The 125,107-nt window shown below is 34.7% G+C and overlaps 4 protein-coding genes across 11 annotated transcripts; 3 read left to right on the forward strand and 1 right to left on the reverse strand.

Moving 5' to 3' along the window:
* Positions 1-2,192: 2,192 nt before the first annotated feature.
* Positions 2,193-20,422, forward strand: LOC115968040 (MADS-box protein SVP-like). 5 transcript variants are annotated; one of them, XM_031087234.1, is made up of 9 exons: positions 2,196-2,524; positions 17,281-17,359; positions 18,213-18,277; positions 18,368-18,467; positions 18,563-18,604; positions 19,384-19,422; positions 19,519-19,646; positions 19,882-19,938; positions 20,081-20,422. In XM_031087234.1, the coding sequence occupies exons 1-8, from the start codon at positions 2,343-2,345 to the stop codon at positions 19,895-19,897; spliced, it is 651 nt and encodes a 216-aa protein (XP_030943094.1). In that variant the 5' UTR covers positions 2,196-2,342; the 3' UTR covers positions 19,898-19,938; positions 20,081-20,422. The 5 variants fall into 5 exon arrangements, with proteins under 5 accessions (XP_030943097.1, XP_030943094.1, XP_030943093.1 ...); XM_031087233.1 differs by lacking the exon at positions 19,882-19,938; XM_031087235.1 differs by lacking the exon at positions 19,882-19,938 and having other exon boundaries at positions 18,368-18,437.
* A 5,249-nt stretch (positions 20,423-25,671) lies between these two features.
* LOC115968039 (MADS-box protein JOINTLESS-like) lies at positions 25,672-42,744 on the forward strand. 3 transcript variants are annotated; one of them, XM_031087230.1, is made up of 8 exons: positions 25,675-26,022; positions 39,587-39,665; positions 40,531-40,595; positions 40,688-40,787; positions 40,883-40,924; positions 41,684-41,722; positions 41,818-41,945; positions 42,380-42,744. In XM_031087230.1, exons 1-8 carry the CDS (start codon positions 25,841-25,843, stop codon positions 42,396-42,398), a joined length of 654 nt encoding a protein of 217 aa, XP_030943090.1. In that variant the 5' UTR covers positions 25,675-25,840; the 3' UTR covers positions 42,399-42,744. The 3 variants fall into 3 exon arrangements, with proteins under 3 accessions (XP_030943092.1, XP_030943091.1, XP_030943090.1); XM_031087232.1 differs by lacking the exon at positions 42,380-42,744 and having other exon boundaries at positions 25,672-26,022; positions 41,684-41,729; positions 41,818-41,922; XM_031087231.1 differs by lacking the exon at positions 41,684-41,722 and having other exon boundaries at positions 25,674-26,022.
* Positions 42,745-48,856: 6,112 nt separating this feature from the next.
* Positions 48,857-119,291, forward strand: LOC115968218 (MADS-box protein JOINTLESS-like). 2 transcript variants are annotated; one of them, XM_031087536.1, is made up of 8 exons: positions 48,857-49,213; positions 113,250-113,328; positions 114,053-114,114; positions 114,196-114,295; positions 114,395-114,436; positions 116,268-116,306; positions 116,389-116,519; positions 116,992-117,364. In XM_031087536.1, exons 1-8 carry the CDS (start codon positions 49,032-49,034, stop codon positions 117,014-117,016), a joined length of 660 nt encoding a protein of 219 aa, XP_030943396.1. In that variant the 5' UTR covers positions 48,857-49,031; the 3' UTR covers positions 117,017-117,364. The 2 variants fall into 2 exon arrangements, with proteins under 2 accessions (XP_030943396.1, XP_030943397.1); XM_031087537.1 differs by lacking the exon at positions 116,992-117,364 and adding an exon at positions 118,879-119,291 and having other exon boundaries at positions 48,859-49,213.
* On the reverse strand, positions 71,023-72,961 carry LOC115968219. The gene has a single exon (XM_031087538.1). The coding sequence runs from the start codon at positions 72,737-72,739 to the stop codon at positions 72,209-72,211; it is 531 nt and encodes a 176-aa protein (XP_030943398.1). The 5' UTR covers positions 72,740-72,961; the 3' UTR covers positions 71,023-72,208.
* Positions 119,292-125,107: the final 5,816 nt, after the last annotated feature.

Raw genomic sequence — 125,107 nt, forward strand, 5'->3', positions numbered from 1 at the left:
TGTCACCAAATCCGAATCCACAATCCCCTTTGCCAATAGATATTGACTCCGGAGTTAGAGGCACGAATGATCTCGATTTAGCATTGTTAGGATTGTCAAACTTTGGTTGATCCTTTGACATAGGCCAACAATGGTCAAGAAGAAAGAGTTTCTTGTGCTTCTCTAAATACAAAGCTTTCGCATTGGTAATCTAAAAAAATTAAAAAAAATATAATGTGATTAATATCTTCAAACTATTGGTGAATGGACACGTTAACACTATTGCAATATAATTTATACCTTATCTTCTTTAGTTATACCACTTTGATGATGTGTGTTAACTTGAGTCATACACTCGGCAAACTTATTTGTCTTTTCACTAATCGCTCCCCAATGACTTAGTAAGGAGATAACAGTATGTGTGGTACCGGATGTATTGTACTGCATGAAGTATTCCCAAACTTTTGACGAAATGTATTTTGTGTTTGTTCATTACTGTTTATGGTATAAACACTAGTATTGAGCCATGCTGACACTAGGCGTTTATCTTCCTCTACACTAAAGTTAGAGCCCTGTTTTCCTTTTGTAGAAGAGGCATTTTCAACTTGAGGTAGAGGTGGAGGTGAAGAATCAGAAACTGACATAGGAGCATTTTGAGATGTTCCCAAAAATTGAGTCAATTTCTATATCTCTATTCATGATACTCGTAAAATATGTTAGGTCTCTGCGTAACTCTGTGTCTCTATGTGACTCCATAAAATTAGAAAGAAAAAAATGTAAACTTCCTTGCACACAAAAAATTCCCAAATTAACATTTATATCAAAACTTAAAATACTTAAAATTATAACAATAGTACATGATTATGCATAAATACTTAATTTGACATGTAACTTAATCTCATTTAAATGACCACAAGAAATCCTTTTTGTGTGCTTCTGTTTATGATTTTGTACAACAGAACATAAAACTAGGACAAGAACTTCTATTACAAGAAAACCACACAACAAATTCCTGCAAACAGAAAATTCCCAATACATTCCAATACAAATACATTTTGTCCATTCATGGAAGCTCTGAATCAAAACGAATGGATGCTCTAAGATCAAATGACAAAACTTTTCATTGAGCAAGAACAGCAAAAAAATTATTGCATCAAAAATAATAAACCGAAAGAACAAGAAAAAGAAATCATTGAACACATTCTTTGATGTTATATCCAAATCAAAAATCCCACATTCTTTGATCATATACCCATTCTTTGATGTTATACCCAAATAAAAATTCCCAAGCATCCACTACAAAATGACAGAAACAACTGACTTGAAGTGGATCGGTAGAAGAGAAGTGGGTCTGAGGCGATCGGCGGCGTGGGTCTGAGATGGATGGCGGCGTGGGTCTAGGGCTGATTGGCGACTTGGGATGACTAGTGGGTCAGTGACGTTGAGCTTCGGTGGGAGTTGAGAGAGTGAATTGAGAGACCGGAGTTTAATCACCGGAGTTGAGAGAGTGAATTAAGAGAGATGAGCTTCAGAGTCAGAGATGAGATGAGAGTGAATGAGAGAGAGAGAGAGAGAGAGAGAGAGAGAGGCACGTATAAAAGAATGAAAAAAAAAAAGGTGAAAGTGGAATTATTTTAATCTCCGGTAGAATAAATTTTTTTTTTTTGTTTTAGCTCTCATGAACAGTGCACATCTATATAGATGTGCACTGTAGCAATGGAGTCAAAAAAATATATTTAGCTCCACTGCTGGAGCATCATTTTGGTGTTTGAGGAGCTAAAATATAGTAATATACCAATATAACACCACTGCTTTGAGTGCTCTTATGTGGATAGTGTAGCATGGGGTACACCCTTGCTCAGATTTTATTTTATTTTTCCATCATTTATCGGTAGAGTATGTGTAGCTATTTTTCATTAAAAAAAAAAGAAAAAAAAAGAAAAAGCAAGTGCAGTTTGATTAAGGTCCTGTTTGGTACGTATGTTTAAATAATAGTTTTTAGTTTTTTTGAAAATACGTATAGGTGAAAAAGTGAGTAAAAATACGTATAATAATTGTTTAAAAACAGGAAAAAATGTGTTTGAACTTGCGAATCAATCGGGCCTAACTACTATGAAAGACAATATTCCTCTTCCGTACAATAATACGTAGCTTTCATTTTATTTCTCTTCACCATTCCGTAATCCGTAACATTTATTTTATTTATTGTGTAATTAATTTTTGTACTATTCTCTACCTATCTCTTTTCTTCTCTCTCTCTGAGCTTTGTATGCAAATAGTTTCTATTTCTGGAATACAAAGTTGGGCTAATAATTTGGTTTGAACTTTGAAGTAAAGGGTCTGATAACCTAATATCTGGGAAAATGACGAGGAGGAAAATTCAGATTAAGAAGATTGACAACACGACGGCAAGGCAGGTGACATTCTCAAAGAGGAGGAGAGGACTTTTTAAGAAAGCTTTTGAGCTCTCTACTCTCTGCGATGCTGAAATTGGTCTCGTGGTCTTTTCTGCGACAGGAAAGCTCTTTGAATTCGCCAGCTCAAGGTTTCAATCTCTTTCTCACACTTCTTTCTACTTATAGAAAAACCCTTTTTATTTTCTCATTTTTTTGACTAGAGAGAAAAACCCTTTTTTCTATCTATAGAAAAATATGTCATTGTCCATTCCTTGATCGCTTTGTTCATGCATTTACTATGATTTTATGATTTCTAAGGTGTGTGTGAGAGAGTGAGAGATCCAACTGCTCAAAATAAAGATCCTTTTAAGAAAAATACTGAACAAACCTAATAAGTGATTTAAAAAATAGTACCATGTAACATCTAATCAAGAAAAGATAAAGTACTGCAAAATCTTATGGTTCAAATAATAACAGCTTTCAATTCTTACCCTGAAGGGTTTAACGTATATATGTAGCTGCTGCTTGTTTTGCAGTTCTATAAGCGGGTTATTTTGTCTTTGAATATTGCTAATTATTGCCTATTAATTTTTTGTTTAGAGTAACATATATCAATTGAAACACTTTTGGTTATGCATAGGTAAAATCTAAAGCTAAAGATTCCAACACAAAAGTGAGCTCTGATCTCCTTAAATAAATTCTCTTCCTATCTTCTATAGTAATATCACATATGTACATGTTAAATCTACTTAGTTGTAGTGTTCTTCCACTAGAAAATAACACCATTAGGCTTACATTGCAAGTGTATGATGAAAGTTCAAAGAGTGTGCAATATACAAATTGAAATTGTCAAGTAGTCTTGATTGAGAAAAATGAAACAAATTACTTTACTCTACATGAAATGTATAAGCATTACAAGAACTACGACAACAACGAAAACAACTAAGCCTTAATCTAAAGTTTAGAATCATTTATGGATCCTAAAAAATAACAAAGCCTTATTCTCAAAATTTAAGGATCGGTTATGGATTCTCAATAAACTAGTTAGAGTTGTTGGAAAAACATTGGTGGGTCTTTCCCCACCTGCACTCTCAAACACTCATGCACCACTCAAAGAAAGTGATTCAGAGAGAGAGAGAGAGAGAGAGAGAGAGAGAGAGAGAGAGAGAGATTGATGGATGATGAGACCTGAGAGAGAGAGAGAGCTCTTAAATAATTGTTTTTCTCTTTTTTCACACTTTTTAAAATTGATGGATGCATGAGGTATATATACCTGTCCAACCATAACTTTTCTTGTGTTTATTATATAACTCAAAAAATATCTCGATACATTCATTACGTAAACTTGCCTCGAGAGCTCTTAAATAATTGTTTTTCTCTTTTTTCACACTTTTTAAAATTGATGGATGCATGAGGTATATATACCTGTCCAACCATAACTTTTCTTGTGTTTATTATATAACTCAAAAAATATCTCGATACATTCATTACGTAAACTTGCCTCTTTATTTTATGTATCTTTAACTAACTCATTTTCATAAATAAAATAGATTTTCATAACATAAATTAAGTTTAACTTTCAACACCTCCACGTAAACTTAATTTTTGATCACCACAAATTAGGCTCGCATCTTGTAGAAGGTGTCATAGTTTAGTGGCTTGGTGAAGATATTTGCACCCTAATCATGTGACTTCACAAACTCAAGTGAAATTTTGTTTCTAGCAAAACATCCTCAAATAAAATGATACTAGGTATCCATGTGCTTGCTTTGGTCATGAAAGACTAGGTTCTTTACAAGAGCTAGTGTTAACTTATCATCCACAAATATCTTCATAACTTCTACTTGCAACATTTGCAACTCCTTCAACAAAATTTCTAAGCCGAATTGCATGACAAACACTAGAGGTAGTAGCAACATACAGTCACAATTGGTTGCTTCTTGGATGCCCATGCAAATGCAATATCACCCATATAGAATACAAATCCATTATCACTCTTTCTATCATCGGTGTCCCTAGCGTAATCACTATTGCTGTACCCAACAAGTTTAAACACTTTAGAGGGTGAATACAATAGTCCAAAATCTAGTTTACCTTTCATATAATGAAGAATTCTCTTGGTTGTCTTCAAATGAGTCATAGTTGGTACTTCTATGTTGCAACAAAGAATTCCAGCGCCAAAGAGAATGTTTGGTCTTGTGCATATTAGCTACCTCAGACTCCCAACCAAACTCTTGAAGAATGTTTGATTTACCCTCTCTCTATTGTCACACTTTGACAACTTCACTCCACATTCCACAAGAGTACTAACTAGTTTGTAATTTGACATCTAAAATTTCTTTAGGATCTCATGTTAGGAATCTCATATTTGTTCTAATATCCTAATACTTCTTATAGTTCCATCCCTTCAATTAGTACTTAGTCCCAAGATAGGATAGAGTTAGTTACACATGTTGGGATTAGAATAGAGTTAGTTAGAGCTCCTAATAAGCCAATAGGATTAAGCCATGTGTGGCCAACAAGATAAGAGCTTGGATTTTATAAATAGTTGCATGTTACCTTAATCTGTAACATTTTAAAAAACAAACCAATTTCTTGCTTAGTGCATTTTCTTTCTCTCTTAATATTTCTTTATGCAGAGAGACTACCTCGAATTAAGTAAACTCACCTGCATTTCGTATCCATTTCCATACACTTCCCACCCATCTCCTTAGGAACCGTTGAGGTCTTAACAAATGGTATTAGAGCTATTGATCTTGAAATGACCAAATTTGTTGCAACTCATCAAGCTTTCATTGAGTTTACATTAAAAGGTGGAGATCCTTTTTGGTGGCTTCTCAACCTCTATGAAGTCTTTGCTCTAGAAAACATGCCACCACAACTCATGTTTTTTATTGCCTCTTATTACATGTAAGGAGAGGTGTGGGAATATTTTCAAGATGTGCAGGCATAGGAATGATGCACAAATTGGGTGGATTTCATATGCGCTACAAGACAGGTTTTGAACACCAATCCTTGATGCATCAAAGGAGATTATCACCCAAGAATCCAAGATGCAAAAGCCCGTGAATTTCATGTCAATGGACTCAGAACCAATTTTTAATGCACCAATAAAGGCTGCCACTCAAGAGTTCACAATTCAAGAATAAAAAATCCAAGTGTCAGTGATTCAATAATCAAAGATGCAAGAGCCAACAATTCCAATGGTTCAAGAATCAAATGAGGGCTCAAGGATCCAAGAACATTCCAAGGTCTAAAGAAATAACAAGACCTTGATGATCGAAGAACCATTGAGGGCTCAAGAATTTAAGTGGATTTTGAAAGTACATGAGACCACTAGTCAAAGAGAAGTGTGAATATGGTGATAAAGATGTCACTAAGATATTGGTCCATTGGAAGATTTCCTTTGATGATGATGCCAACAATAACAACACCTTGTGTGCTATTTTGAAAGGGAGGGGAGTGTTAGGAATCTCATATCTATTGTAATATCATAATACTTCTTGAAGTTCCATCCATTCAATTAAAAGTTAGTCCCAAAATTGGATAGAGTTAGTTAGTTAGTTACACATGTTGGGATTAGGATAGAGTTAGTTAGAGCTATTGACACGTGTAACACTATAATCACACAGTCGGTGAGAACACATGCTTAATTAGTAATCAAAAGGATAAAGCCATGTATGAAAATAGATGTGAATTGTAAGCACTTAACTCTTACTTATTGCATTTCCTTTTGCTCTTAATATTTCTCTATGCCTTTAAGTCAATTCACCTACAATTCACATCCATTATCAAACACTTCTCATCCATTCCCTTTAGGAACCAACAAATTCCTAACATCTCCTTAGCATATCCTTCTTGGGAAATGAATATCACAACTTCCATTTGCTTCATAAGCCAAATATCTATCATTTCGAACTCCTTATTCATTGCATTCTTGAAGTCCTCAAACTTACTTGGATTGTTTCTTATAAAAATCAAATCATTTATATACAAACAAACAATCAAGATACCTCCATTTATCATTCTTCTTTATTACCTTGATCTTTTCATCCATATCTTATCTTGCACAACTTCTTTAATTCTTGTAGGTTCACAATTAGGAAACAGATAAAAGAGCATTAGATCATCTATATTCTCTATTGAATCATAGAGATCTTGTAGACTTCTCATTCTTCTTGATCACTTCCATTTAGTGATGATTATGAGGATGGACTTTCATAAATGGGAGATTTTGGTGATGGAGGTGGAGTGTCAAGCTCTTCTTGAACTTTATTCAAATGCTCTTCCTCTTCAAGCAATGGAAAGAAATCATATTTTTCTTCTTCTTGGGTGTTCCAATCTCACATACCTTCTTCTTCGAATTCCACATCTCGATTGACAATTAATTTTCCAATGTTCGGATTTTTAAGCTTATAGCCTTTAGAGCTTGGATCATAGCGAATGAAGACATAATTTTCTCTCTAGTTATCTAGCTTGGACCTCTCTTGATCTAGTACGTCTGGATATGCTATGCTCCCAAACACAAGAAAGTGGGAAACGATTGGACAAATAGATTGCATAATCAATAGCTTCAATCTAAAGTTTTTTAGGCATTCTCTTGCCTTCAATGTGTTTTTAGTCATCAATTCTTGGAATATGACCAGATAATTTAATAATAATTTGGTTCATGGTGCGGCTATTAACGCAAATCTATCAAGTGCCATACTCCTTTGGCATGAGTAAGGTCGGTACTACACAAGGAGTCATAACTTGCCTATTCAATTCTTCATGCTCCTTTAGATTGATTCAATAGTGCACTTTGTTAGGTAGGCTATACAGTACACTAACGAGCTTCCTTTTTTTCTTTAGCCACCAACATGTACACCACCCCAGTACTTTCATCTTATATTACAATTGGAAAAAATAAGAAAATTACTGCCCTACTCTTTGAAAGATTTAGGAGCTCTTTCATTCTTAGTTGGCAAAATGACACATTCAAACTTTCTAATTTTAAAGGTATATGTATTTCTATGGCCATCATGGATAGCATGCCAAGGCTACACCAAAGGAGGAAATGACTAACACCCTTGACAACAATATCACACCAAACTTCATATTTACAATTATTTTGCATTTCAAAAGAAACAAGATATCTTCTAGTGATGTAGAACAGATAGCCTTCCTGGAGCAGTAAGGGCACCGAAAGTCACAACGTAAGATCAAAGGGGGGTGCCAGTAGAGGCCATTAGGGAAACAGTGTCAAAATTGCATGAAATTTGGCAGGTTGAAGGGAAATGACATTCTGATCCAGACTCAAACGTAAGCATCGCCTAAATTTAGGCAAATTCCTTCGTTAAGGCCTCGAAATAGTGTTTTTGCTATTTATAGTAATATTTGTTTTTCCTTAATAACTTTTAGAGGCATCTCTTAGAGAGTATTTTCAATTTCTGCAATTATCTAAATTTTGCTATTTTTGGCAAAAACCACTATTTTGCCACCTAATTACGTGATTAGCACGGATTAGGGTTTTTGGGCATTTCTTAGCTGCCTTTGGGGTTATTTTACTATTTAAACATATTGTAGCCTTCAGGTAATTCAATTTTCAGATTTATAAAAATACAGACTTTGTCTATTTCTCCTTGGTGGATTCCAGGCCCTTATTACCTTGTGGATTCAAGGGATCCCTCGTCGATTCGAGGTTCTCATTTAACGTGTTTAGTCTTTTTTTTCATTCAAAAAGCAACATTTTTATTTTCTTGTAGCTTTCACGACATCATATAATTACCTTTACCTCTTTACCTTGCTTAAACCATACTATTTTCTAAGGCTTTACATGGGGTTCAATCTTCAACTTAATCTTATCCACCATTTCTTGTGAAACGATGTTCTCAAAAACTTTTCCATCAATGTTAATGGAATATTCCTTAACATGGGACTTGCATGTGCACTTGAAGATGCTGTAACCAAGTCAACCGTCGTTTGAGTCATTTTTAGGAATTCCAAGTATTCGACGGATCAGTTAGCAATCACCTTCTTCAATTAAATCTTTACTTTGCATAACCGCATTATCATTAAATACCAGTTGAACGACATCATCAACAAACTCTTTGCCATTATCTTCATCCAGAAGTCACATACACATCTACCCTTTTCTTTGGACATTAGTTAGCTAGATGACCAATTTGGTCATTGACCATGCTTATTAATAATTACCATAATTGTCAAATTTTATATTTATTAAAAAAAATATTCTGTTAAAGTTTTCTATAATCTATTTTATATATATATATATAACCAAAATTTGACTTTTGGTTGACTTTGTAATATTGTGCCATAAGTTTTTGAGTCCTTACAATTTTATATGTTATTATTTTTATATATATTTTTAATTAAATTTAAATTATTTTTTGTTATCATATTTTCTTTAGAACAAAGTTTGGCTACAAATTTAGTTGCAGCCTTAGGCTAAAACTTCTTCTAAGAAACTAACATGGATGTGTGCAATGCACATGACAAGTATTGGTTGGGTTGGGTTAAGTGTGATTAAGTGAGTCATGTATAAACAATAACACATGTCAGTGTGGAGAGACGGTAGACCACTTACCTCTTCATTGTGAGATGGCTCATTGGTTGTGGAGCTTTGCCTTAATAACTTTTGGTTTGTCTTAGGTTATACCTAGATTGATCTCAGATTTGCTTTTTGGTTGGTGGAATTGGTTGGGGAAGCATTTGTCTCATATTTGGAATTTAGTTCCGTTGTGCATCCTATGGTGTATTTGGAAGGAGCGGAATCAGCAAACTTTTGAGGATTTGAATAGTTCTGGTGATTAGATGCTTGCTTCTTTTAGTGGGACTCTTTTTGATTGGTCTTGGGCATGGGGACTCACGACTAGTGATTCTCTCCCTTCTTTTCTTAGTTCTCTTTCTCTTTTGTAATTAATATGTTGTTTGGTTTTTTTTTTTTTTTTGATAGGTAATCAGAAAACTATTATTAATGAGCAAATAAGGAAAAGTACAAGTTGTTCATGATGATGAACAACAAGAAAAAATAGAACAAATAGCACAACAAAAAGAGTAATTAGGAAACTAAGCTAAGGGAAGACATAAACACAAAGAGAGAAGAACAATTAGTAAAACCCCAACAACGAGACCACTCCAAAAGACTACGTTGGCATAAAACCTTTAACTCATCCAATGTTTTCTCATTATCCTCGAAAGAGTGACGATTTCATTCCAACCACACAATCCACATTAAGCACCCTAGAACCAAATTCCAAATGTTCGCATTATGATTCCCAAGCCACTGATGTCAACAAGATAACAAACCCGCCACTGATCCTAGCATAACCCAATGAATACCAAAAGCCTAAAGCATAAAAGTTCATAGGGAATGAGTAACATGACAATGAAGAAGAAGGTGGTCTACCGACTCCCCATCACAATAACACATATAATACCAAGTAGCCAACAGGCGACCCCTAAGCATTAGATTATCCAAAGTGAGGATCCGACCATGTGCAGCTGTCCACAAAAAGAATGCCACTTGCCTAGGAATCTTTGGTTTCCAAACACCCTTCCAAGGAAACAAAGAATTCGAAGCACCCCGAATTGCATGGTAATAAGATGGGTGTCAAACTTACCATCACCTTTTAGCCACCAACAAAGAGTATCACTCCTATCACCCCGAGGAATACGAGTTTGGATAAGCTAGAATAGAGAATGATATGTAGCTAGCTCCCAATCTTCAAAAACTCTATAAAACCTTAAATCCCATACTCTAACAGTACCCCCTTCTGAAATTCACAAAACCTCAAAGATAGAAGCATCCTTGACCGCTGAACACACATAGAGCTCAAGATAGAGATCTTTTAGAGTATTATCACTAATCCACCTATCATGCCAAAAGCAGATACGAGTGCCTTCACCCACTACAAAAGACAGATGCTTAGAAAAACTCTCCCACTCTCCATCAATGCTTCTCCATAGGCCACACCCATGAGTCCTCCTGCACACTTCAGTACACCACCCCCCTTGACCCTCACCATATTTTGTGGAGATAACTCGCTGCCAAAGATGGGTAACTTCATGACCATATCTCCACAATCATTTCCCTAATAGAGCTTGATTAAATGACACCATGCTTCTTATCCCTAAATCACCCATCTCGACGGGTAAACACACCTTTCCCAAGCCACCAAAGGATATTTGAAACTCACCTTAGAAGACCCCCAAAGAAAGTTCCTCTGAATACTTTCCAATCTAGCAGCCACAGATTTAGGAATAGTAAAAGGAGATAAAAAGTACATTGGGAGGCTTGAGAGAGTACTCTTTAGTAAGATGAGTCTACCACCCTTAGATAAATAAAGACGCTTCCACCTAGATAGCTTCTTCTCCATTTTCTCCAAAATAAGATTCCAAATCGAAGTTGTCTTAAAAGAAGTCACCAATGGCATCCCCAAATATTTCATAGGCAAACTACCCACTCTACATTGAAGAATATTAGCCAGTGCATCTAGATTATTCACCTCCCCAACAGGGACAATCTCACTTTTCCCAACATTGGCCTTCAAACCTGTAAAAGCCTGAAAACAAGACAACACCAACCTTATGGACAATATGTTTTCTCTTTGTTTTGTTCTTCTTGTATTTTCTGGATTTGCTCTCTATTTTTCATGCATAGAGTAGCCGTTCGTTTATATAACATTCTTACTTATCAAAAAATAACACATATTAGTGTCTTGGGGGATGTTGAAGGAAAAGGATGCAACTAAGATTGTAGCCAAACTTGGTCATTCTCTTTAAATAATAGAATATTTAGTTCCTATACAAATATAATCACAATAAATATCTAATGCTAGAATATAATTCTATACCCAAACAAAATCATAATAAATGCTAGTTAATAACTATCATAATTTTCATATTTCATATTTACATTATAAATAGAAAATAAATATCATATATATTTTCATGTGCATTTTAGAGGAGTTTAACTTTTGGTTGACCTCATAAAATTTTATCACATAAGTTTTTGAGTCCTTACAATTTGAACGTCATTATTGTAATTTATATTTTTAATTTATTTTAAATTCTATTCTACATTAAAATCCTTCATTAGAATCTTGCCACATTATATTTTCTTTAAATGATAGAATAAATAGTTCCATATACAAACATGATCATAACAAGTTCCTATTAATAATTATCTAAATTATTAAATTTCGTATTTAGAAAAAAAAAAAAAAAAAAAAAAAAAAAAAAAAAAAAAAAAAAGATAAAAGAAAAATCATATTTTTTTAAAAAAGATGATAAAGGAAGATTTGCATTTATTAGCTAAAAATATATTGAAATCCAAAGTCACTAAAAGTTGGGTTACTGGTATATAGGTAACCCACAAATTTTCCTCTCAAAAAAAGAAAAATAAAAGAAAAAAAATTACCCACAATTTTAGGAGCCTATATTAATAGCATTAGATATGCCTAAACATCATACTTGAAAGGATGTCCTAATGAAAGTATCTCTATTTTTTTTTTTTAATTTCACTTTAATTTTATGTCGGCTTTAATTTTTTTTTTAAGAGTCTTTTAGGGTTTAATGATAAAATAAAATTATTATTTTTTGCTTGAAATCAAATTAAATTTTCTGTGACACATAAGTTTCAAGTCATCTTATATGAAATCATACAGGGGCGCTCCATTATTTTGTAAATTGGCATGATATATCATATAAGGGCGCTCCATCACGTTCTAATGTGTGCATTACCTGTCATGTAACGTACAACAATAGGGAGTAAGAAAATTTAGTTTATTAGGTTCTCAAATAAAAATAAATTGTTAGTATTGTTCACTCAAATCTGGGGAAATAGAATTAACTTTAAACACCATGTTAGAATTTCCATTGCTTAATACCCATAACCAAGGAAAAATAATACATTTAGAAAATAGCAAGAAATGTGAGAAAAGATCAATAGATTTTGATTTTAGGGAGAAAAAAAGGAAGAGAGAATAAAAAAAAAAATTATATGTAAAACAAAATTAGAAGATTTGGTTCACAATCTTAAAGTTTCCCCTTCATTCATTGAATCTTATGAAAAATTTGGATATTTATTTGATTGTTTACTGAAAAATAGTTTTGGGTATTGATTGTTCATATAGAGAAATTTTATCAATGATGCAATTTTTTTGGTAAACAATGAGCAGGAAGGACTTTGTTTATCCTGTGTTGTTAGGTATTATCGGATAAGTTGTCTACAAAAATTTTCTTAGTTTGAAGATTTGCTGCAAAGAGATATAAGAAAAGCCAAAGGCCAATTTCATGCATGATCTAGGACATAAACATGATTTACTTGGAACAACTCTCCATGCATAAGAAATGACTTACATTTCAAGATAAAATATACAAAGTAAAGGTTTAACCAAATATTTTAAAAACAGCTAACAAGATCTATTCACTAGACTTTATATGGTTTGTATATATTTTTGTTAAAACATTGAAGTACCTTGAGAGGACTATCAACTCTAGGCAAAAGTTAGCAAGATATCCGACTAGAAAGCATTCTCCTAAATATGAATCCACACCAAATCACCTTCTTTACAAGTTGCTGGTTTTCTATGTTTGTTGGCTTACTTTTTTGGTACTTTTGAATGTTTGAGAAATCAGTCTTGAACATTTTCATCCAACTTCCTTATATATTTTACTCTGTCCTCAATGTCTCCACTAAAATTATGAGTAGCAATTTTATATACTTAACTCTTTCCTCATTATCTCCACTACAATGATTAGTGGTAAGCAGTAATTTCATGTCAATAGCATTAATAGGATTTTTGTTTTGAAGGGTAATAGGATTTTGACTATACACAACTTTAAATGGACTATAATTTGTAGTTTGGCTAGCAAACCGATTGTAAGCAATTCAACTTGAGTTGGAAGGGTAACTCTCAGAAAATCCCTTAAACTTTTATTAGCAACCTATGCTTGATCAATTTGAGGATGACAAGTTGAACTATGTTGAAGGTTAGTTGCGAACATCAACTAAAGGTTGTGCCCAAAATGGATTTTGAACTTAAGTTTCTTGATTTAATGACATGGTCTTTAAAATACAATGATGTTTTACAGCCTCTCAAAGGTAAAAATCAGTCACATGATAAGCATCTGGACTCTTGCTATAATCCTTTTCGTCTTTGGAAAACCCACAACAATATTCATAGAGACATCTTCCCAGAGTGCCTTAGGAATTGGAAATGGCATGTACAACCTACTATTTTGGTAATTGCTCTTGGGAAAGAGAGAAGTCACCTTCTTTTCAATGAGTTCCAACTCTTTTCAATTTCAAATGTCCATGCCTGAAGCTTTGTTTAATCCCCATTAAAATGATGCCATTTTTCTGTGTCACCTTTTATATTTTTCTTGTTATTGCGAGCTTGTTAGGAATAACCTTTTCCTCCTTGGTTGGATATTGTTGTTAAATGTCTCTCTCCTCCAAGGTTAAACCCTTCATAAGCTAACCATGCCAAACCCTCCCTCAAAGATTGCAATTTGAGACTTCAAAATGAAAGTTCTAGGATATGGATGAAGCATGTATTTATGTACATAACCAAATTTTTAATCTTTATCCAATGTGGGCCTAAGCCCAAAGGTTATGTGTTCAATTATATTATATTAAATCTTTTTAATCTTTATCCAATGTGGGATTTCACTCACACGTGTAACCTAACAATCTCCCTCTCGTGTGTGAGTCGCTGCTTCTTTGTGGGCTTCCCGACCTCTCTGTGGGCCATGAACAAGTCTTACTCACTCCCCCTTGCCTAATGGACTTATCACTTTATCAGCACGTCATCAATGGGCCTCTCGTACACCATCCATGGGAACCATGTGTCTACCTCGTACACACATCCATGGAAACCCCGCATGTCCATGTCCATGGGAACCTCACGTCACACCATTATTTAGCACCATTACTAATTAATCCATAGTGAAAATAAGTAGCATAACTTAGTCAATTAACTAGATTTCTTTCAAATTTGAAAAGTACCATGTTCGTTTCAGTATTGATCTTATAGTCACATTAATCAGGATCATGATAATAAAATGGTCTTTTACCTCATAATTGTGCTCTTACAGTGCATTAGTGGGACTTAGCAACTTGTCTTTGATTGTGGTTGTTAAGAATTGCAATTAACCAGATAAAGCATTTTCAAAAGGAATTTCAATGTAGTTAATGATAGAATTTTCAGCAACATTAATTTAAATAACAAGAAGTGCATACCTAGATGTCTAGGATTTTGTAGGGCTTCATGATGAACTGTCATGGAAAACTAATATGACGAGTTTTGTGAAGTCTTACTTTGAATTTTAGAGTATCTTTTCAATCTTTAAAATTTCCAAAACGAAAACAGTATTTACTCTATGATATTTATCCTGCAAGCAGTAACATTTTAATGCAATAGCTTGAACCAAATCCAAAAGTCTAAGTAATTTTATTTGATGCCTGAAAAAATTAGAAATTTACAAAATAAGTAAGAAATTAATATGATGTAGAACACAATAGGAAAGTAAGAATAAGAGAATAAACAAGACAAATACTAGGCTTTACCACCTCGAATTTGCCTACAAGCCCTAGACATCACCATTCACCACCAAACAAAGAGAGCCATCATTCTCAAATTATCAAATTATTCTTATTCAAATTGTACTACCTTTCACCAACTATAAAAGACTAGTTTAATAGGGTTTAGGTATTATACCAATATGGAAAATGCCTAATCAAATCCCTTAAAACCAAATTCAAAATTTAAAGTAAAAAAAAAAAAAAAATTTATTTTCACATTCAAAAATAAATTCTTAGATGGTTTTAATGCTCCCTCTATCATACTTTTGTGTTTGAGGAAAACTCGACCTTGAGTTTTGAAGAAGAGAAGGATTAGAACTCTAGTACGCAATGCTTGCCACAATATAGGAACTACATCTGGGAGCACGTAGAATAACAAAGTTTTGCATTCCATCACATCATAATTCTCTTCCGAAATGAGAAAATCAATGTTTAAAATCAACACAATCTTTTCTTGAATCACCATAGTATCCACTTTCTCCACTTCATCAAGTTGTTTATTTCCATGCACCATAGAGGACTGATTATAGCATATTTAGTAAATTCCACTACACATCATGCGCACCCTCAAAATTTTTCTTCTCTTGCTAAACTTTCGCCTCATCAAGTATTGACTCACCAACAACCTGAATTTGGTCTACTAGACATGGTTGAGGATGTACTAACTAGATAGTTGTTGGCACGTGCATCTCCTTTGCAAAACAAATTTTTGGTGCCTCAACATTACTATCTCTCATGTGTAAAGCTTTACCCTCAAGCTTGTTGGGTAGTTTTTGAGTGGATGTCATTATTTTGTCTTGTTAGGCATTAATCTTATTGATTACTTGCTCCCCCAATTTTTACAAAATAGGTAAACTTTTGGAATTTCCTTTCTTACACTAGCTAAAAGTGGATTGAGAAGAATCAGGGAAATTTCTTTATATATGTCCAAAGATATAATTGTTAAAATGGTCGAAAATACAACAAGTGAATAGATGGACCTTTGCATTGCACTCAAGGTCCAGCATCACCAAGCATGACCAGACCTTTGCAACAGTGTCAAGAATTGAAACCTCCTTCATATGGTAACAATTGGGCACATGAGACAAATAGACAAATTTTCAAATGTTGCTACAATCAACTGAAATTCTTCCTTCATTTGCTCATCATCATATGGGGCATCCAGTGTTGTTATCCTCGTAATCTCAGTAATGCAAGATATAACTGAAAAGTTACCAATGCCTTCATTGAGGGTAAAAGTGCATCTTGCATTGATTTAGATGGTGCTTGATCCACATTTGCTAACAAATTTTTGTCTATATCAATAAAGTGAGGTGGTTATCAATGGAGGAATAGGAGTTAAGGAGGATTTTCAAATCCTCCTTAAGCTACGCAACAAAGTCTCTATCAAAGGAAGTCATTTTTAGCCACAAAATACAAAGACTGAAACTTTTCTTGTTGCTGCTAAAGAACTTGATCGTTTCTAGGTTTAATAGGCTAATCTCACTTCTTCTTCTTTCAAAAATTAGGCTAATGGGCGGAGTTTTTTTCTTTTTTTCTTTTTCTTTTTGTACTAATTTGAATTCGGTGGAGGGGATCAGATGTTCTGATACCAAGTTGATGTAGAATAAAATAGGAAAACAAGGATAAAAGAAGAATAAAAGGATAAACAGGACAAACTTTAGGCTCCACCTCCTAAAATTTGCTTGCAAGCCCTAGGCATCACCACCTAGGTGTATTTGGCATTACTACCAAACAAAGAGAAAGTCATCATTCTCAAATCATCAAATTATTCTAATTCTAATTGTATTTCCTTTCACAATTACAGGAGTACTAGTTTAATAGGGTCTAGGGATTACACCAATATAGAAAAATGCCTAGTCAAATCACCTAAAACCCTCAACAATAAAGCTCAATTTAAAATTTAAAGTAAAAAAAAAAAAAATACATTCAAAAATAAATCTTAGATAATTTTAATGCTCCTTGCATCATAATGTACCCCTTGAGTCAATCAATATAAGTAATTTAGGAATTCATATAGATGTTCACCTTTTATAGTTTGACCAAATTAGAAGTTTGCACATAGTTTCTGTCAATCAATATTGATATCACTTGTGCTTCACATTTTAATTGGGAAAACACAATTGGCCTGCAGACAATGGCAGATATGCCAACCTGAGATAATAATTAATTCTTCAGTCACTAGCTCAAGTTTTATTTCATTAGATATGAATCAGAAATACATACTGGTAGTTTATAAGTTCATCCGCACTTTCATTTTATTAAAATGAGAGAGAGATAAAATAATTGAATGTGCTATCCTTATATTATATGAAGTATGCAACAGGTAATTGAAAGGCATAATCTACATCCAGAGAATCTTGGCAAAATGGACCAACTATCTCTTGAGCTACAGGTATGATGTTTTAAAGTTTTTTAGTTGGTAAATAAGTGAGGTGGAAAGTCATAAGAAACAGATTACGTCTACTTTAAGATCATAACTCTTGAATCCATAAGAGGTTCCTTTAATTCCTAAGGAGAAATTTGAAGTCCCCCCAAAAGGAATGGAGAAAAAAACATTTTAAAATTTATATTAATGAAATTCTGAATTTCCTTGGAGGCTACCATGCATATAAATAGGAAAAGAAGTCATAGGGATGCTAGTAGACCATTAAACACCCTAATTCGTGTTAAGCAAAAATGAGGCTAGAAATATGAAAAATCTCCAAAAAGATCAAAATTAGAAAATTTACAAAATCAAATCCTACAAACCTTAGGAGACATCCCAAAAAAAAGGGGATCTTATTCTGAATTCTAAATTGAAAGTTATAAAAAAAGGATGAAAAAAAAAACTTACCATAAATAGCAAAAATTACTAAATGAATGCCTAAATGGAGGAATTTGGCCAAAAAGTGGCATAGGTCATGGCCATAACTTAATGCAGGTAATTTTATCATTGTCAGAAGGAAACATGACTTCGGATTATTTCTTTATCCACTTTCTCATGAAATTTTCATGAAAACTTTGAAATTTGCGTTTTATTGAAAATTCTACCACCATAAGAAAAGCTAGGTATTTTCTTTTTTAACAACTTTGAAGACTACTTGTTGCACTCCCAGAATGATGACTCTGACATTTACGGCAGCCCCAAAAATTTCTTATTTAAGACAGGAAATGCTTACATATTTTAGAACCATTGTTATATTAAAAGTGCTCGATAACACTTTACATTTCTAAAATCTTCATGAACGGCATGTTGTTTATATTAGCTTGAGAACGGTACCTCCTATGCCAAGTTGAGCAAGGAAATTGAGGAGAAGACACATGAATTGAGGTATTATAGCTACATCACTATCATCTTGTTACTTTAAAGACATACATACAACAAGAAATTAATGTTGAGAAATGTTCACACCTAACACAGGAAGATTAGGGGAGAAGAGCTCCCTGGAATGGATATAGAAGAATTACAGAAACTACAGAAAGTGCTTGAAGTAGGCCAGAGCCGTGTTATAGAAACAAAGGCTTGTCTCTCTTTTTTATCTCTGTTTGCCGGCATTATAATGGAGTGTTGAAATTTATGTACTTTCTCTTCATATAAAAAACTTTTGTCTTGCAGGGTGAGGGATTTCTGGAAGAGATCACTACCCTTCAGCAAAAGGTCATGTTCCAAACTTTTAAATCTTTGCAAGACATTTCATACAATTATTATAATGTTTGCAAGACATTTCCTGAACAGATCAGTGCCCTTGAGCTAAACTTCATATGGTTTCAATGTATAACAATTTCGTACTTTAGTGATGAGCCGCTCCATAATGATATCATGGTAAAATATTGAAATATTAGGTGGAAAGAAGAAACTAAGAGAAGTTGAAAGAACACAAGAAATTAAGGTGGTTTTGTCTTAGAGGCCTTCGTGAACAGTAGAAAGTTTTAAACAACTACACATTTATTATTGAATTTTGTATATAATAGTGTACTGACTCTGTGTTAACCCTAGGATTGCAGTAATATAGTTAGTACTATGTACAATTAGGATTACTATAATGTAATAAGCTTAAACCCTAAATCCATATCTTTAGCAAATGTCAGCTGTAAAACTTTTGTCAAAATGCTAATGCAAGTTGGTACAAGTTCATAAAAATAGGGGTCTTTGTGTGCATTGGCTAGCTCAATGGGTAGAGAAAGGTGGAGTTCACATGGCTAACAAGTAACAAGTAACAACCACCATTGAACCTTTAGTTGAAACCATTCTCAACATAAATTCAGAACTGAATGTTATATTGTTTATCCTATCGCCTGACCTATACCAATTCATAACGCATCAATTTCTTATATAAGAAGTTAGGTAAATATACCATATTAATTAAATTTTATTTTGTATTTAAGTCTAAGAAGTCTTAGTAATAGCTCTCTATTCATCTTATTCTTTTAATGCAGGGAGCCCAACTGATGGAAGAAAACCAACGATTAAAACATGTAATAGGTCTTTTCCTTTTTTTTTTCTTTTTTTTTATAGAAAAAATTCTTCCTCCTCTCTTTCTATCTCAATTATAAAAAATGTCTCTTCTACAGATGGAGAATCTGCTTAGCACTCAAACACAAGTACTTGAACAAGGTCAGTCATCTAAGTCAATCACCAATATTTACAGCTCCTCTGATCCTCAAGACAATGACAGTTCAGACATATCTCTCAAGTTGGGGTAAGTTTGTAAAATCCTTAAAAATTTTGAGTTTTCTAGATGAAGCATGAAATAATATTCAGGATTCAATCAAAGGATATTTACATCAAACCTCAATATTTAGGGGTCTTATAGCATATAGTTTTAGTTTCAATAGAGGAAATTGACCAAACAAATAAATTTGTCCTTAGGTTTAATTATTTCTCTGGATTTAGTTTTACAATATGCACTATATTCTAATTTACTGTTCTAATAGGTTTATCTGGTATTGAAAGATAAATTTGGTGGTGAAATTAATGGTTGCAACCACAAGGTGCTGTCACTTGCAACTCATCATCGAGCAATTTGTCTGTTTTTGTAGCAACTTAACCATCATCATTGACTGCATGGCATGAAATGCATACTGCTACTATAGAGAAACTCTTTGCCTTAGTGCATCTTTCTATGTCTTGCAGGCTACCTTTTCCTAAATGAATTTGAAGTCGAGTGAAGATTGAGAAGCGTGCATGGATTCTCTTTTCTCAAATACAAAAGAAAAATGGTCATGCTTAAGTAAATACAAATCCTAGCTCAAAGTTGTAATTAATTTTCAGTAAGGCCAATTTGTTTCCACCAGCTGATTCTAAGAGAGTCTGCATGTGTATACGCTAGATTTTGGATGCTTAATCATTTTTATGGATGAATCAGGGTTATTTGTTACAATGGAAAATAAAGTAGAGGGTGTTGGAAAAGGTCAAGTGTAGGGTTGAGACTGATGGCAAGTCATACTATTAATAAATTGATTCAAAATTCTGCAATAGGTTTTGTTTATCTTTGCGTGATTGCTAGTATTACATATTTTCCACAACATTTCTTTATCAAGAATGGTGCTTTTGAGTACACTTTGGTTTAAGCCTTAAGGTCTAAAAATGTTTTCAAGTCAATCTTGCTTGTAATGAGACTTCTGCGAGCTTCCTATGATTTTGCAACCCAGATTCTTACACCAAATTGAGAAAAGTGATATCATAATTCATAATATTAATTTTCTCCCACTGTTTTCTTTTCTGTTTTTTTCTTCTTCTTCTTTTTTATTTTTATTTTTTTTTTGTTTTTAATTTTGAATTTTGAATTTTTCTAGGTTGGATTGTTCTATTTCCTAATCTTCCTTGGCAACTCAAGATTAGCACTTAACAGGTTTCATCCATATTTGACTAGATCTTGTCTTGGCTCTCTCTCTCTCTCTCTCTCTCTCTCTCTCTCTCTAAAAGTAAATAAAATAAAGCAAGATTTTAAATTATATATATATATATATTTTGTGGTCAAAACTACATCATATCTATATAATTTGGTATTCACCAATCACCATGAAGCAAAATCATCAAAAAAATGTTTAACATGTTAGGGCTAGTTAACACGAATAAAAATCAAATGTCATTCTTTTTTCTTTTTTTCTTTTTTTTTTTTTTGGTTTTGTTTTGGGGGTGCTAATGTGAATATCTAGAACTCCCCAAGTAATTAATTATCTCCTAGATGTGTGTATGACTCTTCAAGTAATTGATTAATCAATTGTGAATGACTCTTTTTAGTCCCTTTTTCTCACTTTACTAAAAATAACAACCAAAATGTGAATCATGAATAGTACATGAGGTCACATATAAGAGCCAGATAGCATACTCAATAATTTTGATGTGTTTCTACTTTCTAGAGAAGTGATATTTATTTATAGTGTTTTAATGCTAGTAGGTTTACAACTGGAAATCTCACCAAACATATTTATTTTTGGTATAACAAGAAAACATGAACATAATAAACATTCTGAAATTAATAATTACACTTACCACTTCTATCTTTGTATAATTTGATTTATTAATTATATATAGTACATGCGGTCACATCCTTTGATTTATATGTTTTTTCAATCCCAATTCCCGAATTGTTAAATCGAGATATATATCTAAAGTATGTACCTTATTATATTACAGTTTGAATTAATTAAACTCATGAATAAAAAAACAAATAAAACTACTTCAAACATTTAGTTTGTTAGCTCGAGTGATATGTACAGTGGTACCCCATTTACTATTACCAAAAAAAAAAAACAAAAAAAATCTTAACTTTAAATTAGTTGAGTGTGACCTTTTATACTAAAGGTTAACAATTATTGGAACTTAGTGACTGTTTGGATCCGGTTGAAAAAGCCAGTGCGTCTGCGTCTAGCATTTTCATTTTTTTTTTTTTTATTCACGCATTTATAGGTAGGAGACAAAGTTACTGTTCACGCACACAAAGTTATTCTTACACTATTCATGGGACCCACAATCACTTTATTTAAAAAAATATTAAAAATGAGTCCCACGGCACTATTCACATATTTAAAAATTATTTTACTATAGTGTTTTCAGTTTTCAGTTTTCAATAAAATAAATTGTATCCAAACGGATCCTTAATGTAGACCACACTTGAATAGAATAAATTTTTTCCCAATATCTAATATTGCACTTTAAGCTAAATGGGTTGTGTTAATGGATACCATAAACAGCTTTTTGTGCTGCATAGCATCTTTTTGTCCCTTTTTTTTCCTTATAGCTTTTTGTCCTTTTTGTGCTTCGAAGCATCTTTTTGTCTTTTTTTTTTTTTTTTTTTTGCAGTTTATAAATTGTGGAGCCAGCTTAATAGAGAAAATATATATATATATATATATATATATTAAAATATATTGTGGGGTCAGTTTTATATTTTTTTCTTTTAATTATCTAATTTTTTTATTAAATAGGATCTACATTAATCTAATATTAACAAGCAATGCACAGTACTTATTAACATTTATCTCTATAAAATCATTTACCTTTATAAAATCATCGAGCTGAACAAGGGACAAGAGTGCTTGGCCAGTTTATCCCAGGCAGGAGCAATATATGCGGTGCATATCACTTGAGGACTGGACCATTTTTGTTCCTTCTTCTCATTGAAGTAAACTCATCTTATTTAGGGGAAAAAAAAAAAAAAATATATATATATATATATATATAGTACCAATTTTGTATCTGAAAAGGTACTTGGATCCTTTTGTGGTCCATTTTTATATTTAAGTCATGGGCCCGCTTCTGCAAAACATGAAAAAAGTAATGGCCTCAAAAATCTAGCCTCTGTTTTTTTACTGAAGAAAGTTTGGATGTTGACCTCTCCATTGGCCCCCTACCTATTATTACCGGAATTAAAATCTAATATTTGACTAATTTGATTCCAATATTATATATTATACCTGTTTCAACATTTTTATGAGTATTTTTTTACTTCTTTCCATTTGAAAAATGTATCATTTTCATCATTATTATTATATAAACGGGTTTTCTCCTTTTAACACCTTCCAAAACATAGGGTTATAAAGTAAATTCTACCAAACATGAATAAAGTAGAGTTTTTTCTTTTTCTATTTTTCTCTTTGTAAGTTTTAGATGATATATGAAATTTCCATTTTGATATACAGTATTTAGTAGTATTGTTGGTTTTCTTTTCACATTTTTTGGGCCTAAAACTTAGGTATTTAAAAAAAAAAAAAAAAAAAAAAAAAAAAAAATGTCAAAGCATATATTCAAACATTTAAACAGTGTTGCACACCCTTTAGCTAGGCATGCAAGTTTGATTGCTGAATGCTGAGGATATTTGTTGGTTAGAGGAGTCTCCACCTCCAGCCGTTGAGGCGTTGTATATAGAGTCAGTTTCTTTCAATATTTAATAATATGATTGGTCCAGTTTCCAAAAAAAAACAAAAAATTAAATCTCCATGCCATTAAATTATAAAACCTTTTGCCAAGAGCATTGTAGCTCTCAATTGCCAAATAATCTTCTTCCAACTATCAAACTATAATAATAAAAACAAAAACAAAATGATAAAACCATTTATCTAAACCTATAATGGTTAAAAAATTAGCAAAAATACATTAAAAAAAAGAAGGAACAATGCATTTTAACTTTTCATTAGTAATGATTCAAGGATATTGACAAAAGAACGAGCAAATGTCATTTTAACCCAATCACATTTATGGGGGGGCCTAAAAACACTTAATTTTGCCTAATTGCCCTTTTTAAAGGATAATTACAAGAATAATCGTGGAATCATTAGTATTTGATAATCAGATTAATCAAGTGTGTGCAACCTTACAATTATTTTTAGTTCAATTAAATAGGATTATGACATGTCCTTGATTTTAAATTGAATCCTCATTGTACCAATTAAAATCAATTGTTCATACTCACATATAATCAAACTCAACCTTGTGGATACATCTTAGTAGTTAAAACTTGATTTCGAGATATCTTTTAGTCCAATGGTTTTGATTGAAGCCTGTGACCTGTAGTTTTAATTATTAAGATTTAAAGATTTGTTTTATATGAAGCGAATGAAATTACGGTCAAACATTACGATTTTACCTTTAGGATGTAAAATTACCCTTTTGTCTCCAAATGAGGTTAAATATAGGTTGTAAAATTAGGCATCTACAAAAGTGTAAGAACAAAACCCTTTTTTTTTTTTTTCTTATTATTACTTGAGATAATTGTTAGCATAATAATGTTCATTATAATTTATAAATGTCCAACCCTAATAAAATTGTGATTCTATTAAAATAAATATAAGTAACCTTATACTTTCTTAAATAAATTACATACTTTAAAAATAATTATTTTATTTATAGATATTTAAAAATTTTAACTAAGATTTAGGATGTTAGAAGTCAAGCAACTTTGCCGTTTCATATATAAGATTTTTTTTTTAATAAAATTTTTAAGGATTTAAAAAAAAAAAAAAAAAAAAAAAAAAAAACCAAAGTAATAAATATTCAAGATTTAAAAAAAAATTGGGTTGCCCTCCCCACCCCGGCCCCTTTGATCCTTTGCCACTATAGCCACCTATGATATTGTCCAATTATAATTTATTTTTACAACCTTCCAATTATTTCATTTTGCCCATAAGATGACTAAGATGAAGTCAATAGAATTCCATCCAAACTAGAGTTTTAGATTTTATTTTAAAAATTTTAGGGGTGAAAATGTAGTAATTGAAAAGTTTGTGAGACTAAGTTGTGATACACACAAACCAAAAGGGAATAAATAATCTGTTCACAAAATGAAAATTGGTTTCATTTTAGTCCAAATTATAGGGTGTTAAATATAATAATAAATACTTTATGACCTAAATTATAATAAGGCCAAACCATAGATAAATAAACGGCAGTTTTCCAATTTCTTTTGAACTCTTTAATCTCATGCCTTTGTAAAGCAATTTCATGAAAATGAAAATCATTCTGCATTCAATTTTCAAAAGGAATATGGAACAAGTATAACATTGAACTTTTTTTTTTTTTTTTAGAAACATCATTGAATTATTAAGTTAACACAAGCATTGGTTCAAGGATGAAACTAAAACCTACAAATTATTTAGAAACAATATTAATTTGTTCTTAAATTTATTTAGCCTCCTCTTCATATAAAAAAATAAATAAATTTTCTCTCTATGTATAGCTTTAAATAACCTTGTCTTGAACTTTATTTTAGTCTCTCTAGTTTTCAAATTCAACTGCACACCACGTCACCACCTAACTAGAGTTTTTTATTTTTTATTTTTTTTATAAATACAGGATTTGAATTCAAGCTCTCCTCTATGAAAGAATTGGGTAATATTACTTAATCACAAGGATCCGCACTTTTTAAAAGACTAAATACAAAACTGCATCATCTAAACTTATCTAGTTTTCAATTTTGTTCCTATAGTTTTAATTTTTCCTTTTCAATTTAGTCATTTAAATTATATATCTTTTCAATGTAATTCTCCCGAAAAATGACCTAATTTTGCTGTTGGAGAAAAAGAGGACTTAATGGTAGAATCGAATAGAGATCGACGGAAAAACTAGATTCAAATGTAAATAAAGGAACTTAAATAATATATATAACAAAAATAAGAATAGAAAAAAATCGTAATGCAAGACAAAAAAAAACAATATTCCTCTTCCGTACAATAATACATAGCTTTCATTTTATTTCTCTTTACCAATCCGTAATCCGTAACATTTATTTTATTTATTGTGTAATTTATTTTTGTACTATTCTCTACCTATCTCTTTTCTTCTCTCTCTCTGAGCTTTGTATGCAAATAGTTTCTATTTCTGGAATTCAAAGTTGGGCTAATAATTTGGTTTGAACTTTGAAGTAAAGGGTCTGATAACCTAATATCTGGGAAAATGACGAGGAGGAAAATTCAGATTAAGAAGATTGACAATACGACGGCAAGGCAGGTGACATTCTCAAAGAGGAGGAGAGGACTTTTTAAGAAAGCTTTTGAGCTCTCTACTCTCTGCGATGCTGAAATTGGTCTCATGGTCTTTTCTGCGACAGGAAAGCTCTTTGAATACGCCAGTTCAAGGTTTCAATCTCTTTCTCACACTTCTTTCTACTTATAGAAAAACCCTTTTTTTTTTCTCATTTTTTTGACTAAGAGAAAAACCCTTTTTTCTATCTATAGAAAAATATGTCATTGTCCATTCCTTGATCGCTTTGTTCATGCATTCACTATGATTTTATGATTTCTAAGGTGTGTGTGTGAGAGAGTGAGAGACCCAACTGCTCAAAATAAAGATCCTTTAAACAAAAATACGGAACAAACCGAATAAGTGATTTAAAAAATAGTACTATGTAACATCTAATCAATAAAAGATAAAGTACTGCAAAATCTTATGGTTTCTGTCTAAAGAAAAGGGAAAAAAAAAAAAAAAAAAAAAAAAAAAAAAAAAAAAAGAAAAATAAACAGTTTTTTTTTGGTAAACCAAATAATAACAGCTTTCAATTCTTACCCTGAAGGGTTTAACGTATATATGTAGCTGCTGCTTGTTTTGCAGTTCTATAAGCGGGTTATTTTGTCTTTGAATATTGCTTATTATTGCCTATTAATTAGCTTATAATCTAATGTTTTATTTACCCTGAGTTTTAGAGTTGCACTTGCTTATTGTAAAACTTCAATTAGCCGCTTCAACTCTGACTTTAGTGTTTGTTTTCTCAAAAAAAAAAAAAAAAAAAAAAAAAAAAAAAATCTTCATATAATGCCTGATGGTCTTTGTACTTTTGCACTTCTACCTGATTAAATCCACTTTTGTTATCCTGACTAATCTATTCACAGCATTACTGTAAGAATTTCTTCATAAAATATCATGCAAATCTCAATGAAATTATATGACTCTAGCTTAGGAGCAACGTTAGAGATTATAATTTTTTGTTTAGAGTAACATATATCAATTGAAACACTTTTGGTTATGCATACATAAAATCTAATGCTAAAGATTCCAACACAAAAGTGAGCCCTGATCTCGTTAAATAAATTCTCTTCCTATCTTCTATAGTAATATCACATATGTACATGTTAAATCTACTTAGTTGTAGTGTTCTTCCACTAGCAAATAACACCATTAGGCTTACATTGCTAGTGTATGATGAAAGTTCAAAGAGTGTGCAATATACAAATTGCAATTGTCATGTAGTCTTGATTGAGAAAAATGAAACAAATTACTTTACTCTACATGTAATATATAAGCATTACAAGAACTATGAAAACAACGAAAATAACTGAGCCTTACACTAATGTTTAGAATCGGTTATGGATCCTAAAAAATAACAAAGCCTTATTCTCAAAATTTAAGGATCGGGTATGGATTCTCAATAAACTAGTTAGGGTTGTTGGAAAAACATTGGTGGGTCTTTTCCCACCTGCACTCTCAAACACTCATGCACCATTCAAAGAAAGTGATTCACACAGACAGAGAGAGAGAGAGAGAACACTTAAATAATTGTATTTCTCTTTTTTCACACTTTTTAAAATTGACGGATGGATGAGGTATATATACATGTCCAACCATAACTTTTCTTGTGTTTATTATATAACTCCAAAAAAAAAATCTCGATACATTCATTACGTAAACTTGCCTCGTTATTTTATGTATCTTCAACTAACTCATTTTCATAAATAAAATAGATTTTCATAACATAAATTAAGTTTAACTTTCAACACCTCCTCTTAAACTTAATTTTTGATCACCACAGATTAGGCTCGCATCTTGTAGAAGGTGTCATAGTTTAGTGGCTTGGCGAAGATATTTGCACCCTAATCATGTGACTTCACAAACTCAAGTGGAATTTTGTTTCTAGCAAAACATCCTCAAATAAAATGATACTAGGTATCCATGTGCTTGCTTTGGTCATGAAAGACTAGGTTCTTTACAAGAGCTAGTGTTAACTTATCGTCCACAAATATCTTCATAACTTTTGCTTGCAACATTTGCAACTCCTTCAACAAATTTCTAAGCCCAATTGCATGACAAACACTAGAGGTAGTAGCAACATACAGTCACAATTGGTTGTTTCTTGGATGTCCATGCAAATGCAATATCACCCATATAGAATACAAACCCACTATCACTCTTTCTATCATCGGTGTCCCCAGCCTAATCACTGTTACTGTACCCAACAAGTTTAAACACTTTAGAGGGTGAATACAATAGTCCAAAATCTAGTGTACCTGTCATATAATGAAGAATTCTCTTGGTTGTCTTCAAATGAGTCATAGTTGGTACCTCCATGTTGCGACTAAGAAGTCCAACACCAAAGAGAATGTTTGGTCTGTGCATATTAGCTACCTCAGACTTCCAACCAAACTCTTGAAGAATGTTTGATTTACCCTCTCTCTATATTCATGCTTTGACAACTTCACTCCACAAGAGTACTAACTAGCTTGTAATTTGACATCTAAAATTTCTTTAGGATCTCATGTTAGGAATCTCATATTTGTTCTAATATCCTAATACTTCATATAGTTCCATCCCTTCAATTCGTACTTAGTCCCAAGATAGGATTGAGTTAGTTACACATGTTGGGATTAGAACAGAGTTAGTTAGAGCTCTTAATAAGCCAATAGGTTTAAGCCATGTGTGGCCAACAAGATAAGAGCTTGGATTTTATAAATAGTTGCATGTTACCTTAATCTGTAACATTTTAAAAAACAAACCAATTTCTTGCTTAGTGCATTTTTGCTCTCTTTTAATATTTCTTTATGGAGAGAGACTACCTCGAATTAAGTAAACTCACCTGCATTTTGTATCCATTTCCATACACTTCCCACCCATCTCCCTTAGGAACCATTGAGGTCCTAACAAATGGTATCAGAGCCATTGATCTTGAAATGACCAAATTTGTTGCAACTCATCAAGCTTTCATTGAGTTTACATTCAAAGGTGGAGATTTTTTTTGGCGGCTTCTCAACCTCTATGAATTCTTTGCTCCAAAAAACACTCCACCACATCTCATGTTTTTTATTGCCTCTTATTACATGTAAGGAGAGGTGTGGGAATATTTTCAAGATGTGCAGGCATCGGAATTATGCACAAATTGGGTGGATTTCATATGCGCAAGAAGTCAGGTTTTGAACACCAATCCTTGATGCATCAAAGGAGATTATCACCCAAGAATCCAAGATGCAAAAGCCCGTGAATTTCATGTCTGTGGACTCAGAACCAATTCTTAATTCACCAATAAAGGTTGCCACTCAAGAGTTCACAATTCAAGAATAAAAAATCCAAGTGTCAGTGATGCAATAATCAAAAATGCAAGAGCCAACAATTCCAATGGTTCAAGAATCAAATGAGGCCACAAGGATCCAAGAACATTCCATGGTCTAAAGAAATAAAAAGATCTTGAAGATTGAAGAACCATTGAGAGCTCAAGAATTTAAGTGGATTTTGAAAGTACATGAGACCACTAGTCAAAGAGAAGTGTGAATATAGTGATCAAGATGTCACTAAGATATTGATCCATTGGAAGATTTCCTTTGATGATGATGCCAACAATAACAACACCTTGTCAGCTATTTTGAAAGGGAGGGGAATGTTAGGAATCTCATAGCTGTTGTAATATCCTAATACCTCTTGAAGTTCCATCCATTAAATTAAAAGTTAGTCCCAAAATTGGATAGAGTTAGTTAGTTAGTTACACATGTTGGGATTAGGATAGAGTTAGTTAGAGCTATTGACACATGTAACACTATAATCACATAGTCGGTGAGAACACATGCTTAATTAGTAATCAAAAGGATAAAGCCATGGGTTAAGATAAAGCCATGTATGAAAATGGATGTGAATTGTAAGCACTTAACTCTTCCTTATTGCATTTCCTTTCACTCTTAATATTTCTCTATGCCTTTAAGTCAATTCACCTACAATTCACATCCATTTTCAAACACTTCCCACACATCCCCTTTAGGAACCAACAAATTCCTAACATCTCCTTAGCATATCCTTCTTGGGAAATGAATATCACAACTTCCATTTGCTTCATAAGCCAAATATCTGTCATTTCGAACTCCTTATTCATTGCTTTCTTGAAGTCCTCAAACTTACTTGGATTTTTTCTTATAAAAATCAAATCATTTATATACAAACAAACAATCAAAATACCTCCATTTATCATTCTTCTTTATTACCTTGATCTTTTCATCCATTTCTTATCTTGCACAACTTCTTTAATTCTTGTAGGTTACAATTAGCAAACAGATAAAAGAGCATTAGATCATCTATATTCTCTGTTGAATCATAGAGATCTTGTAGACTTCTCATTCTTCTTGATCACTTGCTTTTAGTGATGATTATGAGGATTGACTTTCATAAATGGGAGATTTTGGTGATGGAGGTGGTGTGTGAAGCTCTTCTTGAACTTTATTCAAATACTCTTCCTCTTCAAGCAATGAAGAAATCATATTTTTCTTCTTCTTGGGTGCTCCAATCTCACATACCTTCTTCTTCGAATTCCACATCTCGATTGATAATTAATTTTCCAGTGTTCGGATTTTTAAGCTTATAGCCTTTAGAGCTTGGATCATTGCGAATGAAGACATAATTTTTGCTCTCGTTATCTAGCTTGGACCTCTCTTGATCTAATATGTGTGGATATGCTATGCTCCCAAACACAAGAAAGTGGGAAACAATTGGACAAATAGATTGCATATAATCAATAGCTTCAGTCTAAAGTTTTTTAGGCATTCTCTTGCTCTTCAATGTGTTTTTAGTCATCAATTCTTGGAATATGACCAAATAATTTAATAATAATTTGGTTCATGGTGCGGCTATTAATGTAGATCTATTAAGTGCCATCCTCCTTTGGCATGAGTAAGGTTGGTACTACACAAGGAGTCATAACTTGCCTATTCAATTTTTCATGCTCCTTTAGATTGATTTGATAGTGCACTTTGTTAGGTAGGCTATACAATACACTAACAAGCTTCCTTTTTTTCTTTAGCCACCAATATGTACACCACCCCAGTACTTTTATCTCATATTACAATTGGAAAAAATAAGAAAATTACTGCCTTGTTCTTTGAAAGATTTCGGAGCTCTTTCATTCTTAGTTGGCAAAATGACACATTCAAACTTTCTAATTTTAAAGGTATACGTATTTCTATGGCCATCATGGATAGCATGCCTATCATATTGCCAAGGCTACACCAAATGAGGAAATGACTAACATCCTTGACAACAATATCACACCAAACTTCATATTTACAATTATTTTGCATTACAAAAGAAACAAGATATCTTCTAGTGATGTAGAACAGACAGTACATGCCTTCTTGGAGCAGCAAGGGCATCGAAAGTCACAACGTAAGATCAAAGGGGGGTGCCAGTAGAGGCCATTGGGGAAACAGTGTCGAAATTGCATGAAATTTGGCAAGTTGAAGGGAAACGGCATTCTAATCCAGACTCAACCATGAGCATCACCTAAATTTAGGCAAATTCCTTCGTTAAGGCCTCGAAAATAGTGTTTTTGCTATTTATAGTAATGTTTGTGTTTCCTTAATAACTTTTAGAGACATCTCTTATAGAGTATTTTCAATTTCCGCAATTATCTAAATTTTGCTATTTTTGGCAAAAACCACTATTTTGCCACCTAATTACATGATTAGCACGGATTAGGGTTTTTGGGAGTTTTCTTAGCCGCCCTAGGGTTTCTTTTACTATTTAAACATATTGTAGCCTTCAGGTAATTCAATTTTCAGATTTATAAAAATACAAACTTTGTCTATTTCTCTTTAGTGGATTCCAGGACCTTATTACCTTTTGGATGCAAGGGACCCCTCGTCAATTCGAGGTTCTCATTTAGAAGCTAACGTGTTTAGGTTTTTTTTTTTTTTTTTTTTTTTTTCATCATTCAGAAAGCAATGTGTTTATCTTCTTGTAGCTTTCGCAACATCATCTAATTTCCTTTACCTCTTTACCTTGCTTAAACCATGCTATTCTCTGAGGCTTTACATGGGGTTCAATCTTCAATTTAATCTTGTCCACCATTTCTTGTGAAACGATGTTCTCAAAAACTTTTCCATCAATGTTAATGGAATATTCCTTAACATGGAACTTGCATGTGCACTTGAAGATGCTATAACCAAGTCAACCGTCGTTAGAGTCATTTTTAGGAATTACGAGTATTCGATGGATCAATTAGCAATCACCTTCTTCAATTAAATCTTTACTTTGCATAACCGCATTATCATTAAATTGCGGTTGGACGACATCATCAACAAACTCTTGGCCATTATCTCCGTCCAAAAGTCACATACACATCTACCCTTTTCTTTGGTATTAGTTAGCTAGATGACCAATTTGGCCATTGACCATGCTTATTAATAATTACCATAATTGTCAAATTTTATATTTATTAAAAATATATATATATTTTGTAAAGTTTTCTATAATCTATTATATATATATAACCAAAATTTGACTTTTTGTTGACTTTGTAATATTGTGCCATAAGTTTTTGAGGCCTTACAATTTTATATGTTATTATTTTTATATATATTTTTAATTAAATTTAAATTATTTTTTGTAATCATATTTTCTTTAGAACAAAGTTTGGCTACAAATTTAGTTGCAGCCTTAGGCAAAAACTTCTTCTAAGAAACTAACATGCATTTGTGCAATGCACATGACAAGTATTGGTTGGGTTAAGTGTGATTAAGTGAGTCATATGTAAACAATAACACATGTCAATGTGGAGAGACGGTAGACCACTTACCTCTTCATTGTGAGATGGCTCATCGGTTGTGGAGCTTTGCCTTAATAACTTTTGGTTTGTCTTAGGTTATACCTAGATCGATCCCAGATCTGCTTTTTGGCTGGTGGAATTGGTTGGGGAAGCATTAGTCTTAGATTTGGAACTTAGTTCCGTTATGCATCCTATGGTGTATTTGGAAGGAATGGAATCGGCGAACTTTTGAGGATTTGAATAGTTCTGGTAATCAGATGCTTGTTTCTTTTAGTGGGACTCTTTTTGATTGGTCTCGGGCATGGGGACTCACGACTAGTGATTCTCTCCCTTCTTTTCTTAGTTCTCTTTCTCTTTTGTAATTAATATGTTGTCTGGTTTTCTTTTTTTTCTTTTTTTCTTTTCTTTTATAGGTAATCAGAAAACTATTATTAATGAGCAAACAAGGAAAAGTACAAGTTGTTCATGATGATGAACAACAAGAAAAAATAGAACAAACAGCACAACAAAAAGAGTAATTAGGAAACTAAGCTAAGGGAAGACATAAACACAGAGAGAGAAGAACAATAAGTAAAACCCCAACAACGAGACCACTCCAAATTGACTACGTTGGCATAAAACCTTTAACTCATCCAACGTCTTCTCATTATCCTCAAAGGAGCGACGATTTCGTTCCAACCACACAATCCACATTAAGCACCATAGAACCAAATTCCAAATGTCCGAATTATGATTCCCAAGCCACTAATGCCAACAAGATAACAAACCCATCACTGATCCTGGCATAACCTAATGAATACCAAAACCTTGAAGCATAAAAGTCCATAGGGAATGAGTAACAGGACAATGAAGAAGATGGTGGTCTACCGACTCCCCATCACAACAACACATACAACACCAAGTAGCCAACGGGCAACCCCTAAGCATTAGATTATCCAAAGTGAGGATCCGACCATGTGCAATTGTCCATAAAAGGAATGCCACTTGCCTAGGAATCTTTGGTTTCCAAACACCCTTCCAAGGAAAAAAAGAATTCAAAGCACCCCGAATCACATGGTAATAAGATCGGGTGTCAAACTTACCATCACCTTTTAGCCGCCAACAAAGAGTATCACTCCTATCACCTCGAGGAATACGAGTTTGGATAAGCTAGAATAGAGAATAAGATGCAGCTAGCTCCCAATCTTCAAAAGCTTTATAAAACCTTAAATCCCATACTCTAACAGTACCTCCTTTTGGAATCCACAAAATCTCAAAGATACAAGCATCCTTGACCGTTGAACACACATAGAGCTCAGGATAGAGATCTTTTAGAATATTATCACCAATCCACCTATCATGCCAAAAGCGGATATGAGTGCCTTCACCCACTACAAAAGACAAATGCTTAGAGAAGCTCTCCCACCCTCCATTAATGCTTCTCCATAGGCCACACCCATGAGTCCTCCTGCACACTTCAGTACACCACCCCCCTTGACCCTCACCATATTTTGTGGAGATAACTCGCCGCCAAAGATGGGTAACTTCATGACCATATCTCCACAACCATTTCCCTAATAAAGCTTGATTAAATTACACCACACTTCTTATCCCCAAACCACCCATCTCGACGGGTAAACACACTTTTTCCCAAGTCACCAAAGGATATTTGATACTCCCCTCAGAAGACCCCCAAAGAAAGTTTCTCTAAATACTTTCCAATTTAGCAGCCACAAATTTAGGAATAGTTAAAAGAGATAAAAAGTACGTTGGGAGGCTAGAGAGAGTACTCTTTAGTAACATGAGCCTACCACCCTTAGATAAATAGAGACGCTTCCACCTAGATAGCTTCTCCATTTTTTCCAAAATAGGATTCCAAATCGAAGTTGTCTTAAAAGAAGTCCCCAACGGCATCCCCAAATATTTCATAGGCAAACTGCTCACTCTACGTTGAAGAATATTAGTCAGTGCATCTAGATTATTCACCTCCTTAACAGGGACAATCTCACTTTTCCCAACATTGACCTTCAAACCCGTAAAAGCCTGAAAACAAGACAACACCAACCTTATGGACAGTATGTTTTCTCTTTGTTTTGTTCTTCTTGCATTTTCTGGGTTTGCTCTATGTTTTTCATGCATAGAGTAGTCATTCGTTTATATAACATTCTTACTTATCCCAAAAAAAAAAAAACACATGTCAGTGTCTTGGAGGAAATTGAAGCAAAAGGATGCAACTAAGATTGTAGCCAAACTTGGCCATTCTCTTTAAATAATAGAATATTTAGTTCCTATACAAATATAATCACAATAAATGCTAGTTAATAACTATCATAATATTCATATTTCATATTTACATTATAAGTAGAAAATAAATATCATATATATATTTTAATGTGCATTTTAGAGGAGTTTAACTTTTGGTTGACCTCATAAAATTTGATCACATAAGTTTTTGAGTCCTTACAATTTGAACGTCATTATTGTAATTTATATTTTTAATTTATTTTAAATTCTATTCTACATTAAAACCCTTCATTAGAATCTTGCCACATTATATTTTCTTTAAATGATGGAATAAATAGCTCCATATACAAACATGATCATAACAAATTCCTATTAATAATTATCTAAATTATTAAATTTCGTATTTGGAAAAGAAAAAAAAAAGATAAAAGAAAAATCATATTTTTTTTAAAAGATGATAAAGGAAGATTTGCATTTATTAGCCAAAAAATATACTAAAATCCAAAGTCACTAAAAGTTGGGTTACTGGTATATAGGCAACCCACAAATTTTCCTCTCAAAAAAAGAAAAATAAAAGAAAAAAAATTACCCATAATTTTAGGAGCCTATATTAATAGCATTAGATATGCCTAAACATCATACTTGAAAGGATGTCCTAATGAAAGTATCTCTATTTTTTTTTAATTTCATTTTAATTTTATTTCGGCTTTAATTATTTTTTTTAAGAGTCTTTTAGGGTTTAATGATAAAATAAAATTATTATTTTTTCCTTGAAATCAAATTAAATTTTCTGTGCCACATAGGTTTCAAGTCATCTTATATGAAATCATACAGGGGTGCTCCATTATTTTGTAAATTGGCATGATATATCATATAAGGGCGCTCCATCACGTTCTAATGTGTGCATTACCTATCATGTAACGTACAACAGTAGGGAGTAAGAAAATTTAGTTTGTTAGGTTCTCAAATAAAAATAAAAAATAAAAAACAAAAAATAATTTTTTAGTATTGTTCACTCAAATTTGGGGAAATAGAATTAACTTTAAACACCATGATAGAATTTCCATTGCTTAATACCCATAACAAAGGAAAAATAATACATTTAGAAAATAGCAAGAAATGTGAGAAAAGATCAATAGATTTTGATTTTAGGGAGAAAAAAAGGAAGAAAGAATATAAAAAAATTATATTTAAAACAAAATTAGAAGATTTGGTTTACAATCTTCAAGTTTCCCCTTCATTCATTGAATCTTATGAAAATTTGGATATTTATTTGATTGTTTACTGAAAAATAGTTTTGGGTATTGATTGTTCATATAGAGAAATTTTATCAATGATGCAAAGAGATGAACACCCCCTTTATATCAATATATCTTATTACTTATCAAAAAAAAAAAATGAATCCACACCAAATCACCTTTCTTACAAGTTGCTGGTATTCTGTGTTTGTTAGCTTACTTTTTTGGTACTTTTGAATTTGTTTGAGAAATCAGTCTTGAACATTTTCATCCAACTTCCTTATATATTTTACTCTGTCCTCAATGTCTCCACTAAAATTATGAGTAGCAATTTTATGTACTTAACTCTTTCCTCATTATCTTCACTACAATGATTAGTAGTAAGCAGTAATTTCATGTCAATAGCATTAATAGGATTTTTGTTTTGAAGGGTAATAGGATTTTGACTATACACAACTTTAAATGGACTAGAATTTGTAGTTTGGCTAGCAAACCGATTGTAAGCAATTCAACTTGAGTTGGAAGGGTAACTCTCAGAAAATCCCTTAAACTTTTATTAGCAACCTATGCTTGATCAATTTGAGGATGACAAGTTGAACCATGTTGAAGGTTAGTTGCGAACATCAACTAAAGGTTGTGCCCAAAATGGATTTTGAACTTAAGTTTCTTGATTTAATGACATGGTCTTTAAAATACAATGATGTTTTACAGCCTCTCAAAGGTAAAAATCAGTCACATGATAAGCATCTGGACTCTTGCTATAATCCTTTTCGTCTTTGGAAAACCCACAACAATATTCATAAAGACATCTTCCCAGAGTGCCTTAGGAATTGGAAATGGCATGTACAACCCAGTATTTTGGTAATTGCTCTTGGGAAAGAGAGAAGTCACCTTCTTTTCAATGAGTTCCAACTCTTTTCAATTTCAAATGTCCATGCCTGAAGCTTTGTTTAATCCCCATTAAAATGATGCCATTTTTCTGTGTCACCTTTTATATTTTTCATGTTATTGCGAGCTTGTTAGGAATAACCTTTTCCTACTTGGTTGGATAGTGTTGTTAAACGTCTCTCTCCTCCAAGGTTAAACCCTTCACAAGCTAACCATGCCAAACCCTCCCTCAAAGATTGCAATTTGAGACTTCAAAAAGAAAGTTCTAGGATATGGATGAAGCATGTATTTATAAGGAGAGTACATAACCAAATTCTTTGAAATGAGGCTGCACTGTTGGGTACGTAAACACATTAGGGAGTTTCCTTAAGTAATTAATATAACATATAGAGATACACTCTAACCCAAAAGGCCTAAGTCTAAAGGGTATGTACTCAATTATGTTATATTAACCACTCATCTTTCTAATCTTTATTCAATGTAGGACTTCACTCACACGTGTAACCTAACAATCTCCCCCTCGTGTCTGAGTTGCTGCCTCTCTGTGGGCTTCCCGTCCACTCTGTGGGCCATGAACAAGTCCTACCCACTCCCCCTTGCCGAATGGGCTTATCACTTAATCAACGCATCATCAATGGGCCTCTCGTACACCATCCATGGGAACCACATGTCTACCTCGCACGCACATCCATGGAAACCCCGCATGTCCTTGTCTATGGGAACCTCATGTCACACCATTATTTAGCACCATTACTAATTAAACCACAGTGAAAATAAGTAGCATAACTTAGGTAATTAACTAGATTTCATTCAAATTTGAAAAGTACTATGTTCGTTTCAGTATTGATCTTATAGTCACATTAATCAGGATCATGATAATAACATGGTCTTTTCCATCATAATTGTGGTCTTTACAGTGCATTAGTGGGACTTATCAACTTGTCTTTGATTGTGGTTGTTAAGAATTGCAATTAACCAAATAAAGCATTTTCAAAAGGAATTTCAATGTAGTTAATGATAAAATTTTCGGCAACATTAATTTAAATAACAAGAAGTGCATACCTAGATCTCTAGGATTTTGTAGGGCTTCATGATGAACTGTCATGGAAAACTAATATGACGAGTTTTGTGAAGTCTTACTTTGAATTTTAGAGTATCTTTTCAATCTTTAAAATTTCCAAAACTAAAACAAGTATTTACTCTATGATATTTATCCTGCAAGCACTCAAGGTCCAACATCACCAAGCATGACCGGACCTTTGCAACAGTGTCAAGAATTGAAACCTCCTTCGTATGGTAACAATTGGGCACATGAGACAAATAGACAAATTTTCAAATGTTGCTACAATCAGCTAAAATTCTTCCTTCATTTGCTCATCATCATATGGGGCATCCGGTGTTGTTATCCTCGTAATCTCAGTAATGCAAGATGCAATTGAAAAGTTCATTAGTGACCAATGCCTTCATTGAGGGTAAAAGTGCATCTTGCATTGATTTAGATGGTGCTTGATCCACATTTTCTAACAAATTTTTGTCTATATCAATAAGAGTGAGGTGGTTATCAATGGAGGAATAGGAGTTAAGGAGGATTTTCACATCCTCCTTAAGCTGCACCTCAAAGTCTCTATCAAAGGAAGTCATTTTTAGCCACAAAATACAAAGACTGAAACTAAACTTGTTGCTGCTAAAGAACTTGATCGTTTCTAGGTTTAATAGGCTAATCTCACTTCTTCTTCTTTCAAAAATTGGGCTAATGGGTGGAGTTTTTTTCTTTTTTCTTTTTTCTTTTTCTTTTTCTTTTTCTTTTTGTACTAATTTGAATTGGGTGGAGGGGATCAGATGTTCTGATACCAAGTTGATGTAGAATAAAATAGGAAAACAAGGATAAAGAAAAGAATAAAAGGATAAACAGGACAAACTTTAGGCTCCACCTCCTAAAATTTGCTTGCAAGCCCTAGGCATCACCACCTAGGTGTATTTGGCATCACTACCAAACAAAGAGAAAGTCATCATTCTCAAATCATCAAATTATTCTTATTCAAATTGTATTGCCTTTCACAATTACAGCAGTACTAGTTTAACAGGGTCTAGGGATTACACCAATATAGAAAAATGCCTAGTCAAATCACCTAAAACCCTCAACAATAAAGCTCAATTTAAAATTTAAAGTAAAATATATATATATATATATATATACATTCAAAAATAAATCTTAGATAATTTTAATGCTTCTTGCATCATAATGTACCCCTTGAGTCAATCAATATAAATAATTTAGGAGTTCATATAGATGTTCACCTTTTATAGTTTTACCAAATTAGAAGTTTGCACATAGTTTGTGTCGATCAATATAAATATCTCTTGTGCCTCACATTTTAATTGGGAAAACACAATTGGCCTGCAGTCAATGGCAGATATGCCAACATGAGATAATAATTAATTCTTTAGTCACTAGCTCAAGTTTTATTTCCTTAGATATGAATCAGAAATACATACTAGTAGTTTATAAGTTCATCCACACTCACATTTTATTAAAATGTGCTATCCTTATGTTGTATGAAGTATGCAGCAGGTAATTGAAAGGCATAATCTACATCCAGAGAATCTTGGCAAAATGGACCAACTATCTCTTGAGCTACAGGTATGATGTTTTAAATTTTTTTTAGTTGGTAAATAAGTGAGGTGGAAAGTCATAAGAAACAAATTACGTCTACTTTGAGATAATAACTCTTGAATCCATAAGAGGTTCCTTTAATTCCCAAGGAGAAATTTGAAGTCCACCAAAAGGAATGGAGAAAAAACATTTTAAAATTTATATTAATGAAATTCTGAATTTCCTTGGAGGCTACTATGCATATACATAGGAAAAGAAGTCATAGGGATGCTAGTAGACCATTAAACACCCTAACTCATGTTAAGCAAAAAATGAGGCTAGAAATATGAAAAATCTCCAAAAAGATCAAATTAGAAAATTTACAAAATCAAATCCTACAAACCTTACGAGACATCCCAAAACAAATGGGATCTTATTCTGAATTCTAAATTGAAAGTTATAAATAAATAAATAAATAAAAGGAAGAAAAAAAAAACTTACCATAAATAGCAAAAATTACTAAATGAATGCCTAAATCGAGGAATTTGTCCAAAAAGTGGCATAGGTCATGGCCATAACTTAATGCAGGTAATTTTATCATTGTCAGAAGGAAACATGACTTTGGATTATTTCTTTATCCACTTTCTCATGAAATTTTCATGAAAACTTTGAAATTTGCGTTTTATTGAAAATCCTACCACCATAAGAAAAGCTAGGTATTTTCTTTTTTAACAACTTTGAAGACTACTTGTTGCACTCCCAGAATGATAACTCTGACATTTACGGCAGCCCCAAAAATTTCTTATTTAAGGCAGGAATGGCTTACATATTTTAGAACCATTGTTATATTAAAAGTGCTCGGTAACACTTCACATTTCAAAAATCTTCATGAACGGCATGTTGTTTATATTAGCTTGAGAAAGGTACCTCCTATGCCATGTTGAGCAAGGAAATTGAGGAGAAGACACATGAACTGAGGTATTATAGCTACATCACTAACATCTTGTTACTGTAAAGACATATACATACGACAATAAATTAATGTTGAGAAATGTTCACACCTAACACAGAAAGATTAGGGGAGAAGAGCTCCCTGGAATGGATATAGAAGAATTACAGAAACTAGAGAAAGAGCTTGAAGTAGGCCTGAGCCGTGTTATAGAAACAAAGGCTTGTCTCTCTTTTTTATCTCTGTTTGCCGGCATTATAATGGAGTGTTGAAATTTATGTACTTTCTCTTAATATAAAAAACTTTTGTCTTGCAGGGTGAGAGATTTCTGGAAGAGATCACTACCCTTCAGCAAAAGGTCATGTTCCAAACTTTTAAATCTTTGCAAGACATTTCATACAATTATTATAATGTTTGCAAGACATTTTCGGAATAGATCAGTGCCCTTGAGCTAAAGTTCATATGGTTTCAATGTATAACAGTGTCGTACTTTAGTGATGATCCGCTCCATAATGATATCATGGTAAAATATTGAAATATTAGGTGGAAAGAAGAAACTAAGAGAAGTTGAAAGAACACAAGGTATTAAGGTGGTTTTGGCCTATGTGAACAGTAGAAAGTTTTAAACAACTACACATTTATTATTGAATTTTGTATATAATAGTGTACTAACTCTGTGTTAACCCTAGGATTGCAGTAATATAGTTAGTACTGTGTACAATTAGGATTACTATAATGTAATAAGCTTAAACCCTAAATCCATATCTTTAGCAAATGTCAGCTGTAAAAATTTTGTCATAATGCTAATGCAAGTTGGTACAAGTTCATAAAAATAGAGGTCTTTGTGTGCACTGGCTAGCTCAATGGGTAGAGAAAGGTGGAGTTCACATGGCTAACAACAAGTAACAACCACCATTGAACCTTTAGTTGAAACCATTCTAACATAAATTCAGAACTGAATGTTATATTGTTTATCCTATCACCTGACCTATAACAATTCATAACGCATCAATTTCTTATATAAGAAGTTAGGTAAATATACCGTACTAATTAAATTATATTTTGTATTTAAGTCTAAGAAGTCTTAGTAATAGCTCATCTTATTCTTTTAATGCAGGGAGCCCAGCTGATGGAAGAAAACCAACGATTAAAACATGTAATAGGTCTTTTTTTTTTTTTTTTTTTTTTTTTTATGGAAAAATTCTTCCTCCTCTCTTTCTATCTCAATTATAAAAAATGTCTCTTCTACAGATGGAGAATCTGCTTAGCACTCAAACACATGTACTTGAACAAGGTCAGTCATCTGAGTCAATCACCAATATTTGTAGCTCCTCTGATCCTCAAGACAATGACAGTTCAGACATATCTCTCAAGTTGGGGTAAGTTTGTAAAATCCTTAAAAATTTTGAGTTTTCTGGATGAAGTATGAAATAATATTCAAGATTAAATCAAAGGATATTTACATCAAACCTCAATATTTAGGGGTCTTATAGCATATAGTTTTAGTTTCAATAGAGGAACTTGACCAAAAAAATAATTTTGTCCTTAGGTTTAATTATTTCTCTGGATTTAGTTTTACAATATGCACTATATTCTAATTTACTGTTGTAATGGGTTCGTCTTGTATTGAAAGACAAATTTGGTGGTGAAATTAATGGTTGCAACCGCAGGGTGCAATCACTTGCAACTCATCATCAAGCAATTTGTCTGTTTCTGTAGCAACTTAACCATCATCATTGATTGCATGGCATGAAATGCATACTACTACTATAGAGAAACTCTTTGCCTTAGTGCATCTTTCTATGTCTTGCAGGCTACCTTTTCCTAAATGAATTTGAAGTCGAGTGAAGATCGAGGAGCATGCATGGATTCTCTTTTCTCAAATACAAAAGAAAAATGGCCATGCTTAAGTAAATACAAATCTTAGCTCAGAGTTGTAATTAATTTTCTGTAAGGCCAATTTGTTTCCACTAGCTGATTCTAAGAGAGTCTGCATGTGTATACGGTAGATTTTAGATGCTTAATCATTTTTATGGATGAATCAAGGGTCAATTTGTTACAATGAAAAATAAAGTAGAGGGTGTTGGAAAAGGTCGAGTGTAGGGTTGAGATTGATGGCAAGTCATACTATTGATAAATTGATTCAAAATTCTGCAATAAGTTTTGTTTATCTTTGCGTGATTGCTAGTATTACATATTTTCCGCAATATTTCTTTATCAAGAATGGTTCTTTGAGTACACTTTGGTTTAAGCCTTTAGGTCTAAAAATGTTTTCAAGTCAATCTTGCTTGTAATGAGACTTCTTCGAGCTTCCTATGATTTTGCAACCCAAATTCTTGCACCAACTTGAGAAAAGTGATATCATAATTCATAATATTAATTTGCTCCCACAGTTTTCTTTTATGTTTTTTTCTTCTTCTTCTTCTTCTTTGTTTTTTGGTTTTTAATTTTGAATTTTGAATTTTTCTAGGTTGGATTGTTCTATTTCCTAGTCTTCCTTGGAAACTCAAGATTAGCACTTAACAGGTTTCATCCATATTTGACTAGATCTTGTCTTGGCTTTCTCTCTCTCTCTCTCTCTCTCTAAAAGTAAATAAAATAAAGCAAGATTTTAAATTATTTTTATTTTTAATTTTTTTTAATTTTTTTTTTGTGTGTGGTCAAAACTGCTTCATATCTATATAATTTGGTATTCACCAGTCAAAACTGCTTCATATCTATATAATTTGGTATTCACCAATAACCATGAAGCAAAATCATCAAAAAAATGTTTAACATGTTAGGGCTAGTTAAGACGAATAAATATCAAATGTCATTCTTTTTTTCTTCTTCTTTTTTTTTTTTTTTTTTTTTTTTTTTTTTTTTTTTTTTTTTTTTGTTCTTTTGTTTTTTGTTTTTTGTTTTTTGTTTTTGGGGGTGCTAATGTGAATATCTAGAAGTAGAACTCCTTGAGTAATTAACTATCTCCTAGATGTGTGTATGACTCTTCAAGTAATTGATTAATCAATTGTGAATGACTCTTTTTAGTCCCTTTTTCTCACTTTACTAAAAATAACAACCAAAATGTGAATCATGAATAGTACATGAGGTCACATATAAGAGCCAGATAGCATAATCAATAATTTTCATGTGTTTCTACTTTCTAGAGAAGTGATATTTATTTATAGTATTTTAATGCTAGTAGGTTTACAACCAGAAATCTCACCAAACATATTTATTTTTTGTATAACAAGAAAACATGAACATAATAAACATTCTGAAATTAATAATTACACTTACCACTTCTATCTTTGTATAGTTTGATTTATTAATTATATATAGTACATGCGGTCACATCCTTTGATTTATATGTTTTTTCAATTCCAATTCCCGAATTGTTAAATCGAGATGTATATCTAAAGCATGTACTTTATTATATTGCAATTTGAATTAATTAAACTCATGAATCAAAATAAATAAATAAATAAATAAAACTACTTCAAATATCTAGTCTCTTAGCTCGAGTGATATGTACAGTGGTACCCCATTTACTATTACCAAAAAAAAAATCTTAACTTCAAATTAGTTGAGTGTGACCTTTTATACTAAAGATTAACAATTATTGGAACTTAATGCAGACCACACTTGAATAGAATAAATTTTTTTCCAACATCTAATATTGCACTTTAAGCTAAATGGGTTGTGTTAATAGATTAAGTAAACAGCTTTTTGTGCTGCACAACATCTTTTTGTCCTTTTTTTTTTATAGCTTTGTGTCCTTTTTGTGCTTCAAAGCATCTTTTTGTCTTTTTTTTTTCTTGTAGCTTTATGTCCCTTTTTTTTTTTTTTTTTTTTTTTGCAACTTTATAGGTTGTGGAGCCAACTTGATAGAGAAATATACATATATATATATATATATATATTAAAATATATTGTGGGGTCAGTTTTATATTTTTTCTTTTAGTTAACTAATTTTTTTATTAAATAGGATCTACATTAATCTAATATTAACAAGCACTACACGGTACTCGTTTACATTTATCTTTATAAAATCATTGAACAAGTGACAAGAGTGCTGGGCCAGTTTATCCTAGGCATATGGAACAATATATGTGGTGCATATCGCTTGAGGACTGGACCATTTTTGTTCCTTCTTCTCATTGAAGTAAAATCATCTTATTCAGGAAAAATAAAATAAAATAGTACCAATTTTGTATCTGAAAAGGTAGCTGGACCCTTTTGTCATAGTGGTCCAGTTTTGTATTTAAGTCATGGGCCCGCTTCTGCAAACAATGAAAAAAGTAATGGCCTCAAAAATCTAGCCCCTTTTTTTGACTGAAGAAAGTTTGGATGTTGACCTCTACTTCGGCCTCCTACCTATTATTACCGGAATTAAAATTTAATATTTGACTAATTTGATTCCAATATCATATATTATACCCGTTTCAACATTTTTATTATTTTTTACTTCTTTAGATTTGAAAAATGTATAATTTTCATCATTATTATTATATATAAACGGTTTTCTCCATTTAACATCTTCCAAAACATAGGGTTACAAAGTAAATACTACCAAACATGAATAAAGTAGAGTTTTCTCTTTTCTATTTCTCTCTTTGTAAGTTTTAGATGATATAAATGAAATTTCCATTTTGATATACAGTATTTAGTAGTATTGTTGGTTTTCTTTTCACATTTTTTGGGCCTAAAACTTAGGTATTTAAAAAAAAAAAAAAATGTCAAAGCATATATTCAAACATTTAACTCTCCTCGTTTTTACAAGATGTGCCATTAAATTATAAAACATTTTGCCAAGAGCATTGTAGCTCTCAATTGCCAAACAATCTTCTTCCAACTATCAAATTATAAAAATAAAAACAAAAACAAAATGATAAAACCATTTATCTAAACCTATAATGGTTAAATAATTAGCAAAGATACATTAAAAAAAAAAAAGGAACAATGAATTTTAACTTTTCATTAGTAATGATTCGAGGATATTGACAAAAGAGTGAGCAAATGTCATTTTAACCCAATCACATTTATGGGGGGCCTTAAAACCCTTAATTTTGCCTAATTGCCCCTTTTAAAGGATAATTACAAGAATAATTGTGGAATCATTAGTATTTGATAATCGGATTAATCAAGTGCGTGCAACCTTACAATTATTTTTAGTTCAATTAAATAGGATTATGACATGTCCTTGATTTTAAATTGAATCCTCATGGTACCAATTAAATTCAATTGTTCATACTCACATATGATCAAACTCAACTTTGTGGAAACATCTTAGTAGTTAAAACTTGATTTCGAGATATCTTTTAGTCCAATGGTTTTGATTGGAGCCTGTGACTTGTAGTTTTAATTATTAAGATTTAAAGATTTGTTTTATATGAAGCGAATGAAATTATGGTCAAACATTACGATTTTAACTTCAAGATGTAAAATTACCCTTTTGTCTCCAAATGAGGTTAAATATAGGTTGTAAAATTAGGCATCTACAAAAGTGTAAGAACAAAACCCTTGGGTTTTTTTTTTTTTTTTTTTTTTTTTTTCTTATTATTACTTGAGATAATTGTTAGCATAATAATGTTCATTATAATTTATAAATGTCCAACCCTAATAAAATTGTGATTCTATTAAAATAAATATAAGTAACCTTATACTTTCTTAAATAAATTATATACTTTAAAAATAATAATTTTATTTATAGATATTTAAAAAATTTAACTAAGATTTAGGATGTTAGAAGTCAAGCAACTTTTCCATTTCATATATAAGATTTTTTTTTTAAATAAAATTTTTAAGGATTAAAAAAAACCAAAGTAATAAATATTCAAGATTTTTTTTAAAAAAAAATTTGGGTTGCCCTCCCCACCCTGGCCCCTTTGATCCTCTGCCACTATATCTACCTATGATATTGTCCAATTATAATTTATTTTTACAACCTTTCAATTATTTCATTTTGCCCATAAGATGACTAAGATGAAGTCAATAGAATTCCATCCAAACTAGAGTTTTAGATTTTATTTTAAAAATTTTAGGGTTTTAAAAATTTTAGGGGTGAAAATGTAGTAATTGAAAAGTTTGTGAGACTAAGTTGTGATACACACAAACCAAAAGGGAATAAATAATTTGTTCATAAGATGAAAATTGGTTTCATTTTAGTCCAAATTATAGAGCATTAAATATAATAATAAATACTTTATGACCTAAATTATAATAAGGCCAAACCATAGATAAATAAACGGCAGTTTTCCAATTTCTTTTGAACTCTTTAGTCTCATGCCTTTGTAAAGCAATTTCATGAAAATGAAAATCACTCTGCATTCAATTTTTAAAAGGAATGTGGAACAAGTATAACATTGAACTAATTTTTATTATTGTTTTTTTAGAAACATCATTGAATTATTAAGTTAACACAAGCATTGGTTCAAGGATGAAACTAAAACCTACAAATTATTTAGAAACAATATTAATTTGTTCTTAAATTTATTTAGCCTCCTCTTCATATAAAATAATAAATAAATAAATTTTCTCTCTATGTATAGCTTTAAATAACCTTGTCTTGAATTTATTTTAGCCTCTCTAGTTTTCAAATTCAACCGCACACCACGTCACCACCTAACTAGAGTTTTTTATTTTTATTTTTATTTTTTTTTATATATACAGGATTTGAATTCAAGCTCTCCTCTATGAAAGAATTGGGTAATATTACTTAATCACAAGGATCCGCATTTTTTAAAAGAATAAATACAAAACTGCATCATCTAACCTTATCTAGTTTTCAATTTTGTTCTTATAGTTTTAATTTTTCCTTTTCAATTTAGTCATTTAAATTATATATTTTTTTCAACGTAATTCTTCCACAAAATGACGTGATTTTGCTGTTGGAGAAAAAAAGGACTTAACGGTAGAATCGAATAGAGATCGACAGAAAAACTAGATTCAAATGTAAATAAAGGAACTTATATAATATATATATATATATATATATATATATATAACAAAAATAAGAATAGATAAAAATTATAATTTAACTTTTATTATGGTCGTGTTCATCTTCAAATTAAGTTGTAACATTAAAAAGAATTAAGAAAATATCTTTAATATATAATTCATAATAATAATAATAATAAATTCAATGTTAAAATTAAACTGGTGTGGTTCCATGCTACACAACAGTTATTTATTTATTTTTATTTTTTCATAATAATAATAAGTTCAATGTTAACTTTTTATTGTTGTTGTTGTTGTTGAGAAACAACAGTTTTGTTTTTTAGAGCACTAGCATCGGAGGGTGTAAATTCCCCCAATTGCTATTTTAGCAACCAACATGGCAAAAGGTGGCTATATCCAGGGTGGGTTTCTTTTTTTCTTTTTTTCTTTTTTTTTTTTTACCAACTGTAGCTTAGGATGTAAAAAAAAAAGAATATATTATTTTGTTCACAAATATCTTATGGTGTGTTAGAGAGAGAAAAAAGATTTATAATATTTTATGGTGTAGTTATATTATTTAATTGTGTTGGTTTATATTATTTTATTGTGCTGTATGTAAAAATAAAAACTGAGATGTTATGTGAGTTGTTAAATAGGTCGATAAAATAAATAAAGTAAATTTTAGGGTGTAAAATAGAAACTAGTATGTATCTCCGGATGTTAATGTTATTAGGTGGGTTGTGTAGGCATGTAGGGTATACCCCTTGCTCAGATTTTATTTTATTTTTCCATCATTTATTGGTAGAGTAAGTGCAGTTATTTTTCATAAAAAAAGGAAAAGCAAAAAAAAAAAAAAAAAAAAAAGTGGAAGTGCAGTTTTATTTGTTATATTTTTTTATCTGATACTTAGGGTCCGTTTGGATACAGCTGAAAACTGAAAACTGAAACTGAAAACTGAAAAACACTGTAGCGAAATAATTTTTAAATGTGTGAATAGTATCGTGGGACCCATTTTTAATGAAAAAGTTGCTGAAAAGTGAAATTTGTGGGTCCGTGAACAGTACACGATGTGCTGTGATTGGTCCAAAAAAAATTTGAAAAGTCAAAGTTTGCGGCTACTGTTCATTGAACAGTGCATGAACAGTAGCTGCAACACCCAAAACGCTCCAAAACGCGTGAAAAAAAAAAAAAAAAAAAAAAAAACGTTTTGGAAAAACGCAAATGCAGGATTGGGCAGAAAACGCCCAATCCAAACGCATCCTTAGATTAAACTTCTGTCAAAGACAATATTCCTCTTCCGTACAAATAGTTTGCAAAAATAATACATAGCTTTCATTTTATTTCTCTTTACCATTCCGAAATCCGTAACATTTATTTTACTCGTTGTGTAATTTATTTTTGTACTATTCTCTACCTATCACTTTTCTTCTCTCTCTCTCTCTCTCAGCTTTGTATGCAAATAGTTTCTATTTCTGGAATATAAAGTTGGGCTAATAATTTGGTTTGAACTTTGAAATGAAGGGTCTGACAACCTAATATCTGGGAAAATGACGAGGAGGAAAATTCAGATTAAGAAGATTGACAACAGGACGGCAAGGCAGGTGACATTCTCAAAGAGGAGGAGAGGACTTTTTAAGAAAGCTTTTGAGCTCTCTACTCTCTGCGATGCTGAAATTGGTCTCATGGTCTTTTCTGCTACGGGAAGGCTCTTTGAATACGCCAGCTCAAGGTTTCAATCTCTTTCTCACACTTCCTTCTACTTACAGAAAAACCCTTTTTATTTTCTCATTTTTTTTACTAGAGAGAAAAACACTTTTTTCTATCTATAGAAAAATATGTCACTGTCCATTCCTTGATCGCTTTGTTCATGCATTCACTATGATTTTATGATTTCTAAGGTGTGTGTGTGAGAGTGAGAGACCCAACTGCTAAAAATGAAGATCCTTTTAAGAGAAATACTGAACAAACCGAATAACTGATTTCAAAAATAGTATACTATGTAGCATCAAATCAAGAAAAGATAAAGTACTGCAAAATTTTATGGTTTCTGTCTAAAGAAAAGGGAAAGGAAAAAGAAAAAAAGAATGAAAAAAAGAAAAAAGAAAAAAGAAAAAAAGACGAAAGAAAAATAAGCAGTTTTTTTTTTTTTTTTTTAGGTAAACCAAATAATAAAAGCTTTCAATTCTTACCCTGAAGGGTTTAACGTATATATGTAGCTGCTACTTGTTTTGAAGTTCTATTGGTGGGTTATTTTGCCTTTGAATATTGCTAATTATTGCCTATTAATTAGCTTATAATCTAATGTTTTATTTTCCCTGAGTTTTAGAGTTGCACTTGCTTATTGTGTAGCTTCAATTAGCTGCTTCAACTCTCGTGCAAATCTCAATGAATTATATGACTATAACTTAGGAGCAACGTTAGGGATTATATTTTTTTTATTTAGAGTGACATATATCAATTGAACACTTCTGGTTATGTATACATAAAATCTAATGCTAAAGATTCCCGCACAAAATTGAGCTCTGATCTCGTTAAATAAGTTCTCTTTCTATCTTCTATAATAATATCACATATGTACATGTTAAATCAACTTAGTTGTAGTGTTCCTCCACTAGCAAATAACAACATTAGGTTTACATTGTAAGTGTATGATGAAAGTTCAAAGAGTGTGCAATATACAAATTGAAATTGTGAAGTAGTCTTAATTGAGAAAAATGAAACAAATTACTTTTCTCTATATGAAATATATAAGCATTACATGAACAATGACAACAACAAAATAACTAAGCCTTACTCCAAAGTTTAGGATTGGTTATGGATCCTCAAAAATAGCAAAGCTTTAGTATCAAAATTTAAGGATCGGTTATGGATTCTCATAAACTAGTTAGGGTTTTTAGGAAAACATTGGTGGGTCTTTCCTCAACTGATTTCAAAAATAGTATACTATGTAGCATCAAATCAAGAAAAGATAAAGTACTGCAAAATTTTATGGTTTCTGTCTAAAGAAAAGGGAAAGGAAAAAGAAAAAAAGAATGAAAAAAAGAAAAAAGAAAAAAAGACGAAAAAATAAACAGTTTTTTTTTTTTTTAGGTAAACCAAATAATAACAGCTTTCAATTCTTACCCTGAAGGGCTTAACGTATATATGTAGCTGCTACTTGTTTTGAAGTTCTATTGGTGGGTTATTTTGCCTTTGAATATTGCTAATTATTGCCTATTAATTAGCTTATAATCTAATGTTTTATTTTCCCTGAGTTTTAGAGTTGCACTTGCTTATTGTATAGCTTCAATTAGCTGCTTCAACTCTCGTGCAAATCTCAATGAATTATATGACTCTAACTTAGGAGCAACGTTAGGGATTATATTTTTTTTATTTAGAGTGACATATATCAATTGAACACTTCTGGTTATGTATACATAGAATCTAATGCTAAAGATTCCCGCACAAAATTGAGCTCTGATCTCGTTAAATAAGTTCTCTTTCTATCTTCTATAATAATATCACATATGTACATGTTAAATCAACTTAGTTGTAGTGTTCCTCCACTAGCAAATAACAACATTAGGTTTACATTGTAAATGTATGATGAAAGTTCAAAGAGTGTGCAATATACAAATTGAAATTGTGAAGTAGTCTTAATTGAGAAAAATGAAACAAATTACTTTTCTCTATATGAAATATATAAGCATTACATGAACAATGACAACAATAAAATGACTAAGCCTTACTCCAAAGTTTAGGATTGGTTATGGATCCTCAAAAATAGCAAAGCTTTAGTATCAAAATTTAAGGATCGGTTATGGATTCACATAAACTAGTTAGGGTTTTTAGGAAAACATTGGTGGGTCATTCCTCAATTGCACTCTCAAACACTCATAGAAAGTAATTCACATTGACAAAACATACACAAAGAGAGAGAGAGAGAGAGAGAGAGAGAGAGCTCTTGAATAATTGTATTTTTCTTTTTCACACTTTCTTTTTATAAAGTTGACGGATGCATGCATGAGGTATATATACTCCATGTGCAACCGTAACTTTCCTTGTGTATATTACATAGCTCCAAAAAACTCTCTATACATTCATTACGTAAAATTGCCTCGTTATTTTATGTATCTTTAACTTTTCAACTAACTAATTTCATAAATAAAATATATTTTCATAACATAAATTAAGTTTAACTTTCAACAGCTCCTTTTAAACTTAATTTTTGATCACTACAAATTAGGGTCACATCTTGTAGAAGGTGTAATACTTTAGTGGGTTGGTGAAGATATCTACACCCTAATAACCCAACTTCACAAACTCAAGTGGAACTTCCTTTCTTTGTAGCTTCAATTGTGAAAGATTAGATTATTTGCAAGAGATAGTGTTGACTTATTGTCCACAAATATCTTTTAGCTTTTGCTACAACATCTGCAACTCCTTCAACGAACTTTTAAGCCAAATTTCATGACAAACACTAGAGGTAGTAGCAACATACAATCACAATTGGTAGCTTCTTGGATGTCCATGTAAATGCAATATCACCCATATAGAATACAAACCCACTATTACTCTTTCTATCATCGGTGTCTCCAACCCAATCATTATCACTGTAGTCAACAAGTTTGAACTCTTTAGAGGGTGAATACAATAGTTTGAAATCTAGTGTACCTTTCACATAACGAAGAATTCTCTTGGTTGTCTTCAAATAAGTCATGGTCAGTACTCAGTATTTCTATGTTGTGACTAAGACATCCAATGCCGAAGAGAATGTTTGGTTTTGTGCATGTTAGGTACCTCAGGCTTCCAACAAAACTCTTCAAGAATGTTTAATTTACCTTCTCTTCATCGTCATGCTTTGACAACTTCACTCCATATTCACTGAGTACTAACTAGTTTGTAATTTGATATTTAAAATTTCTTGAGGATCTCTTGTTAGGAATCTCATATTTGTTCTAATATCCTAATACTTCTTACAATTTCATCCCTTCAATTAGTATTTAGTCTCAAGGTAGGATTGATTTAGTTAGTTAGTTACACATGTTGGATTAGAATAAAGTTAGTTAGAGCCCTTGGCATCTGTAACACTATAATCACATGGGTTAATTGGTGAGAGCACATGCTTAACTAATAAACCAATGGGATTAAGCCATGTGTGGCAAATAAGATGAGAGCTTGGGTTTTATAAATACTTGCACGGAACCTTAGTTTGTAACATTTTGAAGAATAAACCAATTCCTTGCTTAGTGCATTTCTTTTCTCTCTTAATATTTCTTTATGGAGGGAGACTACCTCGAATTAAATCAATTCACCTACATTTCATTTCCATTTCCATACACTTACCACCCATCACCCTTAGGGACCACCGAGTTCTTAATAAATGGTATTAGATCCGTCGATCTTGAAATGACTAAATCTATTGCAACTCATCAAGCTTTCATTGTATTTAAATTCAAAGGTGGAGATCCTTTTTGGTGACTTCTCAAGCTCTCTTAATATTACATGTAAAGATAGGCATGGAAATATTTTCAAGATGTGGAAGCATTGGGCTTATGCACAAATTGGGTGGATTTCATATGTACTATAAGACCAGTTTTGAACACCAATCCTTGATGCATCAATGGAGATTATCACCCAAGAATCCAAGATGCAAAGCCTGTGAACTTCATGTCGGAGGACAAAGAACCAATCCTTAATACACCAATGGAGGCTACCATTCAAGAGTCCACGATTCCAGAACCGAAAATCCAATTGTTAGTGATTCAAGAATCAAAGATGCAGGAGCCAACAATTCCAATGGTTCAGCAATCAAATGAGGTCTCGAGGATCCAAGAACATTTCAAGTTCCAAAGAACCAATAAGACCTTGAAGACCAAAGAACATTGAAGGCTTAAAAATTTAAGTAGCATTTGAAAGTCTACAAAGAAAAAACCTTCATGTATATGGGACCACTTGTCAAAGAGAAGTGCATGAATATGGTAATCAAGATGTCACTAAGATATTGGGCAATTGGAAGATTTCCTTTGATGAAGATGATGACCTCAACAACACCTTGTGGGCAAGGTGTTTTAAAGGGGAGGGGAATGTTAGAAGTTGGTCCTATGATAGGATAGAGTTAGTTATTTAGTTACACATGTTGGGATTAGGTTAGAATTAGTTAGAGCTATTAGAACACGGGTTAATTGGAGAGACCACATGCTTAATTAGTAAGCAAAAGAATGAAGCCATCGGTTAATTAGTGAAAGCACACTATAATCCTTGCTTATTGCATTTCCTTTCTCTCTTCATATTTCTCTATGCCTTTAAGTCAATTCACCTACGATTCATATCCATTTTGATACACTTCCCACCCATCCTCCCGAAAAGGAATCTATTGATTCTCTCCCAATTGGTTGGACCGTAAGTGTGATGATTTACTTCACAAGCGAGGTCTCTGGTTCAAGTCCAGGATGGCAAGTAAAAGAATAGAAGAAGCATCCGACTCCTTCATGCATGCTCCACTTGGCTCGGGGGGGATATAGCTTAGTTGGTAGAGCTTTAGGAACCACTAGGTTCCTAACATCACTTTAGCATATAATTCTTGGGAAATGAATATCCCATCTTCCATTTGCTTCAACCTAATGACTAGATAATAGGCCATAAGCCCAATATCTATTATTCAAACTTCGTAGTAATTGCTTTCTTGAAGTCCTCAAAATTACTTGGATTGTTTCCTATAAAAATCAAATCATCTACATACAAACAATTAATCAAGATATCTCCATTTTTTATGCACCTTACAATTAAGTGCATGTTCATGTACACATTAAGAGAATCCTTTCTCTCGTGTGCACATTAAGAGAATTTTTTCTCTAGAGAATATTTGTCAATTCTACAATTCCAAGCTCTAGGTGCCTGTTTCAAGCTATATAGAGATTTATTAAATTGCAAAACTTTGTTTTCCTGCCCATTGACAACATAGCATATAGGCTGCTCAATATAAACTTATTCTTCAAGATAAAAAAATAAAATAAAATAAAAAGATAAAATAAAATAAAAAGATAAAATAAAATAAAAAGATAAAATAAAATAAAAAGATTTTACATCCATTTGATAAATTCCCCATTTATTTTGAGCGGCTAAAGAAATTAGCAAATGTATAGTTTTCAAATGAGCATCTGGGGCAAATACCTCATCATAATCAATACTTTTTTGGCTATAACCTTTCACCACCAATCTTACTTTGTATATCTCCACCTCTCCTTTTTGCATTATTCTTCATCTTATGCACTCATTTTACACCAATTGCCCTCTTTCCATGTGGATTTTGCTAGCTCCCATGTATCATTCTGCTTTATTACCTTGATCTCTTCATCCATAGCATTTATCCATTTCTTATTTTGCACAACTTCTTTAATTCGTGTAGGTTCACAATCAACAAACAAACAAAATAACTTTAGATCTTCTATATTCTCTGTTGAATCATAAATGTCGGACTGTGTGCCTTACCGATCCATCCAACGACCAATTGGTGAAGGATAAGGGGGCACAAATCTTTTATAGCATTCGATTGCAGACCAAGCCTATTGCTATTGGAGCAAATTGTGGAAATCCCTCACAATAGAGATCTTGGAGATTTCTCATTCTCCTTGGTTACTTCCTTCTAGTGATATTACAGGGATGGACTTTCATAAATGGGAGATGCTGGTAATGAAGGTGGAGCAGTAGGCTCTTCTTGAACTTTCTTGACTTGCTCTTCCTCTTCAAGTAAAGGAAATAAATCATACTTCTCTTCTTCTTGGGTGCTCAAATTTCATTTGCCTTCTTCATCAAATTCCACATCTCGACTAACAATTAATTTTCCATTGCTCAGATTTTTAAGCTTATAGCCTTTAGACCTTGCATCATAGCCAAAGATTAAATAATTTTTGCTCTTGTCATCTAGCTTGGACCTCTCTTGACCTAGTTCATATGGATATGCTATGCTCCCAAACACACAATGGTGGGAGACTATAGGTTTCTTTTTTCTCCAAGCTTCTTGTGGGATTTTCCCTTGTACACTGTTTGTGGGATAATGAAGGGACAAATAGACTGCACAATCATTAGTTTCGGTCCAAAATTCATTAGGCATTCTCTTGCTCTTCAATATGCCTTTAGCCATGTTAAGAATTAAGCAATTATTTCTTTCTGCTACACCACTCTATTATGGTGACCTAGGAATTGTTAGAGGGTGGAAAATCTCATTTGTTCCACAAAATTCTTTAAATTCATTTTGATGTGAATTCGCATTCTCTCTAAGATTCTAGGACCATAATTTCATGGTCGCTCTAATTTTCTACAAATGCCTTAAATTTCTTAAATACACCAAAAACTTTAGATTTTTGTTTCAAAAAATAAGCCCTCATTTTTTTGCTATAATTATCAATAAAGAGAAGAAAATGATTACTTTTATTGTGAAGGACCAAAGGGGGAAGCAATCTTGGAGTCCCACATCATTTAGGGAAGGAAAGAGGGAGGGCCTTATATGTGAGCTCACTATTTGAAATGTCATGAGGCTTTTCTCACTAGATTGTGTTATATGAGAAAGAACAAAACCATGAGGTCTATGTGGCCAAAGATCATGACATGAGGATATAGGTCATTACATAATGATATCAGAGCCCTAACCCACTCAGAAAGTGTGTGCCCTACATGTGAGAACGCGTGTGCCCATAAAATGGGTGGATTGTGAATGACCAAAGGAAGAAGTAATCTTGGGGAAGGAAAAGGGAAGGGCCTTATGCGTGGGCTCACTATTTAAAATGTCTTGAGACTTCTTCCCATGAGATTGTGTCACGTGAAAAATAACAAAATCATGTGACTTGTGTATCTAGAGCGGAAAATATCGTGACATGGGGATATGAGTTGTTCCAAAATGGTATCAAAGCACTACCCCACCTAGAAAGTGTGGGCCCCACATGCGTCCTTGCGTGTGCCTGTATGGGGGTGGATTGTGAAGGAACAAAAGGAGAAGGAATCTTGGAGTCCTACATTACCTAAGGAAGGAAAAGAATGAAAAGGGGAGGGGGTTATATGTGGGCTCACTATATAAAATGTCATAAGGTCTTTTCCCATGAGATTGTGTCTTGTGAGGAAGAACAAAACTATACTACATGTGTGGACAATATCATGACATGAGGATATAGGTCATTACACAATGAAAAGAAATCTTGAAGTCTCACATCTCCTAGAGAAGGAAAAAGGGAGGGTCTTGTTGGGAAATTTAGACCCTAGTTGATAGAATTAACAAATTTTAAACTTAAGTTATTAATTAGATTTATTATGAATAAAACTCGTTAAAACAAACAAACATCAATATCATGTCAAAATCATGCAACGAAAAAAATAAATAAGACAAGATATGATGACCCAGGAAAACCAATAAAACAAACTAGTTTCACAGTAAAAAAACCTGGGAGGAAACCTTCCCGAAAAGAAATCCACTATAGAAAAAAGAAGTTTCAGATCTAATACAAAACCTTTGTCCCTAGACTCTACAATTCTCGTAGATGAACTTATAGCAGAAACTTTCTACCGCTTCAGAACCTCTGAACTCTTCAATATATGAACACCACCCTTTTGATGCATGAATCCCAGTACATGACTAACCAATTGCGTGGATCCCAGTACGCGACTTAATCACCAACTAGAAGAAGATGTTGGCTGCAAAGTTCTTCACTTCATCAACAATGAAGATCAAGAAGCACTTGGTTACAAAACCCTAAGGCGCAAAGACGCAATAGCTTCTTTTAGAGAGAATAAGACATCGGTCACCTTTTGCATTCATTCTCCTTGTATTCTCTCATGTAACGGCCTCTAAAATAAGCCTTATATAGGTCTAGGGTTGTGAGAAAAGAAACCCTACACATACATGTTAGCATGGGCCGAAAATCAGATCTGAAAATTTGAATTCTCGTAACCTCGATCAATCGGGAGGTGTCGAGCTTTAAACTTTGACAGATACAGCTATCGAGGAACTGTCGAGGAGACAAGAGCTTTCTCGATCGATCCACTAGTTGTCAAAGAGCTGTCGAGATTGTGATAAGAAACAGTTTAGGAGCTCGACAAATAACCTAGCTATCGAGAGGTGTCAAGCAGCTATTGAGCTTTAAAAATCAGCACTTTCTCACTTGATTCTTGGACAGACTTGCATAGCTTTAACACTTGAAGTATTAAACACATCCTAGATCTACCCAAATACAAGTAAAGTGCGTTTTGTCAAGGATTAGCCAATTACATAAAATATGTCCTTAACAGGTCTTATATATGGGCTCACTATCAAAAATGTCATGAGACCCTTTCCTACAAGACTGTGTCACGTGAGGAAGAACAAAATTGTGCAGCCTGTATGGCCAAAGTGGACAATATCATTACATGAGGATATGGGTCATTATAGAATGAGAAGCAATCTTGGAGTCTTATATTTCCTTAGAAAGGAAAGGGAGAGGCCTTTATATATGGGTTCACTATCTAAAATGTCATGAAGCCTTTTCCCACTAGGCTATGTGTCATGTAAGGGAGAATAAAACTATGCGGTGTGTGTAGCCAAAGCGAACAATATCATGACATTAGGATATGAGTCACTACAAATTGGTATTAAAGCCCTTATCTAACCAAAAAGTGTGGGCTCTACACGTGAGGACGCGAGTGCTTGTAATGGGGTGGATTGTGAAAGAACAAAGGGAGAAGAAATCTTGGAGTCCCACATCTCCTAAGAAAGAAATAAGGAGGGCCTTATATGTGGGCTCACTATCTAAAATGTCATGAGGTCTTTTTCCATGAGGTTATGTCTTATGAGGAAGAATAAAATTGTGTGGCTTGTGTGGCAAAAGTGGAAAATATTATGACATGAGGATATATGTCATTGCATAATGGCATCAAGGCCCTAACCCAGTTGAAAAGTGTGGGCCTTAAATACGAGGACCTGCATGCCCATGAGAAGGGTGGATTATAAAGGATCAAAGAGAGAAGCAATCTTAGAGTCCTACATTGCCTAGGTAAGGGGATGTCCTAAGCCTTATGAAGGGCCTTGGAATCAAATTGGCTTGAGGCATTTTAAAACATTGAGAGAGAGGCTTTGTGTCACTCCTATAAAGGACAATATCTTCTCAATGAAGAGTTTGAGCATGACATAATGGTATCAAAGCCCTAATCCAGTCGTAAAGTGTGGGCCCTACACGTAAGGATGCATGTACCTCTAAAGGGGTGAATTGTAAAGGACCAAAGAGGGAAGCAATTCTAGAGTCCCACATCGCCTAGGGAAGGAAAGGGGAGCGCCTTATATTTGGGCTTACTATCTAAAATGTCATGAGTTCTTTTCCAACCAGGTTGTTTGTCTTGTGAGGAAGAACAAACCTGTGTGACCTATATGGCCAAATCAAACAATATCATGACATGAGGATACAAGTGAAAAGAGCTATCAAGAACTTAAGTAAAGGTTGGTCATTGCACCAGTTAGGGCTGTCCACGGGTCAGGCCAAGTAGGGTTTGTGCCCAACCCAAACTCAACCCAAATGCATCGAGTGGGGAAAAGTTTAACCTACAACCGACTCGAATAGAGTTTCGGGTCTGCTGGTTCGGGTCGTATTCGGTTTTAGGTCCATATCGGTCGATTTCGGGTTTGCTGGAGTGGAGGGAAATTTGGTCGGATTTTGGTTGAAATATTGCCAGATCTAGTCGGATGTAACAAGATATGGCCGATATTTCCCTATATCTATAAAGATCGGGCCGAGATCTTGATGGATCTGACCGAAATCTGCCTATATCGTCGGACTTAAGAGTTTGGATTTATCGGTTTTTGGCCGAGTTTGTGATTTCTGACGAGGGAAGAACAACTCATCAGGCGGGTCAGGTTCGTTGGTTTCTCAAACAGCCAACCTGCAACTTGAATCGATGGTCTCAGGTCCTTGCGCCAATGACCCGCGTCCAATCGAAACCAAACTTTGATCAGGCAGTTTCAGGTGAAGATGATCGGGTTTCGAGCGGTTTATCAGGTCCAAGCGAGTCGTGGACAGCCCTAGCACCAATGTTAACCATTCCTTGTAGGTCTAGGGGGTTTTGTTATTTATAGTGATTCTTTGAGAAAAGGGACTTGGTTGTGTGTTAATGTAGCATGGTAAAGTTAAAGTTGCCCTATTTTCATGGCAAAAATCTAGCAGAGTTTCACATTAGGTGTGTCACTACACATTGGCAAGGTTTCATGTCAGTGTATACAATGTGTATTGATATGTTCGGTCTAAGGCACACCGAAGCATACCCAAGTACCAAACATTTGGTACACGTCGTATACATGGCGAAACGACTTGTCACTAGCTAGCATGGATATGGGCAATCATACACGTGGTAGGTCCTGCGCCCAATATAGCATGAATATGCATCCACAGCATAAGCCTTAAATGCATACCCACACTCCAAGGTCAAAATGCATCCATGATTAAGGAGGGATTGCCTTCCTAACCATGAACATCCATCATCGAAAGTGCATAACTACCTTTATAACATATAGCATGCATAATATATCAACACATAGAGTGGAAATGTAGACATATCCACACCAAGAAGGTGTGGCCCAAGCAAGGTACAGAAAAGGAAACCCTAGTCTAGGAAAGCTATAAACATGGTTCTAAAGGAAAGGGCTAGGATAGAGTGGACCTTACGGAGGGGCTAAACCCTTATATCTACTAATTAATGCCATTTTTCTTGCATCTTGGAAGTTGTGCATGTGTTCTATCCATCACATGTAACCAAACACAACAAACAAGTAAACAAGCATGGAAACAAACAAACAAATAGAACATGTGAACAAACACATAAACAAATAGAGCATGTGAACAAGCAAACAAATGAAGAGAGTACTCTCTTTGCAAGGGACAAATGTAGGTTTGGATTCCATGTCCGTAGATCCATTGAATTGAATTATGGATGACACACGTGCCAACAAGCAAAGCTTCTAAAAGTGGGTCTCGGGATTTTGTGTATAAAAACCAGTGTGAACCCACACGAAATCAAATCTTGGAGCAATGCTTGGTTATACAGACAAGCAAGCAAATGCACATGTGTAAGCAAGAAAAACAAGCATGCAAGGGTGCAACCAACACATAAAGATCACACAAGAGGGCATAAAGCAAGCAAGGTAATAAACACAAAAGGGGAAAAAGCATGTTATCAACACATACAAGGATAAAAGCTAATCATGTCATAACGCACACTCAAGGCTAACATGAGAAAACCTAACATGCAAAGCTAATCAAGATTGAAAGACAAGGTATAAGCAAGCCAATATCATCAACATATGATCTCACACAAGCAGTTGCACCTATACAAGCAATAAAAGGAAAAGATGCAACAAAATATAGGCAAGAAAAAGCACAAAAGTGCAAACAAACATGCTAAGGAAAACACAAAAGGTGCAACCAAACACATACTAAAAAGAGTGAATAAATAGCATCTGAAGCATGTTAGAGATGCAAGAAACTAGATCTAAGCATGCAAGCAAGGATCTACAAATGAACATGGATCTAAGAATGGAGCATCCAAACATGTCATCACAGTACAAAGGATCTAGGAATTAAACACATAAAAGCAAGTAAAAATCCAAACAATCACAAATATATATTTAAGACTCTAATCCAAATCCTTTATTGAGCATGGTTATTTGGATGCAAACCTTGACTAAAGAATCAAGAACTATACCCTGCTCATGACACAAAACATAAAATCAAATCATAAACAAACTAATGATGGCAAAGCACTCAAGCATGGCATCCAAACATGCAAATATGGCATAAGGAGCACAAATAAGGAATTTAGGCATATCTTAGCCAAGAAGACTAGGCTAACATCATCAAAACAATAAAAACATGCTAGGGAATTTAAATAAAACTATAAACAAGCTAGGAAATCTAAATAAATCAATAAAGAGCAAGAAATTAAATGGGTGTAAATTGTAGCTAAAAAGCTACATCTACACCCCCTCACCTCAAAACCAAAGCCAAAAGACCAAAGAAGGAGAAAAATAGAGTTATAAAACTACCTCTTGATGTATGGAGGAAGAGAGAATCAAAGATTTTGATGTGTGTATGTTTGGGAGTGAATTATAGTGAAAGAGAGAGAATTGCTCTAGAAAAGTGCTCCAAAAGGACCCAAAATTTTTTTTTTTTTTTTTTGGCAATCTGGGAGCGAGGTATTTATATTTTTATTTGTGACCATTCGGCTTTTGGTATGCACAAAGTGTGCGCCCTTGAATTCCGAGCGCACACAAAGTGTGTGCCGGTTCCTCAATTCACATGCCACTTCAATTTCCGACTTCAAATGCTCATTTGAATGCCTTCAAAAACTTCGATTGAACTGATTCTAGTGGCATTGGAAAGAAGTCGATGTCTAGTTTTCAGATTGACTGACTTTGTGAAAATCGATGGTAGACCATAAAGTTATCAACTCAAGAAGCGAGCTAATGCGCTTGGTACTATTTTCATGATATCTCAATCGTCTTGATTCCGATTTTGACCCATGAGCTATCATTTTGAAGGGAATTAAATATTCTCCACAATAGTGTTGGTTTTATACCAATCGTATGGTCATGTCAAAAGTCAACACTAAATTCCCACCAAAAAGTCAACCCTATGTCAAATTTGGTCAAAGTTGACAAAAGGCTCCGATATTCTCGAGTTTGATATAAAAACATGAAAAATATCATTTTGGTGGATTTTTGACCAATTTTGACCTCTGGTCAACTCCTGGTTGACTAGGGGCATTTTGGTCATTTTGTCCTAAAAGGGTACTTTGAACACTCTAATGCCTAAACATGTTAAACCATGATGACCTAGGTGTTCCCACGGTCCCCTTAAGAAAAGAAGATCTTTTTTTTGTGTGGAATTTTTGGAGTCCGACATGCAAATCGAGGGTAGGCAAAATACAGTTTCAACAAATAACAGTATTTCTCAAGGAATTGTCCCTAACTCAAAATATTATTTTTCATGCTTGGAAAATGATATACATTAGAACTAAATTGGTGATCTCCATTCTTTAAGAGCATAAGAATTTTACATTTCTCCTTCACTAGAACTTTGTATGCGTCACCAAAAGTAACATTCTTGGCCACTAATTCATCAAGCTCCATAAACATCATTTATACCTACACATATGATTGCTAATGCTAGTATCTAGATACCATGTACCTTTATATTCTTTGTCTTCTCTTTTTTTTCTTCTTCAATATAGTTAGCTTTCTCCTCTACAATGTCAACGACATTTTTACATTCAGAAGCATATTGCCCAAACCTTTGACAATTATAACATTTAACATTAGAATTGCCATACCTTCTTTTGTATGGCCTTAAGAAACCTCCACATTCACGATCTCTTGTGGATTTTGACTTCTCTCTTCATAATTGGGAGAGTTATAACCATTCTTTCCTTCGAATTCTCTTCTTTAAACACGTTCACATCCTCGACCTCTTTGGCTACTTTTACCCCACCCTTTCTCTTTCAAGGTGAGCTTAGATTGCAAGAATTCCTCCAAATGTTCTTGCTTCTTATTGAGCCTTTCTTCATAGGCTTGTAAAGATCCCATGAGCTGGTCAATTATCATTGACTTCAAGTCTTTTAATCCTTAATAACCACAAAGATATTGTTAAACTGGGAAGTTAATGATTGAATGATCTTTTCTACTACACAGACATCAACCAAGTTCTCACCATATCTTTTTAGTTGATTTATAATAACCAACACCCTTGAAAAATAATCCAAAATAGATTCGGATTCTTTCATGTGCAAGCATTCAAACTCGCCTCTCAATGTTTGAAGGAAAATCTTTTTCACATTATCAACTCCTTTTAGGGAGTTTTTAAGAATCACTCAAGCTTGCTTGGATGAAGTTGCATTTGCAACTTTCTCAAACATTGTTTTAAACCAAACCTTGATTTATCAAGGTAAAGGCTTGTTGATCTTTCTTCCCAGCTTTCTACAAGGCTTCCTTTTGATTTGGAGTCAAAGGGGCTTCATATTGTGACACCTCATAACCTTTCTCCACTATCTCCCATGCATCTTAGGATCCAAGTAGACGAACATAGGGATGGAATTTTTGACAATAGAGTCATTGGAATAGAACTCTTGAACAAGTACAATGGGGCAAGTGGCAGGAGAACCACAAATACGGTCCTAATCAAGAAAACAGAATCTTTAAGGGATGGTGGCATGGGAAAGCTGATCTAACATAACCTGATGCTCAGCATGAGGTTGGCGTTTGGAGAAGTCCTTTGTGAAGTCTTTAAAGCAAGAGAGGTAAGCCTATGCCCACTATACTCGTCCGTAGAAAGAGTGGATCGAGAGAGTGTGAGTGGTCATGGTAGGGAATGAATATCTTAGGTGCCATAGGGAAAGACAAGACCAAATCGAGGAAAACAAACAGAGAATAACATAATAAGAATCAAAACAATATAAAATACATGACCAATGTATTAGCATATGACCCTCGACGTTACCAAACCCAAAAAATCAAAACCTCAATCCAATCACTATAGCATGCAATCTTGTAGTACACGAAAGCCCTAAAAATTATATGCATATTACCCCAATTTTAAATGTACATGAAAACCCATAATAATCCAAGTAAAACCTCTAAAGAAATTGAAAGAGACATGACCCACACACATTTAAAACCCTAGAACTCCATGAAAAATAATACATGAACATGAAGAAATGCATAAAAGAGAGATTAAAGGAGACATACCAAAATATTTGTTCATGAATGGACCGAAATTGAGATAAGGAGGCTTAATTTTGTTTTGGAGGGGAGAGGAATCGAAAGGAGTAGCGGATAGTCCAAAAAGAGAAATAAAAAATGAATCATGAACTACCCTAGGTATAAAAAATACCCATGGCTCAAATGGTAGAGGAGGTATTGATAAGGCATGAAGCAGACAAAAAGGTCTTGATAAATCGAGTGATCATTTGTTTGAACTCCTTTTCCAGTCTCATCTTCTACCAAAGCCTCTATCATCTTGTCATCAACAACAACATCAATTAATTCCATAACCGTTTTTGTCCTTTTGTTGTAGACATAATAAGCTCTACTATTGGATGAGCACCCAAGGAAAATCCCTTCATCACTTTTTGCATTGAATTTTTCCACATTTTCTTTATCCTCAAGATGTAGCACTTACTTCCCAACACCTGGAAATACTACACTTTGGGCTTCTTACCTTTGCATATCTTATAAGATTCATTCTTAGTTCTAGCTCTAAAATAGACTCTGTTAGCAATGTGGTAAACAGTGTTGACAACTTCTCCCCAAAACTTCATTGGAATATCTTTGTTAAGAAGCATAGCTCTTGCCATCTATTGAATTACTTGATTTTTCATCCAGCCACCAAATTTTATCAAGGAGTTTTTGGTGTAGAGAACTCCCTTTGAATCTAGTTTTCATCACTAAACATCTCAATTTTTTCATCCTCAAACTCCTTGCCATCGTCACTCCTTATGTTGGGTTCAAGTATGACTCCAGTTTAATTAACCAATTATCTGAGTTGATTAATTAGATTCAATTTATGCAATAATATAATTCAGTTAATTAAGGCACAACCACATCACCAATCTAGAGTTAAGTGCAATGGAAAATAAATTTCAAGACAAAGGCAATGTGGTAGTGATAGGGAAAATCATAATGAGAAAAACACCAACAGGTGATATATAAAGGTCACCACTGCTTTGAAGAATCCAGTATGAGGATTGAAGTTACAACAATAATGAATATCCCAAATGCCAAAATCATTACCTACTATAGAACTTATTGAACTATCAAGTGCAGTTTCAACCCGATTGGACTACTCTTCACGAGAATCTCTTTTATGCACAAATTTCCAATCTGTAACTCTCTCCATAATCAAAGTTTGATTGATGAAGGTTGAAGGTGAAGCAATCTTCAACTGGAATGCGTTGAACTTTGCAGCTTTGGAAACTCAGCTTGGTGCAAAACCCTAGACAAATAAGTTTATAGCCAGTTCTTCGGTATAAAGTTCATGGATCATAAAATCTCTCACTATGAGGTCACATGTAAGTTCTCTTGGATCCCTAATTATGAAGACTCGGAAAAATACTATTAACGTCATCCTGGAACCCTAGTACATAGATCCCAAGGTTACCAAAAGAAATTTAGAATTCAAGATTCTTAAAGCATGATCAATCAATTGGTTTGGAGCTGGTGTTGAGGTATAAGCAACCTCAATCGATTAGTTGTTGGCAAGATAGCATATTTGGGACTATTTTGAGCAAAACTGTAACGCCCCAAAATCATAGGCAATAAAAGTCTATTTAATCTGAATAATCCATAAAAAAAAAAAAAAAAAAAAAAAAAAACTAGCAACCTTGAATCTGATTACAAAAGTCAGAGCTCTAATTCACCAAATACAAAACATCCACAAAATAATTCTCCAATACAAAGTTTAATACCATAAAATAATAATAAAATCCTCAGTTCCACAAAAACAGTTTATAACTTCTGTCTCCCAAGAATCTCTACTCCAGTAATTCACCTAATGTATCTGTAATGGGAAATAAAGGGGGGTGAGATAACTCAATAAGTGGAATTCACTAACATTGGGATGTGGGAACAAACCTTTCAAATAAATAATTCTTTCAACAGATTCACAACTTATAATTCACCAATATTTTGTCATCAACTATTTCATGTAAAAGAAAATAATATCTTTATATTGTGAGCCATCATAATATATATATTAATACCATCACATAAACAATTCCCTAGACTTTTCTCGTGGTCAACGTTTACGCCCCGTTGACAGGGTTGTGCTGTCCCCTTTTTGGGACTGGAACTTCCTTTCATCCCATTTCTCAAGGATGGCTCTTTTGGAACCTAAAGGTACACTCCCTTGCTAAGGAGCTTCCTTTTGGATCCTCAACAGTATGCTCCCTTACTAAGGAGCTATCAAATGTGCACTGTCCCCTTTTGGGACCGTCCCTTGCTAAGGACTAGCTGCAGCATGATTGTCCCTTGCTAAGGACTAAATACCATACTGAGCTTCTAATCACGACTTGCCATAGGTTTTCAAAACATATACAAGATACTCACATAAATAATCCATACAATATGCTCACAAAAATAATCCAATCATAATTCTCAAAATTATAAGGATATAACGCGCATACAAATTTAAATAAATTTAGGTTGTCCCACAAGTTTTTCATAAAACGAATAATTAATGTGCACATCAAGAAATTATTAAATATCCATTTATACGTATAGAATAACAATATATCTCTTATATATATAATAGTTTAATAACCAACAATGTTTGGGAAAACCCCCAAAATTAGTAAACACCACTTACTTCTTAGTTGCAAAAATAAAGGAAATCAACCTCCCTTGAATCACAACAATTCAATAGAATTAGAACCTAGCAATACCAAAAATAGGTTCATCAATACACAATTTCCCACTTCAAAATTTATTTTCACACTTAAACGGTTTATCCTAAACAATATTAATATATCCAAAATCCTCCATTTATTCACTTAACTATCAAATTTACTATTGGAAGCCACGTATTGTCTTAATTTGTTGCTTAGCATTCCCTCTTGATGCCACTGGATGTCCATTGACTCTAACCATTATATATATAACTATATATATTCAACTTAACATTGAAGGCCACGCGAGATTGCTTTAATCCATCAATCTAGTGTTAGAATGCTCTCTTGATGCCGCTAGGCATCTATTGACCTTAATATTACATATATATATATATATATATATATTAAACCAAAGTAAAAGCTACATAATCAATCAAAGCTTGGACCATGCTTAGTAGGGCATAGCATGGCAATACATGAGGTAGCAAGGCAATATGTGAAAAGCATGGCAAACGGTCAGAATGTATTTAGTATTCTTAGTTTTTCAGCCTCAATGTTGGACTTAGAACTACTAGATCACTGCAGCTATATAAAAAATTGCTATTATAATATTGAAATCATCACTCCAAGGACCCAAAATCTATTACACGTTGAACTAGTGTGAATGCAAAATAACCAGTCAACAATTGTGGCTTAGTGTGAATGCATAATAACCGGTCAATGGCTTAGTGTGAATGCAATAACAACCGGTCAACAATTGTGGCTAAGTGTGAATGCAATATCATAAGCATTCTTTTCACTTTAACATGGTGACCAAGTCCAAACATATTACTCTATTTGGCTCAATCTCACGTCTGTGTTCCTTCCTGACATATTGACCAAATATTTATCTAATATAATACAATTATAGGAACCCTTTTTCTATTAGAATAATGATAGTCTAGGTTCATATCAATTGCAAGCTATTTGACTAACAAACTTCTTAAATCTTGAGCATGAGAAAAATCATACTTGAAGACTCCAACTCAACGCCACAGTGAAGAAGGGCAAAATTCAATAGTCGGCTGAAGTAAAAAGAAATCCCATCAGAAAAACACGTGTGACCTAAGAGAAAAAAGGCTAGGGTTTTCAAGGCCCATATATGTACTTATGTCACCTCACTTGGGCGTTATATTCCATAGAATTTATCTTCTTTTTAATACCTTAGGCCCAAATTAATTTAATCCATTTTAATTATAGGCCTCCATTAAAATTTACGTATAATAATTTAATTGGTATCAAAATTATGGGGTGTTACATCCTTCCCCCCTAAAAAAAAATTTCGTCCTCGAAATCGTACATACCTTCGTTAACGAACAACTCTGGATACTTTGATTTCATCTCATCTTCTCGCTCCCAAGATGCCTCCTCTACTGTGTGATTCTTCCAAAGAACCTTAACCAATGTTATAGTCTTGGTGCGTAGCACATGGTCCTTGCGGTCAAGAATTTGGATTGGAACTTCCTTATAAGTCATCTTTGATCTTAAGTGGCTCATAGTTCAAGACATGTGAAGGATCCGAAATGTACTTTCTCAGCATGGAAACATGAAACACATTATGCACTTCTGCAAGTGTAGGCGGTAAGGGCAACTCATAGGCAACTTTACCAATACGTTTCAGGATCTCAAATGGACCAACAAATCTGGGACTCAACTTCCCCTTCTTCCCAAATCTCATCACACCCTTCATTGGGAAGACTTTCAAAAATACCATATCTCCAACTTCAAATTCTACTTTCTTTCTTGAGTGGTCATAATAACTCTTCTGTCGACTTTGTGCTATTTGCAATCTTTTATGAATCAAATCAATCTTCTCAGATGTCATCTGAATGATTTCTGGTCCTAACAATTTCCTCTCACCAACCTCTTCCCAACACAATGGGGACCTGCATTTTCTACCATACAAAGCCTCATAGGGAGCCATCTCAATACTAGAGTGGTAGCTATTATTATAGGCAAATTCCACTAAAGACAAGTATTTTTCCTAATTCCCTTTGAAATCCAATACACAAGCCCTTAACATATCCTCCAGAGTACGAATAGTCCTTTCTGATAATCCATCAGTTTGTGGGTGGAAGGCAGTACTAAAGCTAAGATTAGTACCCAAAGCTTTATGTAGACTTTCCCAAAACCTTGAGGTGAATCTTGGGTCTCGATCGGACACAATTGATGCTGGAACTCCGTGAAGACTCATAATCTCATCAATATATATCTGTGCTAGCTGATCAAGTGAGTAAGTCATCTTAACAGGAATAAAATGTGCTGTCTTTGTCATTCTATCCACAATTACCCAAATGGCCTCATGTCCCTTAGGAGATCTTGGCAAACCAGTCACAAAATCCATACATATACACTCCCACTTCCACTCAGGAATGGGAAGTGGTTGCAGCAATCCTGAAGGTTTCTGGTGTATTGCCTTAATTTGCTGACAAGTCAAGCATTGTTCTACAAACTGAGCTATCTCCCTCTTCATGTTATTCCACCAATAAGTTTCTCGAATGTCACGATACATTTTAGTGCTACCAGGATGCACTGAGTATGGGATACGATGAGCTTCTTCCATAATCTCCTTCTTTATTGCAAAATCATTTGGCACACAAAGTCTTTTTCCAAACCGCAAGACACCATCATTAGACACATTAAATTCTGGTCTCTTCCCTTCTTGTACTTCTTCTATGATCTTTATAATTTGTGCATCATCAACTTGTGAACTCTTAATCTTCTCAATCAAAGTGGGTTGTATTGTCAAACTAGCCATAAAGACTTGGGAATCACCCATGACAATTTCAATTCCCATCCTCTCCAAGTCCTTAATAATCTCCTTTTGAGTAGTTAACAAGGCAGCTGAGAAACCAGAAGACTTCCGACTAAGTGCATCAGCTGCCACATTAGCCTTGCCTGGATGGTAATTGATTGAGCAATCATAATCTTTAATCAACTCAAGCCACCTTCGTTGCCTCATATTCAATTCTTTCTGAGTAAAGAAGTACTTCAAGCTCTTATGATCTGTATAAATCTCACACCTTTCACCATACAAATAATGTCTCCAAATCTTCAATGCAAACACCACTACAGCCAACTCCAAATCATGAGTAGGATAATTTTGTTCATAACTTTTTAATTGGCGGGATGCATAAGCTATGACTTCACCATGCTGCATCAACACACAACCAAGCCCTTTTCTTGAGGCATCACTATAAATAACAAAGCCTCCCATATTGCTAAGGATGGTTAGTACTGGTGCAGTGACCAACCTTTGCTTAAGTTCTTGAAAACTCTTCTCACATTCTTCTGTCCACACAAACTTGGCATTCTTACGAGTTAGGTGAGTCAAAGGGGCTGTAATACGAGAAAATCCCTCTACAAACCTCCTATAATAGCCAGTAAGGGCCAAAAAGCTTCTAATCTCACTCACATTCGTCGGTCTAGCCCAATCAACCACAGCTTCAACCTTACTAGGGTCTACAGAAATCCCTGCCTTAGATATCACATGCCCTAGGAACACCACTTGGTCAAGCCAAAATTCACACTTCTTAAACTTGGCATATAGCTTCTTCTCCCTCAAAATTTGAAAAACAATTCTTAAGTGCTCTTCATGTTCTTCCATGCTTTTGGAGAAGATTAGAATGTCATCAATAAAGACAATAACAAAGTGGTCTAAGTACTCATGAAACACCCTATTCATCAAGTCCATAAACGCAGCAGGAGCATTGATCAATCCAAAAGACATTACCAAGAATTCATAGTGCCCATACCTAGTCCTGAAAGCTATCTTGGGTATGTCTTCACCCTTGATTTTCAACTGGTGATACCCAGAATGAAGGTCAATCTTAGAGAAGACTTGTGCCCCTTACAATTGATCAAAAAGGTCATCAATACGAGGGAGAGGGTATTTGTTTCTCACAGTAACCCGGTTCAACTCACGGTAGTCAATACACAACCTCATAGTTCCATCCTTCTTTTTCACAAATAAAACTGGTGCACCCCAAGGAGATGCACTTGGTCTGATGAACCCCTTATCAAGAAGTTCTTGTAACTGTTCCTTGAGCTCCTTAAGTTCAGTTGGTGCCATCCGATATGGTGCTTTCGAAATAGGAGAAGTTCCAGGGAGTAAATCAATAGAGAATTCAATCTCCCTATCTATAGGTATCCCTGGTAGGTCTTCAGGAAAGACATCAGGAAACTCCCTTACAATAGGGATATCATCCAACTTCAATACATCTTTCCTAGTGTCCACCACATGAGCTATGTACCCTTGGCATCCTTTCCGTAAAAGATGCTTAGCTCGAAGGGCTGATATCACCCTAGGTAAAGCATGCATCCTAGAACCCTTAAACCGAAATTCATGTTCTCCTAGAGGCCGAAACACCACTTTTTTTCTAAAACAATCTACACTAGCATGATAAGCCGGCAGCCAGTCCATGCCCAAAATTACATCATAGTCATACATGTCCATCACAATCAAATCTGCTAACATTTCCTTATCCTCAATTTTGATGACACAAGACTTAAGCATAAAATTACACACCAAAGAATCACCCATAGGTGTGGCCACAGACAAGTCATAATCCATAAGTCCAGGTTTCTTATCACATAACTTAGCATATCGAGAGGAGATGAAAGAGTGTGTAGATCCCGAATCAAATAGAGTTTTAGCAAAGTTTGAGAATAAAGGGAGGATACCTGTAACCACAGTATCCGAAGCTTGAACATCTTGTGGTGTGAGTGCAAACACTCTCCCTTGCGCTTTCCTCCTCTGATCATTCTTTCCAGGTTGTGCCATTGAGTTTTGTTGAGGAGAAGTACAGCTTCTAGCTAAGTGTCCTGTCTTCCCACAGTTATAACAAGCCTTTCCTTCAAAGAAACACAGCTTATCTCCATGAAACCTTCCACATGTAGGGCAAGCATTCAAACTTCTACCTTGAGCATTCTGGGGTGGATTCTTATTTTCTGGCTTATTTGATGATGAATTATTCCCAGACCTCCCAAAAGATCCTTTCTTGTTCCAATGACCTTGAGCATTGCCTTGACGAAAGCCTGTTTGTCCAGTGTTTCTAGGTGGGTTCTCCTTCCTAACATTGTTCTTGAAATCTTCCTCCAGTCTCATAGCTCTCTTAACTGACTCTGCATAGTTATCAACCCCTGCTGCAATCAAATGGTGTCGAAGTCTCTCATTCAATCCCTTTTGAAATCTGCTTGCTTTCTTCGCCTCAGTAAGGATTAAGTGGGGTCCAAAGCGAGATAACTCGATGAATTTAGCAGCATACTGCTCAACAGTCATACTTCCTTGCACCAAATCAGCAAATTCCCTCTCTTTTCATTCTTGAACCACCTCGGGGAAGTAGTTATCATAGAAAACCCCTTTAAATTTCTCCCAAGTGATGGGATTTCTCTCAGTGTCCATTCCCTCCAAAATGGCTTTAGTAGATCTCCACCAACGCTCAGCTTCTCCAATCAACTTGAAAGTTGCAAACCGCACCTTCTGAGAGTCAGTGCAATCTAAAGCTTCTAACAATTTCTCCATTTGCAAGAACCAATTCTCAGCTTCTGTAGGATTTGGCTTCCCATCAAAGGAAGGGGGATTCTGCTTCATAAAAGTCTCAAAAGAGCAACCAGCCCTTGCCTCTACTCTACCTACGCCTCTACTAGCAACATGGGCCAACCTGTCCAACAGTCGGGCAGCAACTTCATCCAAAGGATCAGTGCGTGTCACCCTAGGACGTTCATTATCTCTCATGTCTTGAGTGACTTCAGCCTCAGTATCAACCCTTGCTTTGGTTGGCCTTCGCAAATTAACAATAGGTTCCTCGCTATTGGAATTAGCTACTCTCTTCTTTTTGGGTGGCATGATACCTAGTTAACAAAGAATCAAGAAATATAGACAGTGCAACAATTATTATTACTACACATAAGAAGTACATTGCTAAAATTATTTAAAATATCTCATCAAACATAACCCAAATTCCAAATGCTCTAACAAAAATCAAGATCATAGCCTAGTTTCAAGTGTCTATAGGATCATGACCTAGTTTTCAAGTGTCTACAGAATCATATCCTAAGGATTTAAGTGGGGGAGATTGTGATGCCCCGATTTGATTGATTGATTATGTGATGTGTGTGGGTGTGTGATAAGTCCCACATCGGGTATTTACTGGGTTGAACTGGGCTTTATTAACAATTACAAGGAGCCTCAATTGTGACTAGTCCTTTTGAGGTATAGCGCAGATGTGGCTAGCACTTTTCCTTGGGTCGTTATATATGGTATCAGAGCCGGCCCAATAATCCCGTGTGGGCTCGGAGACACTACCCCACAAAGTGGGTCCTAACGAGGACATTAGGGATTTAAGTTGGGGAAATTGTGATGTCCCAATTTGATTGTTTGATTATGTGATGTGTGTGTGGGTGTGTGATGAGTCCCACATCGTGTATTTACTGGGTTGAACTGAGCTTTATTAACAACTACAGGGAGTTTCAATTGTGACTAGTCCTTTTGAGGTATAGCGCAGATGTGGCTAGCGTTTTTCCTTGGGTCGTTATAAATGGTATCAGAGCCATGCACTAGCCGGAAGTGTGGGCCCCACACGCGAGGAAGCGTGTGCCCGTAAGGGGGGTGGATTGTAGTGACCCAAAAGGGGGGTCTTGCATTCCATGGAATCCCACATTGCCTAGGGAAGCACATGGGAATGTGTTTATAAGGAATGACCTCCCTTCAATGTGCAGAGGCCTTTTTCCTAGCGCAACCTGGGGAAGAACAAAATCGTGAGGGGCATGGGCCCTAAAGCGGACAATATTTACACAGTTGGGGTGGGGTCGTTACAAAAACTTTGAGCAGCTTTCTTATGTCTTCAAATGGACTTCTTAGACAACTTCTAGACGCTAAAATCTAAGACTCACTTGCATTCAAAAGTTCACTTTGACTCAAATTTAGCAACCTACAAATATACAGCCCAAATAATCTTCTCATTTTGGCAATCTGTTACAAAACCAAAAGAGTATCCAAAATCCACACCTTCCTTTTACGTAAATCATCAATTGTCAAGCATTTCCCTAAGGCAACAGTCCAAACAAAGAAAGCTACTCTAGAGGGGATCTTCTGCTTCTAAATACTTTTCCAAGGAAAACCATAGAAAGTGGTGCCAGCTAAAATTCTCTAATAATCACTAACCAAGAAACCCTTATCTTTGCTAGGAATCCAACACCAAGAGATGTCTTTCCACACCATCGGGCTTGCTAAAACTTCACTCTAGACCCATCACCAATATCATACAGAATATGGCGAGAGAAAGGTCATCCCTAATTGATATTTTTCCATAAACCAACACCATAAGGGCCAATCACAGATCTGGTACACCAACCTCCACACACATCCATATTTCATCTCTATCACTTGTCTCCAAAGGGCATCGTCCTCAATCCCAAATCTCCAAAGCCACTTCCCAAGTAAACTTCATTGAAAAGTCTTATCTTCCTTATCCCTAAGCCACCCAAAGAAATAGGAGAACAAATAGTAGCCCATTTAACCAAATGAATTTTAGAATCATCTCCAAAACTGCCCCATAAGAAATTCCGCTGGAGCCTCTCTATTCGGTTAGCCACACTAGCAGAAATAGGAAATAAAGATAGAAAATAAGTGGGTAAATTAGATAGGGTGCTTTTGATTAGGGTGACTCTACCTCCCTTGGATAAATATAAGCATTTCCAACCCGCCAATCTCCTCTCCATTTTCTCCAGAATTGGATTCCATATAGTCTTATCCTTGAATTTAGCACCCAAAGGAAGACCTAGATATTTCATTGGGAGAGAGCCCTACTTGCAGCCAAGAACAACCAAGAAAAGGTCAATATTATTAACTACCCCAACCGGAACCAATTTTGACTTAGTGAATCGGTTGACCATCTATTCTTTCATTGTCCTTTTACTATGGATCTATGGTCTATGGTTTTGGGTCTTTTTGGAGTAACTTGGGTTATGCCGCACACTATTTTGGGGCTATTATAGTATTGGCAAGGCAGCTTTGGTCATCATCGAAATGATTATATTTGGTCCATCATTCCTCATTGCTTATTGTGGTGTCTTTAGAGGGAGAGGAATAGTAAATGTTTTAAAGATATTGAGAAATCTATTCCGGACCTCAAGCTCCTCTTTTTTAGAACTTTAAGGGATTGGTTGTTTGCTTTGCAAAATAAATCATTACCTTCTTTTATTGATTTCCTATACTCTTGAAATTTTTGTATTTGATTTCTTTTCCCTTGTTCACTCCCTATGTGCTAGGGTGTTCCTTTTTTATCAATATATCTTATTACTTATCCAAAAAAAATAATACATTCTACTTAAATTACATAAAAAATAAAACCTAATATAAGCTTGAACTTTGAAAGACCTTTGTAAGAATAAAGTATAGGAATCATTAAGAACAAGCATGTGAAAAAGATACACAAACACCGACAAGAATAATCATTAAAAACTAGTGTGTCTACCAAAAAATGGTTGTAAAAACCAATGTACATGACAAGACCATAAAAGATATAAAAAAAAATACATGTAATGTCACAAAAACATCAAAATTACTCTCTATCTATTCAGTCCCCTTAAATCCTACATATACGATAGCACTACTCCCCCTTTTTGTCATAAGAGACAAAGTATCATGCTTCAGAGTCATCATCTTCATTAGTAGGATCATCAAAAGAAGCAGCATCCCCATCACTGTCAATAGGAGCAGGCTCATCATCCTCAACATCTGAAGGAATAATCTCTCTAATCTTGAAGGCCTTACGGGACATTTGACCAACTCTAGTGTTCAATTAGGACATATCAATTGAGATAGCATCCAATCTCTCACTAAGTGTAGTCTAGATCTCACATATTTGACTCATCTTCTCATGAAACGGGCTAATCTCATTAAGAAAGTGTGCAACAAGGCATGTATGACTGAAGTAATGGAGGGGCAATAGAAGCATCCTCAATAGCACGGATCTCATCTTCTTCAGCCTATGCTAGTATCCTCTTAGTTGTCTTTTGGTGCTTCTTACTAGTAAAGCCTTTTGATAGGCCAAAAACAAAATTGACCTCTTGTGATAAATTAACCAATTAATTTAGTCAAGTGAATTAATTAAGTTAATTAACATGCAAACATGTGGTAGCACAAACAAATCACCAATAAACTAAGTATGCAGCGGAAAATAAATTTGACATAATGATTTGTTTACGAATGGGGAAAACCTAACAGCAAAAACCCCATCGGGTGATTTTCAAGTCACCATTCTTGAAATTCCACTGTTATCACAACAAGTGATTACAAGTAAAGGAATCCCAGTAACTTATACCAACCTACAGTTGAACTCTTACCCTAATACCTAATTGGACTTGTTCTGTAGTGACAATTATTCCTTTCAATGCAAGGCTCCCAAGTACATGACTAACCAATTGCGCGGATCCTAGTACGCGACTTCAATCACCAACTAGAGAAGGTTGTTGGCTGCAAAGTTCTTCAGTTCATCCCAACGATAAAGATCAAGAAGATGCTTAGTCACAAAACCCTACGGTGCACATACATAACTTCTTCAAGAACGATGAACTAGAGCAAATTCTGTCTCCGGTCACAATTTACTTGAACAAACTTTGCTTAACACTTGTGCAACTTGTGAACTCTTTGACGGCCCTTAAAATAATCCTTTTATATGTCTAGGGTTAGGAGAAAAGAAGGCCCAAAGACACATTCACGAATTCTAAGAAAACAGAACAGAAAATCTGTTTTTCTTAAACCTCGATAGATAGGAGATGTCGAGCAGCTGTCGAGAAGGTGTCAAGAACACGAGTTGAAACAACTTTCTTAAGCTCGATAGATGCAGCTGTCAAGCTAGCTATTGAGCTTAAATGAATTTGCACTTCTTAGCTTGTTTCTTGAACAAACTTGATGACTTCAACACTTGATCTTGAAACCTTATTTCTTGAAGTATTAAAAACACCTAGATCTACCCAATTACAGGTAAAGTGCATTTTGTTAAAGGATTAGCCAATTACATAAAATAGTGACATATGTTCCTAACAAGTGAATCACATATGTCCTAACACCTTTCAGTTGTCCTTATACTTGGAAATGGTGTCCTTCCCAATAGAACCAATGGGTGCAAAGTGTGAAAGGTCTACAAGAATAGGTATATGATGGTAACAAAAAATTTTAGAGATGACAGAGCGGTAATTGAGTTTCTCGCGCTAAGTAGAATCATAGTGAATCTCAATCATAGAAGTGACTATGATTGTAGGGAGGTTAACGAAAATGTTCTCTAATAAGGCATAGAGCAAGGGAGCTCAAGACATGGAATGGTGTTGTAATGGGATGCATTGTACGAGTAACACATGATCATGTTTAGGAGTTAAGTCTTATTGAGAAAATGATGTATGGGAATGTAGAGGTTAAAACCCTAAGTGGCATCCTCATTGCCACAAAATTGATCAACTAAGGAATTTGGCTTGGCGGTGGAGGAAGCATCAAAAGGGGGAAACTGGAAGTCCTTTACCCTAAGAATACCCAAGATATTAGGTTGATCTCTATCTTAACACCACACACAAATGAAATGAAGGAGGAGGGGGTATCTCTTCCGAAGTGAATCTACTGAAGTCAACCACAACAATTATGATATATCTCTTCCTACCTAGGCTTTCCATCTTTGTGGAACTATGAGACCAACATGAAGAAGTTATAAAGGTCTTGTGGACACAACTATATTGATCTTTGGATGAGTGGCTCAAGTTTTATTTCCCAACTTGCAAGGCCCACACAAAATTCTCAATCCTTCCAAACTTTAGTAGACCAACCACTATTTCTCGTTTAGCTACTTTAGCCAATTAATTGTAGTTAGCATGACCAAGCCTTTGGTGCCACAATTCGACTTGATTCAACCTTGCACCTTTGCATGAAAATTTAAAATTTGGAACAATGCCATAGCAATCAAATGTTCTAAGTTCTAACTCCTCCCATCACATGGACACCCTCTTTATTGAAAACAAGACACTCTTTCTTAGAGAAATGTACCACAAGGTTTGCATCACATGTTTGAATTATGCTCAAAAGATTTTCCTTCAACCCATCAACATATAGAACATCCTCTAAAATAGGAAACTTGGGAATTTCAACGGTTCCTTTGCCAAAGACTTATGATCTAATTCCATCTCAAAAGGTCGCAAACTCGTTTTTTCCTTCCTTAAGCTCTTTGAAGAGATATTTATTACCTGTCATATGTCTAGAGCAACCACTATCCAGGTACTACAAACATGAATCAAGGACTTTCAAAGCAGTATGAACAACTAGACACACATGTGAAACACACTAATGGCATGTACGCATCTTATCAACATAAGCATGCTTCCTACTGGATGATTTAGACAAACACTTGGCTTTCAATTTCCTTTTCAACCAAGCTACCTTATCACAAAGGTCTATATTTTTCTTTTATTTTTCTCCAACAACGAATTTGACTCACACAGCTTATCATGCAAGAGATTATTCTCATTTTCAATTTCTTTCAATATGTTGAAAATTGTTTAGCATGTTTCTTTGATTTGAATAAAAATAAAATAAAAATTGTTGGGTTAAAATGAATTGACCTCTTGCAAATTAATTAATTACCCAAGTTAATTAATTAGGTTCAATTACATGCAATGGCGTGGCAGCATAAACAAATCACCAAATTATCTAAATATAGCGGAAAATAAATTTGACATGGGTGATTTGTTTACGAATGAGGAAAACCATCGAGGCAAAACCCCACCGGGTGATTTTAAGGTCACAACTCCCAAGAATCCACTATTATCAATCACAAGCGGTTACAAGTATAAGGAATCTTACCAAACCTTTTGGCCTATCTCGAAATACCAACCTACAGTTGAACCCTTACTCCAATACCCAATTGGACTTGTATTGTAGCGGCAATCTTTCCCTTGATGCACGAATCTCAGTACGTAACTAACCAATGATGCATGGATCCAAGTACATGATTGACACCAGCAACTTGAAGAAGATGTTGGCTACAAAATTTTTCAGTTCATCAACAATAAAGATCAAGAAGCTCCTTGGTTACAAAACCCTATGATGCAAAGACACAATAGCTTCTTCAGAGAGAATAATGAACTAGGTCACTTTCTGCATGCGTTCTCCTTGAATGACGGCCTTTAAAATAAGTCTTATATATGTCTAGGGTTATGAGAAAAGAAACCCTATAAAATATTTTAGCATGGGCCGAAAATCAAATTTGGAAATTCTGATTTCGTAGATCTTGATAGATTCAACTTTTGTCGAGCTTCGTTCTTAAATCTCGATAGATACTGTTTATGTCGTGGTATCTATCGATCTTTAATGAACATCTCTTCTTCACTTGTTTCTTGGTCAGATCTTCATGGCTTTAACACTTGATTTGAAAAACATGTTTCTTGAAGTTTTAAACCCATCCTAGATCTACCCAATTATAAGTGCATTTTATCAAAGGATTAGCCAATTACATAAAATGTGTCCCTATCAAAAATTCTTAAGCATATCACATTGTGTACCCCTAGATTCACACAGTCATTTTCACAAACATGTGAAGTGTCACATTCAACAATCTCCATGATAACGAGGGTCACATATCACATTAGAAATTTAATCCAAGCAAATTACACAAAATCAAGTTATGTAGACCCCAAATTTTATGGCTAATGTTGATTTTAAGCTAATTACACAATTTAAGGCAATTGTTTAAGTGATTAGCCAATTATCAGTAATATGCATGGATAGACATAGATATCAACACAACCACAGAAAAGTAATCACCCACAAGTTCATTGAAGTGATTACAAAGAGGAAAACACAAGTAATGGGCAACAAAACCTCTTCGAGGCATCTCATCACCAAATGATCCACTAGAGAAAATTATTACAGTACATCTTACATACAAAGCCCTCCAAGTTATGAAGTAAACAATGTACTCAAGCCTCCAGCTCTTGCTAGCAATTGATTCCTTGAATCCTTTCTCTTCTCTAGTCATCGGATCCGCAATTGAGCCTTCAATTGAAATCTCAATGTCTCCTTGGCAATTTTGGATTGCTTTAATGATTCCTAAACTCCAATCAACACCAAAACTTTGAGGTTAGTAATAGGTGTGATGGTTTTTATCTCTTCTCATAGAATTTGGACAATTGGAGAGGGAGAAGATAGAGAGATTAGAACATAAGTGCCGAGAATCCAAAGGCAAAATAATCAACACAACCAATCATACATAGCCATAAATCAAGAATTATGTTCAAGGTAAAGCAAAAATCACATAAGCCAACAAAGATGTGCATCAATATCAATGACTATACAAACAAGCGTATGAGATGACAGTCAAGGCATACAAGAATGGCTCACACAAGCATGCACCAAGAACATAGTTTATCATGACACAACAATTGAACTCTAATGACAATGAACATCTTGAGGATCTCAATGAGACCAAGTAAGAAGCCACACATACTAGGAAGACCTTAAGGACAATGGCTAAGGCACACATATACAACCATTTGCAAAATGAGCGAGTAAAGGTATGTTATGATCAATTTACCTAAATATGCCTAACAGCAAACAATTTGCATTCTTTAGATACTATCATAATACAATAACACAACCAAAGCATTTTAATTCCTTATGGCAAACAATGTGCATTCGTTAGATACTATCATACACATCACTTTTAAAACGAGGTAGCTAGCCTCATGAATTTCTTTTGGGTACTAAAATGATAAATTTAAGTCAATATAAAAAACAACCAAGGTTTGGAATAAACTACACAAAATCTCAATGTTTTTGTCATACTTTCAGATTCACTACACAATAGGTCAGCTCTTTTGTAAAACTTGTTTGGTCAATGAAAAGGTATCCAATTAATTCAAAATTTTAAGGCTTTCTATAATTTAAAATTCAGTCTAAAAATATTTTTCTATAATTTATTAAAAATCATGTACTGCAACTAACTCAAATCTGTCCCTGACAGATTTAGGGTCTTGAGAGAAAATTCATTGTAATTTTAATACTAGTCCAATACTCTAAAACTTGGATTTGATTAAAAAATATATGTATTATCTTTCATGAAAACCATCTCATACTTCCAAATTAAATCTATAGAAATTTCCATAGATTTCTAACTATTGCATGCATAGAAACCTTTCCATTAAGAACATCACATAGTTTTCATGTAAATTCACAAAGTATGATCAATCGACATTATTTTGATATGAAATCCAGTATGTTTATTCTAGACATGTCATATATTAATCATAAACAAACCATTTTATCATTTGTATTAATATAAATACCAGAATTTTAGGGAAGTGGATAAACAGACAAATATGCAAAAACTAGAGTTTAGTTACACTCAACACTATACCACATATTTCATGGAGATAATTTATCACACTCTTAGTATTCAACAAGCATAATGGTCACATTCACATATGTCAAAACCATCTCAAATGCAAAGGAACACATTTTAAAATGAACTTATCTCAACAAAAGAAACAACAAAACCCATATGGTTGCCCTAGGAAACCAACCATCAAATACCCATTAGTAAAAATAGACAATCAAAGCACAAACTCTCAAATGATTAAAATTTTCAGAATTTAGAAAAACCATTGCTACCCAAATCCTCATAACCCTCTAATATTTCATTATTCACCAAACTCATCAAGTATTTACCATAAACATCATAAAATAATAGATCCCAAAATATTTTATAGAAGAAATTGAGAGAAAACTTAGATTTTTACCTTGGATTTCATCTATTTCAAAATCTCATGGAGTTTGGCTACTAGGAGGATTAATGGAGAGAACTCCTCACTACCTTTGAGGTCTTGACTTGAGAGTAGAAAAATGAGGAAGGAGACATGGGGGCATAAGGATTCGGTCATGAGGGAGAAGAAGAGGGATTAAGAGAAGAGAGGAAGGGAGAAAGAGGAGTGAGAATGAAGGGGGGGGGTGTCTATGTATGGTGTAGAGGAGAGATTATGGACCATTCATCACAAATATCTTGTTGGCAATTTTACAAAAATAATTCCACTAAAAGAATATTATTATTATTATTATTAAAGAAAAACTTGGGGTGTTAAAACAACCACTTCACCTTCCAAACTCTCCACAATTGAATTTGTCTCTACATCCTCAATAGCAACAAATGCAATGTAGTTTCGTTCACTATCACACTCTTCATCGGAGTCGGAACTTGAGTTTTTGGAATCACTATGGGTGGAATTCACGGTCTTACTCTTACCCTTCATATAATTTGGAAATTATTTCCATGCATACTCGGTTCCATTGCACTAATAGCACTTGATAGTGATAGGCCAAAAACGAATTGACCCCTTGTGATAGACTAAATGATTAATTAGCCAAGTTTATTAATTAATCAAATTAACATGCAAACGTGTGGTAGCACAAACAAATCACCAATAAATTAAGTATGCAGCGAAAAATAAATTAACACGGTGATTTGTTTACGAATGGGGAAAACCAACATGGCAAAAACCCCACCGAATGAATTTAAGGTCACCACTTCTGAGATTATACTATTATCACAACAAGTGGTTACAAGTAAAAGAATCACAGTACCTTATACCAACCTACAGTTGAACCCTTACCCCAATATTCAATTGGACTTATTTTGTAGTGACAATCTCTCCTTGTAATGCACGGCTCCCAGTATGTGACTAACCAATTGCGCGGATCTCAGTACGCAGCTTACTCCTTTGCACGAATCCAAGTACATGACCGACTCCACAGCAACCCTTTGATTGTTGTAGTTGATTTGCATGAGCTTCACATAGAAACACCAATAAGATTGTCAATGTTGGTGCAAGAGACTTTGCTTGGTTACAGAACCCAAAGGCGTACAAGAAACGCAGAAAGAACTCTTTCTTATGTAATTGCGCGGATCTCAGTACGCAGCTTACTCCTTTGCACGAATCCAAGTACATGACCGACTCCACAGCAACCCTTTGATTGTTGTAGTTGATTTGCATGAGCTTCACATAGAAACACCAATAAGATTGTCAATGTTGGTGCAAGAGACTTTGCTTGGTTACAGAACCCAAAGGCGTACAAGAAACGCAGAAAGAACTCTTTCTTATGTAGGAGGAGGATAGGGTTTCAAAAAGAAAATCTCATAAAGCTCTCTAGGGTTAGGTTTTTCTTTTTCCACCTCCTTTGAATAGGAGCTTAATGGGCTCTCCTATTCCAAATAGGTTTATACAAATCTTAGGCTTTCCTAGTCCAATAAGGATTATACAACCCACAAACTTTGGATTTTCCTAGTCCTATAAGGATTATACAAACTCATAAACAAATAGTCTTTTAAAATAAAAACGTTGCTGTCTATAATCTGAATCCCGTAAGCTCGATAGATCGAGACATGTGTAGAGCTTTGATAAATCTTGACAAATCGAGCTTCTGTCGAGGAGGTATCAAGACCTACAGATTGCACTTTTCTTGAGCAGTTCTTGAGTAATCTTCATGTTTTCAATTTAACCACTTGTAATGATCATCTTGAACCCACTTAGATTTACCTAAATACAAGTAAAGTGCGTTTTGTCAAAGGATATGCCAATTACATAAAAATATGCCCTTAACAGATGGTTTGTGATGAAGATGATTCCTTGGAATTCTTCCACTTTAAGTTCCTCTTGGCTTTGTCATCCTTGTTCAAGTTCTTCATTGATGATGATTTCCTTAACAGAAGGACTTATTGTTTCCTTTGTTTCCATTCTTTTCAACTTGAGAAACTTTTGAAGTTCTTAGCAAAGGAACACAACTTCTTGTTCCACATCCTCAAAATCGTAATCATCTCCTTCAATCTCATTAACTAACTTGAGACCTATAGACTTTCTCGGCTTGTAGGAAGGCAATGTGAGCTCATATGGAGTTCACAATGCCATTCAACTTAAAATTGAAAGCATCAAAAGGTTCATCCTTGCTTATCCTCAATTCCTTGAATTTTGTGGTGAGAGCTTGTAGCTTGGTGTCCTTAACCTTCTTGGTGCCTTCATGAGTTGTCTCTAAGATTTCCTAAGCTTTGTTGGTAAAAGATACCTTGTGAAACTCATCACTCGAAATCGCAAAGAATATTACATTGAGAGCTTTATTATTAGCACTAGAAAGTGCATGCATAATCTTGTCCCATTTAGCCAAAAGGTTATCCAATTCACTCATCCATCCACAATGGACATCCAAACATTATCATCAAGTGAATTAAGGAACGCATGCATATGAACCTTCCATTATGCATAGTTGCTACTATACGGGCCCCACATTCAAGCCTAATCCATTAGTCCTTCTGAGGTTGAGAGTCCAAGGCTGAAAGCTAGGTCGAGGCCCAGAGCCAGGCCAGGGCCCAATGCCAAGTCGAGGCCTATATCGAATGGGAATAGTAATGCCTGAGGGGAAATCACTCGCCGAGCACTATACAACAACGGTTGCAAGTTTCAAAAAAGTCACGTCAATCATGAGTAATGGGCCCCATCTAATCAGGAATATATCTCAAAAGGACCCACTAGTATGGAAAACCACCATTTCATCATGATGCTCCCACTAAGGAAAGTCTATAAATAAAGACTGATGGGTAAAGGGGAGGGGGTTGGCAATTTTTGGGGAAGAGATACACGAGAGAAAAGAGAGGAACGACCAAAAAGGGTAAGCTTCAACTCAACTACGTTTAAGCCTTCTCGAGAAGCACATACACAGGGTAACAGAATACAAAGTGGGCCTAAAACACCTTCATTTAGGCCATCGAGCTAGCTCTAGGAGGTTTTCCCATTGTAAGAAATTCCATACCCATAAAAAAAAACAAGTAAATTGGGAGCCTAACCCAAAAACTCATCAGGTGCCTTGGGCCAGACACCACAATTGGCGCCGTTTGTGGGAATCTCTTACTCAGCTAAAGACCCAGGGCCATTCTATCATCGCCAAGGATGGAAAGGCCACATGCAGGTGAGGGGTCAGTGGGCTCCAAAGGTAATTGTTCAAGAGTCTCATCCCGGGGCCAAAAAAGGATGGAAAGGGAGTGGGATCATATGCAAGACTGGCACGAGACAAGGGTGGATTCAGATGAGGCTTCTTTGCAAGGAGAAAGATCGGTCTCCTACATTCCCGAGCATTCATATCGTAGTGAACAAGACCAAGAGATAGAAAACCTATGAAAGCAAGTTAAGGAGTTAGAGCTTGAAATAAGGGGCCAACGTCGAAAAAGGGACTGAGAGGAGTCATTTAGTGATCATGACTTTACTGGAGGCTGTACAAGAGAGTCGTCCCATTGAAGTCATTCACGACGATCAATAGACAGATCTAATAAGACTATAATGCATCACTCTGAAACACAGAGAAAAGATAGACACAAACACCCTTGCGCTACCTTAGATGCCATGAGTCGGGCACTTCGGAGAGCTGCCCGATCACTGTTTTCTGATGAGATAGAACGTATTGAGATGCCCAAGTGTTTCAACGGTCCTCCATTTGTTTGCTATGATGGCAAAACCGACCTAATGGAGCATGTCAGTCATTACATTCAACTGATGTCCTTATACTCTCAGAATAATGGACTGATGTGTAAAGTGTTCCCATTCAATCTCGGGCCCACGGCGATAAGATGGTTCAATGGTTTAAGAAAGGGGTCCATACATAACTTCAGAGAGTTGATTCAAGCGTTTAGGGCCCATTTTATCACTTGTAGCTGGGTCCCCTAGCCCATTAACACATTGCTATCCATAAGGATGGGGATTGGGGAGACTCTTCGATCATATGCGAATAGGTATTGGGAGCTATACAACGAGATAGGAGAGAGAAATGAGCAAGTTGCAACGAGCATGTTTAGGCTAAGGCTCCCCTAGAAGTCGGAGTTAAGAGATTCACTGACTATGCGACCACCCGAGAACATGCATCAACTCATAAGGAGGATTAATGAACATAAAAGGTTGGAAGATGACCAACAGCAAAGTAAGGGTAAAGCTCTATCCAATTCTCAATATAACAGGGATTCCTGGTTTAGGGGTTTTCAACAAAGACCCAGAAGGGAAGTTAGGGCCCCGAAGCCCAAGGTCCATACAGGGGGTGTTAATGAAGGGCTAGTGCACAAGATTTTGGAGCGAATAAAATATGAACCTTACTTTAGGTGGCCAGGTAAGATAGGAGGAGACACAATCAGGAGGAATCAAAGTCTGTATTGTACGTATCACTAAGAGAAGGGATATACCACCGAATAGTGTAGATTGTTCAAGGACACTTGGAGTAACTCGTTAAGGCCGGGCATTTGAAGGAATTTGTGGTTGGACAAGGAGGGAATACAGTAGGGCAAACCTCAGGAAGCCGAGGAAATGCACTTCCTCCACCCCTTAGAATCATTGAGGTTATCCATGTGGCCTCCGTAGGCATAAGTGCAAGTCGCCAGAAAGGGGTTTTAGGCATTACCCCCCAACAAGAGTCAAAAGCGGCGAATCATCCAAAGAAAAGGCTAAGACCGACTAGAGAACTGATTGCTTTTGGTGATGATGACCTCGAGGGAACGTCTCAACCACATGATGATGCCCTCGTCGTGACGTCAAGAATTTGAGGCTTTTTAGTCGAGATTAATGATAGACCAAGGTAATGGGGCTGAGATAATGTATCCAACGTCTAAAAGGGCCTAAGTTTGAAGCTGGAAGACCTAACGAAGTACGATACACCTCTGATGGGGTTCGATAGGAAGGTGGTGGTACCCAAGGGGCAGATTTCACTACATGTATTAATTGAGAGGAAGGAGGTGATGGTGAAATTCATAGTGGTTGATGTTTTTTCACCATACACAGCAATCCTTGGTCAACCCTGGATTCATGCAATAGGAGTGGTACAATCCACACTACATATGAGGGTTAAATTCCCCACCGAAGGTGGAATTGTCGTGGTCAGAGGGGATCACGAGTAGCGCGACAATGCTTGGTGGCCGCAATTAACCATAAGATTAAACAGAAGGAGCAAGTAGAACTAGAGTTATTATAGCAATTATAGGAGACAGAGGAGGACACCGAGGTTGACAGTGCTGAAGAGTTGGTCCATATTAGAATTCTGTCATATGAAGATAGATACTTCCAGATTGGAAAGAGCCTACGGACAAAGGACCGTGTTGAAATGTTATTGTCATTAGTGCAGAATTTGGACGTTTTCGCATGGAGCCTATATGAGGTGCCTGGCGTGGACCAGACCTTCATTACCCATAAGTTGAATATGGATCCCCTGTTCCCCCAAGAAGGCAAAAACCAAGGAGATTTGCCAAACAGCGTGTGGAGGTTGTGAAGGAGGAAGTAGAGAGGTTAAAGCAGGCTAGGGCTATCAATGAAGTGTTCTTCCCAGAATGGTTATCGAATACAGTGGTGGTGAAAAAGAAGAACGAGAAGTGGAGGGTCTGTGTAGATTTTATTGACTTAAACCGAGCTTGCCCGAAGGACCCCTTTCCAATCTTGAAAATTGATCAACTAATAGATGCCACTTGTGGGCACCTAAGGATGAGTTTCTTGGATGCTTTTCAAGGATATCATCAAATTTTCCTCGCTCCCGAGGATCAAGAGAAGACATCCTTTATATCTCCCGAGGGCAACTATCATTATACCGTGATGCCTTTTGAGCTAAAAAATGCAGGGGCTACCTACTAGCAAATGGTTACCAAAATGTTTAGAGATCAGATTGGAAGCACAGTAGAAGTTTATATTGACAATATGGTGGTCAAGATCAAGAAAGATGAGCGACATGTAGCAAACCTTACCGAAGCCTTTGAAATCTTGAGGCGACACAAATTACACCTCAACACCAACAAGTGCACATTTGGAGTGGGAGCCAGAAAGTTTTTGGAATACATGATTACGAATCGGGGCATTGAAGTGAATCTAGACCAAATCAGGGCAATACAACAGCTCAATTTGCTGAGCAATCCTAAAAATATGTAGAAACTCACGAGTATGATTGTAGCCTTAAACCCGCTTTGTTTTGAGATTGGTAGATAGGTGCAAGCCGTTCTTCCAACTATTAAAGAAATGGAAAGGGTTCAAGCGGACTGAAGAATGTGAAGAAGCATTTCAGGACTTGAAGCGTTATTTGGTTAGCTTGCCTATCTTGTCTAGTCCTAAGCCCGGGGAAGATTTGTACATGTATCTGGTAGTATCCAATCACCATATGAGTGCTATGTTATTGAAGACTCAGGGTGGAGTATAGAGGCCATTGTATTATATTAGTAAAACCCTTGTGGATTTAGAAATGCGATACCTACCGTTAGAGAAAATGGCTTTAGCACTAGTCCACACGACAAGAAAATTACCCAATTATTTCCAAGCTCACACAATGTATGTGTTAACCGAACTCCCTTTACAATCGTTGTTAAGAAGGTCCAACTTCACGGGAAGAATAGCCAAGTAGGGGACAAGGCTTAGGTCGTTTGACGTAAGGTACAAACCGAGTAACGCTATCAAGGGGTAGGTGTTGGTGGATTTTGTTGCGAAATTTACCCCCTCGGCTAGTGGCACGGATAGAGTCTGTCAGATCTCGGTCCAACCATGGCAAGTGTACATGGATGGGGCATCTAATGCTCGGGGAGTAGGAATAGGGATCATACTTGTTTCGCCCAAGGGCATAAGGTTGGAGCACTACTAAGGTTAAGCTTCCGAGCTTGCAATAATGAAGTGAAGTATGAAGCATTAATTAATGGGCTTAGAGCAGCTAAGAATTTGGATGCCGAAAAGGTAGAGATCTTCTTGAATTCACGCTTAGTAATGGGTCAGATGGAGGGAAGTTTTAAAGCAAGAGACCCTTGGATGGCTAAATACTCAAAACTAGTTAGCACACTTCGAGCTTGCTTTCAAAGAATGAGGGTGTCACAGATCTCCAGTGGACAAAACAGTCATGCGAACTCATTGGCCACTTTGGCTTCATCCATGGACGAGTGCATCCCTTGTATAATTTCAACAGAGGTGCTGAACAATCCGTGCATAGAGCGTCAACAGTGTGTAGCCGTAGTGTCAACACATGGTTTAAGATGGATAAATCCTATTATCTCATTTATATCAAATGGTGTCCTTCCAAGTGAAGCAAATGAGGTCGAAAAGATTCGAAGAAATTCAATCCGGTTTTGGTTATCTAAGGACAAGAGGTTGTATCGACGGTCGTTTAGGGGATCCTATTTGTTATGTCTTCACCTCGAAGCAGTGGAGGGCCTCCTTGCCAAGTTGCATGAACAGGTTTGCAATAGTCACACGGGAGGAGGGTCATTAGCACACCAAGCCATGACGCAAGGATTTTGGTGGTCAAACATGCAAAGGGACGCCACCGAGTATGTGAAAAAGTATGATCAGTGTCAGAAGCATGCACTAAATATCCACCAACCGGGGGGAACCCTGAACTCGATCTCCAACCCATGGCCCTTCGCCTAATAGGGATTAGACACTGTGGGGCCATTCCCTTGGGCAACTGGTAATAGGAGATTTGACATAGTAGCTACGGATTATTTTACAACATTTGAGATGTAGATGTGAAGAAGTTTGTTTGGAAGAATATTATCACAAGGTTCGGGATCCCAGAGACATTGATTTTGGATAACAGGTTGCAGTTTAACAACAAGGCCTTCTATAAGTATTGTAGTGACCTTAGAATCAAGAACAGATATTCATCTCCAACATACCCTCAATGTATTGGACAAGCAGAGGCAATGAATAAAGCAATCGTTGACAGGTTGAAGAAAATGCTTGAAAGGGTAAAGAGTAAATGGGCCGAGGAGCTACCAAATGTGTTATGGGCTTACCGAACCACGCCTAGGAGATCTATGGGTGAAACCCCTTTTTCCATGACTTTTGGGACTAAAACTGTGATTCCTATGGAAGTAGGCTTATCTAGTATGAGGGTCTCAAATTTCTCCCCAAACAATAATGATGCTTATATGACCGAGTAGTTGGACATCCTAGAAGAGCACCAAGAGATGGCTTTGATTAGATTGGCTGAATATCAATAGAAGTTGGCTTAAAGGTACGACAAAAATGTAAAGCCAAGAGAGTTCGTTGTAAGGGACCTGGTCATATAGAAGGTGGTAGGAAGTATGAAGGATCAAAGTTTGGGAAAGTTGGCTCCAAACTGGAAGGGTCCCTATCAAGTCATTACAGTGGCCGGGGTAGGGGCTTACTACTTGGAGGATATAGAGGAAAGACCATTTTCCCAACCTTGGAATGTGAGCAATTTGAGAAGATATTATTATTTAAGTTAAACTATTATGCTGAGATGTCCAAAACTGTAATTCCCTCTAAAAAAAATGAAACGAAAACAATCATCTTTATTAGAACTGAATTATGTTTGATGCGTTTCACATTTTTATTATGAAGAGACTAAGGACAGAAACCTAGTCTTGGCCTGACCCCAGTCACCGACTAGGTGGAAATCTTAATGAAATTATCTAAGGACAGAAACCTAGCTTTAGCTTGAACCCGGTCACCGACTAGGTGGAAACCTTAATGAAATTAACTAAGGACGGGGAGCTAATTTGGCCCAATTCTGATCAACGAGTGAGATAAAAATCTGAATAAAGACTATCTAAGAACAGAAATCTCACCCTGATCAACCACAGTTACCAAATTAGTGGGAAACCTTCATAAGGAATGACAGCTTGTCACAGCATGGGAATTGTTTATAATGGTTCGGTTGATTATTGCAGTTCAGTTATCGAGATATTTCCCATTCATAAACACTTGTGAAAATTTGTGAAACTAAACTTAAAATTACTCAAAACAAATTTAATCAGATATATATATATATATATAATAAAAATAAATAAATAAAAAAGGTTGTTCTACAATTCGATGGCCAAAACATGGCTTAATCCATAACATAGTAAAGGAGAGTTTAAATTCATAACAAAGGAGAGTTGAAATGAGAAAAACAAAAATAAATACAAGTACAATAAAATGTTTAGGGGGAAGGGTCTTGGTGCGGCATCAGGGAGGATGGGGAAGCACCTCCAGAGGATGGGGCGGTCAGTGCAAGAGCAATCTCTGAGGTGTCTATACCTTCAAGGGCAATAGGAGAAGCCATGTTGTCCAGATCTACCACCACTATGTGGGAATCGATTTGCTTAGCAAGCTATCTCATATTGGGCCTATCCTCTCCTCCTTTCTCTTCCTATTTTCCCCCTGTAGCAGATCATCCCCTAATCTAGGCTTGGACGGGAGGGTCATCAGGCAGTGGCACTTAGGTAGGATCTTTGAACGGAGAAGTCTCGAGTAGATTCATGGCTTCCACTGCAGCCATCCAACCCTACATGAACCCCATTCGTCGAGCTTCAAAAATGACGAGGCCGCTTGAGTTTTCAGCATCGTTAAAACCCATGTCATAAAACTACTGCTCGATTTGCTTTATTGTCCCCTTCAGATCGGTAAGTTCCTTGTCACGAGCCAAAACCACGCTAATTGCCTCAGCCAGCTTAGAGTTTGAGTCCTCTAGCTTGCCTTCTAGCACCCCAACCTTCCACTTTGCAGAGTCCCAGGCCCTCTCAGCAATTATGGCCCTTTGCTTCATGTGGGCCAACTCCCAAACCTTCTTTTAAAGGGTGGATTCAGCCACTTGCTTGAGGGCTTTCTCCCCATCTACCTCCTTGGTGGCCAGCTTTAGCCGACCTTCAAGGATGTGTGTCATTTAAGTGGCCTAAAGCAAATGAAAAGAGAGAAGGATTAGGTGAGAGCCAAGGAAGGATACATAAATAAAATATGGAACAACAAGAAGGAAGGAAAGATCCCGATTAGGAGCACTTACAGCAATAGTGTACCATTTCAAGTTGAGGGTGATATCCTCATCCCTATCGTCCAACCAATACTTCATATCCTCAAGGAGAAGCAAGGCTTGCCCAGGCTATTTGTGACCCAGCTACCGAGCCCATTTTTCCAAGTCCACATGTAGGAATTTGACGGGAGAGGCCCTTCCCTTAGCCTAAAAGAGCCTTGCCAACCCAAGGACAGGAAAGTGAAGGATAAAGCCACGTCGGCACCAGTGATGGCCGGTCATTCAGCAACCCTCGATCCCGGAATAGTGTCCCAGGTTGGGGGAGGATTCATGATGACCGTGATTGGATGGGGGGTGCGGTTAGTAGGGGGAACATCAGAATCCTGGAAGGGTTCGTCGGTAGTTCTTGGCCATTTGTTGCAGCCTCGGGAGGCTAGAGGAGTAGTTTGTTGGGGGGTCGCCTAACCTTGAACTGGCCGAGCATACGGGAAGTAGCCCTCGATGTCCATGTTACGCTATTGGACCATAATGGCATTTAGGGCTGCAACAGTGGGCTCTTCTATTGGGGTGTGCTCTGCTTTGCCCTGGAAAATTGTTTCCCTAGAATCGTTGCTGATTGGTTCCAAAGAGCTTGCTCCTCTAAGGCAAGGCCCTCTTTCTCGAGTTTCACCTATGGTAACGCCCCTCAACAAGAATCCTGAGAGGTGGACGTCTATGTAAGACAGTAGAGGGCTACCGACCATCAAAGCGGGTCCCTGATCCTAGTAGCTTGTGTAGGACGGAATAGAGCCAAGGATCAGATGTCGAGCTTTAAGCTACCCGTTGTAGTGGACGAAAATCTCCAAGCGCAGCATGAAGTTCAGATCCTGAACATGCACAACACTGAGGTCTGGTTTAAAACGCTTAAAAATTGTGTTGAAGACAGATGGCCAAGTAAGTAGAGAACAAAAGTCAATAAAATACAAAATATGATGAAACATATGCAAAAATAAATTTGGGGGGGGGGGGAGGAGGTAAAACAAAAGTGGTCAACTTTACACTACTCATGCTCGGGGAAATAAAGGTACCAACCGATTTGCCGAGGTGATGTTGGACATGTGAGTTCGCCGACAAGCCAATTCTCGCTCACTTTTACAGACTCCCCCGCGGAGTTCCTATTAGAGTCGGGGAGGATGAGATCAGTCTCATTGCGGGGTCTCAGATTTTTAGGTAGTAGCCATTTTTCAGAATACCATAAATACCGTATAGGAAGTTGATGCAATAGTGATTGAGCCCTAAGCTGTATAGTTCGTTGAGGTGCCTCACACTATTCACTACTTTATAGAAGTTGGGGAGATACTAGTTCGGGTCAAGCCCGTAAAAACTAAGGGTTCTAAGCAACAGAGGATCTACAAGGATTCTAACACCGCCTCAATGATCACCATAAGGGGAAAGAAAATTACCCTAGGATGCCTATCCTTTTCTATATTCTCTTTAGGACAGTACTCAATATCTACATCTTAAGGAATATTGAACCTAGTCTTAAAGGCCACTGTGGCGGCATCAAAACCAAGTAGATGTGCAAAACCATTTTTGGGGAGTCTAAATATAAATTTTGAAGAGTAAGGGAGGGGTTAGAGAACTTATAGTGTTGCCTTTTCATTTAAAGGAATTATCTCAAGGGAAGGACCGTGGCATGGGAGGACAAAACAAATGAGGCTAAGAGAGAAAAATGAAATAAAGAAACTGATCAATGGAGGTTTGGCCTTATTTATAGGAGAAGTGGCTTTAAATGCTTTTGGAGGGAAATTTGATAACTTCTCCCTTTTAATCTGTTACACGCGTGCCTCAATATACGAAACGTTAGATGATCTTGGTCATTCGATATGACAGCTGTAGTCACGCATGCGAAATGTACAAACTGTCATGTCCATCACATTTAATGATTGACAGTGGGTTTTCCCGAGGGGAAACATTATCTTGAATACCCTTCACTGACATATAAAAGTTAACCCCGACTCATCCTTTACCGATGTATAGAAGTTGACCCTAATCCCATCCCCACACTGTGGGAATGGAATTGTAAGGGGCTATTGTATGGGCCCTATGTTCAGGCCCAATCCATTAGTCCTCATGAGGTTGAAAGTCCAAGGTCCAAAGCTAGGTTGGGCCCCAGTGCCAAGTCGGGGCCTATATCAGATAGGAACGATAATACCTTAGGGGAAATCGCTCGACGAGCACCATTCGACGATGGTTGCAAGTTTCAAGAAAGTCACGTTAGTCATGAGTAGTAGGCCCTATCTAATCAGGAATATATCTCAAAAGGACCCACCAGTATGGAAAACCACTCTTCTATCATGACGCTCCCACTAAGGGAAGTCTATAAATAATGACTGACGGGTAAAGGGGAGGGGGTAGGCAATTTTTGGGGGAGAGATACACAAGAAAAAAGAGAGGAACAACCAAAAAAGGTAAGCTTCAACTCAACTAAGCTTAAGCCTTCTCGGGAAGCACATACACAGGGTAACGGAATACAGAATGGGCCTAAAGCACCTTCTCTTGGGCCATTGGGTTGGGTCTAGGAGGTTTTCCCATTGTAGGAAATTCCATACCCATCAAAAACAAGTAAATTGGGAGCCTGGCCCAAAAACTCATCAAGTTCCTTTGGCCAGGCACCATAACTACCATCAAAGAAAGGTGGAGCACTAAGATGATAGTGGGAGAGGTCCATACAACAGGAGTTACAAATCATACTACAGAACTAAATCCACAAAGTAGTGTACCAATGCTCTATTACAATTTCATTTTGATTGTTGGCCTTATGGGGTGTCAATGATCACCCTATTAGGTGTTGACCTCATAGGGGTTAGCACCCTGTATTCACTGTCACGTGCACGCGTGACATCGATGCTTAATAGCCCAGCCAGTTGATGTAACGCATTGTGAAGCCCCAGCCCCACCTCTTCTTATCACCAATAGGTTTTAGGAGAAGTGGTTAGCATCGCAGTCCTAAAAAAAGATGAAAGAAAATGACATTGAAAAAAAGTTACAAATTACTACTACTTTTTCATCCTTCTACTTTTAATAATAATAAGAACATAGATAATAATTAATGCTCTATCTTTCTAATTTTCCATCCTCATTACCAAACACAATGGAAGCTCTCACGGTGGATAACTACAAGAGATCCTTTGAAGCTCTTGTCCCACCCATTCAAGAATAAGGATGTAAAAACGAACAAACCTTATTGGTAGCCAGCTATGTGTGAGTAGTTGTGTCAAGCATGCAATGTGGCAAATCCTAAGGTTAAGTCTCAGTTTTAGTTCAAGAAAGCAAGTTGTTATGATCAATTAGTTACTACCAAGCGTTTTATTTAGTTAACGTCATGTGCCTAATTCAATTAAGCATGTGATCCATTTAGAAGTGGTTAGTAATCGTTGAGGTTGAGTGCAAGCTAGCAATTAGTTAAGATTGTGGTTAGAACCACTCTTGAGCTTATAATCAATATGGTACTCGAGTAGACATGCTATATATTGATTGCTAAGCATTGTAATAAGGCATTGTATGGAATAACAAGTCTCTTACTTTCTCAACTTCCCAATTTTTTTTTTAATCTCGTAATTATTTCCCTCGAAGAATTCTGGTTCCCTCTAACCACTATTCAAGCAACTCTAACTTATAGGTTCTTCAGTTTCTCTCTAGTCTTTCTTTGGAGTCTTTCGTTGTAGGTAGAGAATCATTTGAAGAACTCTTTAGTTGGAGATGGTGAGTCTCTCAAAGATTTTCTGGTTCCCATGCAATCATCAATCAATCATTTAAACTTCCATCCATTTTTTTTTTTTTTTTGATAGGTAATCAGAAAACTTATATTAAAGAGGGAAAAAAAATGAGAATTACAAGATGTTCATGATGATGAACAACACAACAGCAACATAGCACAGCACAACACAACACAACACAACACAACAACAAGAGAGTTGTCAGGAAACTAAGCTAAGGGAAGGCATAAACTCAGAGAGAGAAGAACACTCAATAAAACCCCAACAACGAGACCACTCCATTAGACTACATTGGCATAAAATCTTTAACTCCTCCAACGTTTTCTCTTTATCTTCAAAAGATCGACGATTTCGCTCCAACCACACAATCCACATTAAGTACACTGGAACCAAATCCCAAATCTCCGAATTATGCTTCCCAAGCCACTGATGCCAACTAGATAACAAACCCACCATCGAACCCGGCATAACCCAATGAATACCAAAAGCCTGAAGCATGAAAGCCCATAGGTAATGAGTAACAGGACAATGAAGAAGAAGGTGGTCTATCGACTCCCCATCACAACAACACATACAACATCAATTAGCCAAAGGGCAACCCTTAAGCATTAGATTATCCAAAGTAAGGATCCGACCATGTGTTGCAGTCCACAGAAAGAAAGCCACACGCTTAGGAATCTTTGGTTTCCAAACACCCTTCCAAGGAAATAAAGAATTCGAGGCACCCGAATCTCATGGTAGTAAGACCGGGTGTCGAACTTTCCATCCCCTTTTAGCCTTCAGCAAAGAGTATCTCTCCTAACACCCTGAGGAATTCGAGGTTGGAGAAGCTGAAATAGAGAATAAGAAGCATCCAACTCCCAATCTTCAAACGCTCTATAAAACCTTAAATTCCACACTCTAACAGTACCTCCTTCTGGAGCCCACAAAACCTCAGAGATGCAAGCATCCTTGATCGCTGAACATGCATAAAGCTTAGGATAGAGATCTTTTAAAGAATTCTCACCAATCCACCTATCATGCCAAAAGCGGATACGAGTTCCATCTCCCACTGCAAAGGATAGATGCTTAGAAAAGCTCTCCCACACTTCATTAATGCTTCTCCAAAGACCACACCCATGAGCCCTCCTATAGACTTTAGTGCACCACCCCCCATAACCCTCGCCATATTTTGTGGAGATAACTCTCCAGCCAATTCCCTAAAAGCGCTTGATTAAATGACACCACACTTCTTACCCCAAACTGCCCCTTTCAACGAGAGAACACACATTATCCCAAGCCACCAATGGATACTTGAAACTCCCCTCAGAAGACCCCCATAGGAAATTTCTCTAAATACTTTCCAACCTAGCTGCCACAGTTTTAGGAATAGTAAAGAGAGATAAAAAGTATGTAGGGAGACTTGAGAGAGTACTCTTTATTAGCATGAGCCTACCACCTTTAGATAAATAGAGATGCTTCCACCTAGATAGATTCTTCTCCATTTTCTCCAAAATAGGATTCCAAATCGTAGTTGACTTAAAAGAAGTTCCCAACAGCATCCCCAAATATTTCATAGGCAACCTGCCTACTCTACATTGAAGAATATTAGCTAGAGCAACTATATTATTCACCTCCCCAACGGGAACGATCTCACTTTTCCCAACATTGACCTTCAACCCCTTAAAAGCCTGAAAACAAGACAACACCAACCTTATGGACAGCAACTATTCCCTAGAGGCATCACAAAATAAGATAGTGTCATCAGAAAATAACAAATGGGAGATATGCACACCGACAACGTTCACATCTCCCACATGGAATCCCCGAATAAGATTACACTCCTTTGTCTGAAACCCTAGATTAATCCTAAACATCCCTTTAATCATCTTTAACCCTAAAAACAACCACCAACCACCAAACCCACCCTAACTCTAAAGTCTACCCGTAACCCTAAGGCCTTAGACACCAATTTCTAGCTTCTCAATCATCGAAGATCGTCAAGGAACCTTGACCCTTAAGTGTGTTCCTTCAATAAGAGAGTAGACAACTTGGTTATACTATCCACTCTAGTGTTTCAAATTCTTGTAGGGAAAAGCTACCCAATTGGCATAACATTGATTCAAACTTGCTTCCCTGTTAATATACTTAAGTGTTTCATGATCCAAATTGAAAATGAATTCTTTTTGAATGAGATAGGGCTGCTAATATAAAGTGCTGGAATAATGGTGTAGAACTCAACATTTATATAGCATCTTCTCCTTCATTCATTGAGCTTTTCACTAAAGAAGGTGATAAGATGGCTTTCTTGGCTAAGCATCCTGTCAATGCCAACATGAGAGGCATCACAAAAAACTTCAAATGTCTTTCCAAATTCAAGTAAATCATTCACATGGGCGTTGGGGAGCTTATCTTTCACAAGTTGGAAACTCTTCTCAACTTTTAGTGTCAACTTTAACTTGCCTTCTTCATGCAACCAGTTAATGGTGCTACAATAGTACTGAAGTTCCTTACGAATCAATAATAGAATGAATTCAATTTATTAAAACTTCTTACTCTTGCAAGCTTTTTGGTCATGAACTTCTTGAATACCCTTGATCTTTTCATCATCCACTCTAATTCTTGTTAAATCCTAGACAATTAGTCATGAAAGAATACTTATTTAGGTTTACATAAAGCTTTTCAACTCTCAACGTGGTTAGAACAACTTTTAAATGTGAAACATGCTCAACTTATTTATGGTTAAACATAGAATAACATCAATGTCCACAATAACAAATTCGCCAATATAGTTGAAGGGCTTGGATTGTTACCCTCATAAATGTACTTGGCGTATCGGAAAAAACAACTGGCTTTGACAAGCCACTCATATAAGTCTTGAAAACAGTTTTCCATTCATTACCCAGATTGGTATGAATTTGGTGATATTTGCTTCTAAGATTAATCTTGGAAAAGACTTTAAGCCCTAGCAAGCATGTCAAACATGCCATCAATTATTGAAATAGGACACTTATATTTGATAATAATTTGTTTAATGGTGCGGTTATCAACACGCATCTACCAAGTGCCATCCTCCGGCATGAGTAAAGTCAATATTGCACAAGGAGCCATGCTTTCTCTAATATTTTCAAAATCTCCATGACTTTCCTATTCAATTCTTCATGCTCCTTTAGACTCATTTGATAGCGAACTTTTTTTGGTACGCTATACGGTACCATGTATACCACTCAATATTTTTATCTTATATTAGAATTGGACAAAGTAAGAAAATTACTACCCTCCTCTTCTGAAGATTTAGGAGCTCTTTTGTCCTTGTAAACAGGACAATTTCAAACTTCCTTGTTTTAAAGGTGTATGTATTTCTATGGCCATCATGGACAAAATCCATAGGAATATTATCACACCAAGCTTCATCTCTATAATCCTTTCCCATTTCAAAAGAAACAAAATATCTTATAGTTTCCTTTACCTTGTTACCTTTCTATAACCATGCTATTCATTAAGGCTTTACATGGGGTTCGATCTTCAACTTAAGTTTGTCCACCATTTATTGTGCAACGATGTTCTCACAACTTTTCCATCAATGATAATGGAAAACACCTTTCCATGTGGGACTAGCACCTGCACTAATGCAATGACTAAGTCAATCCTAGTGTAAGTCGTTGTTAGGAATTGCATGTGTTTAGTGGATCATCTAGCAGTCACCGTTTTCAATTCAATCTCCTCATGTTGCATCTCCCTCATCATCATTAAATATAGGTTCAACGGCATCATCAACAAGCTCCTTGCCATTTACTTCGTCCATAAGAGTCACAGACACATCTACCTTTTTCTTTGGACTTAGTCATTATTAGGAATAAATATTAAAATTGATAGAAATTGCATGTGGACTTAGTCATTGCATAGTGCATAAAAGAGAATTTTTTATTTAAAAAAAAATTTTAATTTAAAATTTAAAAAAAAAAAAAAAAAAAAAAAAAAAAAAGAAGAAGAAGAAGATAAAATAAGATTACATTTATTACCTAAAAAAATCTATTGAAATTCAAAGTCACTAATACTTTGATAATTGGTATTTAGGTACCCACAAATTTAAAAGAGTCTAGATTAATAGCATTGGATATGCCTACACATCACACTTAATAGAAGACTTCATGTCACAGTATTCCTATTTTTTAATTTCATTTTAATTTTGTTAGTCTTCTATTTTATAAATTTCAAGAGATTTAGGGTTTTAGAATTAAAGAAGTTTGACTTTGGTTAACCTCATAAAATTTTTCCACATTAGCTTTTAATGCCTCACAATTTAATACATCATTATTCTAGCGTATACTTTTCATAGATTTTTAAATTCTATTCTATATTGAAATATTTTATTAGAATCTTGCCACATTATACTATCTTTAAATTGTAGAATAGATAGTTCCATGTAAAAAAATAAATGAGAAGAACATATATGTGTGTGTGCGTTTTATCTCTCGAAAGAGGATAAAGGAAGATTTTCATTTATTACCTAAAAATATGTTGAACTTCAAAGTCACTAACTTTTTGATTTTGATAGGTAATAAGGAAATATTATTAAAAAGTACTCCCTCTGTCCCAGTTTGTTTGTCCTCTATTTCATTTTGGGATGTCCCAAAATATTGTCTTGTTTCTAAAAGTAAAAGTTATTAATTTACTAATGTTCCTATTATACCCCTACTTTATTTTCAAAACTATTTGAAAAGAAAACTAACAAATATTTAAAAAATCAATCTAATTAGGGCACCTTTTTAGTTGCCTTATTAAGAATAACTCTTTAAAATGGTAGTTTTGTAAACTTATACATTTTTATAAGGAAGACAAGACAATAAATTATATTCCCTTAAAAAGTTTGACTTTTCAAACAGGACAAACAAATTGGAATGAAGGGAGTAAAATATGAAAAGATACACAAAGTTCACGATAGTGAATAAAGAACAAATATAAACAAAGAAGAACAAAAAAAAAAACATTAAACTATTCTAAGAGACTGAAGAGAATCAATAAGAGTAGAACAATCCAAGAGACCCCAACACCATGACCAATCAAAGAGAGTCCGTTGACACAAATCTAACAACTGAGCCAGAGATTTTTCAGTATCCTCAAAAGAATGCCGATCACGTTCAATCCAAACAGTCCACATCAAACAGCCTGGAACCAAATTCCAAATATCGGAATTATGTTTCCCAAGCCAATGATGCCAACAAAATAATAAGTCTACAACAGAACCTAGCATGACCCAATCAATCCTAAACAATTGAAACATATATGTCCATAGAGAATGAGCTGACGGGCAAAAAATTAGCAGGTGATTCACAGATTCCTCATTACAACAGCACATACAACAACGATTTGTTAAAGGGTGACCACGAAACATAAGATTATCCAAAGTAAAAATCTAACCATGAACTGCTGTTCACATAAAGAAAGCCACCCTTTTAGGAACCTTTACTTTCCAAATGCCCTTCCAAGGGAAAATAGGAGTACCATCTCGAATCTTATGATAAAAAGATCGAGGGTCAAACTTCCCACTTCCATTGAGGCTTCAACAAAGACTTTAACAAAGACTGTCACAACCACCTCCCCTAGGAATCCGAGATTGGATCAAGTGAAGAAAGAAGCCGCTAACTCTTCCAGTCATTGAATTTCCTATAAAATCTTGAGTTCCACACTCTATCATTTCCACCCACTAGAGGACTTAGAACATCAAAAATACAAACTTCCTTATTGGCTGAACACACAAATAACTGAGGATAAAGAATTATAAGAGACTTATCCCCAATCCACTGATCATGTCAAAAAGGAATATGCGAACCATCACCCACCACAAAAGACAAGCTTAGAAAAGTCTCCCAACCTTCACTTATGCTTCGCCATAAACCACACCCATGAGCCCTTCTACAAACTCTAGTACTCCACCCCCTTTTCCCCTCCCCATATTTCATGGCAATGACCTTCCGCGACAGATGGGTAGTTTCATGGTCATACTTCCAAAGCCATTTCCCTAATAAAGCCTAATTAAAAGACACCAATTTTCGAATTCCCAAACCACCCGGCTTAAGCGGTAAGCAGACCTTTTCCCAAGCCACCAAGGGATATTTGAAACACTCCTTTGAGGAATCCCACAAAAAATTCTTTTGAATACATTCTAATCTAATAGTCATGGCTTTAGGAACAATAAATAGAGAAAGATAATAAGTCAGTAGACTTGAAAGGGTACCTTCCAACAAAGTGAGCCTGCTACCCTTAGACAAATAAAGATGCTTCCAACTCAAAAGCTTCTTCTCCATGCTCTCCAAAATAGGGTTCCAAATAAAGGTTATCTTACACGAAGTACCCAATGGCATTCCCAAGTAATTCATAGGCAAATTGCCCACCCTGCATTGAAGAATATTAGTCAAAGTTTGAATGTTACTCACCTCCCCAATAGGGGCAATTTCACTTTTCCCCACATTCACCTTCAAACCGGTAAAGGCTTAAAAACAAGTCAAAGCCAACCTAATAGAGAGCAACTACTCCCTAGAAGCATCACATAAAAGAATGGTATCATTAGCAAAGTCGCTAACTTGGATAACTGTTACATAAGTTACCCACAAATTTATGAGTCTAGATTAATCACATTATTGTGGATTTCAATTAGCTTAACAGGTAAAAAAATTTATTCGAACCCCGCCAAAATTGAAAACCAATTGATGTTTTAGTCTAATGATAATGAGTAATTATTAAGATGTGAACGTTATAAGTTGAAATGCTATGAAATCATCTCTGTTAATTTAATTTTAATTTTCTTTAGGCTTTTAATTTAGTTTATTATTTTTAAGAGTCTTATAGGGTATGAATGATTAAATTAAATTTCTTGTAGGATACCTTGTAATTAGGTTCAAACTTAAAAATTTATTACTTAGGATTGAATAGGCTATAAAACAAAACAAAAAATCCAACAGATTCTTACAAAATGATTTGCACGCCAAAAATCAGTCGCATGAGAAGATCTAGAGTCTTGCTATAATCCTTTGCGTCTTTGGCTAACTCACAACAAATTTCATACTAACATCTTCCCACAGTGCCTTAAGAAGTGGAAATGGCCCATACAACCCAGTATTTTGGCAAATGCTCTTGGCAATGGACAAGTTTGAAAAATCTCTACATGTTGCATAACATCTCACTCCAATTTTTCCATTTGAAATTTTCTTTGAAAAGAGTAATTTTCTTATCCCATCAAATTTGACTAGAAAGTCCACGCACTTTCATGAGGTTCAATAATAATGGTGTTCCTCAAAGAATTTTGTGGAACAAATAACTGATTTCACTTTGATAAGGACCCTTTGAGCACTCTTCCCATACCTTGGTATAGTAGGCATCCTCTTGGTACATCTTCAAAATTTCTTCTAATGAAATTTTGAAGATGTACAAAAGTATGAGCCACTTGATTTTGAACACTTGTCTCATGCTTGAGGGTAAAAGAGAAAGATTACAAAAACTCACTCCACTTGATGTGTTGACTATTGTGATATTGTTGGGTATGTACTTCAAAGTTTCATGATCTGAAGGTTAAAATATATAATACATGATGAATTCTTAGGAAGAATATAGTGACTCCAATAACTCAAAGTAATAGAATTTTTTGTGGCAGATTGAGAAGTTCTTTCGAGATTCACTCAAATTTTCACTAAAAAAGGAGAGATAGGCTTGCCTTATTGGCTAAGTACTATACCAATGCCCATATTAGAAGCATAACAATTAATCTTGAATACCTAATCAAAATTTGGTAAAGAAAGAAAAGAGTTTCAGTCATTTCTTTTTAATGAGTTCAAAACTTGGTGATAGCGGAAATGGTTTAATTCTTTACTTATAATCCCAAATAAAATGATGTAAGACTATGAAAACTTCAATGTAATGGAGTAACTTTGGCTTAGTTAAGCTTGTGATTGTCTTAATCTTACTTGGATCCATTTTTATCCCTTTGCTAGAAACGACATAGTCCAAAAAAAACAAGGCCATTGATAAGGAAATGGCTCTTGTTCAAGTTGGCGAGCAACTTTTTCTCTCTTGAAATTTCAATTACTTTTTGAATATGCTCCAAGTATTGTACCATATGCTTACACCAAAATATACACCAACAAGACTCCTAATAAAAGATACTAGCCTCTAAACATGCGCTTAGATGCTCTTCTATTTTTTTTTTTTATTACTATATTTTTCAATCACAAAAAAACCTAGAGGCCTAATAAGAAAATAAGGATGATAGGGCAAAGTATTTTTCTATTTTAGTGATTGAAGGAATATGGATTGTTGTAGCAAATTAAATATCTAAATAGAGAGTATTCCTATTTTATAGGCAATGTTTTAGTGAGAGTCAGAAATGTATTTTTACCAAATTATCCTTTAATTTTGTCTCTATTTAAATTTAGAAATGTAGGGGTATTTTTGAACCAAACGAAATGTCCATCCCAAATAAAGAAAGTCGTTTAAATAGTAATATAGATAAACACATTATTCATAAGATGCATAAAAGCACTAAGTACATTAGAAAGATCGAAAGGCATAACTATCCATTCATAATAACCATCTCTTATCTTAAAGGTGGTTTTATCTATTTAAAAAAAGATAGTGGCTCCACGAAGTTAGTTAAGAAGGTCAACAAGACGGAGAATCAGGAAGCAGTACTTGATGGTAATCTTATTAACCACTCTACTATCAATACACATTTTCCATATTTCGTCTTTATTTAACACAACCTTTTAGCCAAAAACTCATGATTTCCTACACCAAGCTTTTAACCAAACTCCTTCCTTGCCATCAGGAAGCAATACTTGATGGTAATCTTATTAACCACTCTACCATCAATACACATTTGCCATATTTCATCTTTATTTAACACGAGCTTTTAGCCAAAAACTCATTATTTCCTACACCAAGCTATTAGCCAAAAACTCTTTCCTTGCCATTTTACACGAATTAGGAAGAAAATTGATTTCATTAGGCCAGTAAGTTTTGTTGCACTATATATATTGTACATGGGGTTGAGTTATGGAAGTTAGTGAATATGCTTTGGTGGTAATGAAAGGAGACATTTTTTCTCAAGAATTTGTACCAGTTGATTGGTAAGACTGTTAAAGGCACATGGTGGAGCAAAAGGTAGAGACATGCCTTTGGTCAAAATGCCAGAGAAAAGATATTTATGGATGAAGAGAGTAAGATATGTAGAGAATGTGGTTGACATGGTTATAAAGCTAAGTGAGAATTTCAATCATTGCTCGATCTCAATTGATTGCATCATTTATTGAGAACGTGGTGGAGCACCCTTACAACTTTGATCCAAATAGAGTAGCCAAATCAGTATTACTAAGAGACCTTACTAGCTAGACGTGGAACTTTGTTGAGTTCAGCTCATAAGAGGAAAAGTTTGGAGGTTTTTTTTGTTGATTTTGAAATCCACATTGCTTAGAGAATAACAAACGCAAGAATTCGTATCATGAGTGTTAGTCCCACATTGATAAGAAAATAGGTGGTCATTATAAATAGGGTGGTGGTTTAACTAGTTTGGTTTATGAGATAGTAAGAAGCTAGGAAGCACAGATATGGACATAGGTACGGGTACATATATAGTGACATGAGCAATTTTTAAAAAATTATAACATAAAACGACCGATATGACACCGATATGACACGAGTACGACACAGATACGATACAAGTGCAGCACCCTAAATGAAATGTCCATTACTTCCTAAGTTAGAAGACAAAGTTTTGTATGGTATATATGTTAGTGTATGAGCACTTATGGATATATCGGGTTAGGGTTAGTTTATGTCTATAAAATCTTGCAAGTGATTAAAATCCTTATCATTTGATAGTGGATTTTGATTTTATTGTTTTACATGCTTTTCACAACATAACTTCAACTACTATAATTCTAATGTAATGGGATGTCCTTGTAATTAGCACATATTGAGGACCATTTCATAAGGGTTTACAGCACAATTGGAACAATTAATTAGCATTTTAGATCAATTTCTAGTTTCAATCTTAGAGATTTAACTCCAATGTTGGATTTTTGGCTAAAAGTCACATTGCAAAGATTAAAGACAGCAAAAAATTAGATATTAAAAGGGCATGCTCTCATATGGCCGCCCAGTTTAACAGTATGACCTTGCTAGATCCCCTAATAGGTTTCTATGCTAAAATCCCAAATGGCTAAGAAACACTAGGAAACCTTTTGAAACACTCTACACCATTAAACAACTTCCCACTGTGTGAGTTAAAATGATATAATAGTTGTTGGAAATCAATATATATCTTACACAAATCATACTCAGGAAGAACAATCAAGACGTGCTTCTATGTTATAAGAACAAGCGCTCTCTTTGAATTTTAAATTAGGGCTATTGGAAAACTTATCTGCAGTAAATCTCAAAATAAAATAGAATCTCTAGCACCTCTTGATCTTGAGAATTCCATACTCTTCACTTCAATAACCACAAGAATCTCAAGAGATTGGGCTCTCTTCCTTGTCAAAAACCCTAGTCGTGTGCCTTGAGGAAGAAAGAACTTTTCTTCTCTTCCTTGTAGTGTAGGTGTGTAGATCCCTTAGAGGGGAGCTAGAGAATAAGGACAAAATTTAGTTACAAAATTGATTTTAGCCTTAACCTACAACTTTACTCAATATCTTTTTATTGGAGATGACAAATCCACCATTGGATTACATCTTATTCTTATATCCATCATGTTTGCAAAATTTCAAGAAAATTAAAAATCAATACCTATGTCATCAATAAATTGTTTAAATTGCAAGTTTTTGTAATTTAAAATTATGCATAAAATATAAACTTATAGATTATATAATAAATAATATCTAACTGACACAAAATTTAACAATTGTATTAAGAGCATAAAGAACATACAATTCAACAGTTAGATTTTCAAAATATGTAGTAGTGTTTATTTTATTGAGTAAGCTTGTAATCTTAAGCTACAACTAATTTTGTAGTTAAATTTTATCCAGAGAACAATTCTCTTTTCTCTTAAATGTGTAGTGCAATAGCAGTCTAGGGCTTTCTAACTTAAAGAAATTCCTTTTATTCTTTTGGGCAAATGACAATTTACCTATCTATGATTTAATTGAAATTTAAGTTATCTACCTATGGTTTGAAATTTGACACTTTACTTATCTGAGGTTAGCTCAGTTAAAATTCTATAACTCATCTCTGTTAAGAATAGGGCTAAATATATAATTTTGTTCAACTTTTATATCTCTCTCTTCCCAAAACAAAAAACACATACAAAAACAAGATCAAAAAGGGAGGGTTTTGTAAAAATTAAGAACCATCATAGTTCTTTGCTACTTTTATGTAGCTGTTGCTACTTGCTATACTAATGGACCTGCTAGATGTCTTGTGCTACCATCAAATGAGAAGAGCAGGTAGTGTACAGTGGTAATTGGCCAATTAAATTTCTTCAAAATTCTTACTCTTCAACTTCTTCAAAGCCCAAGCTAACTCAAGAATCCAGTCTCCAATCTTCTTTTTTAATAAGGCATCTTCTCAGCACCCCTTCGCAAATTCTTCCAGAGAAAGAACACTTGAAAAATATATGATCCCTTGATTTCAGCTTGCTTCTACAAAATGAACAAGCAAATCACCTTGATATCCCAGATTTTTTTTTTTTAATCAAAATTTGATTCAACAAATCGATATTTAGCAAGTTTAATCATCAGTCTTGATGATATGCATAAAAACATTTTACAAATAAGAAAAGAAAACAATGGAAGAATATTTTTGCAATGCTAGTTTATGGTCTAATTGCAGTAATATGTTTTCTTTAATGTTTTATTTTCCCATTATTATACTCACTGTTTTTGTACTTGACTTTAAAAAGTAGTTTGCATAAATGGTTTGTCTTCTGCTACATCCTCCCCCCCCCCCCCCCCTCTTCCTTTTCTGGCAGGACAATTGTGCTATACTATTAGGAGCTTTGAGTGAGGAATTTCTGCACAGAATGCTGTTGTCTTTGCATGAGAAATAGTTCTAAATATTAATTTTTACAAAACCCTCCCTTTTTGATATTGTTTTGTCTTGTTTTTGTATGTGTTTTTTGTTTTGGGAAGAGAGAGACATAAAAGTAGAGCAAAATTACATATTTAGCTATATTTTTATTAGAGATGGGTTACAAAACTCTAATTGAGCTAACCTCAGGTGGGTAAAATGTCAAATTTCAAACCAGACAACTTAAATTACAATCAAACCACAAGTGGATAAATTGTAATTTGCCCTATTCTTTTTGATAGGTTTAAGTAATCCCTGTTGTTTTTGGATTAACTATTGGGCCAACCCAATTAGGTTTTAGTCGTGTAGCTTGAATTGGAACCAAAGGTAAAATAAAAACTCAAACTCCAATGGGCCTTCAGCCTCCTATTAACTCTTTTTTTTTTTTTTATGTGACTCTTGATAAGCCCAAAGTTATCATTAACCATAATTTATTACACTAAAAATTCATGGTTGCACTCTAGGTTTTTATTAAATCAAAAATTTATCCCAAAAATCTATTGTATTAGCATTTGACCCCTCTATGAAATCATCCATAGTGAAAAAAATTAAATAGTTACTATTACTTTGTAAATCACTACATCTTAAATCCTTAAGTCCACAGTTTCATTCTTTTTATTATTCTTATAGTTATGAAATTTAATTTCACAAAATATAAATTTTAACAACTCTTTACTAAAGTGGTCAAGCCCAACACTCTAAATAACCAATTCTCATTAAACCTATCTCAAGGGGAATGTTTTGTGTCTCTAAGAAAGATAATGGATCTCATCTTACGAAGGTGTGCTCCCATAACACTACATGCGATTGTCCAACGTACTAAGGTTTTGACCATACAAGATCTCACTCTGATGTACATTAAGCAAAGCACATTTCATGTTTGAGTTTACCATCTTCTCAAGATTGAGAATCAATACAAATAACAGTCGTGAGATTTATTTGTTTAGATGTAAGTTTTTGGATGTTGGTAGAACAATAAATTTTACAATGGTCTAGTTTAGTGTATCCCACACACTTGAGATATATAAATGAGGGCTTGTTTTGGGACAACCCTTAGGTCAATAATTTATGATTTTGCATTTAACTCGATTTCAACATTTTTTTGTAAAATTATGTATTTTGCTACCTAATCTTGTAATTAATACAAATTAGAGTTTCAGATTTTTCCTAATCGTCCTAGGGCTTTACTTTGTCAATATTTATACGTTTTGTAGCCTCCAAAGGCAAAGCAATTTATTATCAATAAAAATTCAAACTTTATCTGCTTCTTTCTCTGGTGGATTCCGAGAAATTATCACCTTATGGATTCAAGAAAACCCCTCGCGGATTCAAGGTTTACTACCAAAAACTAATAGTTTAGTTTCTGTTCTATCAAAGAGAGGATCATGTACATGTTTTCTTCAAACTTCCGTAACATCAGCTTCCTCAGACTCTCTTTTTAGTTCTTTGTGGAGCAAGAGCACCTAAAGAAGATGTGACCATATGAAGTAAATGAAGCGAGCTTGGCCTAATTCTTGAAAAACGTCTTCAACTTGCTGTGTCATGAATGCTTTCGTATTCTTTGCTTTTAGGCTCGTGTGATGTTTTAGGCTAGACATGATCCAATAGCTATCAACTGATATGATGTTCCAAAAGTGCTAGAATTGTCTCATTTGTGCTAAAGATTGCATGAATTGATCTATACTTTGTAGACTTAATTTCTTGAATTGTTGAGTTTGCAATGCATACATTGAGGAATGCTTTTGGCACAATGGTATAAAAATAATCATACGTTGATACCTACTAGCATATTAGGTCCACCTTGGCCTGATAGCATTTCTGGAACAATGACTTTGATTTCAGTCTAATTAAGTCACTAGGTTCTTTACATGGAAATTTAGTGCCATGAAATGGTTAAATATTTTTTGTTATTGCAAATTTTCCAGTTTTCTTTCACTCTACCATTCTTTCTTGGTTACCAAGTAATTTCATTTTCTTGATGAAATTCCTATATGTTAGGTATAGCCCTTTCCTCCTTGGTTGGACAGTGTGGTTGAATGTCTCTCTCCCCAAAGATTAAACGCCTCATAAGCCAACCATTCCAAGCCCTTCCTCAAAGATTGCAATTTTAGAGACTTTTAAAGGAAAAGTTTTAGGATATGGATGAAGCATGTATTTATGAGGAGAGTACATAACCAAATGCTTTAAAATGAGGTTGCTGAAGCAGTGGACAAGTCACGATCTCAGAGAATATATGGTAATGTAGCTGTGTATGTTCGAAACATGATCTAAGAGTGGTTTGTGGTCCCCCTAACAATCTTTCCCTCACAATGACACTCCTGTGACTCGAACCCATGACCTTGGCTCTGATACCATTTGTCAGGCTGTAAGCTGTGTTATTCCACCTCAAAACCAATTGATGATAAAGAAGACACACTCAAATCTTTTATGACATTCGATATCACACCACGCGGGCCTGTTTTTAGAGTGGTTGTAGGGAGTCAAATTGTGGCCCCCCAACAATATATGGTATAGTTTAGCCATTTGACATACAGTACCTTAAATGAACTAAAATTACAAGTTAAAATGATGCAATACCACAAACTGTCAAATGGGAGTGTGCCCCAAGTTTCACATCATCTTAAGTTGAGAACACTAAAGGTAACACAGAATTTTACCAATCTAACAAGCATCACTGGTAGGAAAATGGGCACTTCAAGAGGGGGAGGGGGTGGTGTGGAAACAAACACAAACCATTTTCGTTTATCTTTTGAGATAGTCTTTTTTTTTTTTTTTTTTTTTTTGGAAAAAGCATTGAAATAAGGATGACTGAAATGTCAATCGCAAGGATTTGAAATAATGCCACCTTTATGTGTGACTAAATTAGATAATTTCTAGTCATGGAATTATCCTCAATTGAACCTTAAGGGGTTATTCTGTCTGAATGTTGTCCTTGATTAAGGACAGTGTAATTAGCCTTGCTTAGATGGTACGGTTTCTAATGTTTAGGTTTTGTGTAAATAAAAGATAAAAACACTTTTGGATAATGAATTTAACAATCTTTACATAATAAGGATCATGACAATTGTACGATCTTCTCCATAATAATTGTGCTTTTTACAGTGCATTAGTGTCACTTATAAACTTTTCTTTAATTGTAATTGTTAAGCATGATTGCTATACACCAAATAAAGCACTTTCAAAAGGAAGTTCAATGTAGTTAATGATAAAAATTTTAGCAAAACTTGAATATCAAGAAGCACATACCTGGATGTCTACGGTTTCCTAGGGTTTCATGATGAACTATCATGGAAAACTAATATCACGAGTTTTGTGAAGCCTGTCTTTGAACTTTGGAGAATCTTTTCAATAACATTTAACACTGCAGTATCCAGAGGACAGCCCTAACACATGGAGAATTTGGTGCATCATTGTTGGGATCCAAAACAAAAAGGTCCTAGAAGATCATTGACACAAGCAAAAAGCCACATGAAACGGAATAAGTCTATATCAAGAAAATATCCTTTGAATCCACAAGGCATTCCCTAAATCCACAAGAAGATTTCTTGGATTCCACTAGGAAGAAAAAGGAGAAACTTATTTGAGAGTCTATAGATCAAAATCCGAATTCTCAGAAGCTACAACCACAATGTATATAGTAAAGAAAATTCTAAGTGGCTAGGAGTTCCTTAAGAAACCCTAATTCATGTAAAGTACAATTAGGCTAGAAAATAAGAAAAACTGTAAAGAGAAGAAGATAAAATTGGGAAAAGTACAAACATAAATCCTATGGACTCTAGGAAACATCCTAGAACTAATGATACATGAATGAAAATCATTTATCCCACTCTGAGTGTTTCATTTTATTTTCACCAACTACAGTATGTCATGTATATGACATTTTTTTTTTCCTATTTTAAACTTTGGTTATTATATTAGGAAAGAAAGAAGGGATGTGTAGCTAGCTAGCTTCAATTGATAGACCATAAAGTGTAGCACTCCATGTGAGACAAAGAATTTGTATTCATAAGACTTTATTCTAACTTTTAACTTAAAAAATAAAATAAAATAAAATAAAAATGATGTAAATTAAGAGGAGAGAAAATCAACACATACAATTTAAATGTTTCGGCGATGTACCTATGTCCATAAGAAAGAATGGCTAATAATCTAGTCAAGGAGAAAATAGGTTTACAACAGTATGTTTATATAATAACTCTACCAAATACAAATTTCTTAAAATGTCCCTACACCGCTTTGCTCTTTTCTGCTGCACTCCACTCTGCTGCGCCCATAAGGCCCCCAACTCAATGGCCTAGTAACAAATATGAGCCAACTCCATTAAAAATTTACCATAAATATCAAATTTAACCAAAAAGATGTCTAAACAAATGAATTTGTAGGAAAAGCAACATGGGTCATGGCCAAAGTTGATAAGTTTAGATCCTTATGACGATTCCCTTCAAGTGACCAAATTTCACTTGATCCTATGACTAGCTCTGATATTTTTTACTAGTGCTTTTCGAACTTCTTACAAGTTGACTTATAATGGTCTCTCTTTTTAAAGAAAAGCCTATATTGTACGAGACTCCAATTAAGTAGTTAATATAACATATAGGAACACCACTTGACCCAAAAGGCTTAATCCTATGAATTTGGGTTTAGTTATGTTATATTAACCACTCCTTTTAATATGGGACTTCACTCACACATGTTTTTCCAACAATCTCCCTCTCACGTGTAAGTCTCTACCTCTTCATTTCCTTTGACCAAGTTTCCCTTGCTCCCCCCTTCCCTTATGAGGCTTTTTTCCATCACCCGAACATCACCCATGGGAACCATGTGTCAAATCCACACACTAATCCATGGAAACCAGCCCACACATTCACATCCATAGGAACCACATGTCTCACCGTGATCTAGCACCATTTGCTCTATTCCCACCATGGAAAGGACCCTAAACACCTCGCTTCTTTCGCCACATACCACTTGAACTCTAATACCACTTTTTAGAGAGATAACACTCTAGGAAAACTCCAATTGAGCAGTTAATATAACATATAAGAACACCACTTGACCTAAAAGGTTTAAAAGCCTATGAGTTTGGGCTTAACTATATTATATTAACAACTCCCTCTTGAAATTCTTATTAAATGTGGTATTTCACTCACATGTGTATTCCCAATAGTATTTACTTTGAGATTTAGCCTGCAGGAATGCTCTATGGGCCTGGTTTCCAACTCATCAAACAGTGTGTAATTTGTAATTTTTTTTCGGATGCCATTGCTGTATGTTTTGTATATTGTTTTCAGATGACATTGTTGTATGTTTTGTATATATTGTAACACTTTAATACAATAACACCAAATCTAAAATTTTAAGTCATTATTTTTTATGTTTGCAAACTTAGATGTTTAAAAAATAAGTGAGAAGTTAATCCATCAATTGTGTCAATCAATGTAAATAGTTTGAGGGTTCATTTAGATGTTCACATTGCATAGTTTGCCTATAGTTTGACCAAATTAGAAGTTTATATATAGTTTGTGTCTTTGTGTCAATCAATATAAATATCAATTGTGCTTCACATTTTGATTGAGTACACAGTTGGCCTGGACCCAACAGCAGATATGCCAATATGAGATATTTAGTTCTTCAATCACCAGCTCAAACTTTTCTTTGCATAGATTTGAGTCAGAAATAGACAAGTAGTAGTTTGAATGTTCATCAGCACTATCATCTTATGAGAGAGAGAGAGAGAGAGAGAGAGAGAAGAACTAAATGTGCTATCTTTTTGTTGTTTGAAGCATGCAGCAGCTAATCGAAAAGCATAAGCTGCATCCAGATAACCTTGGTAAAATGGACCTACCGTGTCTTGAGCTGCAGGTAAGATGTTTTGAATTTTTTTAGTTGGTGAATAATGTCCTTTTTGGAGTTAGATAGAACTGATCATGATAATGCCATCATGTTCTCAAGATATCTAAAAGAATAAACTAGTTTAAAGGTACAGATATTTCAAACTTTTTATTATTATTAAACACAGTGATCTTTGGCCCACATTTACTCCATCTCATATTAATCTAATGCTATTTAGACTTACAACTACAAACGCATGATGCAACAATATCAATTCCCTCTTTTAAAGATTTTATATTATCAAACAATTGGAGATTTAAAATTCTCCAAATCATTGATCTACATATAACAAAGTTATTTCTAGTGTTTTGTCATCTTAACATTAATGTAGGTAATTCTATCATTGTCATAAGGAATCATGACTTTGGATTATTTGTAAATCCATTTTCTCATGAAATTTTCATGAAAACTGTGAAACTTACATTTTATTGAAAATCATACCACTAAAAAAAAATATATATATATATATATATATTAAATAAAAAGGCTAGGCATGATTTTTGGAACAACTTAGAAGACTATTTGTAGCAATCCCAGAATGGCAGAATGATGACACTAGCATTTAGGGCAGCCCTACAAATTTCTTATTGAAGGCAGGAAATGCTTACATATTTTAGAACCATTTTTATATTAAAAGTGCTTGGTAACACATCACATCACAAAAATATTCATGAACGGCAATTCTTTATGTTAGCTTGAGCACAATACCTGCACCATATTGCGCAAGGAAATTGAGGAGCAGACACATGAACTGAGGTATCATAATTAATATTGCTATTAACTTGTTATTGTAAATACCACACTAAATTAATGTTGAGAAATGTTTACACCTAACAGGAAGATTAAGGGAGAAGAGCTCCATGGAATGGATATAGAAGAATTACATAAACTAGAGAAAGATCTTGAAGTAGGCCTGAGCCGTGTTATAGAAACAAAGGCACGTCTCTCTCTTTTATCTCTGTTTACCGGCATTATTATGGAGTGTTGAAATTTATGTACTTTCTCTTAATATAAGAAACCTTTTTTGGTCTTTCAGGGTGAAAAATTTCTGGAAGAGATCACTGCCCTTCAGCAAAAGGTCATGTTCCAAACCTTAAATTTTTGCATGACATTTCATACAATTACTATAATTTTTGCAAGACATTTCCAAACCATAATCAATGATATCGTGATAAATTATCAAAATAGTAATTGAAAGAAGAAATAATAAGAACTTGAGAGAGAGAGAGAGAGAGAACACAAGGAATTCAGGTGGTTTGGTCTTAGTGGTCTACATCAACAACAGAAAATCATAAACAACTACTGAGAAGTATTTTATTGTTGGCTTTATTCAGTGACAAAAGTTGTTTGTAATTTACTTTTAATGTTTAATGTATTTTTCCTGGACTTTATTGTATTTTGGATAGATGTACTTAAGCCTCTCCCTCAACATCAAAAGACTACATCAACCAGAGATCTCACAACCTGGAGGTGACCTAAGTGGCCCGCGTGCTCCATGTGTTAGGTGGTCTTGATGAGAGTGCAAGCGTGTAATTCGCGACCTCCACACAACCTTAGGGGGCAACATGGTCGCGAGCTGCGTGACCTATGTACTCTACATCCTGGACAACACCTGTCTAATGCCTTTCTGCTAGCACACACCACATGGTTGTGAGGCATGGCAAGAGGCTTCAAATAAGGTTTATACAAACCCTCAAAACCATAAGAGAGAAATCTAAGAGAAGCCAGTCCTAGCATATGAAAAGAGAGATCTTTTTTGCTTTGAGAAAACCAATTCAACCTCTCTTTTCCATCTCCTTCATTGTATTGATTGAAATATTGTGAACACCTTCCTCGCCCATAAACATAGACCTTATGAGTGAGAGAATGGCTATAGAAACTTGAGAAGCCACATTCAAATCCAATCTTCATTGGTGGTGTTTCCATTGGTGCTTCAATGGAGGGTCTCCGATAAGCTAGGAAGAGAAAGGACTCATAGAAATCGGTTATTAGCTGGAGCTTAGAGAGCTCAAGTACAGGTAGGCTTTTGGGCTTGGAGGGTTTGTAGTGTCCTAATGTACTGCAACTATCTTGCCTAATGAAGATTTCCGACAGATAGTCGGGGGAAAGGTTTTTACGCCCAAGGCTCGGGTTTTCCTCTTCCTAAACACTTCTTTGTGTTTAGTGTGGTTTGCTTGCTTTCCTCTTTACTTCCTTTGCTTTACTATATTGTCATGCTTTGTGTAGTGTAGTTTAGTTTGTATGGAAATTGGTTAAGCCATTTACAGTTGGACTATATTGTTTAGTTTATTAGTGTTAAAATCAACTTAGCCGTAAAAGCATGTTTTAAGGGTTCTAAATACTTGCTAGGGTTAATAAGTATATTTAAACTACATATGTACTCACTTTTTTTTTTTATTTGATAATTCGATAAACAACATATTTAGTATTGAGTTAAGTTTATTAGTGTACATACTGAAGGAAATATGTAGTAGACAAAATCTATGTTATGCTAGGATTAGAGTAACATAGTTAGGACTATGTGTACAATTAGGACTACGATAATATAATAAGCTTACCCTAAAAACATATCTTTAGAAAATGTGAGTAAATAGTTGTAAATTATAAGTTTTTTGTAGAACAAACTATTTATTATACAAAATGAATAATGCTAATGCAAGTTGGTGCAAATTCATAAAAATTGTGGTGACAAGTCTTGGAATTGTAAAACTTTGTCAGCCTTTTGCCAAGGTCTTTGTATGTGCACTGGTTAGCTCAATGTGTAGAGAAAGGAATGCAAGTTGGAGCAAATTCACGTAAATTCAAAACTGAATGTTATATTGTTTATTCTATCACAAGACCTAAACTGATTTCGTCTCACCCAAAAAAGGGTATCAATACAACATACTAAATTATATATTCTATTGCAGGAAGCCCAACTCATGGAAGAAAACCAACGACTAAAACAGGTAATAGGTCTCATTTTTTTTCTTTCTTCTGTTCTTTTCTCTTCATATATCTCTGTTAATTAAAAAAAATTATCTTCCACAGATGCAGAATCTTTTTAGTGTTCAAACACATGTACTTGAACAAGGTCAGTCATCTGAGTCAATCACCAATGTTTGTAGTATATCTGATCCTCCTCAAGACAATGACAGCTCAGAGACTTCTCTCAAGCTAGGGTAAGTTTGTAAAATTCCATTAATTTAAATTGTTTTTTCTTCTATTTTTCTTTTTTTACTTTTGGGTTTTCTGGATGAAGTATGAAATATGATTAAGGATTCAATGATTCAATCCAAGGATATTTAATTCAAATATCAATATTTAGGAGCCTATTTTCTAAAGCATATAGTTGCAGTTTCAATTGAGGAACTTGACTAAACAGATAAATCTGTCCCGAGGCTTAATTATTTCCCTGGATTTAGCATTACAATATGTCTTCTATTCTTCAATCTAAAGTTAATTTTGCTTTTCTAGTACTAAAAGGTAAGTTTGGTGGTGAAATTAAGGGTTGCAACCACAGGTGATGTCACTTTCAACTCATTATTGAGTAATTTGTCTGTTAGTGAAGCAATTATGGACTGCATGCCAGGAAATGCAAGCTTCTACTATAGAGAAACTATTTGCCTTAGTGCATCTTTCTATGTCTTGCAGGCTACCTTTCCCTAACCAAATTTGAAGTGTAGAGAAGATCAAGAAGCATATATGAATACCCTTTTCTCAAGTTCAAGAAAAAGGCCATGTTTAAGTAAATACAAATGCTAGCTCATAATTGTAATTAAGTTTCTGTAAGACCAGTTTCTCAAAAAAAAAAAAAAAAGAAGTTTCTATAAGACCAATTTGTTTCCACCAGTTGATTCAACTAGAGTCTGCATATACATATGGTGGGTTCTGGGTGCTTAATAATGCGTATGGGTCAATTTGTGCCAATCGAAAATAAAGTTAAAGGAGTTGGAAAGGTTGTGTGTAGGGTTGAGACTGATCTTGGCAAGACACACCATTAATAATTTGCATAGGATGAACTGGATGAAGCAAACCTCTCACATTTCTAGGAAACATATTGTTTGTTTGTTTAGACCCCTTAAAGTAGATTGTTTAACCTAATATATTAGCCAAGTGATTACTTAGGTTAATTATGAGATCTAGGTTAAACAGAGAAAGATCATATCATGCAAACAATAGAAAGTAAAGAACACACTGATATGATCACCCAGAAAAACCAATTAAACGGACTGTTTCAAGATAAAAACTTAGGGAGGATTTGACCTAACTATCTTCAAGGTAAAACAAATCCATTAAAAGAGAATTGAAATTTTTACAAAAAATTTAATCCTAAATCTATTGCTACCTCCAGTAATAACTTACTAACACGATCACGTGCAAGCTCTAAATCCATGAACTCTTTTTCTCTTAGATTTGCAGAACACAGACTCCCACATTTGTGACTTTGAGATCCCATTCAAAGGTTTCAGATCACACTTGTTGATCTTGCAGCAACTAGATTCCACCAACACTTGATTGTAAATCTTGTTCTAGTAGACACTTGTAGAGTTAAAAAGTACAGAACTTCTCAAATCTCACAAGAATAACTCACAAATCTTCCAAGAGTCTTCAAAACGTAGTTAGGTTAGGGTTTTCCTTTTATACTTAGGAGTGTTGGACTGAAAACCTAAACGTTTTCATGGGCTTAGGCCTGATTTAAAATTCTGCAGAAATTTTTTTTCTGCGATTTTCAATCGATCGAGCTTCACTAAAAAACACTTCTTTTTTCTGCAACTTGAATATTCTTAAGACTTGACTTGAAACACTTTGAGCAATGTCTAATACCTATTCTAGACATGTTTTTGTTCTTGATTTGCCAACATATACAAACTGAGACTCTAAACATTTAATCATAAATCTTTAGAACCTAACACATATATAAAGGAAGACAAACTCAGATGGTTGAAGATCTGCAAAAGTATTAGTAATTCCAGTAATTTCTTCCAAACATCGACAGCATGGTAATCCTTGAAACACCCAAATATATATATAGACTTTGACAACTGTTCTTGTGTATGTAGGGTTTGCTCCATTTAATTAGTTGCTTAAGATGCATAATCAGTACTGACAATACATGGATTTTAGGAATAATGCAACACTGTCAGTGGGCAAAATAGGTTTTTGCTACCATAATCATCTGTTTATATATATGTTGGGGGGAAAAAAGCTCCAGTCCTTGATGACAATTCAGGTCCTGAAATTGAGTCGCAATTTTGCAATAGGTTTGTTTATCTTTGTGTGATTGCCTTTGAAGTATTATGTGTCCGCCTTCACATTTCTTTATCAAGAATATTGCTTTTGAGTACACTAGTTTTAAGTTCTAAATATGTTAAATGTATAATTTCAAGTTAATCTTGCCCCTTGCAGTAAGGCTTTTTTGTGCTCTATGATTTTGGAATGCAAATTCTTGCACCAAATTGAGAAAAGTAATATCATAATTCATAATATAATTTGCTCCCACTGATTTTTTTTTTTCTCCTCTATATTGAATATTTCTAGGTGACATTGTTCTATTTCATAGTCTTCCTTGACCCATAAAATGCAAGCAACATCTTGTCAATCACCGCCAAAGACAGCTCAAGATTGGCACTTCACAAGTTTCTGCCATATTTCACCATTGCTTCTCTTGGCTGGCAATTGTTAAGCACACATCATATGTATGTAATTTGGTACTAACCAATTACCACCAAGCAAAAACTCACCAAAATGTTCGTTTAACATGTCATAGTTAGTTAAGAGACTCAGAAATCAAATATTTGTATTTTTTGTGCTAACAAGACTGTCCAAAACTCTTTTAAGTAATTAACTATTCGTCATGTGTTATAAATCATCAACCGCATTTTTAGCCCCTTTTTCTCACTTTACTAAAAATAGCAACCCAAGCGTGAACCATGAAGGGTTTTCAGTTTTCACTAGTAGTTACTTTTGAACGAGAAAAGGCTAATTAACACTTCTTGAAAATAATGATATTACATAAGGATTAGGGCACAATTGCCACATCTCTGGTTCTTCAAATTCTGAATGTGATTCTATAAAGTTCTATTATTTAACACAAACAGGAAAACATAATATGGATCAGGTTTAGCAATATCAAAGCTAGAACTAGCTAAGCTAGAGCAGCTATAAGAGTCTCATGAGTTTATTAATTCTTTGAGTTTCTAGAGAAGTGATATTTTGCTTAGTGTTTTAATGCTAATAGGTTTACCACTGGAAATCACACCAAACATATTTATTTTTGTCATAAAATGGAATCATAAACATATTAAACTTGCTGAAGTTAATTACATTTTAACACTTCTATTTTGGTCTAGTTTGATTTGTTAATCATATGGTACATGATGTCACATTTTTCAATATATTTTTTTGGACAAAGTTTAGCTACAAAATTGATTGTAGCCTAAAACTACAACTTTACTCAATATCTTTTTATTGGAGGTAAATTTTGACAAATCTACCATTGGGTTACATCTTCTTCTTATATTCTCTATACTTGTAAAATTTCTAGAAAATTAAATATCAATAACTATGTCATCAATAAATTGTTTAAATTGCAAGTTTTTGTAGTTTAAAATTATGCATAAAATATAAGCATATAGATCACATAGTAAATAATATCATATTGACACAAAATTTGACATGTGTATTAAAAGTGTAAAAAATAAGTAATTCAATGATTAGAATTCCAAAATATGTAATAATATTTATTTTATTAAGTAGGGTTGTAGCCTTAGACTACAACTAATTTTGTAACTAAACTCTATCCTTTTTTTTAAATCCAAATTATTAAAATTGATATATGTAAATCATGTACTGTATTACAATTTGCATTAATTAAACTCATGAACTAGAAACAAATAAAACTACTTCAAACACCTAGCTTCTTAGCTCGAGTGGGTACCCCTATTTACTATTACAAAAGATCTAAACATCAAATTAATTAGTAGAATGTGACCTTTTATAAAACAATTTGAACTTGATCTAAAACACACTTGAATAAAATAAAAGTTTCCGAATATTCAATATTTCACTTAAAGCTGAATTAATCAAAGTAGGTATTAACCTTAAAAGATCTTTATAATAAATAAATAAAATAAAATAAAAAATCACCTAGACTCTAAAATCAATTAATATAGAAATTATACTCTTAGTAGAACAGGTGACAAGAGAGCTTGGGCCAGTTTAACCCAAATTAAACTTAGGCCATACTTCCACTCCAGGCATATGGATGAATATATGTGGAGCATTTAGCTTGAGCTAAGACTGGACCATTTTTGTTCCTTCTTCTCATCAAATTACCCTATTCAGTATAGGAAAAATAATAATAATTGGACCATTTTTCTATATGGGAAAAAAGGCGCAAAAAGTCTGGACCATTTTTGTGGTTCGTTTTTATATTTAAGATATGAGCCCAGAAATCCAGCCCCTTGATCTCTTCTTGACAAAGTTTAGATGTTGACCCTTCTTTATAAAAAATTTTAAAAAGAAGAAGTAGTGGTAGTTTTGATGTTGACCTCCCCACTTGTCCCCAACCTTTTATCACTGGAACTAAATATAATACTTTTATTAATTTGATTCAAATATTATATAGGGTAAATTCCAAAAACCTACCCTGAGGTTTGGGGTATTACCAAATACATCCAAAGGTTTTAGAAAATGACCAATTTGGTCCGTAGTCACTAACACTGTTTGGGAACTGTTTATTATTATTTTTTTTTTTTTTTCATTTTCTTCTTCTCTCCCTTCACGCCAGAAATTTTTTTTTTTCTGTCTCTAACCTCCAGCTCTCTCTCTCGTCTCTAAAACTCTCATGGCCAACACAGACCCACACGCTACTAGACCTTTGTTCTCAGTGGATCCTTCATCTTCTCATCCTCCATACTGCCGATCTAGGTTTCACACGTCGTCTAGGACCCTATAGTTTATAGATCGAAGAGTGGGTTGGGGTTTTGAGGGAATGAGAATCGGATAGGGAGTAGATGTTTGTTGGTCTCAGGTTTTAGAGAGAAAAGTGACATGAGGGATGAGAGACCATCTTTGTGGTGGTGTTGGCTGAGGTTCACCGTGGAGGAGCATGGAGGCTCTACTCCGTTTAGATCGGTAAGATCGAAGAGAGAAAAGAGTGATTTTCAGTGAGGAGAGTTGATGGGTGAGGAGGCTTAGACTTAGGCTAATCGGAGATAGAGTCATGGAGGCTCGGCCATGGTTGGTGTTTGGTTTCTGGAGAAAGCTCGAGAACGGAAAGACAGAAAGAAGGGAGAGCTCCGATCTGAGGGATAGAGAGAGAAGAGCACGGTGATAGTAGGGCGACGAGCAGAACCACTACCTGTGGTGGCAGTGATGTTCGAAGATGGAGTTATCGAGTGGTCGGCCATAAGAGTTGCAGAGATTAGAGAGAAAGAGAGCTGGAGGTTAGAGACAGAAAAAAAAAATTTCGGGCGTGAAAGGAGAGAAGAAGAAAATGAAAAAAAAAATAAAAAAATAATAATAATAGACGGTTCCCAAACGATGTTAGTGACTACAGACCAAATTGGTCATTTTTTAAAACCTTTGGATGTATTTGGTAATACCCCAAACCTCAGGATAGGTTTTTGGAATTTACCCTATTATATATTATGATGCGAGAGCGGTCAATTGCCTCCAGAGCTTCCCAACTTTTTTTTGTTATGATAGTACTGAAACATTTAAGAAGACCTCTGCAGATATAGGCTTTATCAAGCATTTTGTAAAAATGCATAATGAGAAAGTGGAGTTTTCAAAAAATGCATAATGAAAAAGTGTATTTTCAAAAAGTTGAGTGTTTGGTAAAAACTACTAAAAAGTGCATTTTGAAAAAGCTGAGTGTTTGGCTAGCACTTATAAAAATGGCAGTTTGAGGGATATATTACCAAAAAAGACAATGTATATATAAGAGCATCTCCAGCAAGTTAGACAAATTTTTGTACTGTTTGGACAATCAACAGTGACATTTATCTTTTGCCTACCCACTTTTTTAATTTTTATTTTGTAATCAAATTTATTCTTTTTTAATATTTATTTTTTCTTTTTCTATTCATTCTCAACAATTATATTTTTCAACAAAAAGTGTTACATCCACAATATTTTTTGCAATACTTTCACAATAATCATAACAAAATCTTATATAGAAAGTTGTTATTAGTTCTAATTTGAAACCACCACTGAAATTATATTTTTACTCACCAATATTAGCTAATTACTTAAAATTTATTGTGAAAATATTGTGGTAATATTTTTAAATTGTGATTTCTAATTCTTTGCTTTTCTTTCATCCATACGTTTCCTTTTTCTTTTTTTCTTTTTTTTTTTCTATTGCATTTTGTCCACCACACACGATACCATTGTCCATTAGTACATCCTCTCCATTTTCTTTTTCTTTACTTCCACTTTCCAGAAGCTCCCTCATTCCTTCTTCTTCTTCTTTTTTTCCTTTACTTCCACTTGATTCCAGAAGCTCTCCGGCTCTCTCATTTTCTTCTCTCTCTTTTTTTTTTTTTTTTCTTTTCCTACTTGATTCCATAAATTCTCTAGCTCTCTCTGTGATACTTGATTCCATAATCTTGCTTGCCTTTTTGGTGTCATTATCTTCAAAGTTCAAACACACACAGACATGCATGGAGAGAGGAGAAATAGTATTTGCTCCACCACACCGCCACCACTGCTCCTCCTCCTCACTACGGAGTGCATGCAACCAGGGGTCATATTGGCTTCTTTTTCTTTTTTTTTCTTGACCATTTCTTGTTGTTCTAATTTTTTTTTCCTGTTCTTGATCTGCTGTTGTTGTTGTTTTGATTTTAGATTTATTGTTTAAATTATATCAGTTTTATGAGAGCAAGAATTTTTTTGCTTTTATTGTTGTGGTTTAATTAATTTTAAGATTATGTTTTTGAGTTTGTATTTTGATTATGCTTGAGATGGGAGGCGTGAGAGGAGCTTCGTGCAAAGGGAGAGCAGAGAGATGAGATGAGGGGCGTGAGGCTTTAGGCGTGAGAGAACTGGAATTTTTATGGGTATTTTCGTAATTCACCATCAGCCCAACGGTAACAGTTCAAACGCGCATGCGCGTTTTGATTTATGAACCTCCTGCGGTCCATAAATATTGCGCATTTTGAACGCATTTTTTGCCTGGGCCCAAAACGCAACTTTTATCAAAAAGTTGCATTTTGGGCTGAGTCAAACACAATTTTTCTTCAGCTTTTTGTAATATGGGCGTTTTCAGCTCCTAAAAGTGCAAACAAACACACACTTACACGGGTATATTGGGCTTTTGCCTTTATTTCAAAAAAATAACAGTAATATGTTTTTGTTTTGAAAATACTTAAGGGCCTGTTTGGTACATGTATTTAAAAACTGAAAATTATTGTTTAAAAACTTTTGTGGAAATACGTGTGGGTAAAAAAGTGTATAGAAATACGTGAAATGTTGTTTAAAAACTGAAAATTGTTGTTTGGAAACACTCACCAAACACCCCTTAGGTTCGTGTTTCTAGTTTTGAAATTTGATTTAACAAAATCGAGTTTGGTATAAAATTTGATATTCTCAAAATTGAGTTATATGTAAATTTTTAATTGAAATTCAACTTTAGTAAAGTCAAGTTTCATTTAAATTTTTTTAAAAAAATTAAGTGACAAAATATGCATAGAACTCGATATTGCTAATGTCGAGTTCCACTTATAACTCGATTTTGTTAAAATCAAGTTTCAAAACAAGGATACAAACCTAAATAATTTCAAAACAGAAATATATTGCTGTTATTTTTACTAAAGAAAGGCAAAAGCCCAATATCCCCAGCATTACACACTTAAACGTAAGAGCAATGAATTTACTTTAGTAAAAAATAATAAAAATTGAGAGTTACAATATTTTCGCAATAATTTCACAATAAAATTTAAGTACGTGTTAGCAGCAAATAAAAACAAGTATTTTTTTTTTTTTGAATAAAACACGTAATATCAATAATAGGCTTAGACTAAAACAAATGGTAATTTGTTACATAGCCTTTGTTGTAAAATTATTGTGAAACTATTTTATCTATAATATTAATATTACAAAATTATTTACTTGTCACACGTCATTTTCGCTGCTCTCATGGTCCTGACAAGTATTGAAATAATGGGTCCCACTTTATAATAATCATACTTTTTGTTGAATAAGAAACCGTATAAAAAAATAAAATAAAATAAAAACTACAACTATTAAGTATAAGACACTAAACACAGATTCGTAGACTCCCCTAAATTTTTCTTCCATCTTCAGATCTTACAACTTTACAACTTCTTCATAGGTCTGTATAGTTTCATAGTTTTTTTTATAAAACCAAAGTTTAACTACTAAAAAAAAGTTTTTCTTAAACCAAAAAATAATAATTTAAGAAAGGTTGAAATTTAACTATGAATTTGATTAATTTTTTTATATATATGAAATATATATTTATAAATTGATTGAGATTATGGAGAAGCCTTACCATAATTTGAGTTTAAATTGAATTCTAAGTATAAAAATAAATAAATTAAATTGTACATGTATTTTAGTTTATGTATGAAAACTATATTACTATATAATTGTTTATTTAGTTTGTTATTAATATCAACTAATATTTTTCATATTCATTTTACTTTCAGTTTTACCTTTTGATCTTGCCCTCTTATGTCGAAATCCTGACTCCGTCATTTGCTTGGGGTCATAACAATTCAATGTACCAACCCATTGAATT

The sequence above is a fragment of the Quercus lobata genome, chromosome 11, assembly GCF_001633185.2.
Source record: "Quercus lobata isolate SW786 chromosome 11, ValleyOak3.0 Primary Assembly, whole genome shotgun sequence".
NCBI classification, from domain to species: Eukaryota; Viridiplantae; Streptophyta; class Magnoliopsida; order Fagales; family Fagaceae; genus Quercus; species Quercus lobata.

Coding starts and splice junctions, on each gene's coding strand:
- LOC115968040 (XM_031087233.1), top strand. CDS start 2,343: ATGACGAGGAGGAAAATTCAGATTAAGAAGATTGACAACACGACGGCA. Junction 18,278..18,367: donor GAGAAGACACATGAATTGAG/GTATTATAGCTA, acceptor CACCTAACACAG/GAAGATTAGGGGAGAAGAGC. Junction 18,605..19,383: donor TCACTACCCTTCAGCAAAAG/GTCATGTTCCAA, acceptor CTTTTAATGCAG/GGAGCCCAACTGATGGAAGA.
- LOC115968039 (XM_031087230.1), top strand. CDS start 25,841: ATGACGAGGAGGAAAATTCAGATTAAGAAGATTGACAATACGACGGCA. Junction 40,596..40,687: donor GAGAAGACACATGAACTGAG/GTATTATAGCTA, acceptor CACCTAACACAG/AAAGATTAGGGGAGAAGAGC. Junction 41,723..41,817: donor AAAACCAACGATTAAAACAT/GTAATAGGTCTT, acceptor TCTCTTCTACAG/ATGGAGAATCTGCTTAGCAC.
- LOC115968218 (XM_031087536.1), top strand. CDS start 49,032: ATGACGAGGAGGAAAATTCAGATTAAGAAGATTGACAACAGGACGGCA. Junction 114,115..114,195: donor GAGCAGACACATGAACTGAG/GTATCATAATTA, acceptor TACACCTAACAG/GAAGATTAAGGGAGAAGAGC. Junction 114,296..114,394: donor GCCGTGTTATAGAAACAAAG/GCACGTCTCTCT, acceptor TTGGTCTTTCAG/GGTGAAAAATTTCTGGAAGA.
- LOC115968219 (XM_031087538.1), bottom strand. CDS start 72,739: ATGCCACCCAAAAAGAAGAGAGTAGCTAATTCCAATAGCGAGGAACCT.